Genomic DNA, 142,610 nt, shown 5'->3' with positions numbered 1-142,610 from the left:
GGGTGTTGTCCATGATGAGGACACTGTTTCGGCCGGGGAAAGGATTCATCACTGGCATCTAGGAAACGTTATAACGCAGACCAAATCAATTACATCATCCTTGCACAAATGGGACCAGACCGGAGATCTTACCAAAACGTCCTCGAGAAAATACTCCATGTTGATGCGGTGCATTGTTCCTACCTGAGCAATGCACTCAATACACCCGTCCAACGACACAGCCGGGAGAACCGAGACGCAAGGGGCCCCCAGGGGCTTATGGATGCGTTGAGTGCGGCGTCCGTGTATCTCCCAAGCCTTGTCCCGTGAGTGTGTTCCTAGCAATACTCCAGCTTTGTCTGAGGGCCAATAAATGGGTTAGTAACAGCGCAAATGCAGGCAGAAAGTTCCTGCAAGTCTTGCTTACCGACAAATACCAGGAATTCCGCTGGGTAATTACCCACACGGGCAATGTAGTTTGCCCAAGCATCTGGGAATTGGTTTGGGTTGACTGTGCGGGCGGTTTTCTTTGTCATGAGGAGGCGGAACTTCAACTTGGCTTGGATTGTGCTGAGGGGATTTTGGGTGCCGGTCATTGCCTGGATGTGATTCTGGATCTCATCGAGGTACAGGGTTGGCTTGGCCTCCAGTGCGGCGAGCACAAACTCGTCCTCCTTGCGGCTGAAGGCCAAAGGGCAACCCCGCTCGGCGTACAGTGCCGGGTCTCTGACCACATTGCGGGTGTGCCGGTACAGGTTTTTCCACCGGAGGAGGGAATCTTTGGACACCTTGTGGTCAAGGGTTTGATTGATCTCTGCGAGGGACTGGCCTTGCACCACCATTTTGACTACAATCACCTTCACATCCCGTGAGTACTTCACAAATACCATCACAGCTACTGAAGGCAAAAGCTTGGTCAGTGGGGGAGCGTGAGGAGAGTGACCAATCATACTGAGGGCTCACCCTTAGCCAGATGGGATTGGGTGGCAGGGTATTCCTCGGACTTGTTGGCAGTGCGGCCTAAGGGGTTGTGCGGGTCTGGATGCCGGGCAAAGGACGCAGGGGGGAGGCGGAGGTCAGCTGTGGGAATGGGGGGGGGGGCTGGTAGGAAAGCACCGGGCTGCTCACTGGCGGCAAAGTCGCTTGGAGGGATGGCCTTGTGTGGGTCTGGATGGCAGGCAGAGGAAGCAGGGGATTGTTAATGGGATGTCAGCTAGCTGGGAATGGGTGGGGAGGGGGGCAGAGAGGATTGCTGCTCACCGGTAGCAGTTGTTTTTTTTTGGTTTGGCGGGTGGCTGGCTGGATTGTGGGTGGGTCCGGTCGGGCGGGGAGGGGGTAATGGGTCGGGGGCATTTTCACTGGAGGGGGGGGGGGGGGGGGGGGGGGGGGGGCGATTGGGGGGGACAGAGGTGGAAGAAGGTGGAAGAGTTGGAAGGTTTGGAATGGCATACAGGTCCGGTGGCTGAAGTTGACAAAGTTGTTTGGTCAATTTTCAGGCTACCGGACCCGCAAGCTTTCCTGGCCTTGCTGTATGCAAAAATACAAAGGGTCAATCTACAGCCAAAGCGAAAAAGCTTGCGGGTGCGGGAGGCCAAAAATTGCCTGCTGCATTTCAGCCACACACCTGTACAGCTCCGCTGTACAGGATGTCACATTGCCTCCGGGCGACTGGTTGAGCTTGATTTGCGTGTCGGGCCGACTGTTGGGTGGGGCAGCTAGTCTAGGCGAAGCGGCTGATGGGGGTAAAATTGCACCAGGATTCCAATGGTGCAACCCTCAATACCCCAATGTTAATAATGAAGGAAATAGCATTTTTCTTCCGATGATATTCCTGTATGCAGCTTGACATACAGGACCTATACAGGCTTGAAGGGCAGTGGCTGAGATTCCAAAATTGGGCCTGCCGGACCGCAAGCTTTTTCGCTTTTGCTGTAAATGCACGCCAAGTTTTGACTACGTGCACGCCAAAAAGGCGTCCAAAGCCTTGGTAAGCCAACGTTTTAGGCGTGCACGCCTACTTACGCCATAAAAGATGGCGTAACAGCTCCCTCACTCCAAAAGGAGCTCCAGAAGCGGCATACATTTCCACTGTACTCCACTGGGACTGGCGTGCATGCACCTCATGCCCACCCTGATAGCACCTTGGCATGAATTAACAGGAGTACACCCCTTGACACGCCATATATGTAGCTCTGGAGTATCCACACCCAAGTACCAACGTTGTAAACGCTGCGCTGCGCTAAAAAAAGCGGTCATTTAGCGCAGCGCAGCGGTCACATGGCTACGTCCCAGAGGCAAGTAGCGGAAGCTGTTGAAAAAACCGCTGCGCTACTCGCTACGCGCAGCAGTTGACTGCTACCCACCCAGGGCAATTAGCGATAGCGCAGTGGAAGTGGAAATCCGCTGCGCTATCCGCTAATTTAGCGGATAGCGGAATTTAACTGCATGTTAAACCTCTTTTAACATGATTTAGACCATTTTCTTTCTTCTTTTTCAAACCGCTGCGCTACTGCTGAAGCGCAGCGGTTCAGCGCTATGTGACCGCTTTTTTCAGCGCGCTAAAATTATCTTTTTTTTTCCAGGAAAACAAAAAGCGGTTAGCGCAGCGGTCTGGCCGCTGCGCGCAGTGTTTAGCGCAGCGGCACAAAAAACCGCTGCGCTAACCGCTTCGCTGCGCTAAAAGCAGCGCAGCTGTTACAACGTTGCAAGTACACCCAAGTTGGGTGTCCATCAGCCCAGCGGCCAAGTCCCTGATCTCTCCTCTCCTCGCCATTCCACCAACTACCCCATGGCGCACAAAGCCACCCCACCGGCCAACATCACCAGCAATCCACCAACCAACGCTCCAACCCCACCGACTAATGCCGTGATGGTTTCTCCGGAGATATGGGCACAGATGCAACAGCTGCTGGGTTTGCTTCCAAACTTGGGGTTGTTGGCGGCATCATCGACACCTCCCCCAGCATCTTCAGTGCCTCCAACTTCTTTGGCGGCGGCTTCTTTGGCTTCTTCGGCACCATCCCCAGCAGCTCCTCCAACTTTGTTGGCGTTGGCGGCGTCGTCGGCACCTTCCCCGGTAGCTCCTCCAGCTTCCTTTGCTCCAGCGTCGTCGGCACCTCCCCCTGGGCATTTGAATTGGTGGAAGCTCAATTGAAGTCCGACCAGAAGAAGAGAGCCTGATCAACGGTTACCAAAAGGAAATCAAAAAGAATAAAAAAAGCAATAGCAACAACGATTGAAACGAGTGCAATGATGATTGCGGCAGCAATGACGTTGAGCTAGATTTGGAGTGTTCTGATAGCCACATTGAAGAATCCGACGACAGCAATGACTCTGATGCCATTCCGTTTGAAAATAGTGACGGAGATAATGATGATGAGCAAGAATCTCATCTTGGTGACATTGCCGGAGATGATGATAAAGTAGAATCTGATTCCGCCGCGGGAAGCCTCTCTTTAGCGGTGAGGATTTCCCTAAGTTTATTTATGATAACATGAAACTGATCAATCAATGATTTATTCAGCTCTATGAATCCCAGATCCCCCAAAAAATTTGGCCGCACATTGAGGGGATTTTTGATCCCAAACCGGACGGTAATTGTGGCTTTTGATGTGTTACCAAAGCGCTTGGATACAACAATGATGAATGGTTCGAGGTTAGGGGGGAGATGATCAAAGAAATTGAAGCAAACCTTGAACTCTACTCAAAACTACAGGGCAACAGCGAATCCGTCAAAAAGATAATCACAGGAATTACTTTGAAAACAATCAAGTCCAAGGTTACTCGCGCAAAATGGCTTGAAAAGATGGCCCATGGCCAGGTCCTTGCAAACTTTTATATTCAACCGATAGTATTCCTTTCTTTAGAATGCTGAAACACCTTCCTTCCCCTAAAGCTTGGACCCAAAGACTCCAAAGATACCGATCCAATCTACCTTCTCCACACCAACAAAAACCACTGGGTTTTGGTAACTATGAAGGGGGAGGATAAACCCATTCCCCCCCCTATTCTGGCCACCCGTCTGATCTCAGGAAGTGGAGCTGGCTGGCAAAATCATATCCTGAACGGCCTGAAACTCTACACTCACGCGTGTTGAGTGAAGTGTTTTTCTTCTTGTTTATTACACTGTTTCCTGCTTTTCCCTTTTCATTTCATCTATTTTTTTATTCTTGGTTGTTTTCTATCTACTCCTTGGTCTATTGCCGTGAATCAACAACAAGGAGCTTAAAAAACCAAGTTAAAAGCCCCTAGTTGGATTTGGAGCCCGTAGTTGGATTGGCGTGCAATCCACATGCAGTGCACGCCAACAATATGCCAATTTGGCGTGCAAGCCAGTTTACGCCAAGAACTGTAAAATTTGGTGTGAGCAGCCGTGCACTCCAGTGGAAGAAATGGGGACTCCTTGGCGTGTCTACTCTTGCACGCCAACAAATTTGGCATGCCAATGTCCTCATGCCTCAAAATTGATAATGATTGGTGTATGTATTCCTGTACGCCCAATAATATGGTGTGCATCCCTTGGCATACATCTTTGAGCACGCCTCAAAACCTGGCGTACTGGCTTGTATACTCCAATTTTATGGCGTGCACGTAGTCAAAACTTGGTGTGCATTTAGATTGACCCAAATAAAAATTGTGTGTCAAAGAAGAAATTTTGCAAGACTTGTGCTTGCATGACATGCAAATCATTTGCAAAAGTGTAGAATTGCGAGGCAAAATTTGATTTTTGCAATTGTGGTGTTCAAAATTGATTTTCAAACCACTTTCTACATAAAATCATAAGATCTACATGTCCACACTTTTGATGGGGTGAAAGTTGAGGGTTCTCTTCATTTCAAGCGCCTCTCAAAACTTTGATAAATCTTATGATTTTATGTAAAATGATATTCAAAAATCAATTTTGAACACCCCTAATGCAAAATGCAAAATTTGCATGTCAACAGCTGATGCTCATCAAAAGCTGAGCAGTAGGCATTGACTGAGCCTGTGCCAAAGGTGTGCAATGGCTGAGCCTGGGCCACAGCTGAGCATTGGCTATTCCAAGCCTGATACAAAGCCCAGTGTCAGCTGGACCAAGAATATTCCAAATCTGAGCATCAGCTTAGCCAAGGCTGGTCCACAGCTGAGCATCAGCTGAGCCAAGGTTGGTCCACAGCTGAGCATCAGCTGAGCCAAGGCTGGTCCACATATGAGCATCAGCTGTTACAGGAGTGGTAAGAAGCTGAGCATTGGCTGGGCCAAGATTGATCCAAAGCTGAGAATCAGCTGAGCCAATAATGGTCCAAAGCTGAGGATTGGCTGGGCCAATGATAGTCCTAAGCTGAGGCTAAGCTGAGCCATGACTGAACTAAAGCTGAGCATCAGCTGGGCCAGGACTGGTTCAAAGCTGAGCATGAGCTGGACACCAAATTTGGCCTCTTCACAACTCTATGCTTGTATGTAGCACAGAAAGATGAAATAAATAAGGCCTTCCAGCCCGTCCATTTGACTGGACAGATCTCCTTCAGGAAGGTGTGGCAAATGGGAGGGCAATTTTTTCCCTTAAAGAACACTGTGGTGATCCAGATATGTTGCATGAAAAAAAAACTGCCAAAAAATCAGCTCAAACCCTAACCTACTTGCATGTGTTTGCATATTATTGCATAAATAGACAAATAAAGTTGACCCTATTGTCTCATTCCAACTGCCCAGCTAACACTGTCAGTTTGAAAGATAGTCCAACTTAGGTTTAGTACAAGCCATAACTAGGCAGAAAATAATATGAAACAGTAAAATCATATATATATCTAAGTTTATTAAAAAATTCAAGGGTTTCCCTTATATACAAGCAATCACAAAAAATAAAAAAAATACAAGCTAAATTAACACAAACAAAAGAAAAATTATAATTGACTAATTATATATTTATGTACAAAAAAAAGCAAAGGATTTAACAAACTCCCAGCCTGTGACATGCCACTTGTCAAAATGGAACATTTGTGATTTGAAATTTGAACACCCTTAAGGCTTTACCTGGATCTACTTGGAGTTATTGCATCTCTACAAAATATAATTATGGTCCTTGGAGGGCAGTTCAAGCTTTATTTTGTGGCCCATCTACAAGCATACCATGAATGATACTTCTAATTATGTCTGGGGAAAAATATGAAACTGGAAGGAATTGCCTGTCAGTGTGCTGTCTCACTCCAACTATTCCCCACTATCTGATTGAAGCAATGTTTCAGACTCTGAAGAGGCTATTTATTCTTCATAATGATCTTGAATCAACCCCTTACTCTTCAAAACATTTTTTGGTAGTGCAAATGTCCCAGAACTAGAAATTTATTAAAAAAGCCACCTGGATCTCTCCTTTCCACTGAAGGATACTCCTCAGCTATCTACATTTTAATTAAAGGCTAAAGAAAATATGTTGATCAAGTTGCACATGTTCATAGTTTCTTCATTTATTTTGTTTATACAAAATTCCTTTTGTACTTATCTTACTGGGAATACTGGGCTGGTCAACTTCAATTCCCATCCCCATCCTCCATTTGAAGCACATGCCCCTGAAAGTCCACTCATGGCACCCCTACCATTTTCCAATTATCAAGTACAAAAGCAAAAGTTCTTGCAAGCACTCCCACCCCCTCAAATTGCTCCTAGTCCACACAGCAATCAGGTTGAGGCCAGCTACCAGAAGCCCCTCTCTGGCAATGTGAAATCCATTTTGATTGCTAGCATTTGTTTATTTGTTGGATTTCTCTATGTGTCTGCCATTATATATTTTTTAAAACCTGAAGACCCTTTGTTACCCAAGCCCAGATAGAATCCAAGTCTCTAACAATAGGTCAGTCTCACAATTATCATATCAATCTACTCAAAATGAATCCACAATTTGACCACCAGCTAATATTATCTTATTTTTATTTTCTGCAAGTGCCACATTTGGGTACATGGGGTACTGTTTCCAAACATGAAGACTCATTGGAGACACATTACAAATCTTTTACACACACAATTACACTTTATTTTCCCCAAAGATCATCAAATCATATATGGCATGCAATCAACTCTTCTGCATACATTTTTTCAAAACTTTTTTATTTTTCTAGCAGGAGTATTATGCTCAAAACTCTATCTATCCTAATTCAATTTGATGTACTGGTAGCCCATGTTTGCTAGAAGTCTGCAAGATATCTGGGAAAGCTGGTTGTATCTCCTTGTGACAAATATTGTCTCAACTCATTCTGTATGTTTCCTTGCTATTGTTTCTGGAAGAAATATTACCATAAGAGCTCTATTTAACTCAATGTTCTGGATTGGTAACTATATGTAAGCCAAATTTTGAGTAAATTTTAGACTATCTGTCAAATACCTCCTTGCAAAACATGAGAACACAATTCAAAATACTGCATTGAAAAGTATTCATTTTTTTTAGTGAATTTTTATAGATGAGGTCCCAGCTGATTTAATCTACAGGATGCTATAGGAATGTGCTGCAAATCAAGCTTCAGATCAAAAACAACATTATTTATAAACTAGAGGCCAAAGCGGCTTCGCCGCCGCAGGCAAGGGTGGGCCACTACAGTTACCTGTCAACTTACCAAAAGGGACAGGTCCTTACCGGAGTTCATGCTTGTCCGCTGCGCCGCTACAAATGACTTTGTTAAGTCTGAGTAATCCCTGACCTGACCATGAGACATGGTTTGATCATGAATGGGTCTGTTTCAGTTGGATTCAGCCCGCCATCCCGGCGGTAGGTGTTGAAGTACAGCCATCTCAGACTTTCTTACACATGGTTCGGAAGCATAACGTGCAAGGTAATCTAGCCGTCTCTACTCCAGCCCTTTTCTTTCTAAATGGCTCCCTCGACCACAGTTTGGGCAGCAAACGTGATATGTTGGGGTTGTCTCCAAAAGGGTATCGGTCGCCGCTGAAGCTTTTTGGAGGAGGTTTTTGTTGGCTGGGTCGGGCTGTTTGGATCGGGCTCAGCGGCTTTCGGTTCGGGTGGGTGAGGTATCTTGCGCTGGTGCTGGCACGCTGAGCAAGTCACATTAACTTTGTGTCGGTGGGAGCTCGAGCCTAAAATAAAATGAAAAATGCAGAATGATATGTCAGCAAGAAAGGCGTGGGATATGTTGGCGTAGTTGAAATAGAAAGAGAGGGCTCAGTTTTTTGGGACTCAACGAAGTACCCGGGTTGTCGAGGTATGTCCTGGTATGAGCAACAGGTGGCATGATCGACAGATGCTTCGTTTTACGGAAGGGTCCCTTATACCGTTGGCAGAAATGTGTATCCGGTGGCGTCAGCTGCGAGTCGGGATTGGCTTGTCAAGTGGGTTCAGTTGGATTCTTACATTCGAACGACAGCCTTTTTGAAGATCACTTTCATTGACTTGGTGAGTATTCGACTGAGGCCGAGGATCGGTAAATTCGCAATTGGTTGACAGGACTTTGCTTTCCTGTTTTGTTTCTTTTGCCTCAATCCATGACCCTGGCTCCGTGGCTTGTGTGCCTTTCTCGAATCGTTAGGTTTGACATGGTCGTTTCTAGGAACTTGAGCTCGCCCCGGTTCACTAGGGGTTGATGTGACTGTTGCCAGATAATGGGCCGCTTGATGTAGAAAATTTAGCCGTTGTAAGACCTCGCTGTAGAACGACAACAGGATGTGAACAAAGATGACTCCTGGACGGATGGATCACTGATATCTTGACAAACTTACCCGTTCTGGACGGCCTTCGGATTGGGACCCTGGGCCGCACCGCGTTTGGGGTTTTTCTGCGCCATCTGAGAGAACACGGCCCATGCGAAGCATAAGACTTGGAATAGCTTCCGGCCGGCTGCTGCGCTCGCGGGCGCGGGCGCCAGCTTGCCAAATTCTGAGTTTTGGATAAAAAAGGGCACAGGGTTGGAGTGGGGATGCTGTGTGTATGCGCCACCGCAGCCACCGTTGCCCACTCGAGATTGACGGTCAACAGAGGTCAACAGCCAGTCGACTCCGCCTGGAAACCATCTCTAACGACTCCGCCCGGAAACAATCTCAAAAATACATACATACCTGGATTGGCTGAGCTCGATCAAAAAAATATAGCAGAATGTTTTCCCAGCTTTCTCGATCAACCTCGCGCTCATGCCGCCCGATCAAAAACCACCTCCAGCCATTCCGAGCCGCCAGACCACTCTCAACCACCACCCCATCCTCGATCTTCAAGCAACATGATCTGATGGTCAAAGCGTCCCAGACCAAGGAAGGCCAAGAACTATCCAGGCGATGGATGACTAACTCATCCACCTCTCGAATTGATTCCGATAGAGTAAGTCAGAAGTCATGATTGCTTGATGACCACGCGAAACTGACTACAACATCCATCATCCGGTATCTTCAGGAAACGATCATCAAGCTGCTCTACTCGATCGCCTCCAAGCATGAAGTCGAAAGATACCTCAGGATTTTCTCAACCGCAAACACCTTTGCAGTCCTCAAAGTGGGCGGTGCGATCTTGTCTGAGGATCTAGAATCACTCTCCTTGAGCCTCAGCTTCTTGAATAAAGTAGGATTATATCCGGTCGTCTGTCACGGAATGGGACCTCAGCTCAACAAGGTACCTATTTATTATGCCATATGGATAGACCTCAAGATCATCTTCGACTGACCTTTTCCCTCCTTCTGTTGGTCATATCACTCTAGTTACTCGAGGACGCTGGGGTCGTGCCGGATTACATCGATGGAATCAGAATCACAGACGCCAAGACGCTCGAGATTGGCCGACAGGTCTTTTTAGCCGAAAACTTGAAACTCGTTGAAGCCTTAGAAAAACTCGGCACCCGAGCCCGACCGATCACCAACGGGGTCTTCTATGCCGACTATCTTGATCGGGAGAAGTACGGCTTTGTTGGGAAGATCAATAAGATCAACAAGGAGCCCATCGAAGCCAGTATCCGGGCTGGTGCTCTGCCGATCCTCACCAGTCTTGCAGAGACTAAGGACGGTCAGATCCTCAACGTCAATGCGGATGTAGCCACCAGCGAATTGGCCAAAGTCTTGGAACCCGTTAAGATCGTCTTCCTCAATGAAAAAGGAGGACTGTTTCATGGAGTCACGCAGGAAAAGCTGGATGTTATCAACCTAGATGAAGTGAGTTCTCGCCTTCCTCTTATTACTACCACTCTCCTGCTTGGACTCACACCCTCTCTTGCCATCTCAGGAATATGATAGCCTAATGAAACAAGAATGGGTCAAGTACGGCACCAAGCTCAAGATTCGTGAGATCAAGGAGCTCTTGGATCATCTTCCCCGTTCTACCTCGGTTGCGATCATCTCTCCAGAAGATCTCCAGAAAGAATTATTCACCGATTCTGGCGCTGGTACTCTAATCAGAAGAGGATACAAGCTTCACAAACATTCGAGCGTCGATTCGATCGGAAAAGACCGTTTGCGGAACGTCTTGCAAGAGCGTGACCCAGATGTTCAATCCGGGCAAGTCAGCGTCTCCGAAATCTTTGCCGATCTCGAGGACAAGAGTTACACGATCTATGCCGATGAGCAATTCGATGTGGTGGCCATGATCTCCCACCCTCCCAACAAAGTACCGGTGCTTACCAAGCTCTTAACCTCACGGAATGCGGTCTTGAACTCGATTCTGGATAACGTATGGGCGTCGATCCGGACGGACTTCAAGAAGTTATTCTGGACCTCGAACGGAAGCGAGGGCGAGACCAAGAGCTGGCACTTCGACAAGGCCGACGGAAGCTTCACGCGTGCCGGTAAGAGTTTATTCTACTATGGGATCCAAGACGTCGAGGAGGTCGAAAGCTCGATCAAGAGCTTTGTCGATGATGGCCGGGTACCACGGGCCTACCTACCGATTGTCCATCGAAAACTTAGTTCGACAACTCCGTCTGGCTCATCGCAAGCCTCCAGCCCAATGGGTCAAAAGCGACAATATGCGACAGCCGCCGGCCAACCAACGACGAAAAAGATCGGCCTGATCGGAGCCCGTGGGTTTACCGGTTCCCAACTAGTCTCGCTCATCAACGGCCACCCAAACCTCAGTCTTGCTCATGTCTCATCTCGCGAACTTGCCGGCCAACGGCTTGGAAACTACGACAAGGCCGAAATTATCTACGAAAACCTTGGTGCTCGAGAAGTGCAGGAGATCGAGAAGAGCGGCGAGGTGGATGCGTGGGTGATGGCCTTGCCCAACGGGGTCTGTAAACCGTTCGTCGACGCTATCGAAAATGTTCGCTCCACCCAAAACTCTGCCTCTCATAAGGGTAGCGTCATCGTTGATCTGAGTGCTGATTATCGCTTTGAGAAAAACTGGACCTATGGCTTGCCGGGTGCGCATTAAATTAGGAATCTTCTCTCTCTCTCTTCCTACCTCTGCACTGCTGCACCTCGCTCTCTCCCTTGATTTGTTTCTTAGTTTGCATTGCAAATCATCATATGTTCACCTTCCTCACTACCAAATTATTCCCTTTTCTTTCTCTTGATGTGTGTAAAGCTTTGAAATTTGGACTGTTGATTTAAAACTTCTTGGTTTTTTCCCCTTCCTGCTGTCAATCATTATGCTTGCTATACAATAAAAAAATCCAATATCGTTCAAATTATCCCAACAAACAATGGGTCAACGTATAACAGAATTGTACAACCGAGAAGAGATTCGAGGGTCGGTCCGGATATCGAATCCGGGTTGTTATGCGACGAACATTCAACTCTTACTGGCGCCGTTGATGCCTTACATAGGAGAGAATGGACCGACGGTGTTTGGGATCTCAGGGTACAGTGGAGCGGGGACGCAGAAGGGGAATGTGCCGAAGATCAGCGGGGCGGAGCTCGAAGGAAGTGTCCGGCCGTATTCACTAACAGACCACATCCACGAGCGGGAGGCCAGTTACCATCTAGGGAAGCAGATGACCGGTGGCGAAGCGTCGGATTTCCAGGTGGCGTTTATCCCCTCGATCGCGCCCTGGTTCAGCGGGATCATCGCGACCGCGTCTGTCCCACTCAAGACACCCATGGACGCGAAAGATATCCACAAACTTTTCGAGAGCAAGTATCAGGACGAGAAACTCATCCAATGGTCCAGGCAAGGCGTCCCTGATGTCCGCCTGATTGCTAATAAACACGGCTGGGTCGGCGGCGGATTGCAGGTCCATAGCTCCCGTAACAGAGTCGTCGTCGTCGGCGTACTCGATAATCTCCTCAAGGGCGCTGCGACGCAATGCTTACAGGTGGAGTCTCACCCTTTCATTTCATTTCATTCTCGTCTCGTCGTCCCATCTTGCTCTCCTACTGATGAACAAAACTGCCTTGGGCTTGTTCTGTTTTCGCGGCTCTTAGAACTTGAACTTAAGCTTAGGCTTAGATGAGTTCGAAGGAATCCCTCTTTAGACAAACAGATCCCGCAGTGATTTCATTCATTGTCTCCAATTTTTACCAAACATCTTTCCCCTTTTACCTCTTTTGACCCCTTCACCCCAGGAAATCTAAACAAAAAATGTGTCGATGTAAAGTACCTACTACATCCACAAATACACTCAAGTAATTACTTATCTCTTTTGCGCGTTATCATCGTATTTTTCTTTGTCACATCTGTCACATCCCGAGTATACCAACTCCTCCACTTTTTCTCATTTCAATTACCATCATCATTATTATAACAACAACAATTGGTGAGCATTGACCGTAGTGGAACATACCGGTAATCAGGGTCTTATGCACTTGCGGCCCTCTGTCAAGACAGCCGTACCGGTTTAGGCCGGGTACCATTGGGGTTGCCAAAACCATGGCAAATTCGGCAGAGAACTGGCTACTTGGCGGGCCAGTGGCGGAAACTCAGCTTCAGTATCGCCGTGCCCACACGAAGCAAGACCGATTTGGATATTCTGAAACACAGAATGAAAGCACATGGTGTTTCTGATTTCAGACGCTAAAATACAGAAATCAAGGTATTCTACATGGAAAACATAATTCTGTATTTCCAAACATGAAGGGTCCTTGCGTAGGACTAGAGAACACCTTCAAGTCTTACCCTCAGTTTTTCATATCACTACTTCACCAAATTCACTCGCGTAGAAAATGTTTTATGCAGTCCCACTAAATGCCCTGCTTCTCGCAATAACCTGGCAACATTCTCTTGTCAATAGCACCCCCATGTGTTCTCTTGAGACCTCATTGCCTCAACTCCAAGCACGGCAAATCAGTGAAGTGGACATAATCAATGAGCAAACGTTGTGTGGAATACATGATGAGTTTTCAAAATCCAGTAAACGTTTGATTCTTCTGGACAACGATGTGGGTTTTTTTGTTTTTGTTGAAACTTGAAGCTCTTAGGCTTACCATACTGAAATATGAGCTCTTAGGGTACACTGAAGCCCCGAGATTGGAGCAATTCACCCACGCACCACGCAAGAGTCCACAAGGCCTTACGGCGCCTTACTGATGACTTAAAAAATGAAGTTTGGATTATAACGGCTGCAAAACTTCCGGTTCTCGAGGAGCTTTACGGCGACATTTCAAAGCTCAATCTGGCGGGCCACAAGGGCGCACAAATCAGTACAACTACGCGCTCACAAAAAAACCTAGGACCTCCGGCGGCAAAAAGGATTGATTTGCTTGCAGAAGAGGCTCGGGCAATCTATTCCGGTAGGTGAACACTTAAGAGAACACTTTAGATTAGAATCTGGAATTCGTTTCTCTATATTTGATGCAGATTTGGGTTTCCAACCTTTCATTATCAGAGGGTTTTATTTCATTAGATTTGAAGATTTTTGTTCAAATAATGGCTCCTTAGAGAGTAGGTTTTCCATCACTGATAGTATATCCAATAGATATTTTGAAAATTGAACCAATCATTTTTTTACATCTCGCAGAGTTCGCATCCCAGCTGGACATACTTCTTGCGTCAAAATTCAAGGATTATGAAGGAATATATGACTATAGATCTAGTGACAAGTCAAAGTTGACACTCAGATACAAAGCATTCTATAGCAAGGGCGTGTTAGCTAAAGCACGGCTTGAAGGAATAGACTCCACTTCTGACTTTGGAATTTCCATCGGAGATCTCGAAATGGATGAAGCCATGCATGTGGAGATGAAGAAGAAAGGATTTCCATCGATAATCGTGCAGGATACGGCTCAACAAGATATAAAATCAAATGAAAAACATGGTAGCACTAGCAGTATCTCTTCCAGCACGAATCACCCAGGCAATACGGTTTGGGAAACATATGCTTCCCACAGATTGAATACTCATGTAGATGTTATCTTTTTCTTAGAACGCTTGGCAGGTTCTCATAAATCATATAAAAGTCATGGCAAACCTTATAAAAGGTTGCTTGGAGGAATCCTGCAGGGGTGTTTAAAGTTAAAATCATAAATTTTTCAAATCATAAAATCATAACACTTTTGAGTGATAATTTTTTATGTACCATTTTAGAATCATTTTTCTGTCTTGAGTGATTGGGTGTTACATGCTTTTTTCAGGTAAAATTTTTACAAATTTATGGTGTTATGATTTTATGCAAATCAACTTTGAATTATCATCAGTTTTTGCATCTTTTGATGTAGATTTGTTGCATTTTCTGACATCATATATCTTTTGGGAGCACTGCGTAAACTAACCGCTTGGGCAGTCTTGTCCAAGCAGATATTGGACATAATTGGTTTGACGAGTCCCGCGACTTGGACCCGGTAGCTCGCAGAACACGCCGGACAAAATATATCCGATAACTGCTTGCACAAGTGATGTGAGTAGGCTGGAAGTCTTCTCCTCCATCCAATGCGAGCAGAAGTAGTTTCAAAAAGTGGGAAAGCTCATAATGCACATTGGTTAGCGGAGAATCGAGTATCAGCGGGCGCTCAAAGTTAAGGAAGTGTGGGGCCATATTCGCTAACAGATCCCATCCACGGACGGGAGGCCAGTTACGGGGAGGTACAGCTGAAGGCTTTGCAGTGTATGCTTAACCGCTGTAGCCTCCGAGTCCTATGAGCTGCAGAGCGCAGAGCACCGTCGTGTCTGGCTTGTTGCCGCAGGACAGCTTCTGTCGCGCTCAAGACGCTCCTGAACGCGAAAGACATCCACAACCTCTTCGGGAGCAAGTATCAGGACGAGAAGCTCATCCTATGGTCCTGACGACTACAAGGCGTCTGTCCCCGTCAGGAGGGACTTACCCCTTAGCTCCCCGAGCTTGCGCACCAAGAATGGATTTTGAAGGTAGTTTGTTTAATTTTTCTACAGCTCACCTACCACACCCGCCCCTATATTGTTAGCTCACTTTCATCAGAAGATGCTGCAGAAAATAGTGCAGTTTTTTATATTGCCAATGATCCCCTCTATGTTCTGGAGGAGAGCCAACTGTGGAAACCAAGTTGGTGAGCACAGACCCTCTCCATGCAAAATCCATATTTTGGGTGGATTTGATGTTTTTATTTGGAATGGAAGGAATATCTTCAGATAGCTCAGATTCTATAGGTTGGACAGGCACAAGCCAGTCTTCAAACTCAGCAAATTTAATCTTGAGAAAATTGTGGAAGCAAGGAATGATACACATCTGAAAATTCCTTCCACCCAAATTTAGAATCTAGCCCCCGCAAAAAGGGGTGATAAGGCGCAAGTCCCTCCTGCCAAGGGCTGTCGGAGGCTCGTTTCGCAAGTCACACGCCCGCAGCAGCGAGGGACTTGGTTAAGTTAGCGTCTGTCCGCCTGATTGTGAATCCATGTGGTGTACATTTTTTGGAAGGTGTGCGCCGCAGGAAGTTCCTTTTGCACGTCCACCTTCCTAGGGAAGCCCAAACCTCCCACTCCTGTGGTGAGTTCCAGGCTTCCCAATGTGTGGGTCGACTGCATGAAGAGCCCTTCTGGCTGGCAAAGCCGTAAGACTTGCTCAGCGCACCCGCGCGTGTCACACAAACATGCGCGTGTACGGTTGTGGACACAATGTGTCACAGAAACCTGCACAGGTTACATGTTTTTGTTACAGTTGGCCTCACAGTACCACGGTCAAACCCTATTACCAGAGCAACATCAGACCTCCCACTAGAGCTGACACTTCACCTAACTTAACAAAGTCCCCCCTATGCGGGGCTGAGTGGTGAACGAAGTGCTGCCGACCGCAGGGAGGGACTTAGGACTAAATTGGGGGTTGTGGCGTGTAGGCCATTGCAGGAATGGGTGGTTCAACTTACACAGGCTGTAGCTCACTTGGTTTGCGAGCTACATATGAGGTCTTGGGCATCAATAGATACCCTGGTATCTTGGCTATCGTTCCGTCTGCTCAGAATTCTGATACAACTCGTCAAACAAAAAAGAAATGATGAAGAAGCCAAACAAAAACTGGATGTGCTCGGACCCCCGGCCGACTCAAGCACCGCGCCAGATGAGGGTTGTTCTGGCTTGCCTTGACTCATTTCAAAAATTTACCAAAAATAGTCTGGTGGAATGATTGATGGGGGGGAGAGCTCTAACAATTGGCGCCACGGAGGAGCTTCTAAGTTTTGGTAGCTGGAATGGCCAGTGTTGAAACTACAGGCTGCAAAACTTGAAGACTGCATTTCTGCCACTTTTTGGTGGGTGGCCTACGCGCCACGACCCCCACATTAGGCCTAAGTCCCTCCCTGCAGGAGGGGTGGCTTCGCCACCAGCCAAACTTAAGCTCCACCCAAATGAGCTACCACCCAAACCACCACCCGAACTCCGAACTCCAACCTCCCGCATAGGGAGGGACTTTGATAAGTTAGACACTTCGCACCCGGGTATCTGCGGCGGGTGCGGGTACCTGCCTGAATTTTGACCCAGACTGGACACCTGCACACGTACCCGGCACCCACTAGTGGTTACCTGCGTACTTCCACAGGTACCTAGTACCCGCCAATGGGCACTAGGGGCAAGCAGAGCTGTACAGACTGGCAATTTGTGCGCGGGTACCCGCCTGAATTTGGACCCAGACTGGACACAGGCACCCTCTGGCAGGTACCTCTGCATTTCCACAGGTACCTGCCCGTGTACCCTCCAACGGGTACTAGGGATCAGCTCTACCTCCCACAGTATCACTACACTCAATTTTAAGTTTTAACCATGTGTAACAGAAAAAAAGAACTGTCATCTTTCAAATAAATACAAAAACCGTTTCAGAGTACTGGATATGGGTTTACAAAGAGGTCAAAAATCACGATAAATGAAATATGAGGAACTTTGGTCAAGATTGAGGATCAAGTAAACCTTATCATTAAATTATCCTGGTTTTCAGCATAGGTATGGCATATATTTTACACATACATTGCACAACACATTTGGTATGATTCCAGTTCATATTAAAGTTACTTTGTGGCAGACATGAAAGTGCCTTCCCTTCCAACCAGCATCTAAATGAGCCCCAACCTAATCTATGACTGAATTCAGTGATGGAACTTGCATGCAAGTGCCAAGCAAACTCCCCTTGTGGCTAACTGTATAACTTTTTTGTTACACAACCAAACAGTTTACAATGTTCAGGGATATTTTAACGTTTAATATAATCTGTGCTATGAAAATTATGGCAATATTATGTCATCAGACCATTACATATGAGGGCTGCACATTAGTCATCATCATGCATTGCCAAATTCCAACCTCATGTAGACCTGGTTACGCTGAGCTTTGTATCAATTTTATTAGCTTAAAAGAGATGCGCAAATCTCTCCTTTCAAATGAAGCAAATTTTCCATTTTTCTGCTGATGTTCACATTTTTACAGTGCTTTTCTTCTAGGATTCTACTCTAACAGTGGCACACACGTCCCCGGTTAAACCTGACCCTAACATACTGGTACATGGCATGTACATGTTACATGGTGTTTACATGTTACATGTTGAATAGTGCATGTGTACAAGTGTTATGTGGTGTGTGTGCAGGTTGCTTAAGGCTTACATGATGTTTGTGCATGTGACAGGTGGTGTGTAAATGTCACATGCTATACATGGGCTACATTGTTTGTAAACTTCTTGTATGGGGGTTACATGGTGCGGGACATTCATGCAGGGTACTTGGGGGTTACATGTTGCAGGAACATCTTACATGGGGGTTGTGTGTTGCAGAAACATGTTAGATGGGGATAATGTGCTGCAGGAACATGTTACATGCTGCACAAGCTGGATACATGGGTTAATTGGTGTAACTTTTACATGGGTTTACTTGTTGCTGGAATATCTACATGGTGTTTATTTGTTGTGGAAATATGTTGTACGGGGGTTACATGTTGTGTAACAATGTTATATGGGGGCTGTGGTGCCCAGGTCACATCCATACCATGCCTACTGTTCTAAGCTCTCAGCCTTCTCTTGCTCATCAGTGACTGGCCGCTCTCTACAGAGATAAAAAATGAGAGATAAACAAAAAAGGATGGAGGTTGAACTAAGTGACCTCTCCTGATCAATCAAATCCATCTGTTCATCATTGAGAATGGCTAGTTATCAGAAGATTCTCTTTTGCTCTAGCTTTGAGACCTTTGGTACTTACTTGGATGGGGGTAACTACTCTCTGCTTCATTTTTCTCACATTGTGAGATTTTGTTCACCAGGGCATGAAATCTCCCAACTCCTCTCCAAACAAGTTTCATAAATGGAATCCTGAAGGGGGGCTTTGCCACATTGAAACAATACCCCCCCCCAAACACCAGAAAACCTGCCAAGATTTAGAATGTACTGTAAATTCATACAAAATCATTTTTTTGAATCAAATGATGTACATCTTTGGCCTGTATGCTTGCAGTCACCATCATTCACCAAAGCTTGGTTTCTCTCCTGCAACACAAAAAACACCTTCAAGTCTTAACCTCAGTTTTTTTTTTTCTTATCACAACATCTGCAAATTCACTCAAACAGAAAATGTTCTATATGATTCCATTAAATGCCCTGTTTCTCATAATAACATGGCAACACTTTCTTGTCAGTAGCACTCCCATGTGCTCTCTTCAAAAATCATTTCCTCTACTTCAAGCACGGCAGATTAGTGAGGTGGATGTAATCAATGGGAAATCCTTTTGCGAAATATATAACGGCTTTTCAAAATCCGCCAACCGTTTGATTCTACTTGACCATGATGTGAGTTGTTTTTTGTTTGTTTGTAGGAAGCTACTCATTGTATATGTTTGCCAAACTGAAATATAAGATTTCTAGGGTACAATCAAGCCCCCAGACTGTAGGAATACACCCGTCAACCACGAAAGAGTCCTTCGGGTCTTACAGATCCTTGCTGCTGACCCACACAATGAAGTTTGGATCATAACGGCTTCCAGACTTTCAGTTATTGAGGATCTTTATGGTAAAATTCCAAACCTCAATCTGGCTGGCCTCAAGGGCACACAAATCAGGAGAACTATGTCCACAGAAAAAAAACTAAGACTTCCGGCGGCAAAAAGAACTGATTTGCTTGCAGAAGAAGCTAGGATAATCTATTCCAGTAGGTGAACACTTAAGGGAAAATGTCAGTGTAGAATCTTGAGTTTTTTTTTTTTTTTTTTTTTCTCTCCATATTTGATGCAGATCTGGGTCTCAAACCTTCCATTGTGAGAGGGGATTATTCCATTGAGATTCAGGATTGGTGTTCAAATAATGATTACTTGAAGAGTAGGTTTTCCAACACTGATAACATCTCCAACACCTTTTTGTTGATTGAACCCTGCATAATTTTGTTACATTTCACAGAGATGCAAGACCAGCTGGACAAAGTGCTCAGGTCAGATTTTAAGGATTATGAAGGACTGCCTGATTATCAAACTAGTGGCAAGTCAACAATAGAACTCAGACACAAAGCATTCTATAGCAAGGGTGTGTTAGCAAAAGTACGGCTTGAAGGACCAGACCCCCGGTTTGACTTTGGAATGTCTGTTGGAGATCTCAAGATGGATGAAGCCATGCATGTGGAGATGAGGAAGAAAGGATTCCTGTCGATAATTGTGCAGGATGTCCCTCAACACATAAAATCAAAGGGAAAACATGAGAGCACTAGCAGTGCTTCTTCCAACAAGAACCACCCAGATACAAAAAGTAACAAGCTTTGGCAAACATATGCTTCTCACAGATTGAAGACCCATGTAGATGTCATCTCTCTCTTAGAACAACTGGCAGGTCTCCATGACAAACCTCATCAACACTTTTTTGGAAGGATCCTGCATCATCATCATTAAGCCATGTATGTAAATATGTAGATGAAATAATACTATATGAGCGCACAGCCTAAATTGAGCCATTCATGTTCAGAAGTGGCTACTTTTTTGTATGCTGATGTGGTTTGGGGTGCACCCGCAGTGGCAGTTGTCCGCTGGCAGTGTTGCCGGTGTGCGTTCCGCCCCGCCAGCCTCCAACCAGCACCTCGCCGCCCATCCGGACCATGCCCGCCTCCCCGCCGGCGCCGAGCCAGCCGACCATCTCCATCGCATCCTCCGACCCGCTCGCCCACCTCTCGCGCACCCTCGCCCAGCACCAGACCCACCTCGTCAGGCTCTACGCCTCGCTCGGCCACGCCGACCCCCAGACATGCGCCGCTAACAAGATCTCCGACCTCCACGTCGGCATCCTCGACACCATCGAGGCCCAGGCCAAGGAGGCCGAGAAGGAGGTCGCCCAGCTCACCCACGCCGTCGCCCAGCTCACCGAGCAGATCAGGCAGCTCAGGATCAGGCTCGGCCATCGCGACCTCGAGGCCCAGCTCGAGATCCCCGCCGAAGCACTCGTCCCCAAGCTCCAGCGCATCCAGAACATCCTCAACGACCTCTCCCAGACCAAGTTCGACCGCGAGATCCTCGTCGAAAACCTCCTCAGACGCCTCGAGTCCTTCGCCCCCATCCTCGGCGACCAGTTCATCCAGGATGCAGTCACAAAATCAAACCAGAGCCTGCGCATCGGCCAGATGTTCGGCGCCAATCTCAGCACAGAATACATCTCCCGGCTCGAGAAACAGTCCCAAGAGTTCGAACTCGAAGTCGTCAGTCCTGTTTCCCCGATCTCTCTCTCTCTCTCTCTCTCTTCCATCAAATCGATTGGTTAATCATCAATCACACACATCCATTGTAGAACATGAAGCATATCAAACTTAAGAGCCACGATTTTGTTTCTCTTTCCAGTCTCGACGCGCCCAACTCCTGCTAGAACACATCAACGAGATCTTCAACCTCTGGGGCCATCTCGGCATCTCGCCCGCCTCGCCCTCAGCCAACCCCACCGAGGACCACTCGGACATCGACCCCATCGTCCTCGCCCATCTCGGCTTCAAGGACGTCGCGGTGACCGTCAACGGGGACATCAAGCCGATCGGCCACTGCGAATCTGTCAAGATGCTGCCCACCACCACCAACCTCGAGAAAGTACGGGCCCGGCAGACCTGGCTGGACGCCGAACGGCAGAAGCGCGAAGAACAGATCCAAACCTGGTACGACGAACTGTGCGTGCTATGGGCCCGAGTCAGTGTGCCCCTTCTTTTCCTACACCCGCAGAAGAGGGGCTGATCTGGGCGGGTGCAGTTGGGTGTGCCAGAGGACGAACAAGAACAGTTCGTCGAGTCGTGGCGAGGGCTCAGCGAACAGTGTGTGGAAGGATACGAGGCTGAACTGAAGAGGATGGTCGAAGCTAAGAAAGAACACATGGTTCTCTTCGTCCAGAAGGAGAGAGACTCGATCATCGAACTCTGGGACCAGATGTATGTCGCCGAAAACGAACGCGCTAACGTCTCAATCATGTATTCCGGTGAGTTTCCTCGTGATTTCGTCATTTTGACGCGTTCATCGCGATTTAAAAAAAAAAAAAAAAAAAAAACGGATATTGACAGCTTTTTCTAACAGACGACTATTCTGAAGAACTTTTGGCATCGCATGAGAAACTTAAAGTCCAACTACTCGACGATCTGAGCGATAAAAAAGTGCTACTGAATCTACTCAACAAGTACTTTACATTACTACAAGAAGCACACGAGTTGGAGGTTGGTCTAGATCTCCCATCGACTTTCAGAGCATGGCTGACCGGATCTTGCTTCCTTCTCTCTCTAGGTTGCCGAGAAAGATCCAAATCGGTATGCCAAGGGGAAACGAGGGGATCCAGGCAGACTACTAAGGGAAGAGAAGATCCGGAAAAGGGTGACGAAGGAGAAACCAAAGGTCAGTGTATTCGTCCCATTTTCTCCGACTGTTCCTGATCATATTTCCTGGTTCTCCAACTATCTGCAGCTCGAAAATGATCTTAAAACGTTAATTCCTGAATGGGAAAACGAACGAGGTCGGCCATTTATGGTCAATGGTAGTCGATTTCTTGAAGATCTTGTGATCCGGTTGGAGCAAGAAGCCGTATTGAAAACCCAAGCGTCCGGGGTAAGCTCCCCGCTTATATTCGTGTGACTCGCTCTAGTTTCCCTCCCGCCGTACTTAAAAAGGGACACATCACTTTATGTGTAGCGCTCCAAATCGACGATACCCCCAGCCCAACCGGTGAAGCGACAACAGACGGGAAACATATCGCGGCCAGGCTCGCCTGCGAAGCGGACGCGGACGGGCGAGACGACGCGGTCGAAGGGAGCGGCGGGAAGCGGGGCGATACGGGGGAGTGCGAATCCGTTCGGGACGGTGTCCGCGACGCCGCGTCCGGGCTCGAAGGCGGGCAGCATAACCTCCACCACGACGGCGACCCGGCAGCAGCAGCAGAAGCTGGCGCCGCAGACGACCGGCGCCAGCTCCGTCTACAACACCCGCACCCGCAGCCACACCCATCTCGCCCGGCCCCCTGGAGCCCTGCAGTACCAACGCACCGGCTCGTCCATGTCCTACTACAACCCCGTCACGCCCTCCCCGATGCCTCGTGCCCCCGCCTCTGCGGCCCCCACAGAGCTCACCGCCACCTCCGAACACCCCGCCGCCCTCGAGGAGCCGGCGGGCTCGGATCTCGGCCACCCGGCCCCATCCAGTCGCTCGGTGTCCGCCCAGTCCAGCTGTCCGGGCATCCCGCCCGGCTGGCCCACCACCACCGTCCACCCTCCTCCTACGAATGCTCACCAACAGCTGCCAACTCAGATCGGAAAGCCGCCGCCCTTCGCCACCAAGAAATACACCAGCTTCGCCCCGCCCACCGTCGGCCTGCTGGGCAAAGGTATGCCCGCGCCCCCGCTCAAGAAGGGCATCTTCAGGCCCCGGCCCTCGGCCCTCCCCCCTCCGCCCCCGCCGCCGGCCCCCTTATCCCTCATCCACCCTAACCATCCGCCCCCATCTCCTCCCGACCCTCCTCATCCTGCCGACGGCGATCATCATCTCCCGGCGCAGTCGGCCGGCCAGAGTCGGGTCGTCTCGGGATCCTCTGACGCGTCTGCTCTCGACCAGCCTGTCACTTCTTTCATTGATCTCCAGGACCATCACCAACCCTCCCACCAACACCAGCCGCTCGGAATGGAGGGCCCAAACACCCTCGAGGTCCTCCAGCTCGATCCTATCCCCTAACCCCTTCTTACTCCCTCTTGCATTATATCCTGCGTTTTCCTCTGCAATTTCTTTTTGTTGTTGTTGTCTTATTCCTTGTTGGGCTCGTCGTCTTCTTCTCTTTTCACATGCACAGCTGGATACACCACACATATATCTTTGTTTGCTTCTTGTTCTCTTGATAAAACACAAAAGTAACAACAACTACAAATGCAGTCAGATACGGGCCTTTCTTCTTCTTCTTCTCACCTTGGGCTGGAACCGAGGCAGGGGATCTTCTTCCCCATTAAAGGTATGGTATATGCTGAAAGGTTGTTGTTTATATATATATATATATATGGAGTTGAATGAAAAATGTTTCTTTTCACAATGAGCTTTCATCTATTATGAGTCAGTCCTCAGTGGCTGCCTACACCAATCTTGACAAAGGCAGGGCCACAGAAACCACCCTGTTAATAACCTTCACCAGGGAGGGATTTGTTGCACTCTCTAGAGAGTGCCAGACCGTAATTTCTCTCTGGAAGTCTGCCAGAGATGAACCATTTCATGATGTGTAACTCAATTATGGGCCAGCTGTATGTTTATACTGAGCTCATACTGAGTTGTTCCATATCCAATCTTGTGTGTTCCAGTGAGTTAAACTGAACTATTGGGTTTCTCCAATCAATTCCTGGTACAAACAGGGATCCTCCACTGGCCAGTGTCTACTGGACATCAAGTGGAGACACCCTCCACTTGAGTAGCAGTATGGCCATGCATTGAGTGGAGACAACCTCCACTCAATGGTGGTTTAGAAGGCCATCAATTCAAGACATACTCCAATCAATGAGCCTGTGTGCTGGCAATGGAGTGGAGAACTTCCCTTGATGACCATGTATACTGGCCATTGATTAGTGACATCCTCTGCTCAATGACCAGTTTGTAAGGCCATCACCTGGATTTTTTCTCCTCTCAATGACCAGTGTGTACTGGCCATCAAATGGAGACACTTTCTGCTTGGTTACGGGGCACCAGGCTGTGAAAATCCCAGCTCAATGACCAGAAAGTCATGCCTATCTTTATACCAAATAAAAGACAGAAATAAGGGAAGGAGAAGAAGCATCAGAAGATTGGATGAGGTAGTGGCAAAGGTGGTGTGAGGAGTAGCCAAGTTGGGGGTTTGAGGGGTGCCAAGAGCAACAAGGGGGGGGGGGATGTTGAAACTCTGATCTGAGGTCGAGGTTGAGACAAAGGGAGGAAGGGCCCAAGGAACAACAAACTCAGAATGACTCTGAGTGAAAACAACAAAAAGGGGCCAAGGGAGCCCTCTAGGAGGGCAAAAGCTGCTAGCTTGCGTGGCAGAAAAGCGCACACGCTACAAGAGGTTGTATCCAGAGACCTCAGGGAAATGCGCGCAGAAGCAGATGAGGTTTATTTCTTCTGTAAAGCAGAGTTTATAAACTATTACAACTGGGGGACAAGTTGTGGGCAGAAGGTGAACATACATATTCATCTGGAGGGAGGAGAAAGGAGTGAAAGATGTGTGACAGGGAGAGAAATGTAAACCTGGGCAGTTGCAGTTTCAACAGGGAAGAGTTGGGAGATAGGGTAAATAAAAAAGTCAGATCTTGCTCTTTGTTTGGTTAAATCTGTCCTGATTTCCCGTGGTCCTGGAAGTAGAAGGAGGACATGTCGGCAGAAAGTGTTCCATGGCACTGACTTTTCTTGGCAAATCAGACCTGCATAATGTCCTGAATCAATATTGAAACCGCCTATTGACAAGACACCACAAAGCTACCTGAATACCCCGGCAAGCGTGCATTGAGAAATCTTGTCTGCTGCTTTGAATGGTTGAGTATTCAAAGCAGCAGACAAGATTTCTCAGTAGTGACAGTTTTTGATTGTTTGCTTCCTGCTAACACGCTGCATCGTGTCAGCAGCTTCACTGGTCTTAAGTAGGTCAATGGCGCCAAGGAACTGAACACAATTAGGGCCCTGTGAATAATTCTAGAGTCAAACTGAGGGGCCACTGTGCTACAGGCCGGTAAATGTTTCACTGAGTAACCCTATGTACAGTCTATTTACAAGCTCCATTTCATGGTCATCAAGGAACAGATTATTCACAAGTAGCGCCTTGTTTCTTTTGGGTAGCATTGTAATGCATTCGAAGACTTTGTCTGGTATATTTGAGTGTTTAACACGTCTTGTTCATGGCTATCAAAGTGTTTGTGCTGCGCTGACCATATCTTCTAGTTTCTGGCGCTCTTCATCTGTGCAGCGGCCGCAGTTCTTGATCGCCTATTCTCGCAGAAAGAGACAAGCCAAATCAGCAAAACCCTAAAAGAATTCTGATGGTTTTGTTGCAAAATTTGATCCGGAGGCTAACCTTATTGAGATTTCGTATCTGCCCTTTCTTTCCTTCTTGTCCCTTAAGCGCAGCGATTTGGCTTGCGATGAAAAAGTCAACCCTACAGGTAAATGCACGAAGCACGTCTCAGCAAAGGGGGGTCTGAGGCAAAACTTAGGAAGACGAAATTAAGATTACTCACACTTTCAACTTATTTAAAATGGATTTGTTGCCCCTGTCTCTCAATGCTGCATTAACAGCCGTGTATAACTTGCCGGCAGTTCCCAACGACTCCGCAGTATTATCACCGCCAGCAGTGAATGTGGCCAAAGCAAATCCAGCCGCGGTAAGATCTTTACCTTGAGTTTTGAAGTCGATCTCCGACTAGAGTAATATGCGATTGGGTAATTAATTAATAAAATCAGACAAGGTGTTTATAGATTGTTTGTGACGTACATATTTCTTGTTGTCAATCGTGACGTCTGGAATATCGAGAAAAATTTTCGTCTACCAATAACCCAATTTGATTGATGGACAAAACAAGACTCGCCTAACCACGACACTTGCGAAAACTTACTTGCAGACATGTCACATCTTGGGGCGGTATGACGTCCTTAGGAAGAGGGGTTTGTCCGGTCAGATAACACGGCAGCTCGCACTGCACCATGGTTACTGATTGTTTTTTTTTTATTCGGGTTGTAGAGCCAAAATTTGAAAGGGCATCTCTTACTTAGACTGTTCTTCATGAACGGATATAAGCTGGGGGTTGGTATACAATTCTTTACTCACCCGCAAAGGTTAAAATTACAATTAGGGGAAAGAATCTTTGATCCAACATTACTTAGTACTGGTCTATATCTTGCAATTCGTAATCAATACGCTGCCGAATGTCCACAGTAAGGGCTAAAAATTCAGCGGTCAGCTCCGGGCTAAAGAGCAACGCAAGGAATAATAAGAATGGTCAGAGTTTATCTTCGCCCGTTTGATTGAAGTCATGGAGAACTCGGATTTGTGCCCACCTTCAGAATTTATTTTTATATTGATTTTGTTAAGATTCAATTTCTACGAAGTTGGCTCTGAAGTCATGTAGCTTGAGTGGATGATGAAGCAGAAGGGGCATGGTGCGAAATGAAAGCTCAGAACTTCTTTTGTACAAATATTCATATCGGCCGAAGAAGACTGGACAGCGTTGCTATGTATTTTTGTACCCAATCGGTTGCCCGACCTAATCAATTGGGTATTTCCGGATTTTCAGATTAAACAAGCTGCCAATTGTGGCAACTTGCGGTGCAAAGCTGCCTTGCTGCAGGTCGCTAAAACTGCGCGCCAGTCGCCAAATTCAAAGATTTGGCAACGCATATCCGTCCTTATCCGCAGGTTTGGTAGCGTCGGATCACAGATATATGCGGTGATCGGCGGTTCTCTGCCAGATATCCCGGACTGTCCACCGGATATACCGCACGGGGTATGTGGGGTTGATCGGCTTTGATCGACGACTGCAGTCCAGGCCGAGGACGAGTACGATGTCGGCCTGCTCGCGGCTCCCCTCAGAGCTACTCGTCGAGATCTTTAACTGGCTACCCCCCTTGTCTCACTCCTCCGACCGGCTCTCTGTCTCTTCCGTCTGTCGCTCTTGGCTGGGCCCAGCCCAGATAGTGTCAGTATCATCCATCTCCATCATGACCCAGCCTCTTGTCTCCTCCATACGCCACGGTTCGGCTGCCATTCTGTTGTCTTTGTTGTTTGTTTTTCGGTTTGTCGGCCATCTTTGCCAAGTGCAAGTCTGCTATACTCGACTGCACCCTGTATTTTCAGAGCACTTCCTCATGTGCCCATCCCACCGCTAGCAGCCCCAACTGCCTCATTTCTCTCCCCCCACCAGCCCCCCGGCTATCTTTCTTCTTCACTTCCCCGCCCCACTGGCACTACCACCCGCCGTCTGTTGACCTACCTGTTCATCTGGCTGACACTCCGTGCATTTCACCACAGTCTCTGGCGTTCACTCTGGCTACGAAGCCCAAGCTCTGTCAGCTCGCTGGCCGAGACAGTCCGCCAGAAACCCGGACTGGCTAAATTACCAAGGGCGCTCCACTTCTCGACTGGTGATGACGAATATCTGGCCGAACTTGACGCCGATGCCGTCTTTACAACCATGGAGCGATTGGTCAACCTCGAGCAGTTTCACGTCCTCGTTAACTATTGCAGTTCAGTCCTATTGCTTTTATTTGTTTATTTCTTATTCATCCATCGGCATTTCTTCATATCAGTTCTTCCAAATGTTCATCGAGCCTTCTTTTTGATGACAGTGGGCGATCTGTATGATTCATTATGCGAGGAGCTACTAGGATCGCCTATAAAGCACATCGTCCTAGGTGCTGATGAGGGAATCAGTAGAAGCCATGTCCAAGCATCGATGCGCTTCGAACGACTTGAATATCTCGAGTTACTCAGGTTGGGCGACTTGGGCGACTTAAAATCGCTCGAGCTCGAGTGGGTCTTCTCAGAGTCGCTCGCCGAGCTCGTACTCATCCAGCCAGATGTGCCTGGTCGGTAGTTGATCTATTGGTCTCTCGCTCTCTTCCTCTCCGTCCAAATCATGCCCCTGACTATAATTTATCAACCCACAGGTGATGCACTCAGATTCTTGTTATCACACGTCAAAGGCACCTTGAAACGCCTAAGGATCCATTTCGGGCATCTCCTTGCTGACAACGGCGAAGATGGCAGTACTACCCGCATCACTGAGGAAGACTTAGAAACCGCCTTAATAGAATCAGGAACGGACCTGCGGCATTTAGAGCTCAGTTGGCCATATTCCACCAGACCTTTCTTGAACGAGGCGAGTACCAAATTTGATCATTTCTTATAGGCTCCCCTTCCCTGACAAAAACTGTTTCTTGAATTGGTATTAATCATGTCACCTTCCTCTGCTTACAGGCTGTCAAAGGTCTCTTTTCGTTAGAAGACATGTACATCTCCGGGGGAATCTGTGATCCAGGATTGATCGATCTAAATTGCCAGTCCAAGCTCGAAAGAATTTCATTTGATCTTCGACCAGGTACCGAGCCCCCTAAATCTCTCCTCCGACTGGTCGAACCTAGCGCTCGGCGTTCCAACCTGACAAAGTATCATGCTCGGACATTCTTTGATGGCAAGTTCGAACTTGACACGCTACGTTCATTAATCAGTGAAATTGAATTCTAACCAACTACACTTTATATTTTACCTTGTTTAGACCCTTCTTGGGAACAATCAGTTCTCAAGATGGTCGAAATGAGAGATCAAGATCAGGAAATTCCCATAAAAGACTGGTCCAAAGAGTGCATCGAAAAATGGCAGGATCTCAGCAAGAAACTCGAGGCCAGTGGGATCAAATTAACAGGCGATTTCTTCTAGCAAGCTCGACCGACATTTTACCAATCTTTACTGTCCGCAAGGTGACTTACAATTCATACCATAATCTCTAGTCCCGACTTACCGCCTTATGCCTTCTTAGATTTTTGATGACCAGTTCAGTTGTCAAACCTTGGGCCAATCATTCCCCACTCGCACAAGCCCGGGCTAGCCTCAAGTAAAAATTTGCGCGGGTTTTTCTTTTTCTTCATATGGGTTTTTGATACTTGCGAAAAATCGGACCTAAAATCAGAGCTTCAAAAATTCATCGGACCTGCAATCTTTTCCAGCGGCTCCGCTTATATTTTAGTTTGCACTTTGTCTTGTACTACTTCTTGAATTGAATATCAATTGTTGCTAGACTTCAATCCATCCTCTTCCTTCATGTCCTCCTGCCTTCCTATTTATCCATTTTATCACCTGTTGGTAGCTTTATTTTGATTTATACATGAAAAACAGAACTCGCACCAAAAAATATTTACATGTATCATAAAATTGCTGTTTGTCGTATTACTTCTTGCTGAATCTGTTCAATAATTAATCATGTTTCCACTCTTTCATCTCCAACTTCCCATATACATCTGAAAAGTATCAGAAAAAGATACTGTCAAGTAACTAAGAGCATCTCCACCCGGGTTGCTAAAACCCCGGGATGCCAACTCAATTTTTGCATATATTTTCTACCACCAGCCTTTTGGGGATTTTATACATTTTCCAAGAGTATGTTTCAGAGAATTTGTGCGATTTGGGATACCTTTTTCAACACCCCCCTCTTAGGGGGCTTGTCGGGATCCTGCTCTGACACACACCCGCAGTTGCGATGATACATCCAAACCAAGTCAACTCCGGGAGGTGGAGGCGCTTCACACCTCTGCCAGAGGGACTGATGCGGTATTGGTAATTTAGGACTGAGAGGAATGGCCAAAACCACCATTTCCAACAGATGTTACTATAGCTCCCTTCCCTCCAAAGATTTCACATTTTTGGATAATCTGAAAGCCTTGTCTAATTTATCTCTTAGATAATCAAACTCCCACGTTCATTGCTCATGATAATCCATTGAAGATGGGGGTTGCAAACTAACAGAATTTGTGTACATAAAAAGTAGTCAGTAGTTCAACTTCAAAATCGACAAGCAACGTCTTTGTCAAAGACCAAGGCCATCAATGTGACAAATTCAGCCTGTTGAGCAAAAGTTGGAATCAGGCATCTTTCTTTTTAATTTACTGCAGATTGTCGGGGACACACCAGTGGGGCATTATCAATGCATGAAAGTGTAAAAGTGGCGACCTCTTTAGTAGGATCGTTATCCAACCAGGCCTGTTTCCGCTTTTGATCTAATGGAATCAACCAAAAGTCAAATGTCTGTTTTGTTGGCTTGAAAAGTGAGAGATGATACTCACTTCTGAGCAGGCCAACCAGTTCATTTTTTTTCCCTTTGCCCACCTTATATATCCTACCTCCCATGTTCTCAGCATTTTGGTTGAACTTGTAGTACTGTCGGGTGGTTGAGCGATCAGGAAGGAAGTTGAAGCGCCAGACATCCGCTCTGACGGCTCTTACATCCCTTTTAAATTCTCGCTTTGGGGATTCATCCTTCTGGTTTTGATCTGCAGGCTCCGCATAAGTTGTATCGTCGTAGCAGCGATTATCTGTGCTCTGTAGAGTGTGGGAGGAGAGGAATGAATTAGAACCGGTTATGCAGCTTTTAATCATCTCCCTGTTAGTGATGACACAACTAACCGATGAAAGATTAAATAAAACCTTGAAAGATCCGTCCGCGATTGTGGTGTTGGTCTTCCCAAAACTTGGGATAAAGGCAGTCTTGCTAAAATGGAAAACTTCCTTGCCCTTGGCATCATAGATCGGTAGATAGCCATTTACCCACGTGAATGGTTGTCTGATTATATAATCGTTGGGTAAGGGAGGATTTTTGGCTGCATGGATGGTGAACTGAAAGGAAGCTAAGAAGGCGATAAAAGCGAGTGTACTTGGAATTTGCATGGTCAGGTTTAAAGGGTGGTAATTGTAGAAAAGAATGAGAAGGTTCTGATGTCTGCAAAAAACACGTCCGTCTAAATCCGTTAGCGTTGCGCTTGTTGATTTTCAGCTGTTGAAGCAGGCTAGGTTAAAGGAGAGTGACTGAAATGCAATGAGAAAACAGGAAAAATATGAAAGTGCTGAGAAGCGATGGATTAATTAACAAAAGAAACGACAATGCGAGAGAGCTCGAGGGTTTTATACCCGCAACAATATGGAAGCAACCAGAAGAAGCAAGAAGCAGCAAACCACTGGCATCAATATCGGGGCGAGAAAGGAGGTGGCAGTTGTGTGAGCTTCTGTCTATTATTGGCCAGCCAAAGGGCTCCCTTGCGTTAAGTTTGGTTGCCGTGGTTCTCTGGCAAGCCTCTCCGTAGATGCTTGTCGGCAGGGCAATACCGTTGGCCACTATAAGTCAAGCACTGAGATGAAACTTGGAGGCTCTCCCACTTGAACCAACGGTGGGTCGCTACTTTACGGTTATTGATATCGTAACGTTATCGTAGCGATTTTTGGTCCCTTTACGCTAACCGGACCGGTAGCAATGGGGAAATGTGGTGCGATATCGATATCGCACCGGGCGGGTGTTTTGTTTTCAAGGCGGCTACGATATCTATGGGCAGCGCAGCAGGTATTTATCAACATATTGAGCAAGAAAAGGCCATTTCAGGGCTGATTTGGCCTTTCACTGCTCAATAAAGGGTTTCTCTGCTTGATAAGGGCCAATTTGACCCTTAATTGCTTAATAAAATGTTAATTTTCTCGATAACACGTTACTTTACTAGTAACGGCTGTACAAAAAAAGGCCAGTTACGATAACCGTGACGCGGCGATCCGCGCGCTAGCGTTAACAATAACTGTAAAAATGTTAGGCACAGCTCGCTACTTTACTCTACAGCCCCGGTTATCGTAGAGTAAAGTAGCGACCCACCGTTGCTTGAACCCCCAGTATCCCGCGTGGGATATCTGGGAAGGGACCGCGGATTATCTCTAACTTAGCTAATTTCCCTCCTCGGGGGAGCGAAGCAACCTCCGAAGGAGGGGAGGGTCCCTGCGGGACGGCGTCCCCCCTCCACATAGAGAGGGACTTAGTTAAGTTAGGGATTATGTATCTGAGAGCCGAGGTTCTGAAACCTACGGATATGGGCAGATAATGTCAGCCTTAGAGTCAGCACAGCTAACCTAAAGTCTGCCTTTTCTACCTCTTTACATATGAATTACTTCATATCTTTTTAATCTTAAGAGATATCTTTGTTTTGACTTCATAGTCTGTTTTCTCATGCAATTTTAACCCTAGTTACAACTTGCCATTTCTTTGTAACTCTACTCCTTCCCTGAGTTCTTGAGTTGTGGTGCACATGGTTGTGATGTGTAAGCGCTACCAGGCGCGCCAAACCACATTTACATACTAGAGTACAGGGGCGGCTACGCCGCCCAATCCACAATATAGATAAACACAATCATCAAACATATTTTACTATATAAAATACAACTACTTAAAAACAACCTTTTTTACAACATTTAACACTTGTGTTTCATCTTTTTTGCCTACTTGTACAACTAAAAGATTGTTTACATCACGCACCCTTGAAAGTCCTACATACAATTGTCCATGCGCAAAAACTTGACTGCGCAAGACTAACGCTACCTGCCTCATGCTTTGGCCTTGACACTTATTAATTGTTGTTAAAATTTAGAACTTTCAGGCACAAGAAATAAAAGGGCTAAGATGAGTATTGATAAAAACTCAAGAATTTGGGCAGTGAGGATGACTCTCTCACCGGATGCGGCTCAGCGGGGCGCGGAGAAAGAATGAGGAGAACCGATGAGTGTAATTTCTTGTTGTAGGCTGGCTTTAAATAGACTAAAAACAAGCGGCCAACAAGTGGTTGGAAGACAATAGAATAATGAAAAAGTTTGATCAAGACAAGTTTCATTTATACTATCTCTGAGACTATGCGTGATAACAAGTATGACAAGATATTATCTACTACACACGGTTCAATGACTACTTGGTGTGATAAAATCTGTACTAACAAGGATACTGGCAATGCTTTTGAGAATGACATGAAACAATGTTTTAGAGGTGTAAGTAAGAGGAAATGGCAAAATTCCAACAATTGTCATCGCAAAGGCTAAGGCAACTGGAAATTGATACCTATAAAATGATACTTTAACATAAGAATCACCCTCGTGTAATAGGGTTATTTTGGGTATAGATACCTCCCTACCTTTAAGTGGGCCTGTCAGTATACGACCACATAAAGTATTTTTTGTTACCTGTAATAGTACCAGTCGAGTGCCATTGCAAAGACCATCTTCAATGCTAAGATTCCTCAAAAGCACTACCGGCGCGCCTGCCTTCAATTTTAATGAGTGAAGAGGAAAGCCCGGAAAATCAATTTTCGCCAGTGCCTCCGGCTGCAGCGTGTCGATGGCTTCGTCATTTGGCTTGTCCAGTGAGATTGATTCTACTTCTTCACCGTATAAGGCACCCAATAATTTACTGTTTATCAATTTGGAGTCTGAGTTCAATGGCGTCAGGATACATCGCTCCGAAAGATAATTTGAATACGTGCCAACATCCATCCTCCGCTTCGAATTGATTTCATCAAAACACCACCGCATTGCTCTGTCTGCACATGTTGATACTGATCCGCAAGATTCAAGATTCACACCTGGTAGACTCACTCGAGCAACATCATTTTCTTGAGTCAATCCTTCACCTATTCGCAAGAGTTCAGCTGCGAAATCAACATTTGCGCCGGAAGCATTGCCGGTTCCTAGACCAAGTCGAACGTTGTCCTTCAGCGAGTATGCAGAAACCCATTGCCACAAACTGGAACTCTTGAGCGTGGCGAATTCTGATCTGGGGAACGCGCCATCCTTTACCACAGGCAAAGTCTGTCGAAAATCGCCAGCAAAAACTACCAGACGACCTCCAAACGGGGATTGATTTCCACTGAGATCTCTCAGTGACCTGTCCACAGTTTCAATCGCATGTCGATGAATCGCCACGGCTTCGTCCCATACGATCACTTGGGCTCCCAACAAACGCTTGCCTATCATGTCGTTTGAGCTGAAAGTACATGTCGTGACATCACTAAACTTCAGCGGGATCTTGAAGCTGGAATGGGCTGTTTGCCCTCCATTTAACAATAGAGCAGCAACACCCGTGGCAGCAACAACTGCTGGTCGTAATCCTTGTAGCGTGAAGTAATCAATGAGCGTGTTCAAGACAAAGGTCTTGCCCGTACCGCCAGGACCATCCAGATAAAACATCTTGCTCTGGTTCGTGCCTTCGACCGCATCTGTCACACAAGAATAGAAAAATGCCTGCGCTGGGTTTAGCAATTCAACATTTAACATCCAACGGTCCGCTACGTCGACGACCGTAATAACGTCGACTCCTCTGAACTGCAATTGCGATAAGAATTGGCGATGACTCAAATCCAATCTCAAGCCAACAGCTGATAAATTGGATCCCATAGACATCAACATTCGATCCAGCTGATGTAGAGTAAAGGCTTTTATCTCCTCATTGCTTGTATCATCCACCCCGTAGTCTTTATGCAATAAGTACTTCAAATCGTCGCTAAGGGGCTCCCAGTGGCTGTTGAATAGTGACATAGGACCTGCCGGTGGACTATGAACCAAAATAATACAAAACATCAGTCGCAGTTGATAACCGGTCTTGAATGTCGCGCCTTCAGTCATTGCCGCATGGTATTGATTGTCGTTGACCAACAGACCCATCATGTCTGCTGCTTCCCGAAAGGAAGCACAGACAGATCCATTCACAGTCCGCAGGTCCTCAAACGACCGAATATCCTTCTTGTGGAGTAATAACAGGCGTATATAATATCTCTCGCCCTGATGTATTGATGTAAAGTGAATTCGTCCAATTGTCGCCATCATTTTTTTCCGCGGCTTCCAATCATTTATCGTAGGGTCCCACCAAAAGTGATTGGGGATTTCATGATAGAAACAATCTCTTGAATTCTTCATCAAGCCCTGCACTCCATCACAATTGAGGATGAAAAACTGGGTCATCATTGTTTGAGAAGCCCTTCCAGATTGTACCCTATTGCGAGCGTCCTCGGTCAACTTGAACATCACATTTTGAGCGTCCTCCTCATGCAGAGCTAGTCTCTGAACCGCGGGATGGCGATCTGACATCTCGAATTGAAATAAACGCCACGCAGCTGAATTCCACGCAACAGGATAGTTATCAATACTGTTGAAAAATACATTTTACATATCCGCAACTCACCCTCCGCAGGTCCAATGTATCGACCGTCAACATAGGCAGCTGTTTCGTCGTTATTGTCCAGTGCCATATATGACCTATCATTACCTTTACAGATGTATTTATAGAGATACTTGACAGCTTGGATACCTACAGCCACCTCCACATTGACATGACAGTCCATCCGCAACGATAAAAATTTATTGTAGGGCACGACTGATGTATTGTCAAAGACATTTGGACCCTTTTTCACTGTGCGTCCATCGTTGCGGCGCCTGTAGTTAGGATAGGCCCCCTCCACAATTGTAGTTTCTTCGGCAAAAGGTTTGGGAAAACAAAAGCGACAGCGCCCCTTTCGTACACATGTTCGACCTTCACATGGACCATGAAGCATGCACCTTGATACTATCCTGTATAGATTTGGCTCTTCCTTCGGATCCGGAATTTCGGCACTAACAATCCTATTAATCTTGGCTGGTGTATCTGGTTTATGTTCATCTTCCACCGTGAGCATGATGTGCATATGAGGCATCCCTCTCTTCTGAAATTCAATGGTTGATACGTAGGAAACTATTCTGCCAAATCTTTGTTTCTTGATCAAGAGATCCATCAAATGTTTCAACTTGAGTTTGAAGACTCGTGTTATGATCGCGGCGTGATTCGCTGGCTCTTTGCCTGGTTTCAAAAATTTTGAAACATCTGGCCATGCGGGGTTTGCTGTTATTGTGATAAAATAATCCGGCGGTCCAAACTCTGAGACCAGCGCCATGGCGTCTTGATAGAGTTGATTCATAGCTCTAGGTCCGCCAATAAATGTAGAAGGCAGTACAACCTTGCGGCCTGTAGGTTCTGCGTTAACCCCCAGAGCTTCAACCAATCCAGAATACATTTGTACCTTCAGAATATCTTGATTATGCTTGAACCAGTTGAGCCTTGAGCTTTCCACACACGCATACATATCAACAATTAACTCTTGGAACAGCGTCTTTCCCGCTAGTATAGGTGAGAAACTGCCTTCCCTAGAAAACAGTAAGTAGGCCATCCACTCAAGTTGACTAACATTTTGGAATTTCCCTGCGACAGAACGCTATCAGTTTTTACTGAGGTGACACCAAAAACAACACGCACCATCTTTTGCTAGAGTTGCGTACGTCGGCTCCCATTGTTGACCGCCGTATGGGAAAAAAATCGGATAGCGCAAAGGGAAATAGCTTGAGTGCAGATCTGAGATGCGCTGCAATTTGCCCCCAATTTGATGTAGCACAATCTGTCGCGGAGCCTTTGGTATGCCTTCGCCCTCAATAATAATCCCGACTTCCTGCACTGTTGGGGCATTGTACCTTCTAGGATCATTCCTAGTGTTCTCAACGGTCTTGAGTATCATCGAAATTGGTTTGCCTGCTTTTATTATATCGCCAGCCATCTTATACATTTTCGCATAAGGGTTGTAATGGTACATAAAATCTTGCAGCTTGACAATAGTCTTGACGTCGACGGCATCACGTGTGGTGTTGCTTGAATGACTTCCAAGAGCGCAAGATCTTCGATGTTTGGCCTCCTCCAAACCTCCATCTCCCACCACAAAGATCTGCGAAAAGTGTGGCTTGCATTCACCCGGAGGTAGGATTGGTCCAATCTCATGCGATAGTCCTCCCTGAATCGTGAAGACAGGCGCGCCTGGAACTTTTGCTGCTTGATCACCAAGTGTGAAGCCGAGGGAGGTAAACGATATTGCATTGTTGTACGTCCTAATGTATTTCTGAAAATTTTTCGCATCTGACCAAGAGCAAAAATGAGAATCTACGTATCAATGATCCCTCGAGCGCAGCAAAAAACTGACCTGATGAGGTGCCGGTCAATAAATCCTTGAAGAGCGCTGGGTACTGTGGAGAAGGCGCCAAATCATGCGGAAGCTTGACCTGCCCCTTTTGGCAGCACATTGAGAACAATTGATTCTTTGCCTTGATGTCAGCCATTGCTCGCTCTTCAGGCCAGTGGAGTGCACGGCAGTGAGTGCATGACATATTACAGGGACCCAGCGTGTGTGGACCATCGGGCATGCATCTTGCTAGAAGTGACTTCTCGTTATTCTCTTGTTCTGATGTGGCAGCCAGTCCAATGTACGACATGATAGATAAGTATTTTCGCGGGTAATAAGCTGCTATTAGGAGTGGTACTCTAAATGTAGGAAAAGTGACCGATGCGATGATGTTGGAGTGTGGAGTTCAATAGAGTAATGCTGATGCCGCTTCGCTCAACACTCTAACCTCATATTCCGGATTAAGGAACACACATGGACTCTCCGGATAGAACGATCTCAATAGAGCTGGCATCAATAACAATACTCAGTTTGTTGGTCTCAAACACAATAACAATCACATTTAGACAAACACAGTCACAACGATACGGTAACGAATTGTACACCGCAGACGATAGGTCTGGAGTCATTTGATTAACAACTTTCAACACCTTTAATGCACCACTACTGGACTTCTACGTCGAAAGTCATGCACAAAGCTATTGTTTAATTTTTTCTAGACCTTTTCTTGCCTCCTAAGATAGTGCTCAGGGGAGTGTCCCCTTCGGATCCGTCATCAACAGGTAGAATGTTATCAGGAGTACTAAAAACATCTTCTGTAGGTACGGCCATTTGTGGGACAACTTGTGCATTTGATGTTGATGCAACAGGTTCTGCGGGCCCGGAGTTGGAACTGAACTTGACTCTAAAAAAGGAAATCAAGATGCATCAGCCTGTGATCCTGCACCGCGGGATTTATTAGGGACATCGACTTACAACTGCCGTTTCCTTTTGGGGCTATTGCATACGGATGCAGGACCCTTTGGCGAAGCTGAACCCCCGCCGTTTTGACCTACAGGCGAAAGGTGGACGACCTGCGGACACTATCAGGACTCTGAATCAAAAGCGAGGTGGCGTAACACCTCACCTCTAGTATAGCCATATTTTCTTCCATTTCCCATCCAACCAATATTCCATCGAAGAAGAACTCTTTGTTCTCGCGGAACATATTCTGAGTCTTGATCAAGCGTGGGGTCAAGGGTACGCGGTATTTGACTTTGAAGCTCTTCACAACCCAATCCTAAAGGAATGTCGTTAGCGCCTGGTGATTGATGTGGAATTGAGGCTGGCTTACCACCGGATCCCAATCACTATGAGAGACAATAGCCATCAAACATGGGCCGTACCTCGGATTATCGTCCTTAGTTTCCTTTTTGAAGGAGAGGATTAAGCCCACGCCCAAGAAGCTCGCATCATCAACAGTAGTACCAATGAAATGCTCGGTTACTGAGACCTTAACTGCCCGTTTGGGCAAGTAATTCAAGACAGGTGCTTTCGATTTGATATTGAGAAACATGGCTTTCGCCGTAATCTTATAGATGCAATCTTTCGCCAACGCATGATCTTTGGAGGTATTGGTTCGTAAAGACACTTCATAGTCAAGCGGATTTTCCTTATCGCAGGTGAAGTAACTGATAGTTTCAATTGGTCCATATTGTTGGTTTTCTCGAAATAAAGGGGAGGACTATTAAAAATGAATCAGTGGGAGTCTCAAACAGAAAGAGTAGAACTCACTTTGTTTTTGACTTCAAAAAGAGACTGGCACGATAGGGGCCGGTTGCCAGGCACTGTAGCAGCAGAGGACATGTCAGGTAGACGAATTGTTTGATCTTTGAAGAAAGGTGACTACTCCCGGTGGCCCTCATCGGGAGTTTTATAGGCAATACTATTCCAAAACACTACAGACTCCTGGTGTCAACATCCTATTGCTTTAAGTGCCATCCATGCACCCTCTGCAGTCAACGTCATTCCTTATGGATAGATCACCCTGACTGCTACATAGACTACCACGCGACAGGGGCATCACATTTCTACCATAAATGGCAGTTCGAAATCGGTGAGAGTACAGGCAATACACCGATGGACTGTGCAGCAACATGCAGAATCAATGCCTCTTCCGACAACATATTTGAAGCATGAGCTCTCTTTCATGCTATCAGTACATAATATACGCTGATGCATGAACAATCATACCAGTAATTCCAGAGCCTACTCAAATCCTAACCAACAACATTGTTGCATGTTGCAAGGGATGTTGCTATCAATAGAATAGATCCTACAAACCGTCGACTCCAATGATTGAGACGGGAGGAATGCACAGAGCAGTTTCAACCCTGTATAGCTCGCGGTCTTTATATTCTATCACCAGGCACAATCCCAACACATGAGCCAAGGGAGTGGCTGGAAGAGAACTCTGCATGCAGGAGCTGCAAACCAAGCCATTCGTGCCTGCACGGAGGGGCTGGGAAAAGAAATAGCTCACGGCTGAATTGCCACGCGAAGCTTTGAGATAAAGGTACAGTGGTAAAAAATACATGTTGGTCTAATTCAATCTATGCCCGTTGGGGAGAGGGGGACATGCCAACGTGGTATAAGTGGCTTGAGATTCAAGTGATAATCTATTCCAATATAACAATGCTAATGCTGACACATTTTCTGATTCCAAAGGCTGCGGAGTATATCAATCTGTTGCAAAGAATTGTTTGACCTGCGCACCAGTCAACGTGTGGGCCTCTTTCAACTCAAGACTAAATTAAGTTACCTTGATGTTTATAACACTGTCAACTCGACATTCAATGTCAGCGGCTATCCAGAAAGAAGCGCCAATGGCCAATGCATCTAGGCCTTGTTTAATCAAAGGTACATCCGTGGAAATCTGGAAGAAACATGACTACAGATAAAGCATGAGCCACATGTGAGATCAATACAGACATTTGACACAGGCTCACATCTTGGTTGTCGGGGTCAACGGCTCGGAGATGTCCAACATTTTGAAAGACAGTAAGAACCCCTTGCAACTGAGCATACGACTGATTGGCGAGGGACGCAGGGATTGACCGATGGAAAGTCAAGGCGTGAGTGATGACACAAATGTTGTCCTGTTTGTATGACGCTGACATCGGTCCCTCAAACACAAGCCAGGAAGCAGCATCGGGCCCTGACTCCATCGGCGCAGGGGTATAGATGTCAAAATGTAAGTTGTAATGCGGTTGTGGTTCCCCATTTCGAATTACCCATCCCAGGGCGCAGGGGATTTTGAAGAGGTTATTACGACCAAAGCGAGGCCGATCAGCAACGTAGGTGAGTGAACGGACGGTTAATTTGGTAAATGGCATAGTGGAGGTACTGGAAAGAATTATTATACAACCCTGAGGTATCTTTGAGAGCAGGATTGCTACTGCTTAGGAAATATAAAGTGGTGGGGGAAGGTAGTCGGCGTTCATAGATATTCCAGCGGAGCATTAAGATGTGACCGCAAGTCAAGTATGATTGGACGCAAGTGGCAATTATTATTGCAACAGCACAATGCCTGAATGCTCTTGTGCTCTTGATTCTCACGGGTAAGCTTTTTGATTGTACTCAAGCAGAACGACAATGCCGCCGGGAGAGGAAAGACATCTGTTCCTCATGAGGTATTGCCATTGCAACACCGGACATTTGTCCAGGAATTTATCCACATCCGGAGTTTATGCCCAAGGACAACAGCTAATAACGACAGATAATCACGGGATTTAAGATAGCAGGAGGCAGACACAAAAGCGCAATGCGCGGTGGCTGCTGAGGCGTGGCAACACTTGCAATGGCAGGAGGTAGAGACAAAGGAGCAGTGCGCGCGGGCTGCTGAGGCCTGCCAACACTTGCGGTGAAATGCCGCATTTGGAGACAATTCGAGACTATAAAAGGAGGCTTGAATCCACACCCATGGGACTTTTTCCCCCACGCAGATTGAGTGGGGATCAAAGGTCCTCCCGTGGTCTAGCGTATTTCCTGAGGCTCAGTTTGTCGTTTAAGGTACACCAAGAATGTAATTGCATAAGCAGACTGGTAAAATTTTAAGTCAGGATCCCCCTTGCCTGAGGAGGATCTACAGACTTCAGCACACCAGAACCACACCCCAGATAACCTCAGGATCACCACCAAAGAGATTACCACACTCCCAGTATACCTACCATCACAGGTGCTGTCAGACACTGAGACACTAAGTCCATGTGTCTACAATGGATAGTACATGTCTTATAACCTAATGGTTAAAGACTGCTTTAATAATTGCCTCATGTACATGAAGTCAAGAGTTCAATTCCCTGTCATTACATTAATTATGTACCTTTTATTCATATGTACTATTATTATGTACTTATTAGATATTTCACATTCTTTTGAATATGTAATTAACCTTATTTCACACTGATTACATAGTTGTACATACAGAGAGAGATAATCTTATCTCTCTGTATTTATCCTGATTAAGCTCAATTTATGTACAAATGGGGAGATTACATACCCATTTGTGTAAATCCCCTTCTGAATTCCGTGATCACTCCTCCTTGGAGTTAAGGATCCTTCAGGACCTTGACTCGAAGGAGGGAGCTGATCCCTGCAATATAAAAAGGGAGGTCTCTCCCCTGTAGAGATTCTCCCACCAAGATTATTGCCATACAAACCCGTGTACCTTACTGAAAATACAGTGAGTGGGGTTTATACATAATCTACTAACCTTTTCTTCCCTTACAGCCTTATCTTCTCTTCGTGTATCCTTCCCCTAGGTACAGGTGTTATTATCACACCTGTAACCTAGAAGATAAGTGAGATTACTCCTTATACCGCAAAGGCGCTTGGCTGATTTTCGCCGCGTCCCCTTACTTACGTAAAGGGTGCCAGTCCCTCTGCCTCTCGGCGTCGAGTTGGACTTTCTTCCACTGGCTTTTAGCTATAGTGTGACCCTAAACTTGCTTCCGCTACTTTACCGCCGCGGACCGCAACCAAAAATCCCATCAGCACCGAGTCACATAAGAGACCGGCGCTGACAGGTGCCTAGGATATTGACAGCAAGTAAACTCTTTCACTGACCTTGATTATCCAGAGTGAAACTCTGTTGCTCTTGACTGTTTCTTTATTGTATTTAACTCTTTAAATCATAAAAAGATCAAAGGTTGTCTCTGATTAAGACCTATAAAATCAGAGCAGAGTAGTAACCCTACTTCTGAATCCCACCAATGTTTCCTTGTTGTGAGTAGAGGCTGTTGCACCTCTTGGCCTTGCACAGCTGGCATCCAACTTTTCCAGGTTGAGAATAGCCCAGATCAATAATTAAAAGACTTAGGCCCTGTTTGGAGCCAATATAATTGTGTGATATAATCTGGAATTTTGTGACATCTGATCAAGTTTTGGCGGACCTGATCAGATGTCACATAGGATGTCAGGCAAAAAAACTCATATATTGCCTGGATTATATCAGCTCCAAACGGGGCCTTAAATTCTAGGCCTGATCTCTTTCTCTCTTTTTTTCTCTCTCTCTCTGTTTGTGTTTCTTTATCCCAAGAAATCCAACCAGATTCCCCCCATTTTTCTTGTGTCCTGTAGTCACATAAGAGACTCAGGCTCACAATTGGGGGCCTCATTGGGAAATATCCTCCCTTTTTCATACTTCTAGACTGCTTAAAACTTAAAGTCAAGGACTGATCATCCTGATTAAATCAAACAAAAAATTCATAAAAATTCAAAAAGATCACTAAAAAAATCTTTCTATTGTCTTTTGAATAATGCTTGGACAGATGCGCAAAATTTTTTGCATAAAGTTATGTGGGTCTGCCGCTGTGAAGCAGTTTTATCTGCTGGTTTGTGCCACACAGCAGACACAGCGGGTTTGCAGTGACGTCATTGCGCTGCTGTCGTTGCTTGCTCCTTCCCTTGCTCCTCGCCTGACCGGCATCCACCTCAGCCTCACCACGACTTCCCAAATCAAACAACTGGCCAGATTTTTGTCAATTGCTGCAATATCCACCTTCAGGAAGGTGGGAAGTATCCCATCATTCTGGGTGGATCCCATCAGCTCGTTGAAACTTTGCTTCCAAACCACAACATCAACCAGACAATCATCCGCACCTTGAAGCATCCCAACAAGTCTGGATTGATTGCTCACAGAAGCCACCATACCAATACTGATAGTGACACCAACTGGGCAACCCATCAAAATCCGAAGAGAACTCAATGGGCTTCCAATTGTATGCACCGGTCACCAAGGCAACTGCCGTTCAATTGGTGCTTGAAGGTCACAACTTTTTTTCCATCCGTTGATTGCTTGCTGCTGGGATCTCGAGGCAATCATTCAATTGATGGCTCGAACTCTAAGAGGAGACACGCTGCGTTATCAGGGACCCGGCGAGCTATGAGGCCTGCGGCCGGCCAGCTTGTCTTTCAAGAGAAGATTGCCAAGTAATGTTGCAGCTTTTCCAACATGACCCCGGCTTATTCCTGGACGAGATCCAAGAGCAAATGTAAAATTCCACTTGGGTCCTGCTCAGTACGTCTGGCATTCACAGAAACCTTGTTGAGCGATTGTTGATAACATTAAAAAAACCCAAGACATCACACATTTGCAAGTCAATGATGTCTAAGTATGCCTTTATCAAACGCATGGAATTTTTCCCAGCTGAGTACCTTGTCTTTACAGGTCAGTTAGTTTTTATTCCTTCTGCCTGCAGATGAAAAACTGACTTTTCATCTGAATTTCAGATGAGAGTGCCTTTACCAACAAGGATCTGCTCCGATCAATGGCTAGATCGCTCCAAGGTACCCCAGCTGAGAAATTTCTGGTTAACCAGAATGCACCTTGTTAAGGCCTACTCCCTGCCATATTGCTTGACGGACTAGTGAACCTCACTAGCACCTTTGAAATCTACAACGCTCAAAAATTCAAGCATTTCTTGGAGCATGACCTGGTGAGTGATTCCTGTAGATTGTTGATAAAGACAAGCCACTTTTTGACCCGCTTCTTTGCATATCTGCAGTTGCCTTGCATGAATCAATACCCGGGGCCTAACTCGGTCCTTGTGTGCGATAACACAACATATCATCAAGGGGACCGTGTTCCCAAGCTTTGCGAGGCTGCTGGAGTCCAGCTCTTTTTTCTTCCACCCTACTGTCCAGAACTCAACCCGATCGAAATGGTTTTTGCGGAAATCAAACGTGAGATCCAATCATCGCGAATATTGGATCACACCAACAACCCCGAATGGGAAATCCGACGAGTGACTGCCGAGGTTGTCACCGCCGAGCTCTGCTACAAACTGTACAAGCATTGCGGCTACTGTTTCCCAACAAATCAAAATGGCTTTCATTGTTTGTTTTTCTGATTCCAGGGCCCAATAAATGTGTTTTTCTCATTGCAAAATCTAGCATCATCAGCCAACTCTATCATTTGGTTACCATTTATCAATTAGCCTCATGTAGTCAACTAAACTGAAATAGCCAATCTTGTTTTGGGATCCTCCGAGGACGTCAAGGTTACCTGTTTACTGAGATTTATTTCAATCATCTCATACATCATTTTGATCCAGTTATCATCATTATCATGGTTATCATCATTAATTGTTTGGTTTATAGGTGCTCAGCTGCAGGAGTACTGGTGATTGCAATCAGTATGTGTTTGAGGAAAGATTGAAGATCTAGTCCATCAAGAGATGGCGACGATACCAGGAGACACTCAGCCTGTTGAATAAGATTGCAACAAATCAGACGATTGAGGTAAAACAAGCAACCAAGGTAAATTGTGTACAGGGCTAAGAAAAATGGTTGTAAAAAATGATATAGACTTGGTTATAGGTCTGTTCTACATATTAGCGCGTTGGGCAATCATAATTGGGTAAGAAATCCTGACTGTGCATACATGGGCAGTATAAGCTGTGTGAAGGCGTTCAAAAACTGGGGTAAAATAAGGCTACATGGCCAAGAAGGAAACAGGAGGCTTAATTGGAAACAAAATTGAGGACAGTGCAGTTTGCCTGCTGGGGTAAAAATGTGGCTAAATGTATAGTAAACAAGGAGACTGAAGGGTAGATCAACAATAAAATTTGTAGCTGCCTATTGAGAGGCTAAGAATCACTCAAACTTGCAGACATTGTTGCGTAATTTGGCAATGTTGCCGTCACTCAACCCCCATGCGGTCATCTTCTTGGGTGTGATGCTCTTTGATCGGAACATTGTATGATGTGTCAGGTTGTTTCTATCAAGGATATTGATGACTTCTTCACGTCTTTCAGTTCGGATTTTGTCAAACTCAACATATTGGCAAATTAAGTTGATGTTGGGTTCTACTACCAAGAGTCCTTCGGATTCAACGTAGGGACTACGACCACGGACCCAGTCAGATCTGGTGTAATGGACTTTGCGTTTTTTAGCCCGGGAAAGCGTTTGGAAATTGAGTTTGGGTGGAGGTGAGTGGATGGACACTCTGTCAGCTGGCTACTATGGCAGAGCCACCGTGACATAAAAATACGGATGTACTTCGCGCACTGCGAAAAACTCGTCGCGCACTGCAGGGGGCGTCCACTCGACGTCCCGGCCACAGTGCGCGGAAGCTCAAAATGCTTCGCGCACTGCAAATGAAAAGCTTGAAATTCTCATTTTTTTTCTGCCAGCCGGCAGAGGGGATTTTTCTTTCCCCTCCTCCATTTTCTTGGGGTATTCGGACCCCCCAGCATGACATAAAAAAAGGATGATAAAAAAATACAAAAAATAAGCGGAGCGCCTCCCCGGGGCGCACCCCCCGGGGATTCTTAACCTGCTAAAAATGGATCGGGTACCCAGCCCCTCGAAAACAGAGTTCGAGGGGCAGAAGTACATACCCCATGACTTCGCCGTGCGGATGGCCGGCACAGGCTGGTCCCGGAGCGGAGTACATGCACACTCCCCCAATGACCGGCCAGCACGCACGTGGAGTGCAAATCACCAGTCATCAAGGGGATTACGTACTCCTCTCGATGACCGGAACGGTCCCGCTTATTGAGAGGAGTAAACACACCTCTCAATGACCGGAACAGTCCCGGTCATCGAGAGACTAAGCATTCCGCTCGATGACCGGAACAGTCCCGGTCATCGAGAGCAATTGATCCCCTCGATGAACGGAACAGACCCGGACATCGAGAGGAGGAACACTCTTGATGACCGGGTCTGTTCCAGTCATCAAGGGGAGTGTTTACTCCTCTCGACGACTGGAACAGACCCGGTCACGGTCATCGAGAGGAGTAAACACTGCTCCTCTCAACGACTGAAACAGACCCGGTCATCAAGAGTGTTCCTCCTCTTGATGGCCGGGTCCGTTCCATTCATTGAGGGGATTAAGTGCTCCTCTCGATGACCGGAGCGAACCGTTCATCAATCCTCTCCTTGAACAGTTTGCTCCGGTCATTGAGGGAGTGTTTCTCTACTCGGTGACCGCAGCAGACTCGGTCATCAAGATGATTATTTTCTCGATGCCCGGGTTCGTTCCGGTCATCGAGTGGTGTATTTAATCCTCTCAATAACCGGGACCGTTCCGGTCATCAAGAGATGTGTTTACTCCTCTCGATAAGCGGGACCGTTCCGGTCATCGAGAGGAGTACGTAATCCCCTCGATGACCGGTGATTTGCACTCCATGTGCGTGCTGGCCGGTCATTGGGGGAGTGTGCATGTACTCCGCTCCGGGACCAGCCTGTGCCGGCCATCCGCACGGCGAAGTCATGGGGTATGTACTTCTGCCCCTCGAACTCTGTTTTCGAGGGGCTGGGTACCCGATCCATGGCTTTTTAGCAGGTTAAAAATCCCCGGGGGGTGCGAGAGGCGCTCCGCTTATTTTTTGTATTTTTTTATCATCCTTTTTTTATGTCATGCTGGGGGGTCCAAATACCCAAAGAAAATGGAGGAGGGGCAAGAAAGATCCCCTCTGCCGGCTGGCAGAAAAAAAAAAGAGAATTTCATGGTTTATTTTCTGCAGTGCGCAAAGCGTTTTGAGCTTCCGCGCACTGTGGCCGGGACGTCAAGTGGACGCCCCCTGCAGTGCGCGACGAGTTTTTTGCAGTGCGCGAAGTACATCCGTAAAAATATACAAATAAAATATAAAAAGTAGTTTGACATATGAAAGAGACATTATTACTCAAAAGCCTAGCAGCCTGAGGTATGACAACAGACGTTTGTACCAAACCAACGGCGCCTGCCGCAAGCCGTATATTGCCTTTTTCAGCTCCAAGACCAAGTTTGGCAGGCATTCCAGTCCTGGCGGTGGGAGGAGCGTGCCCTTGTCCTCGAGGGGACAGGTCAGGAAAGCCAATCGTAAATCCAGTTGATGTATTTTGAGTCCGTGGTTGATAGCGAACGATATCAGGAAGCGGAGAGAAGATGGCTTCCCAGTAGGCGCGTACTTTGCTTCAAAGTTGAGGCCGTGGGTTTGTTTGAATCCTTGTGCGCAGATGCGCGCTTTGAATTTGATAACCTGGTTCTCTGAGCCCAGCTTCTTCCAATAGGCCCAGGTTGCTGGTATCGGATTGTCACTCTCCACCCAAACATGGACTATCCAAACACTGTTGTTGGTTACTACAAACAACACATTGAGAAGTTTGCAGAGATAGCAAAACCTCTAACTGAGCTCACAAGGATTGATGTCATATATGAGATGACTCATCATAGGATAGTAGCCTACAACTTGTTAAAAGAGAAACTGACCACAGCTCCCTTGCTACTGTTCCTTGACTGGGCCCATCCTTTCACACTATATGTAGATGCTAGTATGACTGGTCTAGGTGCTGCTTTACATCAAGTCCAAGTCATTGATGGAGTAAGAAAAGAGGGACCCATTGTTTTCATATCCAGACAACTGAAGGACAGTCACCAGGAAAAAAAAGTAGTCACTTGATGGCAAGTGACATGACACAGCTTTTTTTCCAGCTCCAACACTGCTCCAATGTTGCTCCTCTCCACCAGCACAACTAGGGCTCACATGATAGGTGTCAGGATCAAAGCACTCAATGTGAAAAAACCAGATGATGCTCAGCTTTAGCCCTGACCCAGCTGATGCTCAGCTTTGGCCCTGACCCAGCTGATGCTCAGCTTTGACCCTGACCCAGCTGATGCTCAGCTTTGGCCCTGACCCAGCTGATGCTCAGCTTTGGCCCTGACCCAGCTGATGCTCAGCTTTGGCCCTGACCCATCTGATGCTCAGCTGTTACCCTGGCTCAGCTGATGCTCAGTTTTTCCCCTGGCCCAGCTGATGCTCAGCTTTAGAACTGGCCACCTGATGACCATCTTTGGCCCTGGCACAGCTGATGCTAAGCCTTGGCCGTGGCTCAGCTGATGCTCATCTTTGGCCCTAGCCTAGCTGAATTTAAGCTCTGATCCTGTCCAAGCTGATTCCTATCTTTTTCCCTGGCCTACCTCAGCTGATACTCAGCAAGCTGAGCATCAGCTGGACAACTGGCCCAGGAATGGGTCAAAGCTGTGCATCAGCTGGGACAGGACTAGGAAAAGGCTGAGCAAAGACTCATACAAAGCTGAGCATCAGCTGCGCCAGGAATAGTACAAAGCTGCGCATCACCTGGGCAATGACTGGTCAAAAGGCTTTATTCCAATTCTGAGAGTGAGCTGCGTGAACAATCTGAGTATGAGCGGCAAAAAAGCTGATTATGAGCTGGGTAGCAAAGCTGAGTATCAGCTGGACAGAACTGAGGATCATTTAGGCTCATCAAAATCTGAACAGCACCTCCTTGGTAAATTTTGGAAGTTGATAAGATGGTTGGGAGATTGGGGTAGATAGTGGATAGATATTGGATCGATGGTGGGTAGCTTGATGGAGCTGGTGTGATGTCACTTGTCATCAACTGACTATTTTATTTTCCTGGTGAGTGAAACAAGATATGCTTATGCCTGGTTTGGGCCCTAGAGAAACTCCATTACTACTTAGATGGCAGTGTATTTCATGTTGTAACAGATTGCACAACTTTGAGATCACTGCTGAACATGAAGACTCCCAACAGACACATGCTCAGGTGGCAGATTGCTATTCAGGAATACAGAGGCAATATGACCATAATCCACAGGGATGGGAATATTCACAAGAATGCTGATGGAATTAGCAGATGGGCTTTGCCAAATGATCCTAGTAACCCTGCTTATGACCCAGAAGTAGGGTTGAGAATTGGGCCGGCCCATACTAGCCCACTCGGTTTTTGTTTGGCCCGACAAGGGTCCAAACATAATTGGATGGGCCAAGATCCGTGGGACTCTTGGAATGGCCCAACCCAAAACGGGTGGAGCGCAGTCAGCTGATGGGGTTTCAGATTGGTACACATTTGTCAAAGAGCATCCAAGAGCCAACTTTGTTTGGCGGTCAAACCGGCTTCAGGCTGGGTAAAATCAACATGAGGAATGTCAAAGAAAAGGCTCAAATTGTAGTTCCAGATGGGTGTCAGCTCCACCCTTGCAGCTGCAAAAGATGCTTGGACAAGGGCAACATTGTTGGCTCGGCTGAACACACATGCCCATAGCTCAGGCTGCCTTGCATGCTGGGTTACTACAAAGGCGCGCACCTTGATGAGTTGTTGATTGGTAGGTTCAATCTTGTTGCTGGTAACTGGATTTGAACAGGTTGACATGGGCCCTAGCAACAGGCCAAGATGCTGACTTGCTGAGATCTCCAATTCGCTCCCGGGGTGTGCAATAGACGTGGACCCGCAGGCGACCTTGTTGCAGGAAGCCAACCTGTGAGAAATCATGAATTATCAGATGGGGAAATGATGAAATTGGAGCAATGAATTGTCCAAGACAGTACGTGCTTTTCATTACAACTGTGGTGGCGGCTTGGCTTAGTTTGGGTCGGAATGGGCGATACGGAGTTGCAAAATTGGTGGTCTTTCTTTGTTGGATCCCTGGCAAACCTGTAACCCACACCTGCAGCGGGCCACATACAGAGCATGTTGTTGTGACTTTGGTCCTGTTATTTTGTTTATCAGCCTATCAACATCCTTCCATGTATATGTGTGCACATACCTCAAAGTTGATATTGGGACTAAGAGACATATGTACACACAAGTGCTAGAAATGCAAGCTTCTAGTGGATAGCTCCCACATCCGGGGATCCAGGCTGGAGGAGGAATATGATCAGGAGCTGGTTAAATTTCAGTTTCAAGGCTTCTCTAGACTCCAGTCCTCATCTGCCTATGGTTAGTTGTAGCAACATCACACAGGCTTTGTGTAATCTCCTAGACCATGTCAAGGGGTTAACATGGAGCAGCTTATCCCAATCCCACCTGTGACGAAACAGGAAAGGCACAACTTTATCCACACATCTTTTTGTGGACCATTTGAAAGTTGCATCACAATAGGAAAACTGCCACATTCTACAAATCAGGGTCCTGGTTAGTGTACCAAGGCTGAGTGAGCCAAACTCCTCTCACTGGGAATTCATTAGGATGTGGCCTGCATGCAAATCATAACACATGTCAGATTTCCCTCACTTCATCCTGTGAGGTGGAGGAAGATATTGATAAATTGCCCAGATCAGAGTAATGCAACCGTAATGGTGTTCAAAGCAGTCAATTCAACCCTGACTTATGCATGTGGAATTTCTGCTTGGTGGAATATGATGGGAGGCAACAAAATCACTACCATTTTCTGCACCAGGATTCAATTCTATGAATCAATTGAATCTTTGCAATCTGCTTCTGCATTCAAATGGTCATAATACATAATGCAATGAATCTTGGCTGCCTTGAAGGCCCGTGTCCTGTTGGAAAATCAACATCCCTGTGCTGTATGGTGATGACCAAGATGCAGAGTCCCCCTGGATTATGCCATGCTGCACCAGAACCATAATTAGAATCCCAAGAAAATTTACTTTCCCCAAACCAAAGAATAAAATAGCACTCATATTGGGCAGATTGTTGAAAACTCTGGGCTGTAGGGGGTGGCGACATCGTCTACCACCAAAGGATGCAGATTCTCTCAGGCCAAAAGGCCTGATTAGTCTTAAGTCCTCTCCCTGCGGGAGAGACTCGATGCCTTGCATCTCTCCCAGGCCAAATGGGTGCCCCCCGGCCGCTGCGGGGACGAGGGGCTTAGATACGTTCGAAATTTCCCGGCTTACTTACAAGTCCCTCCTTTGGAGGCTCGCGCTTCGCGCGAGGGGCGCCAGCCTGCCAACTCAGAAGGGAGGACTGACTAATGGGTAGATAATCCTCTGACAAATTCAAGAGAGTGTACATGTTCCTCAATCATATAGAAAATACACAATGATGCGTGTTGATTTTTAATTGTCCGATGTATGGCAACTTAACCAGGTGGTCAATGGCCGTCGAATTTGTACACAGAAGAAGTAGGAATTATCGACACTTCGGTTTCAACAATCAGAGGCTTTGGCAAAGACCAAGGCCAGCAAGGTGGCGAATTCAGGCTATTGGAAAGATTGGAATCAGGCCTCTTTTTTTCTATTCACTCGAGACTAGCGGGGACTCACTACTGGGGAATTATTGGCGCATGAAAGGGTAAAAGTCTCGGTGTTTTGATTAGGATCCACCCAGACCAAGTTCCGCTTTTGAGCTAATGGAATCAACCAAAAGTCAGATGTTATGCTTTTCGTGGCTCTGTAGTTGTACCATGAAGAGTGAGAAAGATGATACTCACTTCTGATCAGGCCAACCAGTTCGTCCTTTTGTCCGTTGCCCTCCTTATAAATGCTACCTCCTATGTTCTTATTATTGTAGTAATACTTGTAGTACTGCCGGACATCTTGGCCGTCAGGAAGGACGTTGAATCTCCAGACATCCCCTTTTCTTTTCCTTCTTTCCTTTTCAAATTTTCGCTTTGGTAAATTGTCCTTCTGCTTCACATCTTCCTCGTGCTTTGACTCGTCATTGCAGTGGTTATCATTATTCTGTAGAGTGTGGTAGGAGATGAGTCAAATAAGGCAGGTTAGACAGCTGTTATTCGTCATCCGTTTAGTGGTGATACAACTGACCGAGGAGAGTTTAAAAGAAGCTTTGGAAGATGGGTCCATGAGTGCCACAAATGTCATCCCATTAAATGGGTCAAGCCGATACTTGGAAAAACGGAAAGCTTCCTTTCCCTCGGCCTCATAGATTGGCAGATAGTCACTTACCCACTTGAGCGGTTTTATAATTATATAATCGTTGGGGTAGGGATTGGGTTTTTCTGCATCTGATTCTGCATGGATGGCGAAAGGAAAGAAAGCCAATAATGTGATGAGAGTAAATGTGCTTGAGATTTGCATGACCAAGTATGAAGAATGTAAAGAGTATAATGAAAGAAGATCTTGATGGCTTCAAAAACACGCCCGTCAAAATCCGTTTATGTTGCGCTCGCTAAAATTCAGCTATTGAAGCCGGCTAGGTAAAACGGGTGCGCTTGGGATGAATGAAATTCACTGAAAGGATAAGGTGAATTGGCAAAAGTGAAGAGAACCGATAGAGTAACGGAAGCGATCTGTTTGAAGTAGGGTGAAGGCTTGAGGGGGAAAACTGGAGGCTTTTAGAGCCGCGACATCACGGGAGCACGCAGAAGAAGCAGGAAGGAGTAAAGATGGAGCGGCGGTACACTGGCAACTATGTAGCTACCAGTGCCGCAGTACCGTGGTTTCGGTCAACGATACAAGTTCCGATTGGCTCTACCAATTCTTTTCACCTACTTGAACCATCACTGTCGATGCCAGTTGTTGGCCGAGCGATGTGGGCGCCCCGCAGGGTCTGTCTTCCCGAGAAACGAGGTGGCACTGTGCGCTTCTGTCTCGTAATGCAGGCCGGCTTTATGCTATGTAAGATTGGTTGCCGTGGTTATCTGGCAAGCCTCCATATAAGAGGTTGATCGGCAAAACCCAAGGCCGAGCTGCTTGTCTATGTGGAAACCAGAGTGGAGTGGCCTAAGCATTATCGGTGTTACTAGGGCAATACCGTTGCGCATTAGTTACCAGGACCCGGGGGTGAAACTTGGAGGGATTAATCCGTTTGTTGAAGTATTTAAATAAATATGTATGGAATTTCGATGACGATTGGTGGATGCGAAGTTGCAAAACTAGTCCCGCAACATACATTTGCAGAAGGGTTCATGAAGTCATGAGGAGATTTTGCACGGGGCCACCGGAATTGTACATAAGTCAGGCTCGAGGCGGGATGCTAAGTTTGAAACGGTTCAAATATCAACAGGTGCGCAGAAAGATGACCAGGCACTTCGGTCACCTTGGGGTGAATGACTTGTTTCCTTCGTCAACCGGAACCAGATTGCCAATCGATCGATTCCCGAGAGGAAAGCCATACATACTCGCCCCGGACCTGCAACTGGTAATCCCCATGGGCCATGCTGATACTCGTCATCAGATTGCTTTTGCTCGGCCTACTCGCCATCCCTGGTGCCCTCACCAAGTTCCACTCAGAGGCTCCGAGCGACCAAAACCATCTGGTCGACTGTAAGTTCTCATCCCCTCACGGCTCGCAGTACGACTTCAACAACGTGAGGCAGAAATTCTTCTCCCTTCAAACCAACTGAGCAGCAGTCCGGTCACTGTCACTCACTGTCTGGTTCACTTTTTTTTGGCTGATAGCTGCTCGACACCAATTCGTGGCCGTTAAATCTCACCACAACTAGTCCCACTCCACCGTCAACCACCACCGAGACGATCTTGATCTCGCTATGCAAGAAATTACCTTCGTCCGATCCCGCTCAATCTTGTCCAGACGGCACGCTGGTCTGCATGCTGATCTATAACGAAATCGGGACGGATAGAAGGCTTGAAAAAATCATTCCAATCGGTACCGACAAATCGCCCGCCACTGTGGTAATCAACAAGACTGAAAACAAAGGTCCATCAGCTCCCCTTTCTCAAAATAAACATCCTTTATTCTTTCGGATGACGATATTAATATATGATTTTGACATGAAGAATCTGTGCAGTTAGTGATGCGTGGAGCTATGCACAACAATGTGCAACAAACCGCGATCTTCAACTTGATCTGCTCAGATCAAGATCGGAAAGCCGTCCCTTCAAAACCTACAACAACGGTCTACGATTCAATCCAAGGAACCTTGAATCTCACGTGGCCGACCCCGGCTGGATGCGCTACTTCATCTAGTCGCAAGGACTCGTCTAGCCCTGACACATCTTCCAACCCGTTCAAAACGTTTATCATGATGTGAGTTTATACACTCTGGTGACCTGTCCAATTGATATTTGCGCCCTGGCGCCACGGCACCAAGTAAAAAATGATCTTGATGAATTTGTTTCCATTATTTCATAGCGTTCTTTTAATCTTCTTTGTTTACCTTATCTCAGGAATTTGGTAAGTCTGCGACCTTTTTGCCTAATTAGATAAACGCATGATCAAGTTCAAGACATTCCACTAAAGCTGATTTCCTATAACCTTCTCACGTCAAAAAAACCGTATCAATAGGTATAACTATAACACGTATGGTCTGACGGGTCTAGATGCCCTACCGCACAAGACTTTCTGGGAAGAGTTGCCGAGGATGTTAGTTGATTTAACCAGATCTGCTAGTCTTTTCGGATCAAGAAGGGCATCGGGAAGAGCTGAGTACACAACTCTCTGACAACTTCAATACCCATTTGGGTATATACATATTCCTCAATCCTATGCAAAATACATAATAGGGGGGTTCACAATTGGATTTTTGGCTCCTGGTGACCCCATAAAATCTTCCTTGCTGGTGCACATTTGGGCCATAAAATTACCACCAGAAATGGTAAAACTTTGCTGGTCATCCAACAGGGACCAGCAAAATTTTACGGCACCCCTTCTGATGACCGGTCAATACCAGTCATCACCTGGAATGCATAACTCCATCTGATGGCTGGTCAACACAGGTCATTGGGTCAGGTACACACTCAACTCTTCCCCAACACCGGTGATCGGACACACGCAAACACCCCTAACCTGGTCATCGAGTGGATACACACTCCACTTGATGACCCGGGTTGGCCATCAACTGCACACACTCCACTCAATGACCCGGGTTGGCCGTCAACTGCACACACTCCACTCGATGACCTAGCCGGTCATCAAGTGGATAACTACATACTCGACTTGATAACCGGACCGGGTCATCGAGTGGGTACACACTCCACTCAATGACCCGATTGGGTCATCCATACCAACTCTATGGCCGGACCAGGTCATTGAGTGGACACATACACTCCACTCAATGACCAACCCGGTCATTGAGTGGATAACTACTCCACCAATGACCAAGTTGGTCATCCAACCCAGTCATCGGGTGGATAACTACTCCACCAATGACCAAGTTGGTCATCAAGTGGGTAACTACTCCACCAATGACTGGGTTGGTCATCGAGTGGGCTACCCGCTCCACTTGATGAACCGAACGGGACATCAAGTGGAGTGAATATCCACCTGATGACCGGATTGGCCATCGAGTGGATAACTACTTGACTCGATGTCCTGGTCCGGCCATTGAGTGGAGTGTGTATCCACTCGATAGCCGGACCGGGTCATCAAGTGGAGTATTTATCCACTTGATGACCGAGCCGGTCATCAAGTGGGGTGTGTATCCACTCGATGGCCGGACCGGGTCATTGAGTGGAGTAATCGGGGTGTGTGCACTCAATGACGGCTTGGTCATTGAGTGGAGTGTGTATCCACTCGATGACCCGGTCCGGCCATCGAGTGGATACACACCGATGACCCAGTCCGGCCATCGAGTGGACACACACCGATGAGCCAATCCGGCCATCGAGTGGATCCACACCGATGAACCGGTCCGGCCATTGAGTGGATACATACCCCACTCAATGACCGGGTAGTGGTGATCCACTTGATGAACCAAAGTCATCGAGTGGAGTATGTATCCACCCAAAGACCAGGTTGGTCATTGAGTGGGGTGCATGTATGGGTGTTTGTTGACCCCATGATTGGCCTTTCATAGGTTGAGGTGTGTGAGATTGATGGCCGGTCTTGACCCGCCCAGGTTCATGGTGTGATGGGCACCAGTACGTTTCCTTTGCTCAGCCAGCCTAAAATCCTCCTGGTGTGAGGCTAAAAATTTAATTGTGCAGTGTGCGCATCTCTACTGGTGAGGTGATAAAAGTTGCTGGTGAAGTCCAATCGTGAACCCCCCTAATGAGACTCCGCCCTGTTGATTTTTCAATAATCTTTTTATTACAACAATATTTTTAGCAGAACTTATTCCAAGCTCTTGTGTTGTCCAAACTTTTACATTTCCCAACAAGTAGATATCCAAATTGAAAACCACCTATTTTCCAATCATAATGCAGATGACCATGAATCAAAATGTCTTATTACAAGAGTCTATTACCTGAAATCAGATCAAGCTCTTCCATAAACCTTGAGACTCTTGCTGTGCTTCTCTATACTCCAGCCATGATCTATGGAAAAAAGTAAAAAAAGCAACCCCAACCATTTGGATACAAAGAAGGCTATGATTTGTGAATGATTTACATTGTCTCATTGACAATACTGTAACTGGCCCTGAGCTCATAAAATGATGGAAGATGCTCAAGACGTAACTAATAAAATAATTTCATGATTGAGCCTAAGCCCAAAGACCACTTGGCACTATTAGGGGTCATCAAAATCAAATCAAATCATAATCACACAAACATAAATTCATCAGCGGCTGTTGGCTGGAATTGTGTAAGCATGTCCCTGCTAGAGTCACTTATGATTCCATGCTTATGAATTTATGATTTCAATCTTGAAGACCACTATTGGGTGATACAAGTTGGAAATTCATAAAACTTTGAAGTGATGGTTATTTATGTACCATTTTAGCAACAGTGGGCCGTTACAGTTACCTGTTAACGTAAAGTATTGTAAAGTATTGAAAAATAAGTTACAATACAGGAAATGTGGTTATTGATTTTGCTAACAAAAGTTAACCATAACCTTGAGGGCTTGAAAAATAACCTAAAATACCCTTGATAACAACTGACACAGGCCATATTTGTTGATACAGCCAAAAATGCATTGTAATCTATTGTAAAGTATTGGAAATTCACTATTTTTTGTTGAAATTAACAGTTTTTCCTTCAAAATAATGGCCAATACATTACACAAATTGGCCCATATATTGTAATGCAACGGATTGGCCCACCACCCAAATTTACCAGAGGTCCAGAACACCAAATGTTGATGTCTGGCCACATTCCCCAGGACCAATCTTTGGTCCTGGGGAAATTTTGGGAGTTGGAAATTGAATTTATGAAAATTGCTTGGGAGTCAGAAACCCAATTTTTCAAAAAATGACAAAAAAAATCTGTTGGCCCCAAAATTTTACAATGTGCAGAAAAATCTTCTAAAAAACACTTGTTGACCAGGAAAGGGATGTGCTACCACCAGGAAAAAAAAGTAGTCAGTTGATGACAACTGACATAACACAGCTCTGGTTTCAGCTCCAAAGCTACTCCATCTGCTAGTTCAGGGCTGGCTGGCACACAGCTCAGTGCCCATTTTGGCACAGCTGAACCCTCTAGCTTGCATTTTTCACAAGCTGCTCCTCAGCTTTGTCCCAGGCACAGCTGCTACTCAGCCTGGACCCAGGCCCAGCTACCCCTCAGTCTTGGCACAGGACAAGCCATGGCTCAGCCTTTGCCTGAGCAAGAACAGGTGTTGATAAGCACACACCCGTCCCCCGGGGGCACGCCCTCGCCCACGCCCTTCGAAAGGGCGTGTGGCGCTGGTTGGGTGTAACACACCCTTGAAGGATGTCTCCCGCGCGCGTGGGAACAATCCTTCAAGGGGGATTATGCCGACCGGTCAGGTGGACCACACGCCCTTTCTCAAGGTCGTGTGAGTCGAAGGGCATGCACGCCCCCACATGGGGTGTTCACGGGCGTTGTGGTACGCAAAATGTGAAAAATCAAAAGTTTTTCTCATGTACATACAGAAGGCCTCAAGATACCATCAACTGGACACCATAAATGGACTCCACGGCTAAATTAACCCCTATTCCCCACTGGAAGCATCACTGGAGCCCCACTACACTGGAAGTTAGACCCTCTGGACAACCTGTAGCACCCAGTCAACCACCTGTCAGGCGCCCCAAGTCACATTCCCCGCACCATTCTATCCCCACTACATATATAGGTTTGGTTTTGTTTGTTATGTACATGACATCATGCAGCACTGCCCCTGCAGGCTGTGCCCCTTCAACTGAATGGTTCCCCGCATTCTAGTTCCTTCTAACTCCACTTTGTTTGGTCTTATTACATCACCTGATCATTCCCTGCACAGCTTATGCACCCCTTGCATAAATTATGACATCATCTGGCACAGCCCCTCATCATGTATGCACCCCTTGCATAAATTGTACACAGCCACTCCCTCTTAACTCCCTCATGTTGTACAGTCCAGGCCAGCTAGAATACCTCACTCAGGGGCTGCCCTGGAGCCAAAATCCCTCACATTTGTCTATATAAGGAGCTCTCTTCCCCCCATTTGTAGTTCCTCAGTTTATTACTCATCAAGTTTTATACTCACCCATCAACCAAAACACTTACGTACCCACTCAACCCTCTCACTTACATATAACAACTCTTACATACTGAATAACAACTTTTTTATACTGTGTCACGAGAAACTTATCTTGAGCTAACCACTCCTATCACTTATTAAAACTTGCCAAGCTTACCTTGGTGGGTCTTGTAGCTGGTAGTATAGAAGGGCAGAGCTTGCACCTCCTTCATCCCCTTCTCCATTCAGCAAAAGGGTTTCACAACCACTTTTGAGTCTTACAAGGGAGTCCCCAACGTGATAGGATAACCTTTTTTGATCAACACCGTATTACCGATTTCAACGACTTGAACTAACGTCAAAGGAAAACGACTTCTAGCGGCGAAAGGATCAAATTCATCGACAAAATCTACAAACTCAACGGCATATTCAGTTATTCTGTTGGACAACTAGTCAAATATTAGACACCATCTTACGAAACGAATTACGTACCTCTGAAAAGAAACGTTACGACCACTCTGAGACGAGGATCTTGAAGAAGCAGCATAACTTATTAAACCAGGAGACGGGCAGAACGACCTTAGGAATCTGGATAAGTTAGGGGTCTGTTGAAGAGAACTTTGGAACTACTAGAAGGAGCAGCCTGATTTATTAAACCAAAAGACGGGCAGAACGACCCTAGGAATTTGGATAAATTGGTAGACTGTTGAACAGTACTTCCCAGATTGTTAAGTAATTTTTGATATCAAAATATAAGAAATAACCCCCAATTTGCCCTGGTAAAGAGACCAGAGACCAGATATTATTGTTTCTTTTTCAGAGCACAGTAAAACCAGTTATCAACAGATCGTGATATTACGAAACTAGGAATCAACAAGACAACATGAGTTTACCGTTCAGCGCACCAGATTTGGAAAATGGATTCGCTCCTCCATCGACCCCTTTTAGGAACAGACCTGCGGCCGGAACTTCAGCCTTGAATTGGAATACGGATACAACGAATCCACCTGCACCACCCAGAAAAGACAAAGGAAAGGGAATCGACCTTCAACTCAGAGACCAATATGAAGATGAATTGTCAGATTCAGACGAAACTCCTCAAAACACTAACTTACCGCAACGTAACAACACCCCACGTCAACCTATATCCGGGTACGGAATTCACAACACGGAAAATATTCAAGAACCTATGTATCAACCTCAATTTCAACAACGACAACAACCGGTCCCACCCCCACCGTTTCAGCAACCACCTATTCAGCACCCACAAGCTTTTTATCCGCAGTACTACCAACCACCAGCGGTCCAACAAGTCAAACCGGTCATTATTAAGGAACCTGGTCTCTTCTATGATGGCAACCAATTCATGAAGCTCTTAAAACGTTTTGAAAGAACGGCCAATGCTTTCCAAGCGACGGATTACAATAAGGCGCTTCAGATTGGACAATTTGTGCGGACGGAGGAACTCAAGAGCGAACTTGAGGAGATGGACGGATACGACGACTGCGACTGGAAAAAATTACGAAAAGAAATGGTCAAAATGTGGGGGGACTTAGATAATACCATTATGTACACCACCGACGACCTAATCAAATTGACTAAACAACAAGCCAAGAGCGGGATTACGAACTACCGAAATTACAAATCTTACCTTGGAAAATTTACCTCAATCCTCAAGTACCTTGTCAAGAATGATCATATTAGCAAGGAGGAGGACGCGGCCCTGTTATTCTTGAGTGCCTTTTCAAACGAAAGTCAGAGAAGCATTAAACAAACCCTAGTCAACAAAGGGCAACTCCCAAAAGCCAAGGATGGAAGCAACAAGGCACCCAAATGGGATGATCTTGTGGCAGCGGCAGAAACCGAAATCCGAATTGATGAAGGCTATGTCAACTTCTCAAGCTTTTCCAAATCCAACCAAGTAATGCAGAAATCTCTAGATGCAAAGAAAGGCGATAGTCAACGACAAGACCGAATGGTTGCTGAAGCTCCCACCGCTAAGGTGGTTGACAACAAAATGGATGAAGTAATGCAAGAACTTGCTGCTCTTAAACAACAATTGAGAAGTGTTCTACCTGTCTCCTACAATCAACCTGGATCTTCCGACAAACCTGAATTTGCCCGCGGAAATACTCAACCGGCAACTCCATTATATGAAAGCAAGATTTGCTACTATTGTCTACGGGATGGGCATACAACCTTTAAATGTCCTGATCTAGCTAAGGATGAACGCCAAGGATTAGTGATTCGCAGGGGCAAGGATTACTTCTTGCCAAACTGACAACAAATACCTTGGGTATCTTCTAGACCTATACAATCGGTAGTGGCAACAGCTTCGGCGGACCCTCAAATGCAAGATGCAATAAGGAATCTGGCGGAATCAAGACAATCAGGAAACACCTCAACAGGGAATGGTCCAGTTGAGCAAACTTCAGCGCAGACCATTGACTGGCAACCACCTCAAATTGGAGCCGAGAACTACCTTAAAACTCACGCAATTACTCGATCTGAAGCCCAGAAAGGTCGTCGTAACGTTAGGATCCAGGAACCCGAAAAAGATGATATGGATGTGGATCAAGAAGACGAGATAGCCGACCTTACTCAAAAGGAAACTCCAAGAAGAGCAACAGAGAAAGTTTGGAGTCGAGCCCAAACTCCACCCGTTACCAAGAAGGATTCGCCAGAAAACACCTTGCTACAGGATTTAGATCATGTTAAAATCCCAACAACATTTGCTCAACTCACAGCTATTTCGCCATCTTATACGGAGCAAATCATTGCTAAGTTACAAGGACGTCTCCAAGGAAAGAATACTACAACTTACATGGCTACAGAAACTACCAAGGTTGCCGCGGCAATGGCCAACCCTCCGCAAGAAGAAGATCCATCGGACCCTTGCTACTATAGCTGCGCCTTAGGATACGTAACAGCCGAAATTGGTGGAGCTAAGGTTGACTTTATGGTTGATTCTGGCTCCATGGTTAATGTCATGCCTCAAACTGTAGCAGATGACTTGGATCTAGAGATAGTATCAGTTAACATACCTATGAAAGGAGTCGGCGGAGCTAGGTGTGATATAACCGGTGTAGCTGAAAACTGTCCAGTAGGAATCGGACGATTTTCCGGTCCAGCCCATCTTTTTGTTTCGCCAAAAGCACAGGACTGTATCCTAGGACGACCTTTTCTTTTTGACTACAACTGCACTTTGGAGTACCATGAAACCGGTGAAACACTCTCTTTCCAAGGAACTAAAGGAAGGAGAATATCTGTACCTCTAGCTAGGATTGGTCACGGACGAGGCTGGGATAACAGGAAGGACCTTAGTGCCAATGTAATAAGGCCATTTACTGGATCGACTCCTAACCGGGCGGATAATGAAGAACATCGAATGTTTACGAAGAAATCTATTCAGCATTTTTTATGATCACCGGTGTTCACCTAGGGAATAACTCACTGAAGCTAGTTGAGCGGGTTATATCTCGAACGCCGGGTTTTCTAGACTGGCTCAAAACATTTTCTCTTGACTTATTCAAAAAACTACCAAAACAAACTAAAAAATGTTTCTTTAAATTGATGCTATTAAAAAAGAACATATTGATTATTTTCCTTCTACTATTAAAAGTCTGTAAAACAAGCACGACTGGACTTACCGATATGAAAACGATAAAACACGATAAAAAATTTCAAACTTCCAAGATCTCCGGACCGATTTCATCTATCAATACTGTACAATTATCTCGACCAACAAAACCAATTGGCTACCAAGAGATGGGACGTCTATTTGTGAAAGGCCTAGGATTAACGGTTCAAACCAAATTATGTCAGAGCTGGAAAGACGGAAACCTATGGTGCATGACCAAGTACAAGCCTGTGGCAAAGAAAATCCGGCCCATCAACCAACCCATTCCTCAAATGCTAAATCCACCTCTTCAACGACCACCACTCTCACGAGATCCGTACAAGACACCACTCACACCAGATCCTCCAGAATTCGAACCCACTGCCAGGATTACAGAAGAACGCCTGAAGGTAGTCAACTTTGGACCAGAAGGATGGCTTTGGGAAGAAGAATTGAAGCTCTTCAAGCACTTAATTGTAATTCGGGAAAAAGCAATAGCATTCACCCCGGAGGAGAGAGGACTCTTGAAGCATTCCTATGGTCTACCGTATATTATACCAGTAGTAGATCACCAACCTTGGCAGAAAAAACCAATTCCAATACCTGCGGCAATTAAGGACAAATACGTGGAGCAAGTACGGGAACATATACGAAACAAACTTTACGAACAATCAACATCCAGCTACTCCAGCCCAGTTTTCTGTGTCCTCAAGCATGATGGAAAACTAAGAATTGTTCATGACTTACAAGAAATGAACAAGGTCACCATCAAGGATGCTGGGCTACCTCCTGCAACAAAAGAATTTGTGGAATCCTTTGCAGGGCGCGCCTGTTACGGACTAGGCAATATCATGGGCGGCTACGACGAAAGAGAATTGGCCCCAGAGTCAAGACCCTTAACCACCTTTGATACACCACTAGGAAGATTCCAACTTACAAGGCTTCCCCAAGGAGCAAAAAATTCTGTGGCGGTTTACCAAGCCCAAATGATGTGGATCCTCCAGGACAAGATACCGGAACACGTAGGCGTATTTATTGACGATGGCGGTATAAAAGGACCTGTTTCAACATACAATTATGAGACACTAGAAGAAAATCCGGGAATTCGGCGGTTTATTTGGGAATACGCTCAAACTCTTGAAAGAGTTTTATTTCAGATTGAAGAAGCAGGACTTACCATCTCAGGAAAGAAGTTTGCGTGTTGTGTACCCGCTTTGGACATTGTTGGACACGTGGTCTGCAGAGAAGGAAGGCGTGTGTCATCCCAGAAGAAAAACAAAATCTTAACCTGGCCTACTCCGAATAATGTCACAGAACTTCGAGGCTTCCTGGGAATAGTAACCTATGTCAGAATTTTTATCAAAAATCTGTCAGAGATTGCTGCACCTCTCAGAAAGCTCACACGAAAGGATATCGAATGGGTCTGGGACAAGGACTGTGATCAAGCTTTCAACCGGCTCAAAGAGATCATTGGAGAAGACATCACCTTGAAAAGCCTTGACTATTCTGAAGATGCCGGACTTATTATCTTAGCTGTGGATTCCAGCTTCATTGCGGCAGGAGGAGTACTTTCTCAACAAGAACTAGAAACAGGACTTATTCAACCAGTCCTTTATGAATCAGTTGTCTTCTCGCCGGTGGAGTCAAAATATTCTCAGCCAAAGCTAGAACTCTGTGGCGTAGCCAGGATCCTCAAGAAACTACAAACACTACTGTGGGGTCAACACTTTGAGTTGCAAGTGGATGCACAATCTTTAATCCAAATGATCAACTCACCATCCCTTCCAAATGCACCTATGACCAGATGGGTAGCATTCATTCAGCTTTTCTCATTTGACATGGTTCACAAACCTGGTAAAACATTCACTATGCCGGATGCCTTGTCAAGACGACCAATAAGTGATGAGGAAGACAAATTCTACAAGGACGCGGAAGATTTCGACGAAGAGGAACCAGTAATCAAAGCCTGCTCTTGGTTCAAAATGATTTCAGCTTCTACGCATCTTTTGGAATGGGAGGCACCTGGATTTTGGAAAGATCTCAAGGACTATTTGCAAACGTTACGTAAACCTGAAAGCTTGGATCCTCAAGAATTTCAGAAACTCAGGCGGAAATCAGTCAACTACTTTATTCAAGATGGACGACTGATGCGTAGACACTCTCCAATGGCGCAACTAGTAATCTCAAACATATCTTATCAAAGTAGACTCTTACAGAAGTTTCACGAGGAGCTTGGTCATCGAGGACGTGAAGAAACATACCAACACCTAGTCTGCCGATTTTGGTGGCCAAGTCTGAAGAAAAAAGTCCGTTTATGGGTACAAAGCTGTGAACCCTGTCAAAAGAGAGACCCACTAGTACCTAGGGAAATTCGAAATCCAACTGGCGAAAACACTTTATTCGGACGAGTAGCGCTGGACGTCTGTCACATCAAGGCTGGAAGATATAAATATCTACTTGTGGCTCGAGATGACTTATCAGGATGGGTGGAAGCAGCACCTTTGGTCAAGCTAACATCCGCAACAATCGCAAAGTTTCTCTTGGAAGAATGGGTTTATCGATACGGGGCAATCAAGACGGTTACTGCAGACAATGGACCTGAATTCAAGAATGAGTTTATCAAAGCTGTAGAAAAGATTGGTGCAAATTTTAAACCACCTACACCTTACTATCCTGAGGCCAACAGAATGATTGAAAGAGGACATTGACCAATTAAAGACACCTTGATCAAGATGTGCGGCGAATCTGGAGGAAAATGGAGAGAATATCTGCCTTTAGTGCTCTTTTCCGACCGAATATCAACAAAGCGAACCACAGGATACTCGCCGTTTGAGCTTGTTTTTGGACAAAAAGCAGTTTTACCAGTTGATCTGGAGATGGACACCTATCTAGGAATTGATTGGACGGAAATCAAAACTACGGAAGAACTCTTAGAAGCTCGAACAAAGCAGTTAGAACGACGGTGTGGTGCTCCATTGGCGTGACAATGCCAAAAGCACATTGCAGAGGTATTGAGACAGCATAGATACAGCTATCATTCATTATAAGAGGAGGAAGTTATATATAATACAAGCAGTGTATGTGTTGATGGGAGGAATGGATTCATTACAGATACAGACAGATGGATGAGGGATAGTGTTAGCACGGACGGAACGGCAGACTAGGATCATGTAGGATGGACGGCGTGATCAGGGATGGAATAGAGGACCATGACTAGGTAGGATGGCAGGGAGGTGGAAGGATGTTATCAATAGAAGAGGTGGAAGGTATTGGGAGCACATGTCTCAACCAGGAATGGAAGGGAGGATGGTGTGGTGTATCAAGTAAGGCAGTGTTATAAGGGTATATTACTTGTGTAAGGGTATATTATCTTTATAAGGGTGGTATATTACTTTATAAGGGTCTAGGATTCAGTATGATGGGATATGGATGTAAGTATTAATTAGGGAGGAGGAAGAAGGAAGGATGGAGCAAGGTGGGAGGAGAGGCTTTGACCCCCAATATTCTGGATGGAAGAAGGCAACAGCTGGACATGCAGGCATATGGTAGGTTACGGAAGGTTGTTTGGGTCACCTAGCAACACATGATATCATGCAGTGCAGCATATGCAGGCAGATAAGGTGTTCAAGGAGCCTGCCTGCAGAATCAATTACATCATTCTTTGGCAGGCAGTGCAACACATGCATATATTGCTGTGCAACTGATATCCCCTCCTGCAGAATCCATTACCTAATTGTTTGGCAGGCAGTGCAACACATGCATATCTTGCTGTGCAACTGATATCCCCTGCAGAAAATAGCCCTCACAAGGAGTTCCCCTGGAGCTAAATTCCCTCACCCTTCAATATATAAGGAGGCCTCTTTCCCCCCCTCATCAGATCTTTTCCCCATCAGCCTACAGAGGTTTGGTCACAGTGGTTAGTTTAGTTACAGTGGTAGTTTAGTGGTATTTTAGTGGTAGTGGTAGTGGTAGTGGTAGTGTTAAGTTTGAGTCAGTAGTAGTAGTAGTAGTAGTCAGGAGCTCTAGTAGTAATTAAAGTGCCTTATCAAGAGATTGTTAAGGAAGAGATTATTACCAACTTCATCAACAACAATTATAACAAGTAGTAGTAGTGTAGTAGCAACCAGGAGCTCTAGTATTGATTAAAGTGCCTTATCAAGAGATTGCTTAAGGAAGAGATCATTACCAACCTTCTCATCAACAACCCAACATCAACAACAATTGTATTTTACATAATTGATCCCACTGGATTACATTATCCCTCCAGCATCAGAAGTTGTAACAGATCTGCAAGAATAGTGATTTGAGGAATCTAGGTCTGATAGAGATTACTATACAAAAGTAAGATCTATCTTGGAATCAGCCACATCTTTATAAATATTGATTACAAGACTCTTAGTTATTTGCATAGTACCATTAGAGGGGCAGGTCTTTCAAACCACCCGTAAGTTGTAATAGCCTTTCAACCTATTAGCAATTTATTTCCCCCTCAGAGGATATTTTCACCAAATAAACATTTAAGTGTCCCACAAGAGTCCCTACAACGGGAAGAAATTCTAGTGATAGCTCACGAAAAACTGATGAAAGTAAGGGAATCTTCTATCCGGTACTGGGATAGAAAGATGGCAGCACGACTTCAAAAACCTCTGAAACCTGGAGAATTGGTTCTAATCTATAATAAGAGTTTGGAAGACCAATGGGGAAAACTTTTTGCAAATCGATGGAATGGGCCATTTAGAATTACCAAACAATTACCAAAAGGATCTTATATCTTGGAGGAATTGGATGGTGTAGAACTTAAAAGGGCTTACGCAGCTTCCCATATCAAACGGTTTTATCCTCATGGACGGGAACTTGAAGAAATTCGACAAGACAAGGATCCAGATCAACCAGATTCATCAGAGGAAGAGGACAGCTTGGAAGATAACCCACCTGAAGACTCTGACAATGAGCTGGCCAACAATTCCAACTTTGATCTATCTCCTGGGCAGGAGACTAAACCGTTCATACAACACAAACATTAATTATTCTTTTTCATAAAAAAGTTGGGGGAGGATCCACTTTCCTTAAAAATATTCACTCATTTAAAATAGAATGAAATAAATAAAAAAACAAACCTCTCCCCAGCTTTCTCTGGTCACTTTTGCTTACCCAGGTCAATCTTTCAAGACTCACACTCATCTATTTCTGCATCTCTGTTCTTCATAAAAATTCTCTCTCAAAAAAAAAAAGAAAAAAAAAAAAAAAGGCTCACCTTTTTTTCTCTTACAAACACTTACCTTTCTCTCAAGAGGTTGAGGACAACCTTTTAAGTTGGGGGAGGGGTGTTGAGGGATTCATTTCAGACTAACATAACATAAAAGATAAAATAAATAAAATAAAAATAGATACTTTACAAAAAAAATAAAAAAATAAAAAGAAACAAAACATTTTTTTATCCTTATATGATTTTTTTTAGCTTTACTATTATCTATCGATTTTTTTTCTTTTATGGTGATTTTACCCCGGGGAAGAACTCGACATAGGCACTGGAAACTCAAACAACTTAGTACAATCACAAGAAAACAAATAGTATAATAATAATACTAACATCTTTTAGTAGTGATTTTGGCAAAGACTGTAGTCGCCTTCAAGGTATCGACGGCCCCAGTGCTGAAAAAGGGCGACGCGTTCAAGATGGTCAAATTCGCTAATGGACGGGCTTCAATTTGAGTAGGTGATAAAGCCCTTGACGAAGCTAGTATACATATGAAACAAGGCAGCGGGTTCGACAGCGGTGTGCGGCGGGGCTTGACCTACATCGCGGGTTAAGAGAGCCCCAATCTGATGTGGTTGTAAGAAAGGTAACTCAGTGATACTGTAGTCCCCACAATGGATAGGGGACGGAATTCGCGGGAAATCCGGGTTGCTATGGTGATCTTCACTAGCAGGATTGTTATTTTTGGTATTGGACCTTGTATCAATTGGAACGACTTCAGGACTAGCGCGAATGTTGTTCAATACCAAAGGATCAACCTCGATGGGTTGAAGATCGACGAGAGGAGCATGGACGACGGGGTTCCGCATCCAAGATGCGGGGTCAGCCCAGCTATCATCAAAAATGACTCGGTTCAAGGATAAGCCCTGGCAAGCGAACTTGTCAGTCTTGAAGCAGGGGTATCAGGGAAAACAAAGCAGTAGCTTACCGGAGATTGGAGAACATCTGTGGATGCCGGCTGATAAACCAGTGAGTTACCCGAGGGACGCCATCCAGGACTGCGAGGACAATATTCGGGCGAGGCCAGGCCTGGCCCGGCCACTTCAGAAGAATCCACAGGGAACGGCGTGGGAGCCCGGAAGCGTGGGGGCGAACCAACCAACTCTGCTGGTATCGCGGGAGCACCTGCTATAGAGGAGCCACCATTCTGGGGGGCCTGATTTATGTTGGGTGAATCCAAAAGCTGTAAACATTAGTCAGCCCATACAGGATCATCAACAACAAACACAAGTCAGCTGCTTACGGTCTCCAGGGTGTTAATCGCGGAATCACCCACGACAAACGGACGACGAGCCGCCGGGGACTCGGAACGACGCATTGAGGGATCTATTGGGCGAGAATGGAAATCCATACGCTCCCTGGCCCATTCCATTCGATCGGGCGAGGAGGGTGAATGAGGCTCGAGCGCATCCTCAGACCCAGGCTAAACAAACTATCAGCATACACCCACCAGCAATGGGTACTCCTGAAGGCAGTCACTTACCAGTGATGACTGCACTAACGGATGATGATTGAACAGGTTTCTTGCGATTATGGTAGAACTTCGGGGTGGGGAAGCGCCCTAGATGAAGAACAAATAAAAACTCTTCAATTTAGCTCGATCAAGGAGCTCTTCAAACGTCAAACTCACTCGATTTGTCGCGGAAGTCGCCCGAGGGCGTAAGCTATAAGGATACGAAGCTCGTCTAGAAGGGGAAATCATCTTTGCTATCGAAAGTACTGAAGAGGACAATGGAATGAAGGTGATGAGATGCTCTAAAAACAAAAGCGAATGAGCCTCTTTTTATATTCTCCAGGAGGGCAGGCACTCTGGTCTATACCCCGCGATATCAAGGAACTCACCAGCCTGGCTTGAAAAATGGGAGGCCTTGCCCATCAACCAGCTCCTTTGACTACGACTCGCCGAGGTATCGCCAAGGTCAATGGACCAAACGCATCGCCAATGATATCGGGCATGATCCAAACAACCCGGCCTGGCCATGTCAGCCAGAAGGATCTATTCAGATGACTCAGTTGGGTGCTCATATCCAGCTGAGTCATGACAAACGAGGAACGAATATGACGTACCTTGGTGGTGCTATCGGCACCGGCTATTCAGATTGACAGCGGCAGAAGAAACCGGAGGCCGTTTCCATGTACAAACAACTTGGCTTCAGATGCAGGACCGAGCACGACGGCCGAGTCTGACAGGCGGAGGCGGCGGTATGCGGTTGGCGAAGTCAGCAGTTGAGTCGAAATATTGATGGCGGCGGGTGGTTGAATAGAGGTGACTGAGTTACCTTGCCGCCGAGGTAACTCCACCTCCGGTCGGACTGGAACCAAACACGGAGCTGCGGCGTGATCCGAGAGCCCTGAGCTCTGAACTCGGACGAGGAGGATGGGTAACGGGCCCCCGATTGCTACTTGACACCAAGGCCGCGCGGATCAAAGCACGCGCACTACACAAAGCCCAGCGCGACTGCTGCGGCCGCTGCGACCCCACGACAACACAGCAAACACTACTGCGCGGCTGCAAGCAGCATTTTTGGACCCCTTGATGACAGCAAATTTCTCTTCAAGTAAAAATCCCAAAAAGTGACAAAAGTCAATTTTGGCCATTTTTACTCCACAAAGCTTCTCAGCCCACGGTATCAGGAAGACGTCTGGCCGCCAACTTTTCAAGGATTCTGGAAAAAACACAGATATACATATCAACCTTCAAGCTTAAATCTTCAAGATACGGCCCTCTTCACAGCGGAATTGTCTGGGGACAGACAATAAGTTGGGGGAGGATGTGGTACGCAAAATGTGAAAAATCAAAAGTTTTTCTCATGTACATACAGAAGGCCTCAAGATACCATCAACTGGACACCATAAATGGACTCCACGGCTAAATTAACCCCTATTCCCCACTGGAAGCATCACTGGAGCCCCACTACACTGGAAGTTAGACCCTCTGGACAGCCTGTAGCACCCAGTCAACCACCTGTCAGGCGCCCCAAGTCACATTCCCCGCACCATTCTATCCCCACTACATATATAGGTTTGGTTTTGTTTGTTATGTACATGACATCATGCAGCACTGCCCCTGCAGGCTGTGCCCCTTCAACTGAATGGTTCCCCGCATTCTAGTTCCTTCTAACTCCACTTTGTTTGGTCTTATTACATCACCTGATCATTCCCTGCACAGCTTATGCACCCCTTGCATAAATTATGACATCATCTGGCACAGCCCCTCATCATGTATGCACCCCTTGCATAAATTGTACACAGCCACTCCCTCTTAACTCCCTCATGTTGTACAGTCCAGGCCAGCTAGAATACCTCACTCAGGGGCTGCCCTGGAGCCAAAATCCCTCACATTTGTCTATATAAGGAGCTCTCTTCCCCCCCATTTGTAGTTCCTCAGTTTATTACTCATCAAGTTTTATACTCACCCATCAACCAAAACACTTACGTACCCACTCAACCCTCTCACTTACATATAACAACTCTTACATACTGAATAACAACTTTTTTATACTGTGTCATGAGAAACTTATCTTGAGCTAACCACTCCTATCACTTATTAAAACTTGCCAAGCTTACCTTGGTGGGTCTTGTAGCTGGTAGTATAGAAGGGCAGAGCTTGCACCTCCTTCATCCCCTTCTCCATTCAGCAAAAGGGTTTCACAACCACTTTTGAGTCTTACAGCGTGCACCGGCCCATGGCTTGTCGGGAGCCCCTCGGCGGGCAGGTGCAAGTATACCTGCTCGCTGAGAGCCCCTCGGCGGGCAGGTACAGATCCCACCTCGCCGGAGCCTCTCGGAGAGCAGGTGTATACATGCACCTGCTCGCCGAGAGCCTTGCCTGCTCGCCGAGAAGGACAACTCTTGGCGAGCAGGTGCATGTATACCTGCTCACCAAGAGCCCCTCGGCGGGCAGGTGCATGTATACCTGCTCGCCAAGAGAAATCCTTGGCAAGCAGGCATACAGATCCCACCTCGCCGAGAGCCTCTCGGCGAGCAGGTATACATACACCTGCCCGCCGAGCCTGCTCACCGAGAGCCCCTCGGCGGGCAGGTGCATTTACACCTCCTCGGCGAGCAGGCATACATATCCCAACTCGCCGAGCAGGCATACGTATCCCACCTCGCCAAGAGAAATCCTTGGCGAGCAGGTATACATCTCTCGGTGAGCAGGCATACATATCCCCGCTCGCCGAGAGTCTTGTAATAAAACTATGGATTTAGATTGCCAAAAATAGAACCAGAACTAATAACAAGTGTTAGAACAATTGGAACAACAATAAGAAATAAAAAATAGTCATACCAGTTGAGAAGATTTTATATGTAATAAAATAGAGAGCCAGACAAGGATTTATAGAAAGAGGACTGTAGGATCGCTAAACATGGAAAGAATTAGTACATTATGAATCGGTCCGAAAGATTGTGTTCTTTTTCTCACCAAATGATCAGGATTCTGGGAGATGAGAATCAGAAGGAAGTTGATTGAAAGTATGCCGATGATGTCGACAAGAGTTGATTGAGCTGTCGAGGAATCGGAAGCAAAGAATGTCAAAGATTATGAGGAGTTGAGATCGACCGAATTTTGAAGAGGGAAGAGAATAAAAGAAATACGAACGGGTGAGAAAGTGAGGACGGAAAGGGAAAGGAGTAGAGAGGAGTTGAGCGTTTTTAGAAGAATAACTAGAGTTGTTATTAGCTTAAGATTAATAGACTTGAGGATGACATTCAAGTCTATTAGGATCGACAGGGTACTCGGAGATGTGAGTAAGAGTGTGAAGAATGTGTTTTGTCGATGGTGAGAAGGAAGGGAGGGAGGAGCGAGTCGAAGAAGGAAGGGAATCCCAAACAATCGAGCTGACAATCATCGCATGACTGAATGATGTCATCAATGATGTCATACTCTAGAATCGGAACAGCGGAGAGCAGAGAATGAGGCGGAGCGTGGAGCGCCACTAGCGGAGAGCGGAGAATGAGGCAGAGCGTGGAGCGCCACTAGAGCGCACCCCAGATTGGTAAAAAGGTGCAGAGCAAGGGCGAAGCAAGCAGCGCTACTAGAGCGCACCAGAATTCCAACACCCCCCGTGATTCAATGGGAAAAGAACACAAAAACATAATCCTCTGAGCAAATCCAGTGATTCTAAGTTTGACGCTTTTGTTAGAGTGTCTGCCACCATATTGTCCGAAGGTATCAGTTTGACAACGATTTCGTTTGAGTTTTTCAGATCTCTTAGCCATTTAGCTTTGATATCGAGATGTTTAGTTTTCAAATTTGATCCAAAATGATGAATTTTGTCGACGAGACCTTTATTGTTGACGTGAAATCTTGTAGGTTCGAGTTTGTCTTGCAATAGTTCTTCAATGAGGAAGGCAATCCAACGATTTTCTTGCGCACCGTCAGACAGAGCATTCAGTTCAGCATTGGTCGAGGAGAGGGTAATATTTTTGTGTTTTTTACTTCCCCAGGCAATTGGGCAAGATTTCCAAAATGCAATCGTCCCTGATCGAGAAAGTCTGGTTTCGAGATCGTCGGCCCACGTCGCATCCGTGTAGAACTGAATCTGATTTGTGACATCAGCCGAATCCGGTCAAAGAGCCAGCAAGAGATGAGCGGTTCCTTTTAGATATTTCCAGACATGAAGTACCTCCTTCCAGTGAGTGAGGCCTGGAGCGTTGTTGTATCTTGAAAGAATGGATACGGCCGCGGCAAGATCTGGACGAGTCCGACAAGCTAAATAGTTTAACATTCCGGTGAAGGAACAATAGTTGATTTTTAACTTGTCAAACTCCTCACGGTCTCCGACCGCCGCATCCATTAGCTGAACACCAACGGACAAGGGAGTTTTTACTGGTCGACATTCCTGCAAACCGATTAGATTTAAACCTTTGTTAATTAGCTTTAGCTGCGACAATGTAATAGAGTTTTTGGTTTGATTCAAATCCATACCCAGAAGTGTATCCGGATCGTGTGCTGTAGAATTTGGAAATCGTTTCAAAAAAGCTGATTCGAATTGATCGACTTTCCCCACGACAATGAGATCATCGACGTGGAAAAAGATGAAGGAGACTTTGTTGTTGTGAATAAAGAGACAAGGATCTGAAGTCGATTGATGAAACCCCGTCTCGATAAACCAACGAGTGAGTGTGTCATACCAATTCGCAGGAGCCTGTTGTAATCCATAAAGCAATTTTTTCAGCTTCAGAAAAGGAGATTTCCTTTTTGAACTTTCCGGCGTAACGATCCAGACATCTTCTTTTAGAGGAGCGTACAAAAAGGTGCTCTTTACATCAAATTGTCGTACAGGAAGATGTTTATCAACTGCAAATGTCAATAAAACTAGGAGTGAGGTGAATTTTCCAGTAGGGGCAAAGGTATTGCCGCAGTCCACTCCTGGAATTTGCATTGATCCCTGAATACACAATCGTGCCTTCTTCCGCTCGGCTGCCGACAACGTTTCCGGTTTAGTTCAAAAAATCCAAAGCGTTTGTAAAAAGGATTCCGGTTCTTTCCATTCATCTTCCCATACTTGATGATGTTCAATGTTACCAAGTTCTTCATCTGCAGCTCCACTCCACCCCTTTTTATCAGCTGATGCCATTGCTTTCTTGTAGCTTTTCGGATCAGTAGAAAGAAGCGTAAAATGAGTATATTTTGCTGGTTTAACGTTTGCGCTTCGGTCACGCAAGGTGCGTGCAGATGGGACAGGAATTGACTCTTGAGTGAGTACCGGCGAAGGGTCCAATGATTGAAGCTGAGCGTCAACGAATTCTTCGTCTTGTGAATCATCAGAAACTTCACTAGGGGGTTGTTGAATTTCAATTTTGGTCTCATTTTGTTGAAGGAGCGGTTGTTCAAGCGGTTTGTTGGCCAATTCGTCTTCTAAACCGAAATCGTTACTCTTCTGGTTTGGAGACGGAGCGGATTGATAGTCCAGAAAATGAACATTTTTAGTTTGAACCATCTTTCCATCGTCTCCTAAAATACGCCATGATTGAAGTTCATCATTGTATCCAACTAATGTACCAAGTTTTCCCTTCGGCATCAATTTTGAATAAGATTTAGGTGGTAAAATAAGAACCGAAACTCTGTTTCCTATAGGATGAAAGTAATCTAAAGGTAAGGATCGATTTTTGAAAAGAAGGAATGGAGACTTGTTTGATTTGTGAGAAGGGATTTGGTTTAAGGCCAGTGTTGACGCGTTAACTACTTCATTCCAAAGTCTTCTAGATAAGTTCGAGTCTTGAAGAGTAGCGCGGAGAGATTCAATGATAGTCCTGTTGAAACGTTCAGCCAAACCATTTTGTTGAGGCATATACGAATCTGACGTTCTCATCTTGATCAGATTTTTTTCACAATAGTTGAATAGATCAACGTTGACAAACTCCGTTCCACGATCAGAATGGATGACCAACGGATAGGAACCAAATTGTTTCGCTTCATAATCAACAAACTTTTTAATGGTGTTTGGAACGTCGGATTTAGATACAATCGGTAATGCCGAGCAAAATCGAGTACAGCTATCAACTACTGTAAGAATGAACGGATGTCCCTCCCTTGATGTAGGATAAAGAGGTCCGACTAGATCCATGTGAAGTTCTTCAAAGGGTTTGGATGCCCGAGCATGCTTGGATTGAAATGATGCTCGTGTCACCTTAGCAACTGAGCAAGACTCGCAATCTCGAACTACTTTCAACGGAATTCCCAGTTTATTTCTCAATTGATGATAGCTGATGTGTCCCAAAGATTTGTGAAGCAGCTCGGCAGATGACAGATGACACTCGTGTTCATTATTTGCAAAGGTAAGACAAGGCAAATTGCCAATGTAATTACCGCTCATAATAGTATGATTCTCAAGACAAACTTTGAAGGAATTCGGGTGAAATTGAGCTTGATACCCGAGAAGTACTAGACAACAAACCAATAGTAGATTTACAACTAGATTTGGAATGAATAACACTTTATGTTATATAAGTGTACCAAATTCGTTTTGTAATTTGATTGAACCGATTCCGTTGATTTTTAGGGTGTCTGATCCTGAACTAGTATGAACTATGCCTTCTTCTGCAACATCAAGAGCAAAGAATAAGTTCCTATTCGCCACCATATGAGCAGAGGCTCCGGAGTCTAGTAAGAAGGTAGTAGACGGTGGAGAAACAAAGGAATGGAAACTGCTGACACTAGATTTGACCGGAGGATTTTGAGCCACCTTTGGTCTTTGACCTGGATGAAGCATCCAGCACTTTGCGATCGTATGATCCGAGAGAGTGTTATGACAATCCTTCTTGCATCTTTTCAAAGGATCGGTGAACAACGAAATGACGGAAGGTCCGACGGAGGCTGTTGAAGAATGAGACACCGGCTTGGGATTGAGAGCACAGATTTGGAGGTGCTCATAAACTAGCGCAGGTGTGATAGGCGTATTATTGTGAGTAATGCAATGAGAAATGTGATTGAGTGAAACTGGAAGTTTTTTGATAATGTCGTAGGCAATGATGTCTTGAGGCAATTCGACTCCAACTTCATACATTCGATTGATACAGACTTTGATGCGCGTTATTGAACCCAAAATGTCGTTAGAATCGAAGGGAAGCTGGTCAAACTCCTGTTTGACTCGGTTTTGATTGGCTTGTTGAGTAGAAGCAAAGTGATTAACGATTGCCTTCCAAATTTCCTTAGCCTTTCTCTTGTTGAGAGGAGTGACCACATTCATGCGCGTGGTAGTATCTAGCTTTGCCATAAGGACAGCGACTAGTCTTGTGTTCTCAAGATCGGTAAGAACACCATTGGGATCCTTGATGCGAAGAGCTAGTCCTAAAAGCTTGAGTAAGTTATTGACGCAGAACCTCCAATCGGTATAATTATCCTCGGATAACAAGGGAATAGCTTTGATGGTGGTTTTGAGATAAACAGCGTGATCACGATCGAATCCGATTTCTTTTACGACTGTTTGAGCAGGGTCCTTGCTGGAAGAATCGATTTTCTTGTTTTGAGGGCTGTTCTGGTTAGTAGTGGTCATGATTGGTGATTTGGCGTCCATTGTTTTTAACGTGCGATCGTTTGTAGCGCAGTTTGACTGTTAATCGTAATAAAACTATGGATTTAGATTGCCAAAAATAGAACCAGAACTAATAACAAGTGTTAGAACAATTGGAACAACAATAAGAAATAAGAATAGTCATACCAGTTGAGAAGATTTTATATGTAATAAAATAGAGAGCCAGACAAGGATTTATAGAAAGAGGACTGTAGGATCGCTAAACATGGAAAGAATTAGTACATTATGAATCGGTCCAAAAGATTGTGTTCTTTTTCTCACCGAATGATCAGGATTCTGGGAGATGAGAATCAGAAGGAAGTTGATTGAAAGTATGCGGATGATGTCGACAAGAGTTGATTGACCTGTCGAGGAATTGGAAGCAAAGAATGTCAAAGATTATGAGGAGTTGAGATCGACCGAATTTTGAAGAGGGAAGAGAATAAAAGAAATACGAACGGGTGAGAGAGTGACGACGGAAAGGGGAAGGAGTAGAGAGGAGTTGAGCGTTTTTAGAAGAATAACTAGAGTTGTTATTAGCTTAAGATTAATAGACTTGAGGATGACATTCAAGTCTATCAGGATCGACAGGGTACTCAGAGATGTGAGTAAGAGTGTGAAGAATGTGTTTTGTCGATGGTGAGAAGGAAGGGAGGGAGGAGCGAGTCGAAGAAGGAAGGGAATCCCAAACAATCGAGCTGACGATCATCGCATGACTGAATGATGTCATCAATGATGTCATACTCTAGAATCGGAACAGCGGAGAGCGGAGAATGAGGCAGAGCGTGGAGCGCCACTAGCAGAGAGCGGAGAATGAGGCAGAGCGTGGAGCGCCACTAGAGCGCACCCCAGATCGGTAAAAAGGCGTAGAGCAAGGGCGAAGCGAGCAGCGCTACTAGAGCGCACCAGAATTCCAACATCTTGCCTGCTCGCCGAGAAGGATAACTCTTGGTGAGCAGGTATACAAACACCTGCCCGCCGAGCCTGCTCGCCAAGAGCCCCTCGGCGGGCAGGTTCAAGTATACCTGCTCGCCGAGAGGCTCTCGGCGAGGTGGGATCTGTATGCCTGCTTGCCAAGGATTTCTCTTGGCGAACAGGTATAAATGCACCTGCCCGCCGAGGGGCTCTTGGTGAGCAGGCTTGGTGGGCAGGTGTATGTATACCTGCTCGCCAAGAGGCTCTTGGCGAGGTGGGATCTGTATGCCTGCTCGCCGAGGATTTCTCTTGGCGAGCAGGTATACATGCACCTGCCTGCCGAGGGGCTCTCAGTGAGCAGGCTTGGCGGGCAGGTGTTTGTATACCTGCTTGCCAAGAGTTATCCTTCTCGGCGAGCAGGGATACATACACCCACCCGCCAAGGGGCTCTTGGCGAGCAGGTATGTGTAGTTGCACCTGCCCACTGAGGGGCTCTTGGCGAGCAGGCACGGTGCACGCTTGTGCACGCCTATGTGGGGGCATGCACGCCCTTGATAAAGGCCCAAAGGGCGTGCGGTCCCACACACCCTTTTCGAAGGGTGTGGGAGTGGGCGTGCCCCCAGGGGAGGGGTGTGCATTTATCAATGCCCGTTCTTGCTCAGGCAAAGGCTGAGCAGCAGCTGGGCCTGGGCCAAGGCTGAGCAGCAGCTGGGCCTGGGCCAAGGCTGAGCAGCAGCTGGGCCTGGGCCAAGGCTGAGCAGCAGCTGGGCCTGGGCCAAGGCTGAGCAGCAGCTGGGCCTGGGCCAAGGCTGAGCAGCAGCTGGGCCTGGGCCAAGGCTGAGCAGCAGCTGGGCCTGGGCCAAGGCTGAGCAGCAGCTGGGCCTGGGCCAAGGCTGAGCAGCAGCTGGGCCTGGGCCAAGGCTGAGCAGCAGCTGGGCCTGGGCCAAGGCTGAGCAGCAGCTGGGCCTGGGCCAAGGCTGAGCAGCAGCTGGGCCTGGGCCAAGGCTGAGCAGCAGCTGGGCCTGGGCCAAGGCTGAGCAGCAGCTGGGCCTGGGCCAAGGCTGAGCAGCAGCTGGGCCTGGGACAAAGCTGAGGATCAGTTCGTGAAAATTGCACTAGAGGCTGGATAGCCAGCTGGAGCAGGTGTCATGTCAGTTGTCATCTAGTGACTACTGATTTTTCCTGGTGTACTGTGGGTCCATTTTGGCAGGTGTTCAACTAAGGAAAGCTACCAAAAATGTATCCACGACAGTCTTTCCCTCCGGTTGGAACAATGTAATTTGTGTTTTATGATTCTGTAGGAGGCTAGCTTAATAAATACTTGCTGGTAGCCTGGTATTGGTAATAGCCATGTGAAAGTGCTGTGCATGAGAATCTGAGTTTGTAGTTCTCTTTTTCTGTTTTGCTTCATTCAGCTTCTGTCCCAATCTCATTCCCCAGGACAACAAGAGGTAATGCAGGGTAATGCTCGATTCTGCATGATCAATCCCTGGGCTCTATTCAATTTTCGTGTTTTATTTTTTGGGCTTGCCCCAAATTGACAAGTTTCCCTGCTCGCCACAAATGGACGAGGTACTTCATGGTCGAGTTAGAGGAAGTATAGTTAAGGAGAGAAGCTTGCACCTCCCAAGATCTTAGGTCTAACATTTACATAATCGTGTAAAGCCTGCTACATAAATAGCGCGTCTGAGGATGAGGATTGAGGAGAGCAGGATAAACCTTTTTACGGTTACCAATCTCATGTTGAGATAGTTGTGGCCTCGGTCGGAGATGAGAAGACAAAACCTGAAGCCGCTCATGACAAATTCCATGTAAGCACGCGGCCTCCAGACTCCGACCGAGCACATATTAAATATACAGATTTTGTGTTTTGTCAAGTAAAATTGTGAAAGTCGCAGTCGTCCTCCGCCGTCCTCCGGCTTCCGTCCAGGGATTGCTCATAGGTCTCCTTGACCCCTGCCTACTGATCACCAATCTGGCACACTTCAACCGGCAAATACATAAACGCGCTTCAAAATTAAGTAACTTATTTATGTATACATTTAGATAAAACGTTGGGCTTTGCAAGACAGTGAATGCGAGGGAAGAGGCTCCTTCTGGACATACGTTTTAATCATCCTTGGTTGCCTGCAGGTGTCCAAGAGCTGTTCGGTTCCAAGGTAAAGCACACACGGTACACTATCATCGTCAACACCAATAAGGACATATACGCCATAGCATGGAGATGATGAAAGACATCCGCTTAATCCCGACGATCCCGTTCACTGGCACCCACGGTCTACTTCAAGCGCTCCAGGTCCTGGTTCAGATCATCATCGGCCTGTCCATAGGCGGGCTGACGGTCCCTTCGCAATCGTGGTCGGCACAAGGGTTCAGGCTGGGACTATTAGTCTGGCTGGTCCCGAAGATCTTCGACTACTCGACCAACCGTCAGTACTCGTTCGGAAATGCGTTGGCTGATCAGCTCATACTCTCGTGTGTTGGCTGGAACCTGCTCACCAGACTGTTGGAGCTCTCTCTCCTCCCGTTCATTTCACCCGGCCCACCGCGTTGGATCCGGCCAACGAAGGAGGAACTCGCGCGCGTCTTAAAACTCAGAACAACTCGACCCTTGTCTAACACCACTCCTGACCAGCTCGACCAGGCCTCCGAAGAGCTGATCCCCCGACAATGGGAGCATGTGCCCTTCCCGGCCCCATTTTCGCTCGACCGGCTCCTTTACGCATACGACTATCTAATGCTGATCCGCCCGACTACTTCAGACCTTCTGCCATGGCAGTTCCGGGCATTTGAATGGTCGTTGCCTGCCCTGACCGCCGGCGGGGTAGCCGGCCGACGGTTTGGGAAGCCCGAGACTGGGCCGAGGCTTGCATTCGCCCATCTGCTCGTCTATCTAGCCTGCTTCGTCTATGTCGACAACCTTGCGATCCGCTCGATTGGCGAGATCAAAATGGCCGAGCTGGCCATTGTTCACCAGCTCCTGCTGACGATTGCCGCGGGATGTCTGATTGGTTTATCCGGAGGGCCCGGAGAAGCAGTTACATTCCCTTTATTTATCACCCGCAGGATCTTTCCGCCAACTGCCCTCCTCGCTCACTTCAACCAACCCTACCTTGCCTCAAGCATCCAGGACTTTTGGGGAAACAGATGGTGCCACTGCTACTGCTCTATTCAAACACTCTAGCGCACATTCTCACACTCTACACTTACTCATCCCCCATTTCCACAGGCATCGCAGAGTCCGGCGACAGCTCACCCGCCTTGGCTTACTTTTCCCGCTTGGCGGAACGAAAACGGGGAACGCATTTTGGGCTTATTTCCTTAGGTAACGCTTCTGATCTCTCTCGCCAGAACCAAAACTCATCCCTAACAACAACATCACCAACACCAAAAAACCCCTAATGCTAAATGAAAACTAGCGCCATGCTCCACTCCTTCATAATCTGTCGCTCAAAGCCCGAACCAAGCCTATCCGATCCGACAAGCTATCTGGCACTGTTCTTCGACCTCCCCACCTTCGCCTTCTTCGTTTCACAAGGCCTGGCCATGATCATCGAGCGTCGACTTATACCGTCCAACTTACGTCGAATCTGGCTCTGGCTCACGATCATCATCGCCGGGCGTTGGTACATCGATGGCATTCTTAACAGCTACCTTCTTGCGGACGATCGGTAACCCTTGAATACTCCCATCTCATTGGAACTCTGTTGTTTCTGTACTTCCATATGTCGGATTCTTCTCTCTACATCGCGTTCATTCAGTATCCTTAACTGAAACACTCCTGCCAGTACCCGATCTTTCTTGAACCCTCTCTTTCCTTCCCTCTTGTTTTGCTTTTTTTCTAGTGCTTACAAATCATCTCTAGATACATACATAAATCCTGGTGTATAAACATATATATCATTAGATCCCTTCTTCATCCATAGATGCATATAAGCCGCAAACTTTCTCTATATATCTGTCTCTATCTCTTTCTTGTATAACTAAAGATATGGAGATAATTCACAAACTGTAAAAATTGCTTTGAGCACAGTGGAGGTTGGCAATCCCACATTGCAACCCCAATGCATGCTTTTTTACAGTTTTCAACTTTGTAGTTTGCAAACTCATGTTTTCCCAAAATCCACACTTGCTTGCTCAGTATCAAGAGATAGGATTGTTGAAATATTGTAATCCACAGTGTTCTAAATATCAACTCATCAGGCATGGGCTTACTAGCCTCCAGCAGCCCACACAGCGCACAAGCAGGTGATGTGTAAATAAAAACATCACTTCTGCAATGACTCTGCAGTGACTCCACAAGTTAGGTATGTATTTGATTTCACATCACCTGCTTGTGTACTGTGCCAGTTGGTCAAGGCAGCACTTTGAACCTAGTGACTAGCTTCAGAGCTAAGATTTCTGGTTCAAATCCTTCCCAATTCAATCATTTTCCACTAAAGTTCTGCAAAATGTATCAGGGATGTTCAAAGTTGACTTACATAAAATCAAAAACTGGCACTATCCAGAGTGCCAGAGGCACTATGAATAAGTTGAAAAAATGTGTACCACCCAAAGACCCAAAGGGGCAGATATTCTATCTAAAATGGTACATACAAAATCAACACTCAAAAGCTTCATGATTTTATCATTTGGGCTAACTTTGTGCATGGGGTCCCCTGTAGCAACAATCACCCATATTAAAGCTGGTGAACAGCACAAATTAGCAACTGCTGCCGCATGGCACAGACAGATTTCCACACTGTTCATCAAATGTATATCAAGGGTTGGACCTCAATCACTGGTATATTTGATCACCAGTTGATGCAGTCATTGAGCTATGTAACTCAATGACCTTTCAATCCAGTCATTGATTGAATCAATGAGCAGTATGAAACCAGCCGCAATCCCATTCATTGAGGTGGGTATCTTGATAATCAATACTATTCCAGTCATCAAGGTACATACATACCATGATGACCAGTGTCATTGTTCATACTGGTCATCAGCCACATTTTGGCAGGTGTGCTGGTTTGTGTATGTATGACTCCAAGTGCAGCCAGGTCAGCTGGTGCGGAGGGGGGTCTCCCTCCAAGGGGCATTGACAAGTTTGGTATGTCAGGGGTGGTATTTGTGGATGTGTGGGCAAGTTTCTGTTTTGGTGTGAAATCAGGTTTTTTTGGGGGGGCAGATTGGCGTGTCAGGGCCTCCAGAGCATCAAATATCTTATACGATTCCCTATTTAGAGGGCTTAGTACAAGCCTGGCTGGTGTAGGGAGCACCAGGGGAGATATGTTCCCACTCCCCAGGGAGTGCCAGAGCTGAATTTGATGTGAGTTTTGGTCGTATGTGAGCCTGATGTGCATCAGTAACTCATACCTAAATAAATTGAAGTGGATGCAGAAGTGAGTCAAAAGTCAGTCAGAATTGATTTGGGAGTCAACACAATGTTGTGCAGAATTCTTTTGTTTTCTAGGTACAACTAGAGGAAAAAATATGATGAAATGATATTTCACCCAAGTCCAACTCATCAATTGCTTTTGTTTGATGATGTCAAAGGATAGGAAAGCAAAATTGCCATTCTTGAATGTAATTCCTGTAAAAAAAATGAGTTTCTTGTAATTCACATTATATGCCCTCATGTACAAAATTAAAGTAAAAGTCAACTTGTTATTATTGGGTTTAGAATTTTGGAATGTGGTAATATTGCAGTAAAATTAGTGAAACTCATTTTCTTGGAAATGCTGTAATTAATTTGAATTTGGCTAAAAAAATGGTGATAAACTATTGTATTGGGGTGAAAGTCTGAGGTAAGTCAAGGTTGGATTGCAGTGCCACCCTAGTTTGGCCACATATCCTGGCCTCTTCACAAAAATGATTGTGTGATTTTTTGTTTTTTTTGCTTTTCAAAATCCACGTGTGCACATGCAAGTGAACTTTTTTGCACTTTGCTAATAGTCACCCTAATGTACGCGCTTACATTGAGGTGGAAATATCACAGGATGGGCCTTTCACAGCCACATGAAAAGTAAAAACTTTGTGTTGAGACACCAATTGTCCCCCTGATGTACGCGAGTACATGAGGGGTACAATATGACATAGTGCGCCTTTCACATCCCCATGAAAAGGACACACTGGTCATGGAGCCAAGAAAGGCATATATTTTGGATGAGTTCTGGATGAATTCCAGATGAGTTCTGGATTATTCCTTGGCAAGTTATGGTTTATTTCAGGATAATTTCCAACTGATTTCAAGCTGACTTCCAGTCTTGTTCATAACTATTCAATATTTCTTTACCAAAGGCCTCCAGCACAGTTATGGAAAAAAGTTACGGTAAGGCACTCCCTGGGGAGTGGGGACATATCTCCCCTGGTGGGAGCCCCTTGCAAAGCAAGCCTTCAAACACCAGGGAAGAAAGTGTGGCACTCTCTAAAGAGTGCCAAACCATGACTTTCTTCTGCAACCCTGTAGTATGTCAACTGTTGTAGCATGTGTAATTCAAGCTTAAGCCAATTTTGATGTTATGTCCAACTGAGGCTGATTGTGTCTGTAACTTAATATGGTGGAAAAAAAGTTTTTCACCTTGGCCAATTTGTGACCCCATTGCAAATCAAATTGAATTGTATTTGAAGGCTTAGTAGGCTCTGGGGTCTTGTCATGGGCTACAGTCACAAATTCTGGATGTGAAAAAGGTGATGCTTTTGTGGGATCCCATGAGGTAAGACCCCAAATTCTAGCAGCATAAGTGAAGCAGTAGACTGAATCATAAAAACAATATGTTCCAGCAAATCCATAGATTAGAATTTCAGGAATGTTGATTTGAATCTCATAGAGCCAAATATATAATAGTTTCTCTTTAATGGCATCTCAAGACCTCCCAGGTGGTTGGGTTAGGCTCAATGGGGAATCTTGCCTGGATTGAGGTTGATCTGTGAAGTATGATGGTGGAAGATTGCAGTTGTGGAGCATGTTCAAGTAAAATTATCTCTTGAGTTCTTTCTAGAGATGGTCATTGGGCACTCATTGGCAGGTATCTGCCACCCTTCAGCAGGTACCTGTGTGCCCTGTCAGGTTCATATGGGGTTCAAGGTGTTCCAATTTAGTCAAAATTCAAGGAAGGAGCTCTGCACCGGCCATGGGTACTGCAAGGGCTCACAGGCACCTTCTGAAGGGTGGTGGGTAGCTGCCCATGGGTGCCAAATTGAGATCTCTAGTGACCTAGTCCTTGCTCCCTGACCAGCCCCTTTGCGACATGCTCACACAGGTGCTACATCTGATCCCAAATGTTCACTCATGATCCAGGTTAGCCCTGGGCTCAGTCCGCTTGTCACTGGGGAGAAGTGCTGGGGGTGAGTTTGCTTGGCGAAGATGCATTACTTACCTGTCACTAGCGTGACATGTCCACCGCAATGTTCGGCCAAACGTTAGGGTGGACATATGTATTTATGGTCCACTGTATGTACAATGATGCTTGGCCAAACATCAGTGGAGTATACTATATCGTTTCACTCACAGCTGGTCATGGAGGAGGAAGGGACCGACTAGATAAATCTCCATGACCAGCTCTACCAATCAAATGATTGGTACAGCTGGTCATCGAGAGAGTAGGGAGCTCCCCTCGATGACTGGTAGAGTTGGTCATTGAGAGGAGCTGTTACACCTCTCAATGACCACCTATACTGGTCTTCGAAGGGAGTTGCAACTCATCCCGATGACCGGTACAGTTGGTCATTGAGAGGTGTAACGACTCCTCTCGATGAACCGTACAGACTGGTCATTGAGAGGAGCTGTCACTCCACTCAATGACCGGCACAGACCGGTCATCAAGAGAAGGTGTACATAACTCCCCTCGATGACCGGCACAGGATGTCTTCGAAGGGAGTTACAACTCCTCTCGATGACCGGTCATCGGGAAGAGTTGTAACTCCCCTCGATGACATCCTGTGCCAGTCATGGAGGGGAGTAACAGCTCCTCTCGATGACCAATTGTACCGATCATCGGGATGAGTTGTAACTCCCTTCGAAGACCGGTACAGGTGGTCATCGAGGGGAGTAACAGCTCCTCCTGATGACTGATCTGTCCCGGTCATCGGGAGGAGCTGTTACTCCCCTCCATGACCGGTACAGGCTGGTCGGCGGGAGGAGTTACAACTCCGCTCGATGACTGGTCTGTACCGGTCATCGAGGAGACTCTCCTCAATGACCGGGACAGATCAGTCATCAGGAGGAGTTAATCCCCTCGAGGACTGGTACCAGTACCTGGTCATTGAAGGGAGTAACTCCTCCATGACCAACTTATATCAGCCATTGGGAGATGTACCTCCCCTCGATGGCCGATCAGTACTGGTCATCGAGGGGAGCTACACCTACTCCCGATGACCGGTACATACCAGTCATCAGGAGGAGTCATTACTTAGTCTCCTCGATGACCACCTGTACCGGTGATTGAAGAGAGTTACTACTCCTCCAAAAGACCAGTACAGACAGGGGGAGTTGTTACTCCCCTTGATGACCACCTGTATCAGTCATCAAGGTGGTTACAGCTCCTCCCAATGGCCAGCACACCACAGATCGGTATTCCAGAGGGGGTTTTACTCCCCTCAAAAACTGGTACAGACCAATGATTGGAAGCTGTTACTTCCCAATAACCTGGTTCCTGGATGTGCCTCAAACTACACATGGACTTCACACCAACATTTTTGGAGGAAGTCAGCCCTGCCAGAAAAAGGGAGAGAAGACAATGGCATAAGCCTTCATACAAATGTATATACACTTCATTCCAAAACCGCTTGGATGTGTGACAGAGATGTCACATTGGCACCTGCAGCGGGTACCTGTCACCCTTCAGCAGGTTCCTGTGTATGCTTGCAGTTACCAATGGCGGCAGTTGGGGGTTCCATTTTAGTATGAGTTTATAGAAATACCTCCACACTGGCCATGGGTACCTGAAACAGCACACAGGTACCGGCTGAAGGGTGACACGTTGCCGCCGTGGGGGCCAATGGGTCATCTCTGGTGAGTGATACCCAATTGGCCTACACACATAACGAGCCCCTCTGAACATACTTATCGCAGGAGGGGGCGAAGATTCTTTTTGTAAACATGCTCATGTAAATGGTATTGAAACTGTAACTTAACTAAGTCCCTCAATCAGAGGTGCGGGAGCGCTGTTGCAAAGCAACCCTCCCAAGGAGGGACTTACTCCCTACCTTGCAAAACAGCAGGCAGAAGATGTCTGTTTTCAGCCTTTTTTGCTTGTCCCTCCATAGAAGCTACGCAAGGACAGATGGGGCCAAGCGACGGTGCAAGAGCTACGCTACGCAAAGCGGTAGCGCTTTTGGTAGCGGGCTGAGTGCTTTGCTTTTGCTAAGCATTTTAAAGAAGGTTTTATTTTTATTTTCAGCGGCTTGTAGCGGCTTTCCGCTTCGCCTTGTGCTAAAGTAGCCGCAAGTCGCTACGCTGTTTGCTAAAGTAGCGGCAAAAAACACTATTTTAGTGGTTACATTGCCGCTTCTATAGCCGGGTTTCTTGCACTATTTTAGCGGTGTTACTGTTGGTATAAAGCGACTCGGGGCGCTATCAAGGGGCAATAAATGATCTGATTGGACTATTTGAGCTGATATTTTCTTGTATATGTGCACTACAAGATTTTTCTGTATCATGTATGTATAGGTTGACGCTATTGAGAGACCAAAAAGAATGAAGAGAGGAAATCTAGATTTCTTCAATGTGGTCTTTATGATTTTTTTTTCTATTCTTGGCTGCATCAAAAACCGCGAGAAGGTCATCAAAATCTCCCAGAGCCCTCACCCCTTGACAAAGCCACAAGTGGCTACTAATGCAGCGTTTGATGGTTCAGGGTGAAAGGGATCCAAAACTGGTTGTAGCAGTGTTGGAAGCGGCTGAAAACGTTTGCTCAACGCATGCTGAGCTGCTCGCACACGCAAGATAGTCCCTGGCAAGAGAGGCAAGGACTGGGAAAGATGAGGCTTGATCCTGAAAATGAATCAGGATCAACAAAAGAGTGTTAGATCTGCACAGTATGATACAGCTAACAGTGAAGAGTAAACATAACTTCCACCAGGGCAAAACCTTCCCATTAATACCTAGGGAGAGGTTGGTTTTGTGGTATTGTTTCAATTCTTCTTTGTCATCCTCCAGTCCAGTGCTGGTTGGATAAAAGTTGTATTCATCATTGTCAGGCGCCATGGTTTGTGATGGTTCCTTGGTTGGTGAAGGGGTCAGCTTGAGCAGCAGCTGGCGCTCTTTGAATTTATTCTTGAGGAGAGATTGAACTTGTTAGAAAATAAAAGTAGCCTCCATGCCGGATGTAACACAGTGGCCATCAGGATAGGATTGCACTGAAGAGCAATTTTTTGATACTTTGTTGCAACTTTGATCATTGGATCAAACATTGCTTCTAACACACCACCTTTACTTGCAAACTTGAGCTTCTCCAAGGTATCAATAAGCCGGATGTACTCATAGAGCACCATTGAGGCAGAGGGGCCATTGGCCTCCATTTGCTTTTTCTGTAGAGACTGTAAAATGAAGATGTGTCTGGTGAGAGTTGAACTCACGACCTCAGCTATGCTGAGACACATACTAGAGTGCTGCCTTTACCAACTAGCACTACAGGCATGTACCTGTCGCTGCGGGATGCAGCGTCACCCTGTCGTTGCAAGCCCGCGTGACTGCGCAAGTAGGCGCAGTCACTGCGGCCGCAACCCCAAATGCAACGTCAGGTGACGCTGTGGGCCGCAACAACACCTATTTGGCCGTGGTGTAGGCTACAGACGCTTGTGGCTGCCAGCTGGGTGGTTGGTTGGTAGTGCTCATGGGTCAATCCAACAGCCCTCCATACTGTGGTGATACATCATGGTAGCAGACTAACAGAAAACTCAACATTTTCAGGTCCAGGGATAACTATTGAGAATTGTGAGACAGAGACATATCAACATGCAAGGACTCAAAGTTGATAGATAAAATATTGAACGGTACCTTCAGAAAGCTGTTCAACACCTTGATATTGTCCCACTCTGCCAATGATAACTCGTAAACTTTGAAAAACTTTCCCTTACCATTCTTGGTCTTGTTGATCAAGAGTTGATCCAATACCTACAAGTACAACATTGAATTTATTCAGCTCTAGTTGTTTATTTAGATCTTGAGGTTTTTAAAATCATCCAACTTACTTTTCAAGCCTTATACGCTTGATTCCTACTTTTGTATGTGATATTCCATTGTATGCCATAGCCACCAATGATTCCTGGGCCATTGTAGCCTAACTTGTGCGCCCAGACTTTGAACTCGGCCTGTTTTGCAGGAGAGCTGGCTATCCAACAACATACATAGTCAATCTAGAAGGAATCAAAACGGATTAGCCTAATTATAGTGACTGAGATAGATACCAAGACATGAGTCTGACAAACCTTTTTCAAAGTGGAGTCAATACCACTTGTAGCATACTTGCCTTTGGACTTTTTACTAGTCACTCCGGCCTCAGGGCCATCTCTGTGATCATCATTTGATTCGGACTTGGTCTCAGTGTCATCCACATCTTCAGGATTGATCTCTTTGTCTGCTTTGGACTCCTCCTCAACACCATCTTTGATCATTCCTCCCTCCTCGCTGATTGACGGCAGCAAGGCCTGAACCACAAACCAGAGCCAAAACATGGCAAAAGCAGCGTTGGTGGCTTACCAAAGAATCCCAGGTTGTACCATTGTGATTTTCAATCCACTTCAATAACTCATTTACCATTGTAAAGTTGTTTGAGCCTGAATCAGTTCTCTTTTAAAGAATGTAAACAAAAAAAAAAAAAAAAAAAAAAATCAAGTGAGCTTATTGAAGTTTGGTTGCATTCAGAAACAGAAGAGATATCAACTTGTACTTATCTTATTATGGAGATTGTTCTTGATGAGAACTCTGGCAAACGGCGCTGCAAGATACTTGCTGTTGTGGTGCCAAGAGATATACTTCATCAATAAGTGGTGTGAGCGATATTCCCAACGTTTTGTGATGTAGCATACAGATATGCCTAAAAATGCTTTGTGGCCGCCTTTTGTTGACAACACGTCAGATACTAAGCTAATCATTGATTCAGATTCCTAAAGAATACATGTCAAATTTTCAGTGCCGCCAAACAAGAACCAAGCTGCTGCGGCTTAGGACAGTGGAATCAGAGGGATACCTGGCTAGACTGAAATTGAACAAACCTTGATACCTTCCAAAACACCTCGCTGAAGAGAAAGATAAAGACTGTGTGCAGTTGTTGCTGCCCAGGTTTGCGAGTGGAGCTGGGTCAAAGACTGAAGGTAATCAAAGATGACGCAAAGGGTTTCATCTTCAAAGCAAAGCCAGGGGAGAGAGTGTCGGATCAACCAGAAAGCCATAAGCTTGTTGAAGGTTTTATTATTGAAGCGGCCCTTTCTCATGTATGTGGCAATTGTGGTACCCGGTTTGTTGATTGACTGAGTCTTATACTGAGCGTTGGACTGAGATTCAGTTGGAGGAAGCTTTGCACCGCCCTCTATAGCTTTGGATTGACCAGGACAAGCAGCCCAAATAGTGACTTTGATGTTTGAGCCATCCCAATGGATCTTGAGATTGTAGTACGACAAGTTCAAGGCCTTCACAATTTTTGGACACCACAAGCAAGTGTATGATGTAGTATCCTGCACCTGCAAGAAATATAAAAGTACGCTTTCAGTTCCATCTTTTCAAGGGCCAAGCTTCTTCTTGGTCTTGTAATCCATCAAGTGTGCAGCGGCTTTGGAGTTTTCCTCATTGGAGTCTTGCACAAGATGGTATATATTTTCTGAGTTGGCCGCATTGGTGGATTCTTGGGTGGAACTGGTCTGATCCTGGGTTAGATTGAAAAATAAATACTAAAATCAATAAAAAACAATAATCTAGAGGATAAGATAACTTATAACAACAAAAAACATCACTCACCTGAGCAGACTGGCTGCTCAAAGCAACGGTGGGCCGCTACGCTACACCAAAAAATGAGCTAACTGCGGATTACGCGGCCCTTTCCTCAGCATTGAACCACTTAAACTGGTGAGAATATTCTAGGAGCCTCCATGATCAAAATGGTCCAGCAGGACCATTGCATCAGGGAGTCAGGATATCCTGGTTACCAGATGCAGAGCCAAAATTCCATTTTGAGGACAGTTCAGCTAACATGGTCTGTTTTGAAGCATTCAACTGCTTGCCTTGCGTGGATTGAACTATAAGCCTCCCTGAGGGATCAGTCAATTAGGACTGCACAATTCAGGGAGTTTGGAAAATCTTGTTGCCAGCTGCGCCGCTGTAATTGGCAGTTAGCTGATTTCTAGCGCAGCGTAGCGGCCTACCGTTGCTCAAAGTATTGGTCACAGTCCAAGTTGCTGTGGTTTCAGAAGTTCTGGGTCCCTTGGACTTTGAAGGGATTTGTATGTCACTACAAAGAGCCCTTTGGGAATCAGATTGTGTTGGAACAAATCCAGGAGTGACAATAGTGGTTATTTTTTGAGCAGATTGGCGGATTGCAGCTGCCGGGGTGGGAGAATCATCAATCTGATTTTCTGGGGTTATTTCTTGGTCCAACATCTCAAAGAGTTAAACATTTAATTTGATTAGAGTCTGGAGAGAAGCTGTGGACTTGAGGATGGTGATGAAGTAAACGGATAGGGGTTTCTGATGAAAGGCAATTTAAATTGTTTGATATGTGTATTGCTGTAAGTATAACTTAGAAAATAACTGCCCAGTAAATATTTATATATAAATATTCTTGGTTGGCTTGTGGGTGACATTGACAAGCTCATCTGCCTGCCGTGCTCCTGTGGCTAGATATTTGTGCGCTGATAGCGGCAAACAGCGCCCCGCCCGCTGCACTTTTGTCGCTAATCCAACGCTGATAGCGGCAAACAGCGCCCGACTCGCTGCACTATTGCCGCTACTTCAAAGCAGATAGTGGCCAAAAAGCTCCAGAAACACTATAGCGCTTTTGCTTCACTAAATAGTAGCAAAAGCGCAAAAAAATGTTTTACAGTAGCGGGGCTGGCGCTTTGCTGCCGGTTTAAGTAGCAGGGAAGCCGCTGCTCTAACACTATTCTTCATATAAAAAAGCGGGGGCCCGCTTTGCTACGCAAGAGCACCGCGTTTTGTAGCAAAGCGTAGCTCTGGCAGTGTTGGGCCAAGTCAACTGCTCCAAGAGGTAGCCAAGAAGCATGGCTCTCTGCTGGTATTTTTCTTTTATCTGTAACACTTAAACGTGATTTTTTTTAAAAAATGTAAGAGCTGCTAAGTTTTGACAGGCGCCAAAAGTGTGGCTTTGACCCAGGCCTGTTTGAACAATGCCCTCCCAAAACCCATGAAGTACTTTTTGTTTCATTTGGGATTCAAGAGAGCTTTTGGAGGGATCCAACCTCAGTAAGGTGGCTGGTGTAAGTGCTGATGTAGGCGGACAAAACTGTCTACTCAGAATTTTGATAGCCTACAGGTGAGTTGAGATATCAAGAGTTGAAAACTTTGAAAGTTTTCCCCAGCCAAATGGGATTTCTGCTGCCTACTGTTTTACGAGGTAGGGTGTAAGTCCCTCCTTCAGAGGGTCGCTTCGCGACAGCGCTCCCGCGCCTCCAATTGAGGGACTTAGCTAAGTTCGATTGAAACTGGTATTTCAAGCAAAAAAAAAAAAAAAAAAAAAAAAACAATTCTGCTTGGTAGCAAAATTGCATTTTGGCCAGGATTTAAGTTTTACATGGGCTGGTTCCATAGAAGCTTGTTGGGGTCCTGTTCTGACAGGTGCAGAAATTACCACAAAAGCAATGGTTGGTGTGGTTTTGGTTGTCACAACAGAATCTTGGTGGAGAGGGGTAGACATGCCGGCATTGTTGGACCAACAAGGGTTTTGCCCATGACTCCAGCAGAGTTGAGTTGACACATGCCTCTCTGCGCTCCAGAAGCGCGTTGAGTGATCGACTCCTCAACCTTTGGGGACTGCCGCTCAGGGCCTATGCAACCCAAGCTGGCATCAAGATCATCAGGATCCTTGAACGCCCTCCCCCTCTGCGCTCCAGAAGCGCATCGAGCGATCCAGCCTTGATCCAGCCCTCAAATTTAGCACGGGGTCAAGCCCATGGGTGCAGATTGGCCAAAGCAATCAGCCGGGGATCAAACCTGAACGATCTCAAAGGACTCATATTTTATTCCTTTTGTCAAATTGTGATGCTCTTGTTGCATTTCCAACCGAGATAAGGTGAACTAATGAGTGTGTTGGTTGCCTAAGAGCAGGAGCATGGCCACTCTCTACTTGATGAAGAGAGATAAGAACAATAATAGAGAGGATTGTTGTGATCTGATCCAAGTAAATGAAAACCATTTCAGCCATCACTCTGAGTCTCATCTTTATCATTCAAGACTCCTTTGTTTCTTACTTGGATAGGGCCTTGGCCTTTTGGTATCCGATCTTACTTCGCATTCGCAAAACAGCAAAAAGAAGTGGCACAATGTTATCAACCATGGATTAAAATTGCTCCTTCATCAGCCTTCTGTTTCTTTCTTCCTTGCTTATAGCACCATCTGCTTACCGATTGGCTCTCCAACTCTTGAAATGAAATCGGCGCTGTTGGTCTGCGTTTTGTTGACTTTGTCTAGAAAAAGAGGACATGGGGTGCCAGCTCCTCCCTAATCAGCTCATGTCCTTGAGTTTTCTCACACCGCTTACCTTTGGCGCCGGTTGGGATTCGATGATTTGGCGGTGATTTTCTTTGAGTCTATGCAATCTTGCTGCTCACGGATGTTGGACCTGCATGCATGAAGATGTAACCAGTTTGACACGACCCCGCGGCGCTGATTTGGACTGCGGAAAGGGCATCTTTCTCGACTGATGAGAGCGACCGTTCGCCTGCGCTCGTCCGCCAACCGCTGCGTCCTTCGCTCGGGGGGGGGGGGGGGACTGTACGAGTCGTCCTAGAGCCCCGAGAGGCCCGGTCCTCGCGGCGGCCAGGCCGTGCGATTCCTGAGGCGCCTTCTCGAGCGAGGCAGCTCGACGAAAGAAGCCGCCGGGCGCGAGCGGACACAGCGGCAGCCCTGTTGCGCTCCCCCCCCCCCCCCCCCCCCCAACCCCTTGGGACTGTCTGCGGCGAGAGCCAGGAAGGAAGGCCCCCCGTAGTCCCCAGAGACAGCCAGGAAATGCCCAAGAAGGAAGAGCCTGGGGTGCGCTCGGGGTGCCCTCGCGATGGACCTCATGGCCACCTTGGCGCGGCCGGGAGAGTCTGGAAGACGCTCGGACAGAGGCCTGGTGAAGCAAGGGGTGCCGGAAACAGTGCGCATAGAGATGGAGCTCAGAACCACCGCACACACACACGTCCAGAAGGCCGGCCAGTCAAGGCCGAGGAGCGGGGCGCAACGGGCAAGCAAGCCGTAAAGAGCGACTGACGATTGACGCGATCTCTACGCACGAAGAGGCGGGGCCCCAAAGGCCCACACCGGGTCTCCTGCAAGAGCCGGGAAAAAGGAGGAGGAGAGGATAAACAAGAGGCGACGGCCATCCGCCGCGCGACGAGACTCACAACAACTGCAACAGGACGAGGAACTGAAGGACAAGACAAACGGAGACGAACAGAAAACAAAGATAGATATCGAAAGGGGGGGAAAGAAGAGTCTTTGGAGTGTGTGTGGAAGGGAAGGACAAGGATTATAGGACAAGGGGGGGGAGGGGAAGGTTAGAAGCCTCCGAGGGCGTCACACGACTCGAAGACCTCGCCACTGGACCATTTGCCGAGGCCCCATTGGGCGCCAGACGAGGCGGAGGAGGGCAGGATAGCGAGTGCGTTCTCGGTCGGTATCCGCAGATGATGGTGATGGTGGTGGTTCTCGTCCTCCTCGTCCTCGCTGTTGTCGGCCTCCTCGGGGGGCTCCTGCGCCGCGTCCTCCTCGTTCTCTTCCTCCGCCTCCTCCTCCAGCGTCCCGCGCGCACCCCCCTGCTGTGTCTCTTCCTCCTCCTCATCCTCCTCCTCGTCCACTTCCTCGATCTCCCGGTACGACCGGTGGGCCGAGAGCGACGAGGGCAGCTTAATCACGATGCTCGTCTCGTGGTCGCTGTCGGCCCTGGGAGAGAGCGCTTCGGGAGAGGCACACAGCTGAGAAGCTCTGGAAAACCCGTCCAAATAAGAAGAAAAAAAATGTCAGGGCCTCGGAGCTTCTCTGCGTGCGTCGACAACAGCACTTACGGGCTGATCTTGGCAAGCTCGAGGTTGATCTTAGCTCGCCGTTTCTTCTGCGGACTGGTGGGAGGCTTGGAGGGGCTGGCAGGCTTGAGCGTAGCCTCGTGGGACTCCTCCTCGCCGACGTCGTCCTCGTCGTCGGGCTTAGCCCGGGGCGGGAGCCGGAGGCCGTTCTCGACGATGATCGGGGAGCGGTCGTAAGCCTCGGCGGAGTGCGTGAGATACATGATGGCGGCGACCGGGCCTTCGACCTGGCCAGGCAGGATGGGCAGGCTGGGCTCGAGGGCGCCCAGGCCGTTGGGGAAGCCGTGGCCGGAGGCGAAGCGGACGGCCTTGAGCGAGCCTGCGCAGGCCGAGGAGGCACCCGAGGAGGACCGTCGTGAGAGAGGGGTGCTCGATTGGTGCGGGGTGGAGATGCTGCTGGTGGTTAGGCCGAGGCCGGATGGGCGGGACCATGGTGCAAAGCAGGTCTCCGGGCAGATCGGGCTGGATGCTGAAGGGCTGTGAGGGGTGGAGGATGATTCTCGCTTGGTCAGGATGCCTTTGACGGCGCCGAGCAGGACGATCCCTTCGGGGGAGTTCTTGAGGAGCGGGCGGGTGCCGACGACGAGGGTGTCCTCCTGATCAGGCTTGAGTTTCTTGAGCGGAGGCAAGCCTTGTTCGAGTTCGCCTTCCAGGGCAGGCTCCGAGGCGAAGGGCAGCTCCCAGGCGGGATAGCCTTCGGTGAGTCTGTCGGGCTTGGGCAGCGTGCCGTCGCCATCTTCGTCGTCGGTCAGGGTGACTAGGACTTGGGGCGAGGGGGAGGGGGGGGATGAGTGTGAGGAGCTGAACTCGTAGTCGTCTCGTTGGCGGGTGTTGCTGGATGAGTGGAGCGGGGATCGGTGGGGCGGGAAGTAAGGCATGTAGGTGGGTGACAAGGGAGTCAGGATGCGGGTACTGTCGATTTCAGTCATGCTGAGTAATTCCTAATCTACTGGGAGACAAATCTGAGGGCGGCGAGGGGAGTTGTTAGTGATGGTCATCGGCCATGTGCAGGCTGGCTACTCACGTGGATGCAGCCCAAGAAAGTCGATAGAGGCGATTGTCTGTTATGGACTATGTATGTATAGAAAGAAAAAAAGCAAAAAAAAAAAAAAAGATAAAGAAGAGTGAAAGTGGCGAAGGGCTTGTCCTGAGCAGGATGACGATGCGAGCGGGTACTTTTAAAATGTCGAACGAGGAGGGGCTGGATGAAACGGAGGCCGAAGTTGCAAGTGGCAGAGGGGATATAGTGACAATTTACAACGGGAGAGTCACAGGATGGCTGGATGCTGCTCTGAGCCGGACTAGCTGCTGACTGCTGGGTGTGAGGGCGGGATGAGGGCTGATGGACCGGCTGGGATGGGACCGAGAGACCTAGGGGTGGTGGGGAATGGAGAATGGCATGGTAAGCTTGTTGGTTGGGGTTGAGTGTAAGGAGCGAGATGTTAGTAGAAGGGAGTGTGGTTTGTGGTAGAAATAAGGAGAGAAGGACTGAGCGAGGGAGAGGGAAGCTTATGACTGAGGGACAGTCGGGCCACCATCCTGGTGCTGATGTAATGGCCTGTAGAGATTAGGGGTCAACAAGCTTCTTAAAGTCGACATGGGAAGAGCCTCGCAGGTGGCTGCGAATGATTGCTGGGGGGACAAGAAGCAGCAGGATGTGCTGGACAGGTGGCAGACAGCAGGACGAGCGCTTGTCTGTCTTTTAAGGAGCAGCGAAGTGATTATCCGAGCCAAGGATGGTGGGGGAGGAGCACACTCTGATTGCTGCTGGTATGCGATGTGCAGGCATACTCTGGCTGGGGATGATGGGAGATGGCTTACAAGAGGTGGTTTTGGTTTTACTTTTGCGAGGCTGGCCGACTAGGGCGGAGACTGACGGGTGACTGATAGACGAGAGCTGAGCTGGGCGGGATTATTGATTGGCTTATCGCGGGGCGTTGGAGAGGGTGCTGTGAGCTGCTGGGTTGTGTGCTTATGGTTGGTTGACTGGTTGGCTGGTGGGTGGGTGGGAGACAGACTGGAGGATGGCTGGGGAGTGTTTGGGGGTGACTAGTCGGCAGAGAGGGCGGGTGTGGATGACGACGACATGATCGAAGTGCGTCCGCTGGGATGGGATGGGATGGGATGGGATGGGATGGCTGCTGGTCGTCGGTGACTGGGAGCTGGGAGATGGGAGGAGGGGTGTTGGGGGTGGTGGGCTGCACCAGTCTTAACTGTTTTCGAGGAAGTCCATCGGGTCGGTCGAAGTGGGGCTGGCTGGCTGGCTGGCTGGGAGGGTCTTTGGGGCTCAGGCTGCTTATTAGTCCAGCAGGCTGGAGCGGAGTACTGGGGCTGGGGAGCGTCTGAGGGGAGCGTTGGCTGGCGGGGCTCTAGTCGTTGCAGCAATCCGGCGGAACAAAAACCAACAACAACCAGCAGCAGCACACCCACTCCGAAGCCAGGCGAGCAGCAGCAGCAGCAGCAGCAGCAGCAGAAGGCGCTTTTAATAGGAAAAAACTTGCTTAATTTGGGGGCAGAAACCCCAAACCCCCTGCAAAACATTCACATTGAGTTTGACTACCTCGGCTCACCCAGACCCACCATCCCCGTCGACCGTTGCCATCGAAAACACTGCACCCATCGGCTCTCAGTGGCCAGCCCAGCGCTGATCCCCACCCGCCCTTTCCCACCACCATCCATTCCCAGCCCCGCTCGAAGATCCTCCCCATCGGGGCCTCCCAGTCTCCCAGCGGATTTGCAAATCACAATGACGTAGTGTATCCATGGCACACACACCAAGCCTCGGCTGCAGATCTGCCCAGCCGCGTCCCCCAGGGCCACAGCCGGCTGGATGCCGGCAGCCATCAGAGATATGTATTGGCCCCCAGGATCCTCATTCAACGGTCGGCATGTACATAAATAAGCAAACACTCTGACGAGAACTTCTACCGAGTGGAGCCGTGCAGAGAGATTGCAGACCACATCAATATGTATCTCCGGGTCCACCCGGCACTCAACAGTGCCACGAAATGAAACAACACACCAGACTGCAGCTTGTTTGGGGAGCGAAGGTCGAGTGAGTAAATACTAAAAACGAGGCCGGCTTTTGATGGGTTATTTAATAAAGTGGTCACCATACAAACTGGCGAACCACATATTCACATATTTCTAATATGTATGTGGTCACGCAGCGACGCACATTTGTTGCTCGCTCTGTCCATCCAAACCCCACCAGTACTCACGACCTCAAGCCGCAGTCCCCATCATACTGGTCCGGCGGCTCAACTCCCGGCGGAGATGACTTCTGTCCAGTCGATTAAAACGCCCGCCAAACAAGGTGGTCGATACCTACATAACTTGATGTATTTCAGGAATTTCAATCGGGCTGTGCTTATCTCTCTGGGGTCTGATCAAGCCTGCGGGGAGCTGGGGTTGTGTATGACTCTGGCCCGTCACTGTCCCCATCTTCAACATCCCCCTTCCAACATAACAAGGAAGGGCAAACAACCAATTTCCTTATCCCCGTTGTAATATAGAAAGGAGTACGTCGAAGTTGAAATCACGATCATGATGAGCTCAAGGAAAAAAAAAAGGAAAAAAAGAAAGACATAAAAAACTTCCACTGAAACAAAAAGAAATACACGAAAGAGTGAAGCATATAATGTGTTTGATTAGATGGAGATTGACTCGACTTGTAACGAGATCCTATCGGAAAGAAGGTAAAAAAAGACAACTTAACATCCGCTTTCTGAACGAACCTTAGCGCTGGAGATGGGTGCAAGAAGAGAAGAATGCTGCTTACTTGATTCCCATCGACATGAGTTCGGCAACCAGATATCGAAATACCTGTGTTGGGGGGAATACATTTGTGGTTTTTGCATGTGTTGACCGAGCTGGTCAGACATTCTCGAAGAAATTGCTCAAGAGAAGAGAGAGAGAGAGAGAGAGAGACAGACTGACGTAAGGAATAGCGATGATGTCCATATGGTTAGCTAATTGATTAGGGAGGGATTCCAGGCTCTGGCCGTTTTGGGTAGGCCGCTCGAGCTTGAGATTGAAGTCGGGTTCACACTGTCTACAGTATTCGCCCTGCGGGCCACGGATCTTGACAGAAGAGGAGTAAGTAGGTTCGGCCTGATGGGCTTGCTGCACATGGTGGCTGCCCGTCCGCTCGGCCTCGTCGGTCAGGTCGTATCCCAACGAGCTCAGCAGCCCACACCGCTTACAGATCCAGGCGGTCGAGTAGTCCGAACAGTTCATCAGTCGGTCTTGCAGCAGGAACGAAGTCCCGTGCGCAAGCAACGCATCTCGCTCCATCTCCCCGAATCGGATCCCTCCTCCTCGTTTCCGGCCCTGGACAGCACAAAAAAAAAAAAAGTTGGGCCGATCTGTTCCAGCGTGCAATGAGACTGGAGAAACAATGGGATTTACCTTGACTGGTTGGCGCGTCAGCTTGTCAACCTTACCAGTCGTCCGGACCTGCCACTTATCGCCGACCATGTGACGGAGTCGTTGGTAGTAGACCAGGCCGATATAGATGTCAGCTTTGAACTCTTTGCCGGTGATCCCGCTGTACATCGGCTCGTTGCCGTGGTAGTTATAGCCGGCTGCTCGGAGCTGTTCTCCGAAATACGCCGATGGGGTATCTTGCTCATTAAAGCTGGATGTAACAACCGTCAATCTACACGTTTCAAAAAAATAAAAAAAGGCATGCTGCAGAGAGACGCTCACCGGAATGGAGTGGCATCCTGGGCGATCCCATGCATGGCTCCGGCTTTCCCAGCCAAACTCTCGACAAACATCCCAATCGTCATCCGGGACGGGAAGGCGTGGGGATTGATGATCACGTCGGGCTGGATGCCCGACTCACTAAAAGGCATATCGATCGACGGCCACTTCTGCGAACACACCCCCTTCTGGCCGTGTCTCGAGGAGAACTTGTCTCCAATCACTGGCGAACGGGGGACCCGGAGTTTAAAATGAATCTTCGTGCATTCCTTCGAGCTTACTTCGCCACCTGTAATGATCATTCACAAGTTCAGAGCTTGGATCCAAATGAGCTGACTTGTTGACTTGATGCGTAGAAATCGAGCTACTGACCGATGATCCTAACTTCCTCCACAAACGCCTCTTCATCGCCCTTGTATTTCTCGAACGACGTTTTGCCGTTGGTCCGATCAACATACGCGCATAGAGGATCACCGGACCGGACCCGACTGCCGACCATGACGATCCCATCAGAATCGAGCTTCTCGCACATCCTGCTAAACGCGCTGGTTTCAGAACTGCCAAAAGAGTTTCCAATCCCGAAATGCTTCTCAGTCTTCATCCGGCTACCTTCTGGGGCCAGGTCGACTATCAATGACTTGTAAACAGTCCCATGTGCAAAGCCCCTCTCGTGCGCAGATTTGTTAAGGATCATGGCGTCTTCCATGTCGTAACCCGTGTAGGAGATAACAGCAACGACAGCGTTGGTCCCATTGGGGAAATGATCCATCTGGTAGACGTCATGCAGTGCCGGCCGGACGATGGGGGTCTGGCCAGTTTGGAGTCGGTAAAGCTTGTTGTCGGTTCGGTGGTGAATTACGCCTGATGGGGTACCCATGGTTTGTTTACTCATCTGACATTGATACATATTTCGAGGGGATTGGTTGAAGTCTGAGAAGGGTGTGAGGTTCGCGAGTAGTGACAAGACATGGGTGGGTGAAATCTCGACATGGGTGCTAAATCCCGGGTCGATCTCCTCTGGAGAGCACGCGATATCCATGTACACTTGTTCGAATGATCCAACTAGATCTGTCTTCTTGTTCGACAGCAGCTGAACCGGACGCATCATTCGAGCGGGAGTTGAAAAGAGGAATAAACCAGGATATTGCCCACCTTTGGATCTAGGCACTAGCCCAATCTCCAATTCGAGCGGGATGCTCTCCAAGCCTTCCGTCTTCCAAGTCCGAAGAGCTGTTGCCATTCTGGAGCAGAGTGACGAAGAGGCCCAGCCAATGATCTGGCCGTCCAACTGAACAGAGACGAACTTTGAAGGGTGGATCGTGGTATCGAATGGCTGACTCATGCCCATCGAGAGCAGCAGAGGAGGTATGTTCTTGACCGAAGGTGCCGAGGTTAGAATCTTGCATTTATGTGCGAAATGATTCAGCAGTCCGCAGGGCGAGCCATCAGGTGTATGGACTGGACAAAGAAAGCCCCATGCCTCGGGGAGAAGCTTTCGCACCGTAGTGGTCTTCAATTCGGCCTAAGGATCCGCCAGTGCAGAATGTTTCGAGGTTTAGAAGCGAGATAATATTTCCCTTTTTTTTTTTTTGGAAAAATAAGGAATTTGACTCTAGGGCAGGGCATGCAATGACTTACGAAAAATGCACCTCGATGAACACATCTGAAGTGAGATATGTAACGATAAAAGTTAAGCTTCTCAGCGATGATAGTGAACCCACTAGTCTGTTGGAGATCTAGTCCGGTAGGCGAGACCAAGTTACCGGTGGCGAGGAAGAAAGTGATCCGTCGACCGATATCAGAGTAGACCTTACCCATGGCCTTCGTCACAAACTTGTTATCCGAAAATGTGACGCCGGTGGTTGATTTGCGCACTTCATTAGCGATCTGGATTTGGATACCTGACAGATATTCTTCAAATCGTTCCTTGAGGATCGCTGAAACCAAGTGACCGGGTAGAAGAATCTCTTGGTGCTGGGGTGAATCCGGGTTGTCCGCACAGCACTCGCCAGCTACCAAGGCATATAGTTTTTGGATCATGAAGCTAAAATAGTAATCGAATAAAAAGTTTTAGATTGTCAGCAATAGTCCCGGGATCTACGTGATAGATAATAAACACAAACAGTAGTAGACGGTATTTGCTTATTGGGTCTTTGAGATGAACAAGAACGATCCTCTGGAGCAAATAACGACCGATTTGTTCGGACCCCCAATCGTCCGGACAGCCTAGTACGACCTTGAATTTTGATCCCAAGAAGTCCAGACAGGCAGATTGGGTGGGTAGGGAATAGTGTTGAAAGTTTCGGAGCATTAGTTCGATTCGATCGGTCCGGAAGGTGTCTTCGAAGGCATTTTGGGCGAGATTGGTGAAGATCTCGAGATCACTAGCACCGGTGAGGGCCTTGAGGAGCATGACGACCGGGATCATGTATTCATTCTTCCGCCAACTGAATCTGAAGGTGATCGTACCATTAGATAGATAGTGTAGGGTGTTGGTCTGACTGGTTTGGTCGGGACGGACGCATCGGATTTGGGTGGCATAGGTGGTGTAGAAGTTCCCTCGGTTGACAAAGGAGGGTCGGATGAGAGATATGACATGGTTCCTTCTTGGGACGATAAGATAGCGAATGATCTTCTCGTTACCGTTGACGATGAAATATCCACCCATCTCTTCTGATTCTTCATGATGACTGACAAGTTTGGCGGGGCTCATCTGTTTAAGGTTACATTTCTCAGACTAGAGTCAGGGGTTGAAAAATAGAAAACATAGTCAGTATAGATGTACAGGCACGTGATACTGGAGCTAAGCGGTTATACTTTGACCATGATCGGAAGCAATCCAAAATCACGATATTCATTCTGAGGGGGGCCGTTATTGAGTGACCAGGTTACCTTGGCCGAGATCTTGCCAGCATAGGTCGTAAGTCTTTCACGGGCCTGGATGATTTCAAGTTGGCTAGATTTCAGTTTGAGATGATCAAAGTAGGATGATTATGCATGATTGATTGACAAGACCTCAGTTGGGTAGGTCCTATCCCGGAGTGCACCTTGGCCTTTTTCCATCGCCAATGGGTTCGAGATCATCACCTCAGTAATTTTGACTATAAAAATAAGTATGGCTATCAACCATCTGATGAGGGGGGAGACGATGGTGACGCAAGTGAGGTCTAAGATGATGAGAACTGACACTCCAACCGGTTCCTAGAATCTCGGTCTCCGGCCTGTTTCTCTGAATCGAATACCACTTTGGAGGGAAGGTCGGCAATGGCGAGACCTAGTAGACCGGGGGATCCATCTGGACCTTCGAAGAGTGCATTGAAGCTTGTGATATGAGGTGCAATAAGTTCATGAATCGCCAAGTTTTGTGAGCCTTGGGTGGAGGGATGTCGAAAGGTATTTTCTCGATTGATGATTCCGAACGAAGAGGAGGGTGGTGGCGGGCCATCCAGCTTGCTTGTTGATGGTATTTGGTCAGCGGTCGTCTGAATCGGAGCCATGTTGAGGCTGGAGTGCTGGTGATGATGTATGTATTGTTTCTTGGTTTTAGTGTGTAGAAGACAGGCACGAAAAAAAATCACATTGAATGTAGGGCCCTGTTCATTTTGAATATTCAATTACATATCCTCAACAGCTGCGCCGTACCTCCTATGTCACTCTCGGAGTGCATCCTCGGATTACCCGATCCCGGCTCTCATGCACCTCCTCTCCACCCGCCACCACTCGACAGGACTGTTCCCTCAAACTGTGACGCTTCAACCTAAACCAAGCACCATCCCCAAACGACACAGGATCCTCCAACGATCATGTCTCGACGTTCAAATCAGAAACCAAGCTCTAGAACCGATAAAGACGAGACTCGACAACCTCTCCAGCCCGTACATCCTTCATTCGAGATCATCAGACATAAATCCTTTGGAACTCTGATGCATGAGCTATGGATCAGATTTCAAGGCGAGTTCGGACTGTCGATGTTGGAAACTGTGAGTAGATTTGGCAAACAAGCCACCCCAAGCCATGTGCAACCAGACTGACTTGACTCTTCTTTATTGTTTTCCTCTACTATGATACCAACACAGTGGGAGGTGGTGATGATCTGTCAGTCGCATCTATGGCCCTCGAATCTCATGCTGAACGAGCCAGCACCCAAACTGGAATGCTGATTGCTCGCACATCGCCTCTATCCTCCCCAGACGTCATCGTGATTCTGTTGATGCTGCTGTTCTATGTTGCCATCTTCAAATATTTCCCCTCTCACATCAAAATCATCGGACGGAGAGCGAAGTATTATCTGGTAGGATCCGAATAATACATGCTTCCTTAGAAACCTCATTCTCGGTGAGTACTACCTCCTAATGATGACGCGCATTTGTTTGGTACTGATTCTGAACTCAGCTTCTGTCGTTTTCATTGTAGCAATTTTTTAGTACTCGGGTTCTTGTATTTATTTTCCTTCCCAACTTTGCAGTTCTTACAAAAGTCGCATCACAGAACCCTCAGTTTTTCCTTCCGCAACTCTAGTGAAAACAATTCTTCACCACCAACCCAATCCCACACCACATGATCTTCTCAACGAACAATGCAGAAAATTCCGAACTTAGCAAAGTCCCTCGAGACTCCGGGCCCCGGGGGGGTAGGCTGAACTCGCGAAGCGAGCCTCCGTCAGGAGGGACTTAGACCGCACCTCCCCATTCTGGCGCACGGAGAATGGGGTTTTCAGGTCCTTTTTCCTTTTCTTTGTTGTACATCTCGCATGCCACGACTTTTTGTTATTATTTTTTGCTCCAGATCAGCCCAACATGCTACCGCTGATTCTGTTTTTTTTTTTTCTTGTTGTACAGGCTCATATGTATCCTGAGAAATTATAGAAGAGAAACAAACCTCATGAACATTACTGACTCTGTAACCCAGATTTGCAGACATTCATTGTGAGATTAGAGCACGGACCCTCATTTGGGGACCGTGCTCATAAGTGGCGATGTAGCTGGACAACGCAACCATTCAATGGCTGGTTCATTACGGGATCCCCACCTGACTGGCCATTAGGAGTACACTCCACTCAATGACGGGTTATCAAGTGGAGTGTAAAGAATGTCAAGTGGTACCCAAAACGGTGAAACTGATACTTTACAAGTATCAGTATTGTGTGTGTATTGTATCAAAATAGATGTATTTTGGATGTATTGGTTATCAGATACAATACATGGTTTTCCAAAACCGTGTATTTGGGTGCCCAATACAATACAATACAGCATGTATCAGGGGAAATACATGCTGTATTGTATTGAAATACATGTATTTGTGATGTATCTGATATCAGATACAATACACACTTTTCCAAAACTATGTATCACCAATACAGATACAAATACACATATTGTATCAGTTTCACTGTTGGTACCCAGCACCACTTGGCGGGTACCCTCTGTGTGGCACCTGCCAGGCAGTGCCAGGTGCGGTGTTGGGTGCCTGCTTTTTGGGTGAAAGGCGGTGTGGTACCCGGGTACCGCTGCAAGTACTGCTCAGCAGATATCATGGCTCCGCAGCTGCATATGGGTTGGGGGAATCACAGGCACTAGGGAAGAAACCGGGTTGGGTTTGGGTCGGAAAACAGTGCCCAAACACAACCCGCAAATAATTCCGGGTTGCTAAGTTCCTCCAATTGGGTCCCGCAAGTCAATGAATTAGGTTTAATCTGCCAAGTGTGTAAACTGTTGGGTCCCACAACTCAATGAATTACGATTGGGTCCTGTGACTCAATTAGAGTTATGGCGCGCATGCGCAGTTGTGACGTGGCAGCGCTACCAGGCACGCCAACCACATTGACGTGGCAGAGCTACCAGGCGCGCCAACCACATCTTGTACATGTGGTTGGCACGCCTGGTAGCGCTGCCACATCACAACTGCGCATGCGCGCCATAACTCTCATTGAGTCGCGGGACCCAATTGTAATTCACCCCATTGGGAGTTCCACAGTTTTTGCCTCTTGCTCCTCAACCCAGCAGGGATCACCCTTCAACCCACCATTATATGAGAATAGTAAATAAATAGTTAGCAAAGTATAAAAAAAATGTAAGTGTGCCGAGCAATATGGAAAAAAAGCCCTGGTGGTACCCGTGGTATGTACCCGGCTTATGTACCGCTGGTACCCGCCAGGCGGTGCCGGGTGCCAGTTTTGTGGAAAAAACACCCGGGTACCGGCGGTCCAACCGGTACCCGGGTCTACTTTAACATTCTCTAGTGGAGTGGCACTCCATCCAACGTGGCACTCCACCCAATGACCGGTTGGGTGGGGTATACACCCCACTTGATGACCAGTCATTGAGTGGGGTGTGCTGAGTCCACACTCCATCCAGTCCAATGACCGGTCATTTAGTGGGGTGTATACCCCACCCAACCGGTCATTGGGTGGAGTGCCACTTTGCAGTCATTGGATGAAGCACCACTCCACTCAATGACCCGTGATCCCCATCCAATAAGTGGTTGTTGAGTGGAGTGGGACTCCATCACCTGAGTGTAACACATTGCCCTACCCCAAAGGATGTCTCCCGCACGCTTGGGAGTCATCCTTTGAGGGTGAGCCATGCCAAAGAACAACATGCCAAAAATGCCTCAAACAGCATTTTGGCAGGCATTCAGAGTTGATTGACTTTGAAAAATCCAAAGGACTTTTGATCAACTTGATACAACAGTGTACGGTTTTTTCATATCCCCCCTAGGCCCCTAAGCCTAACCCAGGACCTAACCTAAAGGCTGGAGAGGGTGATTAGAGGGGAAATGCATCATGAATGATGACTTTGTCTGAACTTGAAGTTGCGCAAGGTTGGCAGGGCAGGCGCAATTTTGGCATTTTCGGCATGTTGTTATTTTGGCAGAGCCCACCCTCAAAAGGTGACTTTGTGTGAGGTGCTTCGCGCCCAAGCTTAACAAAGCCTCTCTGAGGAGGCGCAAAGCGTCTCCAAAGGAGAGTCTTACCTCTAAAGTCACACCATTGGCCCTACAGACTCGAGAATTTCTGGCAAAAAACACATATTTTCTTTTCAAAATGTTTTTAAAAATGTAGTTTTTAGTTTAAAAAAAACTGAGTAGACAGACTTGTAGCCTGCAATCTCAGCTTCCATTTCCCAGTTTTTTACCTAGCTGACACACATAATTACTAGCCCACTTCACCTACTGTGAAGTGGTTCTGGAGTGGTGATCCAGCGGTTTTTGGGCTCAAAATTTGAAATTCCCTGAGCCCGTTGTGGTGATTTATATAGGCGAGCGCGGTAGAATGTCCACGCGGGGATAGCGCGGGCAGGGAATGCACAAAGCCGCTCAGGCAGGGTGCATTCCGGTGACATAAGCACTGAGGATGAGGTCAGGAAAGCACGCTAGGAAAGCTTACGGAAAGTCACGCGCGGATTGGAATGCACGGATTGCGGATTGCGGATCGGGTATTCGGATTGGAGCGGAAAAAGACAGGGCTGGACTGCGGCAGGACTACACACGTGGACTGGTAGCAGCGGTGTGTCAGCGGGTGAGCCATGACAGCACGAGCGGGTGGAACCGGGGTGAAGGTGGTGGTGAGAGAACGACTGACGGGGGCTAGACAGAGGACGGTGGGAGGGCAAGCGTCGGAGAGGAGCGGAGTCTGGGAAAGTGACAAGCGGGATAGCGGGCGGAGTAGGCGGACTAGTGCGGGAAAGTGTCAGACGTGCGGGATCGGGTGGGAACGGCGATGTGCGCGGAGGGGAGGACAGAAGGGGGGACTCTTGTATCCGATTATCTTCATCCTCTCGAATTATTATGGATTATCATCATCATTGTACTTACAACTACGGACGTACAAGAGTTATTGAGAGGATTATCTGTGTTCTTATCCTTATTCGGGAGTTACTTGCGGATTTTTGTGCTTACGACGTGCGGAGCTTTATTCACTTGCGGATTATTACGCTATAGATCAGGCTCAGTAGAGGAGCGCTGAAGGCTAGTGGAAAGTAGCAGTGCGGAGCCAAGTTACCAACAATCACACAGCCCGGACATCAATATTCTTGAAGGAGGCGGTTAGCGGACATTCTTCACCAGCAAACCAGCTTTCATTCTTACACCGTGCGGGCTCGAAGGGGGGGATTGGGTACAGAAATCCACCATGTAACAACATTTACAGGACGTTTCTTACAAGGGGGAGTTTGAAGTGGGGTAAAATAAGCTCAGAAGCTGGTGATTGTAATGGTGCCAAAGGCAAGGAGAGAATCAAAAGTCTAGAGGGTGATATTGGGGAAAATGAGGGAGCGTGTTAGAGTCCGATATGCACTTATGCACACTTTAGCTATCTCTATGTACTTACATCAGATGTACATAGTTGTTTAGCTTCAGTCAGTGACAGGTCCAAACCCTAACCCTGTCACTGCCGGGCACATACAGTCCAGCTCCCGCGTGCCCGGTATCTTCTCTCTTTCCTCACCGAGATTGGATACCGGGATCGACACGTGGAGAGCTGACCGCCGCCGGACTGTATCGTGCAGTTTCCGAGCCTTTTATAGGTTAAAAGCCGCTCTTTTTCCAGGCCACGTTTGTCTTAGGATAAGGTTCCATTTCTACAGGAGGTCGGTTGATGAATAGGATTCAGCAGGATATTGAGATAGACAGGATCTGCTTAAGGGACGAAGGAATCCCCGAGGAAGAGATTGAAAGAATCATACAGGAAAAATACCCACAAGTTCCCCCCATCCCGACCGACATGGCTGCCAACCCCAATGATGCGCTCGCCGCCCCTCAACAGCAAATGGCCGACATGACGGCTGAATTGAATCGCCTAAAGGCAGCCCCACCCCACGCCCACGATGCTGTGTCTGCTGCTGTTCGTGCTCAAGAACATCGCCAGGAAGTCATCCTGAGCAGCTTCTTGAAGTCCCCTCTCAAGCTTCACCGAGAAGTGAACCCCGATCACGTGGTTCTGTCCTACAACTCGGCCAATTATTCTCAGTGGGAGGAGTCAATCGAAGCGACTCTTCAATACACCTTCTCTGTGACTGAACCAATGATTGCGAAAACGAACACCTTCACCGACCTGGCGACCGAATATAACCATGCAATTGCCAGTCTGATGAAGAACACGATAGACAAATCGTTGCTTGGATTGTCAAAGCTGCTGGTCACAAAACCGCTAAGTCAATCTTCGAAGCCTTGAAGACCAAATGTGAACGGTCGGATCTTCGCCACAAGATCGACCTGATGTCGTCTCTCATGGAGCTGGCCAATGATACAAGCATAGCGAACGAGGTGACGATGTCAGCTTGGGCTAAGGTCATGAGCGAGCTTGAGCAGTCGAAACTCACTCTAAATGAGGCCGTCGGAATCCTGCTCCAAATCAATTTCAAACCAGTCACCGGTGCCGCATTGACGAAGTTTGAGTTTACGGTTGACCAACACCTTAACAACAAGAAGGCCCCGTCTTTTGCCGATGTCGCCACGGTAATACAATTGGCAACTGGCAAGGTCAGCAAGAAAAGTGTAGACAGCATGGCGATGGATCTTGATCGGATCAACGCGCTCAGTCAGGGAAATCGTGGGAAGTATGTTGCCCCGCAAAGATGTACGCCAGGTGATAACACGGCGAAGCTCAACCATCCCCGCTTCGCAGTCGAGCGAGCTGAATACTACAAAGGAAAAGGACCGACGGAAGAACAAGTTCAACGCTATGGTCTCGACTGTGCTTATTGTTCCCAACATGGTCACTGGTTCTCCGATTGCTCAGAGTACTGGCGTGCAGTGGCGATGAAGAAGATTGCTCCTCCTCCTGCGGATTTCGAGTTGAAAGATTCGAAGTACATACCACCAAGGCGGTCCGAGCACCACGTCCGTAAGGTGACCATTCCCGGGATGACGGAAGGTGTCCTACTCGACTCTGGTGCTTCAGCACATGTGAGTGGTCACACGTCACTTTTCAAGGCAACTCGCAAGCTGACGGCTCCACGTACGTTCTATCTGGCCGTGACCGACTGCAATGTTACCGTTACCGACGTTGGAAGGGTGACCATCCCAACACCGACGGGGAGGATCGTGATTGAGGACGTGTTCTTTGTGCCTGGTGTGGATGGGATAATTTTGTCGACCGGCCGTTTAATCGCGTCTGGGTGGAAACTACAGTATGAGGGGACCGAGGCGACATTAATTGATCCCTGTAATAACCGCTATTCAACAATTTTCCACAATTATTGCTGGTCGCTAGAAACTCTTAACGCCCGCCACCATGTCAATAAAGTCACACAATTACCTTCGTTTGATCCTTATAAGTGGCATCTGCGCCTTGGACATGCGTCTGATGAGATCGTAAAGCGTTACCTGAAGTCAAACTACCCGGAACTCAAACTGAGATGGTCTGAGTTCTTCTGCAATCGTTGCGCAATTTCCAAGAGCACCAATCAAAAATCCTTAGGTGTTGAATCCCAGATCGTCCGTGAGAAACCACTCGACCTGATGGTTTCCGATGTTGCCGGACCTTTTGAGACCAATTTACATGGGATGTGTTACTGTGTGACACTCCGGGATCATGCAAGCACTTTTTCATTTGTCGGTGCAATTGAGGCTAAGTCGGATGTCCCGGATAAGATCATGTCGTGGTTAGCACATCTAAAGAATTACTTCGGCCGATACCCCACCAATATTCAATGTGACAATGCACCTGAATATGTCCACACGCTACAGAAAAGACTCGACGCCATCGGAGTGAAAACTGCGCCGAGTGCCCCTTACACTCCACAGCAAAACGGAGAGGCGGAGCGGTTGAATAGGACGATTGCAGACATGGCCCGCACTATGCTCCACGAAAGTGGTCTGCCGCGACGTTTCTGGAGCTACGCATGGTCAACGGCTGGCCACATTCACAACCGGATACCCAATTCAAGGACGACGGATAAATCACCTGTTGAAATGTTCTATGGAGTGAGGCCTAACCCAGACGTACTCTATCCGTTTGGTGCGAAGGCATTGATCCATATCCCTAGCGAACGTCGGAAAAAGCTGGATGAGAGAGCTCAAGAAGCTGTCTTGATTGGCTACCCGGATGCTGGAGCCGGATGGCTATTCTTCTCACCCAGGGAACAAAGAGCAATACACTCAACTTCGGCCGTTTTTCCGGATTTCCAGAATCTGCCCGTCAAGAAACAAGTCAAGAAGTCTGACTTGGATTTCATACTAAATCAAATCATGCTGAAGTTAGGCGAGGAGAACACGGACGAAATTGCAGCTAATGAAGAAAAGGCGCTTGCTCACCTGAATCCTAACCCGGAAATCGATTTGCCAAAGAACATCAAGGTGGCTCTGGCTGGACTTGACTCGGCATCCTGGCGTAACGCTGCAATGTACGAGATGGATAAGTTTGGTGAATTGGATGTCTGGGAAGCCGTGGATCCGTTCAATGGCGTGCGGGTTCTTGGTGCTAGGTGGGTGTTTTCCTTGAAGCGGCGACCGGACGGGACAATTGAAAAGTTTAGGGCGAGGTATGTTGCAAAGGGTTCCAATCAGCAATTGGGTGTTGACTGCAATGAAACGTACGCACCAACGGCTTCCCTGAATACGCTACGGTTGTTGATATCCATGGCGAACAAGTTTGGTCTACCTACGGCGTCCTTTGACGTCAGCTCTGCTTACCTGTACAGCCCGATCGAAGAAGACGTTTTTGTTCAGCCGCCGGTAGAAATCTTTCCGCATCTGAAAGGGAAGATAATGAAACTGAAAAAAGCCTTGTATGGGACAAAACAAGCTGCCCGCTGTTGGTGGAAATATTTTAAACTGACAGTAGAGAAGCTTGGTTTCACAGCTAGTGAAATTGAACCATCACTTTACCTGTTCAAGAAAGGTGCCGGTTTCGTTATTATTTGGCTCCATGTCGATGACGGATTCGCGGTGGCGTCGGATGTCTCACTCCTACATCAGCTTCGGGATGGAATGATGAAAGATCTAGAAATCAAATGGTCAGACAAGGTTGAGCGGCTTGTTGGAATCAATTTTGAAAAGCGGGAAGACGGAATCTACCTGGATCAGACCCTAATGGCGACAAAAATTGTGGAAAAATATCACCGTGTGACGGTTCCTTGAACCGTAGCGCTGAGTGACGACCTGCTTGAAAGTCATGCCGGAGATCCTGTGAACGCGACGGAATACCGCTCAATTATCGGGTCGCTGATGTATCTGTCTAGCGGTACACAACCGGATATCTCTTTTCCAGTGAATCTGCTAGCGCGATTCAGCTCGAACCCAAACGAGACTCATTGGAATGCTCTCGACTACTTAATTGGCTATGTTAAGAAGACGGCAAGGAAGAAATTGGCTTACCGGGGTACTGGAGAGGGACTGCAATTGTGGACCAATGCGAACTGGGGGGGCGAACACAAGCGATCGACGATGGGGTTTGTGATGTTGATCAACGGTGATGCCATTGCGTGGGGGTCGAGGAGGCAGACGGTGGTTGCACTTTCAACGTGTGCGGCTGAATATCTTGCTCTCTCAGAGGGTTCTCAGCAATTGGCGCATATCATGAACATCCTGGAGGATATCAAGGTTTATCCGGACATATCAATACACGTCGACAACGAAGCAGCTATTCTCATTGCATCTGATAACGCTTCGAAGAAGAAAACTAAGTATCTACAACGTGCTTTCTATTTTGTCAATGACCTGGTACGGGCGAATGGAATCAAGCTGGAATGGACGAGTACGGTAAATCAAGTGGCGGATGTGTTGACGAAGAAGCTGGGAGCGACAAAAATGATGGAGGCAAGCGTCAAGCTGGGATTGATCGACTAAAGTTTGCATGCGTGGGAGGGGGTGTTAGAGTCCGATATGCACTTATGCACACTTTAGCTATCTCTATGTACTTACATCAGATGTACATAGTTGTTTAGCTTCCGTCAGTGACAGGTCCAAACCCTAACCCTGTCACTGCCGGGCACATACAGTCCAGCTCCCGCGTGCCCGGTATCTTCTCTCTTTCCTCACCGAGATTGGATACCGGGATCGACACGTGGAGAGCTGACCGCCGCCGGACTGTATCGTGCAGTTTCCGAGCCTTTTATAGAGCGTAGGATCCTCCCTGCCATTTGTCTCAATCCTGTAGGGCCAGACATGCGACATTAGAGGCAAGTCCCTCCTTCGGAGGTCGCTACGCTCCCCTGAGGAGGGTACACTTATGTTAAGTTCGCTTCGCGCCGCGCCCCCGGCAGGTGAGGGACTTGTGCTAAGTTCGGGGTACCACGTGGAGTCCTCGTGGATTCCAAGTGATGTCTGAAGGTCTGTGATGTCCTGGAGGGACTCCCCGGGTGTACTGCCCCGGGGGGTCTTGACTCATGGTCGGTCGAGACCCATAGCGCGTTCTTCTTGGCACTTGTCCTCTCACAGATCCACTCGTCCAACACTCCAACCTTGATGCCTGTAAGTCTCAAGCCAATTGGCTTCTTTGTTGTCTATCCTAGACGCTTTATTTCCTTAACGAGGCTGACGATCTTATTGGTTGTGATTGAGAATGGATACATTACATAGAAAGTGAAGAAAATCGTACAGCCACCTGATGTCCAACAATCGGTGGGTGGACATCAACAAGCCGGTTCGTTCGTCGGGATCGAAGCCGTTGAATTACCGAGGGCTGTTGGTCAATAAAATTTTCTCAAATCCGGCCATTCTCTGGGCTCACTCTTACAAGTTCAGAATAAACTAATGAGATTGGGATGCTACTACCCAATACACGCATTTATGCAGTGATGAAGCTTGCAAAATCGACCGGGCCTGGGAACATGAAGTTGGCTAAAGAAGTCCCGGTGGCGCTTACGAAAGCCAGCACAGTTTTCATTAGCTATCTAGTCGCGATGTGTGTTGCTTCGAAGTCTACCCAAATCCGATCGTTCATTGATCCCGAATGACTATCGCTTCTATAGTGCACATGACATTGCGGCAGCACGCTCCGAGAAGTCTCTCAACGCTCGACACGTTCTCGAGGCTTGTAAGGAGCTTCAGTGGGCCGACAGCGACGAGCTTCAAAAGACTCTCAAGGTCGAACTCGAAGGTATAATATCCCCACCCACCTTTTCACACCTTATTCCTTCGGCGTTTTCTTTCCTGCTCATTGTAAACCGTGCTTCTTTTTGATCATCAGCTTTCCGAAAACTGAATGCGGCAAAGAAAGCGCAGAAGACCAGTAAACCGGAGGGCGAGGCCGCGTAGCTCCGAAAATCATTCGCCTTTTTGTGGAGGCCAGATGTTGACCCAGGAGTGAAGTTCTGCCAGTCTCTACTCGTGATTTGATTCAATGTCGCGGCTCATAATGTCGTTTTTGAAAAGATGTGCTTGTTGTCATTGTTGCCCAACAAGCATCACAGTACGCACCCTGCAAACATCAAGCCAAGGCTATATGCCAATATGTACCATTATGTATTCATTTTAACCAATACATAGTATATCCATTTCGTGTTACACAATTTATATCTGCAATTAATTCCTATCTCACTTGACACTCGGCTCCATTCACCAATAATACATGACTTCGTCAAACCACATACACATGTTCCTCAACGATGGTGGTATGATAATTTACTGGCCTTAAAGCCTATATCTAGGTCACCTGAAAAAATGCATTCTTATTTATGAGGATTGCGTCAAATTTTAACAGATCTGTTTATAGGTTCTACTTTGAAGTTTGAAGCCCATTCACAATGAACAAATCAACCATTTCTCAAAGTACATGTTATACTACGTGACCTTGAAAACTTGATGTACAATCTGTTAATAATCACATTTGTCTCCACATGGGTCCAATCAAACCATGTCAAAAATATCTATTGAAGGAAAATCACAACCTTAAATTATTTCATACAGTTTTCTTCAACATGGTAATTGAATGGTCTTATCAAATTTATGTTTATAAGATTTATAACAAGTAGTCAAGTGAGTATCAGCAAAAGAATTGATGTTCACTAGCGCCCTAGGATCATAGATGAGATAACATGTTAGAGAATTCCAAAGTACATGAAGGAATGGGATGCAGAGTGTGTAGGATAGTTCCGAAAATTCTATCCCCAATACTAAACCATTAAGTTTCTTTTTATTTTATTTTCCCTATGAAATGCTATAGCCCAACCCATTTCATGTTAGTTTTCTCATTTTGAAGGATTCTACTGACGCACTGTGACTGGGTGTTGGAGGCTGGAATGGCCAACCACCTGGTGAGTGGTGCAGTTTGTGCCCTGTTATGTTTTATACTATGATACACGTCTTCTCTACAACAAAGTTTCTTCTTGAACCCAACTTGGGTTGCTGTGTGCTTGGGTAAAATGTCTCCCCTTTTTCATGCGTGGCATCAAGCTGTTGTGGCAGTTGTTTGATTCAAGTCTAGCCGGCAGGATATGGACGAGCTTCCTCGGTCTGTGCGACGCGGAGATGACCGAGCGGCATGCATATGCTCCTCGTGTCCGGCGCTCTGCCAGACGGATCAGCCGACCAAGCAGGAAGATTATTTACCCGCCGCTCGATAAGGTACACATTGCTGACCTTCTGAAGAAACAAATCAGGTGAGAGCTGAGGAAGCCTTTCTCGAATTAGCTCTGGACTAACGCTCAAGCTCGGCTCGACGATTCCCAAGAAGAAAATGGCCGCAAAAGCAAAGGCTGCTGCAGCAAAGAGAGCTGCTGCTGCAAAGAAACCAGCACCCGCTTCAAATGCCAAAGCAATCCCGCTCGTCCAACATGACCCTACTCGTCCACCACCGCTGAACATCAAGGACCAAGCCGTCTTCAAGCAAATCCTCGTCAGTAAATCAATCCGATTGGAATGCTCATTTTCTCCGCTGATTTTCTTGCTTTGGTTGTTTACCCAGCATCTGTATGAGCTCAAACAATATTCTGCAGCACTCCAGCATTGTGATACCCTCCTAGAGAAATATCCTGGTCATGGGGAGACGACAGCCATGGCAGGGCTCTTAAACCACTCGATGAACAATAAAGCGCAGGGTTATACTCTAGTTAAAGCGGGCATGAAGGCCGACTTGAAGTCTCACATAGTATGGCACGTCTATGGAATCATCACTCGAGCCGATCGAAATTATGCCGAGGCGGTCAAGAGTTATACTCAGGCTTTGCGACTCGATCCCGAGAACCATAACATCCTCAGAGATCTTGCCATCCTCCAAATCCAAGTTCGTCAATACTCGGCCTACGTCGAATCTCGCTGGAAGCTCCTAAGGTCCAATCGACGTTCGAGAACGGCTTGGCTATCGTTAGCAATGGCCTATAAACTCAATCATCAAACCGAAGCTGCCCTACAAGTAATGGATGCGATAGAGAAATGTGAAGTGATCCATGAACCTGAACAAACCTTTGAACGATCAGAGTCGATCTTGTTCAAAGCCTCGCTTCTCCCTCCATCCGATGCACTGGAATACCTTGAGAACTCTTCAACCCTGATCCTCGATCGTCCCCGATACATGTTAACCCGGGCCCAATATCTCGGCGAGCTTGGTCGGCAAGAAGCTGCAGAATGGGCCTGGTTCGATTTACTGGATACCAATAGCGAAAATCGGATGTATCTGGAGGGATATCTCTCAAACCGGTCGAAAGTCGAAAATGAAAATCCGGCGGACGCTCTCAAACGTTTGGCCCAACGATATCCAACTTCGCAATTGATCAAACGTTTGATCCTGGATCATGCGAGTGGTGCTCAATTCGACCAAGAACTTGAATCTTACCTCTGTGTCAGACTCACTAAGGGCATCCCGTCACTCTTCAACGACCTGAAACCTCTCTTAATGGTCCCTGCCAAGTTGAAGTCAATCAGAGCCGTTTCTGAAAAACTGCACGCACAAGTATCCCAACATGGTTGTTTTGAATTGACCAAAGATCTTGAGGCCAAAGAACCCTCATCGACTCTGGTTTGGATCTTGCACTTTTTGTCTCAACTCTATGGATCGCCTCATTTGAATATGACGAAGGAAGCGATCGATGCAGCTCATCAAGCGATCGAACACACCCCATCCCTTCCGGACCTGTATATCTCACTTGCCCATGCTTACAAGCGAGCTGGCTCATTCGAAAAGGCAGCTGATGCTCTACGGAGCGCTCGTGGGCTAGATGGACAAGACCGATTTTTGAATTCAAAGTGTGCTAAATACGTTCTTCAATCGATCGGGGCACCTGGCCAAACTACCGAAATTTGGAATCGACTCTTGGAAGAAAGTCGACAGCTGGTTGGCCTGTTTACTCGAACAGATGCCCCTGATCCAGTCAGTGATCTAGTCGATATGCAGGCGGCGTGGTATGTTATTGCTGAGGCAGAGGTTGCTTTGAGAGTATCTGATTGGGCATTGGGCTTAAAAAGACTACATCAAGTGTATGAGGTCGGTTTCCTGAATCCATTTTTATACCTCTTTTGTCGGCTGATATATTTGTCCTTCGTTTCTTTCTTCCTAGATCTTTCGTCAGTGGGAAGAAGATCAATACGACTTTCATACATATTGTATTCGGAAAAATACATTCCAGACTTACCAAGAGTTCAGTCCCATCAATCGTTATCAGTCTAAGTCGCCTGGCTAATATGATGTGGCATATCTTTTTGGTCTCTCTAGTCTGTTGAAATTTGAAGATACCCTGTATGCTGACCCAGTCTATTACAAAGCGGTTTCCAAAGCGGTGGGGATCTATCTAAAACTTCACGATCGGATGGTCATCGCTAGAGAATCTCAACAAGCCCCCCAGATTACCGAATATAACGTTTTGGCAACCCAGACTCAAGTCTCCTCAGAAGTCAATCCAGATTCTCTAACAAATCAAAACGGTGGCCCTAAACCTGATGAAGAGGCCACCAAGAGTAAAAAAGCTCTGAAGAAAGCGAAGATGGCTGAGATTAAGGCCAAAGCCCAGGCTGCGCTCGAAGCCAAGAAAGGTCAGTTTTTCGCCTGTTTTTTTAAATCAGTCCGGAAGACTTGGTTTGCTTGTCCAATCAAATCTACTCGCGATTACTCATCCTATCCATCCGTTTCTCCCGGTGCCTTTAGCCTCGTCAAAGAATAAGAATAGCGAGCAAGCCAGCACGGCTGCGGCAGACGTAATCCCACCCATTCCAGACGACGATCCAACGGGAGAAAAATTGTTGAAGACTGAGAATCCCTTAGAGATGGCTAATGAATTGCTCAGACCAATCGAAAACGATTTTTCGGGTTTAACAGTCAAGAAACCAGTGGATCCGTCAAAGCGACTGATATGGAAAGGTGTTTCCCTACACAGGTTTCAAATCGAACTCCGGAGAGGTCAGTTTGGATTTTGAACAGATCAGAAAACATTTTCTTAAATTTTATCATGCAAGAAGTAATTCGAAGGCTCACGATTTGCCTCTGTTGTTTTGGCCGAACCAGACAAACCGCTCTTGGCACTCCGAGCACTTCTAAAAGCTCATGATCTCTCCGAAGACGAGCGTTCAATCGATCCCTCCGTGTTTGTAGCCTTGACGAAATTGAAAGTTAAATACTTGTCCTCCGCTCAGCTCAACGGCTCCTCCCCTGACACCGAGTCGACGACGACAACAAATGTTCTACAGAAAGCTTTGGAAAAGATTCAGCGATTGGAGTTGCCTAACACCTATCAAGCTAGATTAGCGCGTGCCGAGGCCTTCATCGTCCAACGTGCCTCCTCATCAAGTCCGGCGAGCAGAACGGAAGGACCGTTCTCAAATAAACAAATCGAGGACGAAATATTCTCGCTTTTTGGCTTTCACAACGAGCAAAATGTGAATGAGTGGAAAACCGGTCTCCAAGGCTTAAGACTACTCGAAAGCTTTGCAAGTTCAAGAACGGAAGAATTCAAGTCGAAGGCCCTCCAACTCTGGAAGTTTGTTGACTATTTTCAACCCCCTACAATTGCAGAAAAGAATCAACAAGGTCAAGAAGACTTAGCCACTGCTAACAATCACGCCTCGGATCATCCTCATCATTCTAACTCGACTGACCCTCACACTACTAGTATTGATGATCCTACAAACCAACAAGCTCACCCGGATGGATCGAAAAATGATGCGCTTGAAGAAATCCGAGATTTTTAGATCGTTCTTGCCTTCAGCTTAGCTATAGAGAAATCGAAAAAAATCGTTCAATCAATCAATGAACTTAGAGAAAAAGTCATTACTCGTTAATAGTAAATTGCCTCATTTTAACCGCTTCTCTCTTCTTTAAGAAATGATAGTCACCATGCCTTAATGATCTGCATCCTTTTTTGGTGGAAGTTATTACGATTGCTAGGAAACCTAGATCACAAAATCAGAAATAGAGATGGTCACTATCACCGCAGACAAGGGGTTGTTTTTGGATGATTAGATATATACTCTACACTCATTCTCCCATGCAAGCTCCTTGTAATAAACAAATGTTAAGAAAATTGAACGAGCTATTTGACCACTGAGATTCTGTTGATACCAAATATTAATGCTGCTCAGTATTGTAACAGTGCTGTGAGAAAAATGCCAAAACAATAACAGAGACAAAAAAACAAGGATGATAATATTATTGGCTTTGCTCCTGGAAATTGGATGCAAAACAAGAATTACACAATTCAACAAAACCCCTGGGCACTTTTAAGTTTTCCCAGGTTACAGGTTAAAGTCTTATTTTCCATATTGGAGATGTAATGCTAGATTATTTGAATTGAAGTCATACAATTCAAAATTAGGCAGCCAAATTGGCACATAGATGTTGCACAGGCAAGGTCAACTGCTGCTCACATCAACATTGACCCCAAAATGGATTTGCTGTGCCAAATTCAGCATTATAGTAATTCAGGATGTAAATGGGTCAAACCAACTTGATCCTGGTGAAGGTTTTGACACTTCTTTCAAGTGGGCTTCTTAGACAGACCAGAAATTTGGTCACCTGAGGCTTGTCTGGACTTTGCCCTGTTCTGAAAGCCTAATTGGCGCAACAGGAGCCTGAAGGTGGCCCTTGGGCCAACCTGGCCCATTTACATCCTGAGTGCCAACATTCCAATTTTGAAAAATATCAATTCTGATGTTGCCATTAGGGATGGGTCAATATGTATTGGGATTATGTTTGGGGAGCAAGATGGACAGAGATTTCCAAATTCCCAGTTTCTGAGAATTCCCTAGCCACATCAAGCTGCCCATATAGTGGAGGGTAGCAAACTACCCATCCTCAGCAAAAAAAAAAAAACTTTGCCAAGCTGAGCAAAGATCAGTGTGGCACAGTTGGGAATGTTTTTGATTTTGAGTTTAGTGCATTTGGGAGGGCTTGGGATGGGCCTGTCAATAAGACCATTGGGCCCATCACAGATAGATCCTTGGCTAAGCATGCCACATGACCAGGGGAGACTTTGATGCACTCTCAACAGAGTGCCAGAGTCTAATTTTATGTTGTTCTGGGTATGATGTGAGTCAGATGTGGATTAGGAAATGATTGATGAATTCTTCAGAAGTCAATGGGAAGTGTGTCAGAAGTGATGTGGAATTATCACAGGGCCTTGTGCAATGTTGTATGGAACCATTTAATTTTCTAAGGATAACTTAATTACAATCTGTCATGAAATCATAGTTAATCTATTCCCAATTATTACACATTTATGGTTAATTTCTGTTGATCAATTTCTCTATGTCAAAGGGGTTCCAAACAACATAAATGTGACCTGTGGGGGCTTTCATGGATTTCTGACCAGTTTTTACTTGTAATGGAGCTGTGAATGCCGCCTCCAGTATGTACGCGCATACACAAAGGTGACATTGGCAAATTGGAAAAAAACTCACATGCATGTGCATGGAGACATTGGAAAACAAACAAACACAAAAACAACTCACAAGCTTATATATTTTAAGAAGCCAGGATGTCTATCTGAAATCTGGGACCACACACCACTTGACTTGACTCATATTTTCACCCTACTTTCATCCTTTTTTGGCTCAATTCTAGATGATACCGGACTTCTTTAGGGAAATATGCCAATTCAGATGGGCCTTTCAAATCATTCTAACAGGGATGTACATGTTGTTGATCTGCGGGAGGCCAAACTTAACCCAAGTTCCTCGCTGCTGCGGGTGTCTGGTCTTGCAAAGCAAGCCTCCGATAGCCCTTGGCAGGAGGGACTTGCGCGCTACCACCCCTTTTTGGCGTGTCAAGACTCTGAGTTTGGCTGGGTGGTTCATTCAAACCATCACAGTTTCCTGCTTTCAACATGTTTAACCTTAAAATTTTGCTTGGCATAAAGCCTTGCTTCTTGCCTATCATCTCATACAATCTGAGTTATGTTAGAACTTTTCTTCCGGTACAAATCAATTATCCAAGAAATTCAAACCTTGGAGTTTACTGAAGTCAAGTAACAGAGATCATCTGTGCTCAATGAAATCTACATGTATGTAGTTTTTTTTTCAACTTACAGTATACCATACACCAGCATACACCCCACTCAATGGGTCATCTAATCAACGCTGAAACCATTACGCTACATGTAATGTAACGCCGTTACATTGTAGCGTAATTGCACGCCGATACAAAAAATGCCAAAATGTGCATACATCATTTATGGGCCAAGGTGTACCAAGGCAGATCATCGGCGAACAAATTGGTGTTGCAAATAAAATCGCTGTAGCGCATCAAGCAATTGATGCGCTCCACTACGGTATTTTTGTATTCTTGTTTTTTATCAGCTCATTGTGCAGTATTCATTTCATACTTCATTTCACACCAATACATAAAAATGTAACGGCAATACAAAAAAAATATGTTACAGCCGTTACGAGATACATGGAGCGTAATGGTTTCACCGTTTATCCAATGGAGTGTGCTACAATCGAGTAGAGTCAAAACTCCATCCGATGACCCGGCTCCACTCAACAACCGGTCATTGGATGGAGTCCCACTCCACTCAAAAACCACTCATTGGATGGGGATCACGGGTCATTGAGTGGAGTGATGCTCCATCCAATGACTGCGAAGTGGCACTCCACCCAATGACTGGTTGGGTGGGGTATACACCCCAATCAATGACTGGTGTGGTGCTCCATTCCAAACCATAATTAGTATTTTACTGTCCTTTTTTTTCTACATATATTCATCATTACACTGCCTATTACCTTAAAATCCTTCACAAATACCTCATTATTATTGCATATTCAGATTCTACGCCTCATTTCACCTATAGTCACTCATGCATAGTACACCCCTATCTTTAATGGTGCAATAGTTATAGAGGATATAAGACTTACAGAAAGCCTACAGTCTTCATTAGTTACAATACTCATTTCATTAGTAGCTTACTTGAATCATTACATTACACTAGAGGCCAAAGCGGCTTTGCCGCTGAAGATCCCAATTTGATCATTCTAAACTTATTTTATAATTCCCCCTCCAAAAAATGTATTTGGGTCTATACTTCACACCACTCTATAAAAATAAATAGTCACATCATCAATGAAATCAAACATGTCATCCTCACATCAACACTTCCACACTTTGCAAAGGTCAATTTCCTGTGGTATTTTTGTATTTTTTCTGAAGTCAAAATGATCCTAAGACTTTAAACTTGGTCAAGATTCATTTCAATCAATAACACAGCAAAAGTGACAAACCTAAAGAGGATAATTTTGATAAATTATCTTTCAAAGCAGAAGGCCCATATATTAATACACACAAAGCATAAGCAAGGTCAAAGTAAATGACCAAAGTAGTAGGATCTATGAATGAATGTGTCAAGGAGGTTACACAAATGATGAAATGACAAATTTATGATGATCAAAAGCAAATTAAAAATAGATTCCTTTATAATTAATAAAATCTGCAACTTCTGGGCCCACGACCTCACCCCCAAAGCCTGCACTGCGCCTGCAAATACAATCCATCCACCAAACACCTAAACTCAATCACCAGGAAAGGCCTTGATGTGTCATCACAGCCAATATCCCTAGAAATATGAGAATGAATGAATTTTTGTACTTCTTGCATGTCTGATTCATAAACATTACACATGAAGTGCCCCAGCCACCAAAACCTTTTCCATGCAGCAAAATCTGATTCAATTGAATTGAACCTACAAACCTGACTGGTTTCAGACAAGACACACATATGAGATCAATTTAGTCTACTAATGCACTATTTGTTTCAAATAAAATCTTGCTATTCATTATCCCAGTTCACATTGGGCCAGGACCAGCAAAATTCTGATTAAAATTAACTTCATGTAATTTCAGTTCTTGCTGAAAGTTGGACTCTCACCACCATTTTTTGGCTTTTTAAGATCCCAATTTTATCAAACAGCAAGATCAATTTTAGCTGGGGACTTGAAATGCCCCAACATGAACTCACCTATTGTTTCTCCATTGAAAAACTAAAACACAAACAAATAGCATTTTTTCAACCACATCACAATACTTCTATCTATCAAGTCAAGATATTAATATATTGATATCTATTCATGCATGTATTTTATTTTTCTTGTTTAAAGAGAGTGTATGCCTTTTCTTTTACTGAGAGAAAGAGAAAGAAACAAAGAGAAAATAAACTAAACAGAATAAATAAGTGTGTTTAAGCCATCTTATAGATCAACAAAAGAGACAATAATACTGGCACAAAAACCAAGCACCAAACAAAAAAAAGAGGGCCACAGAAGGGGGGAAGACGAGGGCAGCGGAGGACCGAGTGGAGAAGGGAGGAAGGAGTGGGAGAGAGAAGGTCAAGAAGACTTGGGGCTGGGGGAGCGCGATGCAGCGGGAGCAGGAGACGGAGCGGCGACAAGGAAGTGATCCGCGGGTTTGGCGGGCGAGAGGAGGGGCAATTTGGGGCCAATAGCCGCGACGGGGGTCCGAGCGGCGGTTCTGATAGTCTTTGCGGGGCTGGGCAAGGGCGTGCCGGAGGAAGAGGACCACAGGGTGCCAGCGCCGTCGCCTCCCGCCGCCATAGGAGTCCGGCCCTTGCTGCCCATGCCGACGCGCACCGGCATGCTGCCCCCTGCGCCCGCACTCGTCATCCCGTTGCTATGTACTGCTACTGGGCCCCGCGCTGGTCATCGGGGGCAGGCCGACCTCCTCGGCCAGCTTCTTGTACGCTGTCCCAGAACCCACGGGTCAGCCAGAACAACAAAAAAAGAGGGGGGCTGGGAGAGGGAAGCGTACCAGGGATGTGCTGGACGCGCAAGGCGACAAGCATGTCTTTGACCTTCTCGGCCATCGCGGGCCTCCGGGAGCCCTCGAGAGCGGCAGCGGGTCCGGCGAGAGTTTTGGAGATGAGGGCCACGCCGTGGGCTTGGTCTGCGAGGATCTCCTCGAGCACTTGTTTCCCGGGGCCGGCAAAGATGGCGTCAAGCAGGATGGTGGAGGCGGCGGGGTCGAAGGTCTGGTTGATGATCCTGAGCACGGTGACGGAGGCGAGTTTGTGAGTGCACGGATGGGCGAGATGCAGGCGCGGGGCTAGCAGCCGGTGTCTCCCCGGGAGCCCCCACGAGTCGAGCAGCCAGGTCGGCAGTAAGGTCGCGTTCGGGTTCGTCGGGATCGAGTTCAGGATCACCGCGATCGCTACTCGCTTGATTTGGAGCGGCGAGGCGTGCTTGGACTCGAGACAGGTGCGGACGGAGCGGGCGCCAAAGCGGGTCTGGCCGACCTCCCAACACCGATCGACGATCGCATCAACCACAAAGTCGTTGTATGTAGGGGCGCCGAAGCGCAGACAGCATTGCATCACGTAGTTGCCAAGAGAGTCGAGCAGGAGCGGGGGGCCGAAGGGACGCAGGTTCTGGGAGATCAGCCGCATCTCCTCGGCGCTGCTCGCACAGTCGATCATCTTCTGCGCCGCCCTGGTCCCGTTCTTGTGGCAGCCGATGATCGCCAGATGGGGCGCATAGCGTTCGAGCATGAGCATCTTGATCGGGTGCGAGCACTTCTCGAAGAGCTTCTGGGCCGATGTAGTCCGAGGAGAGGTAGATGATCTCCTCGAGCAGCTCGCTCGCGATCTGGTCCATCTCTTCCTGGCTGAGCGTGTTGGAGTCGAACCGTTTGCGGATTTCTCTCAATCGGGCCGGGTCGGAGACCGCACTGACCAGTCTTCGGTGCGGGTCGAGCTGGTTGATCGGTGGCGGGACGGTGGTGTAGTAGGTCACTGGCGGACGGAACTCGGCCGCCGCCAGCTGCTGGTCCTCCTCCTCGTACTGCTGGTGCTGCTTCTCATCTTCCGCCATCGGCTCCCGAGAGAGCTCTTTCAGCAGGAGTTGCATCTCCGTCATCGGAGGCAGAGGGGCTGTGCATGTTGTCGAGCCGGCTTCGCGGTCGAGCAAGGTGCCGCCGGACTCGTTAGCGACCATCGCGGTGGGGGCCAGGGGGAAGCCGGCAGCCGTGTTTGGGATGCTCCCGCCGAGGGGAAGCCCGTTGAGCGCATGGATCCCATTGGGAATGAAGCTCATGGCCAGGTTGGAGCGGTAGTCCTGGACGCTGCCACTCAAGATCTGCTGGTCGAGCGGGACGGCCGAGGCGCCTTTGATCCGGGCAAGGGGCTCGTAGGCGAGCTGTTGCTGGGCCAGCTGCTGGTCTTGCGACAGCCCGTCGAGTTGGGCCGAGGGCGAGAAGGAGCCAGGGGCTTTGACCGCAACGAGCTGTTGAGTCGTAGTCAGTGCCGCGTCAGATATGTATACATACATCAGGGGTGTGGCGGTGGCGGTGGCGTTGTCGTCAAGAAGCATGCAGGGCGGAGTTGAGGCAAGCTTGCTGGTGGAACGCATATAAAAGGGGGTGCCCTTGTGTGTTCGGATAATCCCCCAGGCGTCCTCTGCCGCTGTACTTCCAGCGTGCGGTTCGTCCTCAACCCCCTCCGCTGTTGCACTTGCGCAGTTTGAGGGGCTCTACTCGGTGGCCCCCCTTTGCATAATGCCTTCAATGCGGCGCGCTGGGGGCCATCCACCCACTATTTTAACCCCTGCTAGACAGGGATGGATAGTAGGTCCAGTTTGTGATGTTTGGATTTTGTGTTTAGAAGGCATGTGTTTTTGTAATTGGTTTTTTTGAAAGAGGGAACCCTTGCATTTTTTTTTTGTAATTTGGTTGATTTGTAGGGGGAACCCTTGATCTTTGTTTCTGTGTTTCTCTGGCTTTAATAAACTTGGATTAGTACATGAAGGAGTAGGAATAAGGGGGTACTTTAAGTGGGTGACCCCCCTTAATTTATGATGAGGAATCTGATTCTGCAATAATAATTTAATAATTATTATTATTTACTAAGTTATTGCAGTCTTTTGGATACTTGATGTATCTCTAAGGCTGACAAAACTTATTTGAAAAAAATCCCAAAATTATCCCAAAACTGGTTTATAATTAGGCCCTAAGAATCTCCAAGGAGGCACGAAGCGTCTCCGGCGGGGTGGCGGAGGGACTTGTGTTAATTTTGCCCAGGACCACTCCCGCAGACCAGCTTAACGCGGGTCCACCGCTTGTACACCACAGGTGGACCAAAGGATTTTGGGATGGTTGTGAAAACCAAATTGATTGGATAGTGGTTTTCAGAACCAAATTGGTCTGAATCTGGTTTGTGGACAAATTCTGTTGCCAATAAGGTCCCAAAAACCTTGCCATGAGAGAAGGAGCATCCAAACGGTTCCCAAAACCAATTCAAATGGTTCTGGAAATATTTTTCAAACCAATTTGGTTTCCAAAATATTTTTAAAACCACTTCACGTTGTTCCAGGAATATTTTAAAAATATCTGAAAATGGTTAGTCCGACTTGTCATCCAGACTCAATTGAAAAAAATATTTTGAAAACCAATCAAACTGGTTTTCAAAATATTTTGTTGCACCCGTGGTGTACGGGTACCATTGCTTTAGCCCCGCCGCCCCGGCAGCCATAGCTGGCGCTCAACCTGATTGCACTAACGCAGCCCCCGGACTGGCAAACTTGACTAAGTCCCACCCTCCTGTGCGGGCCCTGCAGCATTTGGGTGGTTGCAAAGCAACCCCAACTGGAGGGAGGGACTTAGACCCCAATTATAAACCCTATTTTGAGATTATTTTTAAATTGTTTCAAAATCAAAACCAACTTTTTTTTGACTTCTTTTCATTTCAAAATAATCTCAAAACTCTTCAAACATGGCGGGAGGGGTGTTTGAGATTTCAGAAAGCCAAATTTCTTAAATCAGAATTTTGAACAGGCAGTATGCCTGTATGGTTGCCAGGCCACTGGTGCCTCAGAGTCAGACCCCCCCCCCCCCCCCTCAGGGTGTAAACGGGTTGGGTTTGGGTTGAAAAATAGCGCCCAAACCCAACCCAACGTTTAGCGCGGGTTGGGGCAGATTTTAAAATATGCTTCCGTTGTGATTCCATGATATGTGTTTGATTGTGAGGTGCTGTGATTGATAGACCCACTCTTTAGTTATGTAACATGCAGAGATTTCAATGAAAAACTTATGGCCTCCTTTGGTAGTCCAAACATCGGAGAGAAGGCTAATTTTTGAGTTAGCGTGCTGAAAACAAGGATATCAAATCTCAGTGTTGAGAATATTAATCTTGGATGTATATTGCATGCACTCACCTTGATTTCATCCAGAACTGCTTGCTGAAGCACTAGATAAAGGTTTTGAGAAGTTTTGACTGCCCAAGTTTGGGAGTGGATGTTTGATAGGGGATTCATGTTGTCACAGACAATATGCAAGGTCCTATCCTCAAATCAAGCCCAGGGTAGTGACTTTTCAATCAGCCAGTAGACCATCAACTTGTTCAAAGTATGATTTTCAAAATGGCCCTTTGCAACAAATGCTGAAATTGCAGTACCTGAATTCTTGTCCAACCCCAAAGATTCTTGAGCTATTTGAGCAGCAGTCGGTGGTAGCTTGCAACCTGCACTGCAGCAATGGCTCTGGATCAATTGCGGCAAGCTGACTGGATCATTCCTTTAAAGTCAATGTCATCACAGTGAATCTTCAAGCTGTAGTACGAGGAGGTGGACACTTTGACAATTTTTTTGTACCAAAGACAATAGTAAGAGAGAGAATTTTCTATCTGGGTGAAGTACACAAGAACACTATCTGTTCCATCCTTCCAAGGGGCAATCTTCTTTTTGGCTTTTGACTTAAGTGAACATGCGGCTGCTTTTTTGTTTTCATTGTCTGAGTCCTGCAACATGTTGTACATCTTTTCAGGTGCAACACCGGTGTCTTGGCATGAGGTGGATTAAACTTCCATCTGAAATATACATCAAAACGTGATACCCAATTAACATGGAAATTATAAGTTGGATGGATTTAATAAAACTTGTGAAAACCGTTACCTGGCAGTGGGAGACCGTTCCAGAGTTTGAAAAATTTGATCTGGTTGTGTTTCTGTTGCTAACAGTAGGGACTTGAAGGGTTCTGCAAGAATCTGTTTCAGTTGAAACAAAACCTGGGTTAGAAGTTGGATTTTTTTTGCGGGCAGATTGCCTTATCTTTGGCGGAATTTGTGGGCCATGGGCAGGAGTACTAGTAGGATCAGGGTTTGAGATGGCTTGAATGCAATCTGGAGTTGAATCGCGGTTTACGGCTGCCATAGTAAGCAAACCAGGAACTTGGGAGTTTCGAAATCAGTCAAAGAGGCCAGGGCCACCGGATGCTGGGCACCTATTGAGTTTGGTGCAGCATTGCGTCAGATTACGCTTAAATTGGTGAGACTGTGCCGCATGCCCCAGATGTGCTTTTCAGGCGCTGATAGCGGTGTAGCGGTATTTCCGCGCTATCACTGAAAAGTAGTGCATTGGTGCGCTACTGCGCTAAAGCTTCACTATTTCTTAGCAATAGCGCAAAAAAATTGCTCCGCTACATGGAGTTCCAATTTATCAAAGCGGGACTGTCGCTACGCTACCGCTAATAGTAGCGAAAATAGCGCTACACTTTTGCTATCCGTCTATAGGAATAGCGGGGCATCGCTACGCTACGCTATAATGCCGCTTTTTGTAGCGTGGCGTAGCTGTTGCGGTGTTGATATAGGATTTCAAAGTAGCTCCTGGAGAACATTCAGGTCCAACAATAAAAAAAAGAGAGCTGGAAGCTCTCCTGAGGACCTGAGCTCCTGCTTTGCAAGTTTATTGGAGATTCTGGAAGGTTTCAGTGAAGTTGAAATTGGCAGTGACAAGAGGCGTTAAAAGCTCTGTTGGCAATTTCAAACCTTCTTCTCTGATTTCCCAGACCCATTAGTGCAAAAAAATAATGACAATTGGTACTGAGATCAGAAAGGGTGAGCCAGGAACAGAAAAAATGCTTTGAGGAAAAGCTCAGAAGCAAAAGAGAAAGGTGGTCAAGGAGCCCTCACAAGTCCAAAGATCCCAAACAGACACCTGCATCTGCCAGCTTGCCTTGTGTAAAATTGAACTCAGTATTTACAACACACTTTGTAATTTTTGTTCAGCTCAGTAATCAGATTCAGAAAAACTGATGGTTTTCACTTCCATCTTACCAGTTATTTTGAATTTTGCTCTAATGATGAGGGATGAGCAGTGGGAAAGAAGATAGGGGAAGATTCTCATTCATTCTGAGAAGGAAAAACAGAGACTGATTACAAAAACCGCAGTGAAACTGAAGATACAATCTCCAGTTATGGGCTCTTGATCTCTACCTTGGTGTACATTTGGCAATACAAAAGGCTCAATTGTTTTTTTAATTTTTTTGAGAATCTTTCTCCTGAATTTTCATTGAATTGAGCTTTTTCAAAGGATGGAAAAATACATCAATGTTGTGTATTGAAATGATTGTTGATCTTTTGATAGAAAGTTTTGAGGCCAGATGGGTAATTCTCCTGATACCAAGTTATGAGAATGAATGCAGCAGTTCTTTCCAAAATAATAGGATCTTCATCCTCAGAAGAATACTTAATCAATTGTATTTGAACAATTTGAAAGCCATCAAAGAATAAATCACAATTCTCTTTCTCTTTCTTGAACTCCCATGGAGCATGATCTCCCTCAATTTTTGTAGTCCCAAACAGGGGGGGAGATCTTTTGGTTGGATTGAGGATAAGTTTTAACAGCCATTCAAATAATTCTCTTCTGCTTTGATCAAATTTCACTTCCTTTATGTTGAGATATTTATAGGCCTCAATATGAATGTAATTGATTGCCGCAAGTAGTGCTTTGAGTTTCTTACATAGAGTATGGTACATGATGGGGCTTTTATTTTGATCTTTATTCAAAATACAGAAGATCTTATCATCTGAATCCTCACTTGGGAAGTACATTGCAATTGATAACTTTGGATGGATAGTCCTGAACTTTTTTGCAAGGCCAACCCTTCCAGCTTTGTATTGACAGCTGAAGTTTGCAATAAAGAATAATGAAACTGTCTTACCTACAATGTCAAACTTTGGATAATAGACCAAGTTATTGAAGACATTTTTTTGGGGGACCAAGAGCAATAAATCATCCATGTTCTTTTTGAAACTGGGGTATGAATAAAATTCATTAAATTCTTTTGTTTGATGATTCAAGGTGGATGGGTGCTCTGAAAAAAGTTTCACCCCAAAGAGGTGCACTTTGATTTGAGAATCAAATTTGATATTATTCATCAACTCAGTAATTCATTTTCTTAACTCTGTGACAGTTTGAAAGGAATTACCAACTTGGATTCCTAGCTTCGAAATCCTCCAACAAGTATTTGGTAATATTCTCTACTTCAAGGCTTGCATCCCCCTTTGAGAAGTACTGAATTAATTTTATCTGAGCATCACCAAATTTATCATCTCTTGTCCATTCAAATTTTGATGATCTTCTGATCCCAATGATAGGAATACCTTGATCATCTGATCCAGATATTTCATAGTCAAGCCAATCTAATAACCTCTCTTGCAAAACCCTGTACATGAATGTAGGGATATTCCAACTGTTCAGCCACTCTTCGTGGAGCTTATAGATCCATCTGATTAGAAGATAATAGCTTGAAGACAGCTTCTGATTTTCTTGAGCTCTTTTTGTTGTTGGATTGACAACCCTCAGGACCACAGGATAATTTTTTCCCAAAAATAATCCTACATTGATCTGAAGGTATGGATTAGAGATCGCCAAGTGGACCCGCGCGCGGGTACCCGCCACATGGCGTCGGGTACCCGCGCGCGGGTGCCGTGTACGGGTCCGGGTGCGGGATTTCGGGCAAAAAAGCACCAGGTACCCGGATACCCGCCAAAAATACCCGCGGCAGGCGGGTCTTCCCTGTTACGGTCACTGAGGGGGTTGTTTCCTCAAGATGACCGGGACAGATCCTGGTCATCAAGGGGAATCAGCCCTCTCGATGACCGGGACAGATCCTGGTCATCGAGAGGAAACAACCCTCTCGATGACCGGGACAGAACCCAGTCATCGAGAGAAAACAACACTCTTGATGACCGGGACAGGACCCGGTCATCGAGAGGAAACAACCCTCTCGATGACCGTAGCAGAACCCGGTCATCGTAAGGAAACAGCCCTCTCGATGACCGGGATAGAACCCGCTCATTGAGAGGGTTGTTTCCTCTCGATGACTGGTACAGACCCCGATCATCAAGAGGAAACAAGCCTCTCGATGAGCGGGGTCTATGCCGGTCATCGAGAGGGCTGTTTCCTCCCGATGACCAGGATCTGTCCCGGTCATTGAGAGGAAACAACCCTCCCGATGACTGGGACAGAGCCCGGTCATCGAGAGGAACCATCACTCCCGATGAACAGTCTAGTGTAGCTGTCATCGAGTGAGGGTGTTTGATAAAAAAAAGTACAAGTACCCGCGGTACCCGCAAAAAGTACCGCCGGTACCCGCCCGCGGGTGCCGTGTACGGGTACGGGTGTCTGAATATCACGAAAAACACCGCGGGTACCCGGACACGCGGCGGGTACCCGGGTCCACTTGGCAATTGTGTGTGTTTGGAAGGGATGTGTGTGTTTGGATACATCTGTCTCTTGGTGAAACACTTGGAATTGAGTGTTTCACCAAACTTGTCATAGTGTTTTTTGAGGAGTGATATCATAAAATATCCTTTTGTAAAAGTATTTTCATCACTCTGCACCTTTGTGCCTTGGCAATCCTGTTGAATCAGATATTCAGCTGCTGATCTTTTGTTTGATTTTGTGGATGAAAACAGGGTATTTTTGACATTTAATGGTGGAATTTTGAGTGCTTTTGCACAATGAATGTGACCAACTCTTGACACTGAATGAAGTCAGGTAAGTCAAATACAACTTAGATCTGATGAATCCATGTATAATACTAACCTGGATTGACACAAACACTGCTGTGAATGTTTTGGACCATCTCAGGGGTAGCACAAATTATGCTACCATTTGCTGTGGGCTTCAAGCCTAGGATTCCATGATGGATTCAGACATTAATATTATTAAGTACAGTGAATAAATTGGGTATAAACTTGCATTGGGATGCAGGAAATCAAATTACCAGTAATGCAAGTCTTTGTATCATGAGTCCATGTGTCTTTTGTAATTGATGCGGACGGAATTGGATCAAATGTAGTCAACAGCTTTCCTTGAGTGTGGCTGTCCTCGCGTAAATTGTTTTCCAATTCATGTAGCATACTTTGCAAGTCAGGAGAGAGTGGCATTGAAACAAGATCTTTGGCCTCAAAATCTGCCCACAGCGGATTTGCAAGGGAATGAGGATGATGATGAGATTCATTCCCTGTATTTTCTAAATAATTCTCAGGAATGATTGACGTAGTAGGCCCTGCCAATGAAGCAGTGTTGCAATGCTCTCTAAAGAAATCCGTTTGTTTATCTGCAATGTTCTCCCATTCAGAAAACTGATTTTTTCCCGATTTGATAAGTGAAACTACAGCAAAAAAGTAGAAGATTGAATGGAGAGCAATGTACCGTTGGAACTTTGCGCAGAAGTGCATTTTGAAGATCATAGATTGCAAGAACCAATGCAGTTGGACTCAACATAAGACCCCAGGGAATTTTCTTACAAGCCTGCATTTTATATTTCTAAATGATCGTCGGAGCTACCTTAACGCAGATCCTAGCTTTGTCCCCGCGGAATAGCCTCCTGTTGCGGTGCGCTGACCATTGTACACAGGTTGGTACTTTGCCGAAGTTGGGCAAGAATCCTGAGGGACATCCTCATTTCTCGTTCTCAGCCCCCCAAAGTCTAACCTTCCCCTTCAGGCCCTTGGCACGGCCAAATCTCCTCGGAAAGAGGTGACACTATGTTGTTCTCGACATGAAAGTACATTTTCTGGACTTGTATCAAGACTTCATCACATGGAATCATGCCGAGACAATTTTTTCGGAGATAGTGATAACGTTTCAGATCAGCGACTACGCATATGTACTCTTCAGTTGACCTGTACAAGAGATCCCGTGACCCTTTATCCCCTTGATTGGATGTGTGCCAAGCAAGACTTTGGAAAGCAAGACTCCAAAGCACGAGCTGCTGAGGTGACTCAAGTCAGCTTTTTGGCATTTTTCCAAAATTTTCATTAATCTGCCAGTCCCTCCCTCAACTTGGCAAATTCATTCTTTTTTTTTGACCAAATGAATGATTATTCATTCTTTTTTTTTGACCAAATGAATGATTGTTGTGGAGAGGACCACATTTTCAAAAAAATTATTATCCAATTTCTTCAACCTGTAATCACAATTTGGAGCAGTCAATCATCCACTCCCTTCTTAGGGGGAGGGTTGAGTAAGTCACCCTCAGATAATAGCCTTGAATCATTTTTTTACCTTCAAGGTTAGACAGATTGGTGACATATCATGTTCAGTTTTCTAGTGTAATCTTGCTTTGTATGTTGACCTCATTCAACAGGACCCTGGAAACCCCCTACAGAGGTGGGTAACCAAAATTCAAAGATTTTGGCAAAATTCATACATCGGGGGGCACCAGGGAATTATTTTTTTTTTGGCTGATTTATATATTTTTGTGCCTATGCTTGGGACAAAATCCCCCGGGGAACCAAAAAAACCCAATGACAAGCGGGGTTCTGGGCCCAAATCTAGAATGAATTCATCCAAATCCTTTCGGCCCAACGACTCAGTCATAATGTTAAATTTGGGATGATGGCCATAGGAAAAAAAAATGGGGATACTCCCAGACTTGCCAAATCCAAATTATTTGTAGAAAATTCCGCCATATCTAAACACTTGTCGCAATTATCTTGATAGTAAGAACAAAAGTGCCTCAGATAGTCCTCCAAAACTTGATTCATTCTCTCTGTTTGGCCGTCCATCTGCAGATGATACGCCCTCGACAACCCGGACCGTATATTAAGAGAAGTCATCAATGATTTCCGAAATTCACTTACAAAAGTCGCTCCACGGTCGGAAATAATCTTATCAGGAAGGCCGTGTAATCTAAATATATGTTTCCTAAAAAGATTTGCTAAAACCGCCGATGAAGACGCCTCTTTACAAGGAATGAAATGAGTTAATTTACTTAGCAAGTCAATAACCACCAAAATCGAATCAAACCCTGCAGAAGAAGGCAATTTAGTAATCATATCCATTCCTATCATACTCCATGGCTTGCAGCTAGGTACCAAAGTAATCAGCTGTCCATCACGAGCTTGCCTACGCGCCTTAACACGTTGACACAAATCAAAAGATCTTACATAAGAAGCAACCATTTGACCTACCGCCGGCCAAGAAAATTTCTGTGTCAAAGTAGATAATGTACGCGCCACCCCGGGATGACCCACCGTAGGCGCATCATGATACATCCTGATTAATTTTAGCCTCAAAGCGGGCGGAACAAAAAGCCGATACCTGTGAAAAATCAACCCATCAACCTTCTTCACATCCTTATCTAACAAATCTGAATCAGTATAGTGACGCTTAAAGTAATCTATTAACAATTGATTTGGCCGTTGGAAAGCCAAATCATGTATTCCATGAAAACCTACCACACTAGCCGGTGATATCTCCTCCACCACATCCATGGTAACCATTTTATTAGTGATGGACTTTGCCTGAGAGATCTCCGACCGCAATCCCACAAAGTCCTCCCGCCTACTCGGCGCATCTGCCGGATTCTTATTACCTGAAATATGATAAATTAGCATATTATACCTATCCAACTCCAAAGCCCACCGCGTCTGCTTTTGAGATAAATACTTAGCGGTCTTAAAATACAACAGATTTGAATGATCAGAAAATATCTTCACTGGCTCTTCTGTACCCATCAACCAAGCACACCATTCTTGGCATGCTTCCACGATGGCTAATAACTCTCAATCAAAACTCATCCAAGACCGTTCTCTGTCTGTCAACTTCCTCAAAAAATAGCTCACCAGTAACAGCCTTCCATCCTTGTGTGGTTGACTCAACACCGCCGTAATAGTGAACCCCGAACTGTCCACGTGAACGTACCTAGACTTGCCAAAATCAAAATGAACCAATAATGGTTCGTTAACAAATAAGGACTTTAAGTTTTCAAACGCTTTAACTGACTGTTCTGTCTTCCACCCCAACTTATCTCCTGTGTCACCCTTAGTCAACGATGTCAACGGCCCTGCGACATCCGAAAACCACGGAATAAACTTCCTGTAAAAATTTGTGAAACCTAAAAACTTTCGCAATTCTCTGAGATTAGTAGGGTATGGCCATTGATTTAGGCCGCAATTATAAACATATTTCTGAGATATTTTTGAAAAACAACTGAAAACATTTTGAAAATATATATTAAAAGAAATTTCAATTTTTTTTTTTTCAAAATCATTTAATATTAATTTCAAACCAATAGGGGGTATCAAATATGACAAAATCCACCATTATGTAATTGACGGGTTTGAAAAAACCCACCATTTTTAAAACATTCTGGTCCTTCTTCTACTCCATTTTGGGAACCACCGGTGACAAATTTCATTTTTGGCTAATTGACTGGTTTCTAATTGTGGATTTCTCATATTTGATACCCCCTAATGGGTGCAGGTATAAACTCCCCATACATCGCGGCCATGAAGCGGGTCAGAGGCCCTAGCCAGTGTTCCATGCACGCGTGCCATGCCCGTTATTGGAAAGGACATGGCTGAATTGTTGCGCCGGTCATACTGTACAGGCTCAAATACAGCCACACATCTGCTAACTCTTGGGGCTTTGGGGCCTCGGCAGTGCCAGACTCTTCCTGCTGAGAACAGATGACCTTCTGGCTCAATCGCCAACGCCACGCCACGATGATACCCCTACTGCTTATGAACCCAACAAATCAACTGATGGCCATCTGGTTATTGAATCAGCGACCGCACGAGAAGATTTATACACAAGCAGCCCGGCAGGCGTATAAGCGATCCCCCCGATGGGAGCCTTGGAACGATCCTCTCATGCCTCACACACGATTCATCGAATACTTCCGCATGCCGTTGGCAGATTTTGAATGGCTGGCCAACAGCTTACGAGATTCATTGCAGCTCGATTGCATGCGGCGAGGAGATCCTCTATCTGTGGAGGCTCAGGTGGCTGTTGGGCTTTATCGGCTTGGCCACGGCGCCAGTTATGTGACAATTGGCCATGTTTTTAGCATTGGCAAGGAAACCGCCAATAAAGCTTCTTCGCGGTATGTGATTTCCGTGCTTGAGAACTTCTGTTTGACTACTGTCTGGTGTGTTCAACTCTACTACTCCTCTCCATTGGGGTTTTCCTGACTGGCTGACAGCTTGAATTGCAGCTTTCCTGATCTGAACAACAATGCACAATGGGATGAGATCAAGGCTTCATTTGAAGAGAGGCATGGCATCCCCGACATAGTTGGCGCAATTGACGGGACCCACATCCCTTTGGCAATGCCCGCGGAGGATCGTTGGAAGGGTTACATCAACAGGAAGAGTTGGTCGTCCATTGTCTTCCAATGTGTTGTAGACGGAGATGGCAACTTCCGTAATGTACATCTACTACATAGTTTCCTTCCACTTCGTCCAATTTCTGCACATTCATTTTCAAACCTTCCTGAGTTATATCAAAACCCAAAAATGTAACCTTAGCGCTTAAAAACTCGCACTTACTTAAAGAGGCCTTCAACAAATATTCTCTTAATTTTGACAAGATATTCTTCAAATCCATTAAATGTGCCTCTTCTGTCCGTGAAAAAATCAATATATCATCAATATACGGGTTTACTTCGCGCACGGAGGGAAAATCGTTGCGCACGGGAATTTCCGTTGACTCGACGTCACGTGACGTCGGGCCCCCCTCCGTGCGCGCCACCAGCTTCCCTCAAAAAACCATCCGCACACGGGGGTGCCGTGCGGTGACAGGTGGCCGGGGTGAAGCACTCCGGCCATCCGGAGGAAACAAAACCCTCGATGACCAGCACAGACCGGTCATCGAGAGACTACATCTCTCTCGATGACCGGAATAGACCGGTCATCGAGAGGGTATATCACATCTCTCTCGATGACCGGAATAGACCGGTCATCAAGAGGGTATATCACATCTCTCTCGATGACCGGTACAGAACGGTCATCGGGAGGCTACATCCCTCTCGATGACCGGTACAGACCGGTCATCGGGAGGCTACATCCCTCTTGATGACCGGCATAGACCGGTCATCGAGAGGCTACATCCCTCTCGGTGACCGGAATAGACCGGTCACCAGGAGGTTACCGGTCATCGAGGGGGATGTGTCCTCTCGATGACCGGTCTATGCCAGTCATTGAGAGGGATGTGTTCTCTCGATGACCGGAATGCCGGTCATTGAGAGAGATGTATCCTCTTGGTGACCGGTCTACTCCGGTCATCGGGAGGGATGTAACCTCCTGGTGACCGGTCTATTCTGGTCACCGAGAGGGATGTAGCCTCTCGATGACCGGTCTATGCCGGTCATCGAGAGGGATGTAGCCTCCCGATGACCGGTCTGTACCGGTCATCGAGAGGGATGTAGCCTCCCGATGACCGGTCTGTACCGGTCATCGAGAGAGATGTGATATACCCTCTTGATGACCGGTCTATTCCGGTCATCAAGAGAGATGTGATATACCCTCTCGATGACCGGTCTATTCCGGTCATCGAGAGAGATGTAGTCTCTCGATGACCGGTCTGTGCCGGTCATCGAGGGTTTTGTTTCCTCCGGATGGCCGGAGTGCTTCACCCCGGCCACCTGTCACCGCACGGCACCCCCGTGTGCGGATGGTATTTTGAGGGAAGCTGGTGGCGCGCACGGAGGGGGGCCCGACGTCACGTGACGTCGAGTCAACGGAAATTCCCGTGCGCAACGAGTTTCCCTCCGTGCGCGAAGTAAACCCGTATTTTTAATATGTATAACTTTTTTGTTCCACGTACTAGAGCCATAAAAATTTGATGGCACAGAGAAACATACACAAAAAGACAATACTGAAAGTTTTAGCAGTATTTTCCCATCAGAAAATGAGATATAAGGGATGTGCGCCAAAATTAGTAGGAAAATAACTGCTGACTGTGTAACTTTTGTGTTACACACCCAAAATGTCCACAAATTCCAGGGATATCTTAAGACTGCATAAACTCTGTGATATAAAATTTCTGGCATTATTGTTCCATCAGAACATGACACATAAGGGGCGTGCCGAATGCTCAGTAGGAAATGACTGCTAACTGTGTAACTTTTGTGTTACACAACCAAACAGTCTGAAATTTTCAGGGATATTTCAAGACTGTAACTCCTCTGCGCTACAAGGTTTGTGGCATTAGTGTGCCATCAGAACATGAGATATGAGGGGTGCAGCTCCACAATAGACATGCTCCCTACCAGCGCACAGTTTGTACCTCATGTTTGATGACACAAACTCTCAGAGCTGCCAGAAATAATGAGGACAAGAAAATATAAAAAGTGTTTATTCAAAAAATACTAGAGAGGAATAATAACAATATTTATTCAAAAAAGACTAGAACAACCACCAATACATGAAAACTACAAATGGAAATACTAGTAAAATTTACCACTCTTATCAGGAAAGAGGATCTTTCTTCCACCTGTTTGAGCAAAACAATCAGAGTATCTTGCCTCCCAACCTCGTGCCTCTGGGTTGGCATTTAGCTTCCAGCTCTTTTGTAGGGAAGGGGCAGGGAAGACGTCAGGGGAGGATAGTTCTAGAGCCACAAAGTGATTGAGTCGCCGGATGAAAGCCAAGAAGATCGGGGGGTTTTGGTTAGGAGGGCAGAAGGAGGGAAGGAAAGTTTGAGACCACTCTTCAGTGAAATAAAAAACTGGCCATTGGAAAGTGTTGGCCAGTGCTTTGCCGGAGGAGGGCATCGCCATCCAATGAGCCATACCGCAACCAGCGGTGGGCAGATACGTTCTCCAAATGGATAACTCTGAGGGTAACGTAACCTTTACAGTTACGTTATCTGCTAGTTACAGATATCTAATTTGGAGTTACGATATCTCCTGCAGAAAATGGGCTCCATTTTATCTAGTTACGTTCCCTGGTTATTTTGAACAAAACCAGTTATGTTACATTTTTCCCCAGATTTGGGTAACTTTGGTGTAACTTTCTGGTAAAGGCCCTGATTTGTGGTTGTTTTTATCAATATGAGCGAGATGTTTGCTCAAGTTGACACTAAACAACCACATAAACTCAGTATGCTGCCAGGAAGCCAGATTAAAAGTTGTTCAGAGTGAGGGTTGAACCCACAACTTTGAACATCACTAACCTCAGAGAGGCAAGCCTTAACCAATAAGCTAACACTGCGGGCATCTTGATGTTGCTGCGGACCGCAGCAACATCTGACGATTCAGTGGGGATTCGAACCCCGCGCAACAAGTAATGCAGCAACACTTGGCTGTCTGATGGACAGCCGGCCACCGGGGTATGTACACACAACGCACCTCTCGATGGCTGGCACAACGACCGGTCACCAAGAGGAGTACGCACTCCTCTCGATGGCTGGCCCAAGGACCGGCCATCAGGAGGAGTCCTTGTGCCGGCCATTGAGAGTTGTCCACACTCCTCTCAATGACCAGCATAACGACTGGTCATTGGGAGGAGGAGTCCACACTCCTCTCGATGACCAGCACAAGGACCGGTCATCGGGAGGAGGAATCCATACTCCTCTCAATGCCAACACAGGCCGGCGTCGAGAGGAGTACATGCACCTCGATGCCCGGTCTGTGCCGTTCATCAAGGGAAGTGTGTATGTACTCCTCCCGATGACCGGGCCTTGGGCCAGCCATTGAGAGGAGTGCGTACTCCTCTCGGTGACCGGTTGTTGTGCCGGCCATCGAGAGGTGTCTGTACTCCTCTTGACGCCAGTGTGTGCTGGCATCAAGAGGAGTGTGGACTCCTCCCAATGACCGGTCCATGAGCTGGTCACCGAGAGGAGTGAGAGGAGTGTGTTATAATCCTCTTGATGGCCGGCACAAGGACCGGTCATCGAGAGGTTGTTATGTATTGGTGGCCGGCTGTCCAAAGGCAAATCAATCAGCCGGCCAGATGTCGCTGCAGCTGACTCTGCATTCTGATATGCAGCGTCATGATGTCGCTGCGGCCCGCAGCAACAGCAAGATGCCCGCAGTGTAAAGACACAATACCAACTCTCTCTTTTTCTCAATAATCTCAACCCCCTTTACAAAAAGCCCCATATCAAAAAAGTTACGTTACCAAAAACATAAAAAATCAGGTTGAAAAAAAAGTTACTTTACTGCCCAAATTTTGTACGTTACCAAACTGGCCAATTTGGATAACTAAAAAGATGTTACGTTATCCAATTTCACTGCCGTAATGTAAAGTAACGTATCTGCCCACCGCTGCCGCAACCTTTGGTACCGGAAAAGTTTATTCTGGCCAGAGCCGACTTGATGTTGTGAAAATGTCCCAACTTCACGTACCACTCGCCTCGTTTGCTGATTTCGTCGGCTAGAGCTTCTCGGACTGCACTCCAAGCGCCCTGACCATTCCCCAAGCACCATGCCACCGCGCGGAATCCACAATGGCCATCTGACTCGACATCAAGTATCCGCTTGACCGAGGATCTGATGATGACTGGGAGTTGATTGAGCCAATTCAGTCGGTCAACTGGTTCTTCGGATGGGGGTGGGGGGACTGGTGCTGTTGGTGGTGGAGGGACTGGAGCTGTTGGCGGTGGAGGGACTCGCGTGGCTCGCGCGGCTCGCGGCGGAGGTACCCGGCTAGATTTTGGCGGAGGGGCGGGGGCAGACGAGGTTGATTGAGCAGGAGCGGAAGGTGGTGCTGGATTCTTAGCGGTGGCGCGGGGGCAGACAAGGTTGATTGCAAAGGAGGGGAAGGGGAAGGCGGAGCTCGCATCTTCCCAGCGGCGCGGGACGTACATTGCTGCGGAGGGGCGGCGGCAGACGAGGCGGAGTTCACAGGAGGGGAAGAGGAAGCTGGCTTCTTAGGTGCGACGCGGACCGGTTTGAAGCGCTTTGTTGGGACTTGGGCTTTCGGCGGCGGAGGAGGAGGAAGCGCAGGTGAGGAGGGTGGTGGTGATGGAGACGGCGACGGAGAAGGAGTTGGAGAAGGAGACTGAGCGACTTTCTTGGCGGTCTTTGACTTTTGTGCCGGGAGTTTCCTCTTCTTGGGCGCTGGTTTGTTCTTCTCCTCTTCTTTCTTCCTTTTTTGTTGCTCCTTCTCTTCTTTCTTCATTTGTTTCATTTCTTCCTTCTCCGCTTTTCTGGTTTCCGCTAGCCTCTGTTTCTTGGACTTCATCATTGCTCCTTCTTCATTCTTCCTTTTATTTTCAACGTGTTCGAAGGCGGAGGGGTCCCTTTTCATAGTTTTCGGTTTGTTTGGCGCGCCTTTTGGACATCCACGGGTGGTCTGAGCTTGTGTTGGTTCCTGGATTGTCACGACGGTTCCAGATCCTTCCAATAGGCTGTTGATAGCTTGTAACTGGGCCGCCATCTGCGCGGGATTCATCTGCAGGAGCCTTTTGCGGATCCGGTCGACTTGCTCGATTTGGGTGAGATCAGTGTTGGTGCCAAGAGCATGGAAATCCTGGGGAGAATGAAAAGACTCCAATTAGTAAGGGAATGGCGCAGGGGAGGTTAAAAATTGGAGGGAGGGGTGGCAGAGGGGCGGTGGCAATGGCCGGACAAATGGGAGTCGGCGGGAGTCGTTCTTCCAATCGAGGCTCCGCGGCTGGGGGATTTGGGAGTTGTTGGGAGTTGTTATCCCAATTGGCAGGCCGCACGGACGGAAAATGGGAGTCGTTCCTGTCCCTGGTGCGCGCAGGGGTAAAAGGGAGTCGTTGGAAAAAAATGGGAGTCGTCTGCCGAGAAATGGGAGTCGTCCGCGGAGAAACGGGAGTTGTCATAGGAAAAATGGGAGTCGTCCACAAAAACCGGCCATCCAAGGCCCCCCCCACATGACAAAAAGATAAAAAAAGACCCAGATCTTACCTTCATGTGCCACTGGACATGAAAATCCTCGGGAAGTATCTTCTCGCCATCCATTGCGCGCTGCCGGAGTGTATGCTTACAGGGAATTCCCATCCGGTTTTCGTAACACCCGTTGCACCTGTGCCAATTCTCCAGGTCAACACTTGCTCTGAGATTATCCTGCGCCTTCCGGAGAGCAAAGTGGGTGATCCGGCCGTGACAGAGCAAGAAAATCTTCCCTATTGATCAAAGGCTTCTAATCTTCTCCTTGTGATGCGCCGCGGAGATTTCGTGGGATTGAGCTTCAAGCGCATTCGTGATTAACTTGATGACGGCGGCAAAAGAATTGTTGGGGCCCAGGAGATAAGATTTGATAAAAGCATGCAATGATTCAATTCGAGACGTCGTCCGATGGTCGAAATGAGGTATATCCTTTGTCCAAGCGTTAGCATACTTTTCACACACCGGAAGCCATGTCTCAATCATATAATCTCCAAAAGCTTCGCTGTATTTTGCGCAAAACCGACTGAAGCTTGAACGGAAATCGCCAGGACTAGTCATCTTGATTAAGTTGCTCCAGTGTTGAAGCATTTCGAACTCCTTTGCCTTGTTCTTGATGTGTTTCGCGCCATTGGAGACCAAGTTCTTCTGTATGTGCCAAGTGCAAAGCATGTGGGTCGAATTGGGAAAATTGGACTGGAGAGAGGAGATGAGAGCTTCTTCTCGGTTGGTCAGAACAACAGCAGGAAGGGGAATCTTGTTTGAGGTGAAAACAGTCAGGAGGGATTTGAGCGCCCAGTCGTAATAATCTTGTGTCTCTTTGGCAAGAAAGCAGAATGCCAAACTGAAAGACTTGTTGGCTCCAGTGACACCAGTGATGTGGAGGAGAGGCATCCAATACTTATTTGT

General features: G+C 46.7%; 16 protein-coding genes across 16 annotated transcripts; 10 read left to right on the top strand and 6 right to left on the bottom strand.

The window, feature by feature from the left end:
- Positions 1 to 2,865: 2,865 nt before the first annotated feature.
- On the top strand, positions 2,866 to 3,159 carry PtA15_13A108 (uncharacterized protein; the record flags this gene model as incomplete). Its single annotated transcript, XM_053162272.1, has 1 exon — positions 2,866 to 3,159. The coding sequence occupies one exon, from the start codon at positions 2,866 to 2,868 to the stop codon at positions 3,157 to 3,159; it is 294 nt and encodes a 97-aa protein (XP_053026264.1).
- A 4,654-nt stretch (positions 3,160 to 7,813) lies between these two features.
- On the bottom strand, positions 7,814 to 8,744 carry PtA15_13A107 (uncharacterized protein; the record flags this gene model as incomplete). The annotated part of the gene is made up of 4 exons (XM_053162271.1): positions 7,814 to 8,040; positions 8,146 to 8,228; positions 8,315 to 8,605; positions 8,680 to 8,744. The coding sequence occupies 4 exons, from the start codon at positions 8,742 to 8,744 to the stop codon at positions 7,814 to 7,816; spliced, it is 666 nt and encodes a 221-aa protein (XP_053026263.1).
- A 308-nt stretch (positions 8,745 to 9,052) lies between these two features.
- Positions 9,053 to 12,351, top strand: PtA15_13A106 (uncharacterized protein; the record flags this gene model as incomplete). The annotated part of the gene is made up of 6 exons (XM_053162270.1): positions 9,053 to 9,271; positions 9,344 to 9,559; positions 9,646 to 10,092; positions 10,163 to 11,297; positions 11,599 to 12,191; positions 12,301 to 12,351. 6 exons carry the CDS (start codon positions 9,053 to 9,055, stop codon positions 12,349 to 12,351), a joined length of 2,661 nt encoding a protein of 886 aa, XP_053026262.1.
- Positions 12,352 to 13,038: 687 nt separating this feature from the next.
- PtA15_13A105 (uncharacterized protein) lies at positions 13,039 to 14,207 on the top strand (the record flags this gene model as incomplete). The annotated part of the gene is made up of 4 exons (XM_053162269.1): positions 13,039 to 13,254; positions 13,323 to 13,605; positions 13,833 to 14,141; positions 14,203 to 14,207. The coding sequence occupies 4 exons, from the start codon at positions 13,039 to 13,041 to the stop codon at positions 14,205 to 14,207; spliced, it is 813 nt and encodes a 270-aa protein (XP_053026261.1).
- Positions 14,208 to 20,325: 6,118 nt separating this feature from the next.
- Positions 20,326 to 23,410, top strand: PtA15_13A104 (uncharacterized protein; the record flags this gene model as incomplete). Its single annotated transcript, XM_053162268.1, has 7 exons — positions 20,326 to 20,919; positions 21,059 to 21,394; positions 21,455 to 21,677; positions 21,773 to 21,909; positions 21,977 to 22,084; positions 22,154 to 22,294; positions 22,379 to 23,410. The coding sequence occupies 7 exons, from the start codon at positions 20,326 to 20,328 to the stop codon at positions 23,408 to 23,410; spliced, it is 2,571 nt and encodes an 856-aa protein (XP_053026260.1).
- Positions 23,411 to 25,585: 2,175 nt separating this feature from the next.
- PtA15_13A103 (uncharacterized protein) lies at positions 25,586 to 26,553 on the bottom strand (the record flags this gene model as incomplete). The annotated part of the gene is made up of 6 exons (XM_053162267.1): positions 25,586 to 25,666; positions 25,755 to 25,836; positions 25,918 to 26,099; positions 26,172 to 26,222; positions 26,293 to 26,387; positions 26,505 to 26,553. 6 exons carry the CDS (start codon positions 26,551 to 26,553, stop codon positions 25,586 to 25,588), a joined length of 540 nt encoding a protein of 179 aa, XP_053026259.1.
- A 685-nt stretch (positions 26,554 to 27,238) lies between these two features.
- On the top strand, positions 27,239 to 29,111 carry PtA15_13A102 (uncharacterized protein; the record flags this gene model as incomplete). Its single annotated transcript, XM_053162266.1, has 6 exons — positions 27,239 to 27,372; positions 27,705 to 27,919; positions 28,022 to 28,261; positions 28,343 to 28,554; positions 28,653 to 28,866; positions 28,951 to 29,111. 6 exons carry the CDS (start codon positions 27,239 to 27,241, stop codon positions 29,109 to 29,111), a joined length of 1,176 nt encoding a protein of 391 aa, XP_053026258.1.
- A 1,119-nt stretch (positions 29,112 to 30,230) lies between these two features.
- On the bottom strand, positions 30,231 to 31,112 carry PtA15_13A101 (uncharacterized protein; the record flags this gene model as incomplete). Its single annotated transcript, XM_053162265.1, has 4 exons — positions 30,231 to 30,290; positions 30,357 to 30,445; positions 30,512 to 30,767; positions 30,852 to 31,112. 4 exons carry the CDS (start codon positions 31,110 to 31,112, stop codon positions 30,231 to 30,233), a joined length of 666 nt encoding a protein of 221 aa, XP_053026257.1.
- A 20,506-nt stretch (positions 31,113 to 51,618) lies between these two features.
- Positions 51,619 to 52,509, bottom strand: PtA15_13A100 (uncharacterized protein; the record flags this gene model as incomplete). The annotated part of the gene is made up of 4 exons (XM_053162264.1): positions 51,619 to 51,672; positions 51,736 to 51,818; positions 51,903 to 52,152; positions 52,237 to 52,509. The coding sequence occupies 4 exons, from the start codon at positions 52,507 to 52,509 to the stop codon at positions 51,619 to 51,621; spliced, it is 660 nt and encodes a 219-aa protein (XP_053026256.1).
- Positions 52,510 to 53,588: 1,079 nt separating this feature from the next.
- Positions 53,589 to 54,836, top strand: PtA15_13A99 (uncharacterized protein; the record flags this gene model as incomplete). The annotated part of the gene is made up of 5 exons (XM_053162780.1): positions 53,589 to 53,741; positions 53,833 to 54,091; positions 54,172 to 54,421; positions 54,527 to 54,568; positions 54,680 to 54,836. The coding sequence occupies 5 exons, from the start codon at positions 53,589 to 53,591 to the stop codon at positions 54,834 to 54,836; spliced, it is 861 nt and encodes a 286-aa protein (XP_053026255.1).
- Positions 54,837 to 79,764: 24,928 nt separating this feature from the next.
- On the top strand, positions 79,765 to 81,221 carry PtA15_13A98 (uncharacterized protein; the record flags this gene model as incomplete). The annotated part of the gene is made up of 3 exons (XM_053162779.1): positions 79,765 to 80,696; positions 80,776 to 80,871; positions 80,966 to 81,221. The coding sequence occupies 3 exons, from the start codon at positions 79,765 to 79,767 to the stop codon at positions 81,219 to 81,221; spliced, it is 1,284 nt and encodes a 427-aa protein (XP_053026254.1).
- Positions 81,222 to 94,238: 13,017 nt separating this feature from the next.
- PtA15_13A97 (uncharacterized protein) lies at positions 94,239 to 95,692 on the bottom strand (the record flags this gene model as incomplete). Its single annotated transcript, XM_053162778.1, has 3 exons — positions 94,239 to 94,349; positions 94,596 to 94,665; positions 94,746 to 95,692. The coding sequence occupies 3 exons, from the start codon at positions 95,690 to 95,692 to the stop codon at positions 94,239 to 94,241; spliced, it is 1,128 nt and encodes a 375-aa protein (XP_053026253.1).
- Positions 95,693 to 98,413: 2,721 nt separating this feature from the next.
- Positions 98,414 to 102,967, bottom strand: PtA15_13A96 (uncharacterized protein; the record flags this gene model as incomplete). Its single annotated transcript, XM_053162777.1, has 11 exons — positions 98,414 to 98,447; positions 98,545 to 98,588; positions 98,703 to 99,095; positions 99,174 to 99,402; positions 99,474 to 99,759; positions 99,843 to 100,992; positions 101,109 to 101,514; positions 101,594 to 102,207; positions 102,288 to 102,407; positions 102,486 to 102,571; positions 102,658 to 102,967. 11 exons carry the CDS (start codon positions 102,965 to 102,967, stop codon positions 98,414 to 98,416), a joined length of 3,672 nt encoding a protein of 1,223 aa, XP_053026252.1.
- Positions 102,968 to 103,404: 437 nt separating this feature from the next.
- On the top strand, positions 103,405 to 103,776 carry PtA15_13A95 (uncharacterized protein; the record flags this gene model as incomplete). The annotated part of the gene is made up of 2 exons (XM_053162776.1): positions 103,405 to 103,450; positions 103,547 to 103,776. The coding sequence occupies 2 exons, from the start codon at positions 103,405 to 103,407 to the stop codon at positions 103,774 to 103,776; spliced, it is 276 nt and encodes a 91-aa protein (XP_053026251.1).
- Positions 103,777 to 112,874: 9,098 nt separating this feature from the next.
- PtA15_13A94 (uncharacterized protein) lies at positions 112,875 to 113,666 on the top strand (the record flags this gene model as incomplete). Its single annotated transcript, XM_053162775.1, has 5 exons — positions 112,875 to 112,880; positions 112,989 to 113,097; positions 113,205 to 113,313; positions 113,381 to 113,508; positions 113,599 to 113,666. 5 exons carry the CDS (start codon positions 112,875 to 112,877, stop codon positions 113,664 to 113,666), a joined length of 420 nt encoding a protein of 139 aa, XP_053026250.1.
- A 1,420-nt stretch (positions 113,667 to 115,086) lies between these two features.
- PtA15_13A93 (uncharacterized protein) lies at positions 115,087 to 118,526 on the top strand (the record flags this gene model as incomplete). Its single annotated transcript, XM_053162774.1, has 6 exons — positions 115,087 to 115,245; positions 115,315 to 116,829; positions 116,903 to 116,982; positions 117,058 to 117,374; positions 117,487 to 117,738; positions 117,844 to 118,526. The coding sequence occupies 6 exons, from the start codon at positions 115,087 to 115,089 to the stop codon at positions 118,524 to 118,526; spliced, it is 3,006 nt and encodes a 1,001-aa protein (XP_053026249.1).
- Between the last annotated feature and the right edge of the window lie 24,084 nt (positions 118,527 to 142,610).

This window comes from Puccinia triticina, chromosome 13A, assembly GCF_026914185.1.
Source record: "Puccinia triticina chromosome 13A, complete sequence".
NCBI lineage: Eukaryota > Fungi > Basidiomycota > Pucciniomycetes > Pucciniales > Pucciniaceae > Puccinia > Puccinia triticina.
This window is presented reverse-complemented; position numbering and strand designations above follow the sequence as displayed.